Source organism: Hemicordylus capensis, chromosome 1 (assembly GCF_027244095.1).
Source record: "Hemicordylus capensis ecotype Gifberg chromosome 1, rHemCap1.1.pri, whole genome shotgun sequence".
NCBI classification, from domain to species: Eukaryota; Metazoa; Chordata; class Lepidosauria; order Squamata; family Cordylidae; genus Hemicordylus; species Hemicordylus capensis.
This window is the reverse complement of record NC_069657.1, coordinates 339689506-339833684: the sequence shown is the minus strand read 5'-3', so window position 1 is coordinate 339833684 and position 144179 is coordinate 339689506. Positions and strand designations below refer to the sequence as shown.

Genomic DNA, 144179 nt, shown 5'->3' with positions numbered 1-144179 from the left:
CTTCTGCAAGCAAAGCAGAGGCTCACCACTGAGTTATGGCCTCTCCCTGAAAAGAGGACAGAATGGACTTTCCTTAGTCCATATTGCCCAACCTATTACAGTCCATCTCAGTCTTTCTTAGAGAATGATGGAAAATAGCACGGAAGAAGCTGTCTTTGGCCCCAGCCATTAATTACATGCATTTGTGCATGGACTTGAATTAGTGTCTAGTGGTTATTCCGTTACCTTGCTCCCACTGAATAGCAGGGGGAGACATTTAGATTGGACCCCTCTCCAACCTTACTGCAACTGAATGAACAGAGTGCCAGTATAAGAGAAGACTACGAGTCTGTGTCCTAGCTACCAGCTCCACTCATTCCCTGTGCTGCTTAGAATTACTCTCACTGGCACGATTCCCAAGCATATGAGAAGCAAATGATTTTGCACTCATCTTGACATGAGACTCCGATAGGGAGGTGGTGCCTGCCTGTGCATACACATGTGCCCCCTGCGAGTGACAAGGGCGGTTGCAGACTCCATTAGCTAAAACAGCTGGGTCTGCAGGATCTATTTGCATTCAGCAGCACAGGCTGGTGCATCGCTGCGACTGTGCTGTCCGCCAAACAACCCCATTTCAGATATGTGCTGGACGGAGCTGGTTGCATTACCACTGAGGCATAGATTTGCAATAAAAGCCGAAATTACAGCCTGCGTGCTACAAACATCTGGTCACAACCCAGGAGGGATGTATCCCTGCTAACCGTGAACAACTAAATCTTAAATAAAGTGCATGTTAATTGCCTGCAGTATTATGGCATTATTGTAATCATTTGTGCTCAAGCATATGAACCAATATTCATTATGTTTCCTTTCTCAAGCACTTGGGAAGCTTATTAAACACAGACATTACGAGGCGGATTCTGTGATAGGGTCCACAGCAATGGGATCAGTTGTTCTGGGGTCTTGTATTTAAATATGATGGCAGACACAGTGGAGATGACAGGACTAACAGGAAGGCTCATTCTGGTGTGCCTTGTATATGTCCACTTTGGCATAAAAGAAAGGCCCCATTTCACACAGGGCAACCTTCCACAGTGTGCGATCTCTAAAGGTAAGCCTGGCATTGTTCTGTGTCAGGTGTGACTGGCGCATTCACTTCATTACTGAAGGAGACGCAGCAGAATGACCCATCCTCAGAGCAACCTGCCTTTTGCACTTCTACATAAGTTACAGCTGTGGATTTCCCTCCTCCCAGTCAGGATACACATTCAGGGTGTTTTGTTATGTGCATAGTTTGCCCCTTCATGCTTGCTTTTTCAAAGCAAGTGGGGCTAGCAAGTACACAGTGGGGAATCATTTGTAATGGGGAGGAATTAGGACCATGGCATGAGTGAGAGAGAGAGAGGGAAGGAGTCTTTAACCCTTAAAGAGAAAGGGTCTCTAACCCTTTCATGTCACCAATCCAGATCAGGACCCCCACAGCTGCTATTTCTTCCATCTTCAGAGAAATGATGAGAAGAGCCTGGAGAGGGTTTTCAGGGAGAGCTGACTTAGCTCGCTCTCCCTGCACATGAGCAGCAGTCTGCTCCACGTGGGCTAGCCGATTGTAAGCCACCAGGCTCACCTGTGAGCCCAGTGGTTTACACGAGCAGCAAAAATCGGGCTAGGCTCTCCTAGCCTGATTTTTTGCTGCTCGTGGGAATAGCCTCAGTTTTTGATTGTGTGTATGACCTCTAAGGGTGTCCTCTTTGCAGCTGTTATTTAAGTTTGGAAAAGCAAGCTCACTGGGCCAAACAATGCATATAACATAATAAGGTCATTAACACAAACATACTGGGATTGGCTGGAGGAGGGGCAGGCTCCTACCTGTCCCCTCCCAGATGACCAGAGGCTCTTCTTTGCTCTGCTGATCATGTGCCCAGATGACCAGCGTGGCAGTGATTTGCAGAGCTGGGATCTGGAGGAGGATGTCCCCTGGTATCCCACAATACACCATGCAAGGAGCATGGTGCTTGCGGGTGGAGGAGTTCAGCACTGCTGGGCACTCCATCTGCCCAGCTCTATGGAAGCTTGGGCTGCCAGCAGGTTAGATGTTTTAGATATCTTGGTTTACTGTTTCACCACTCTTTGTCCTGGTTAATGCATCATCGCTCTGCTGTACAGAAATCAGATGCTTTCTCTGTGTGTGTGTGTGCTTCTGTGGGTTTTTGTTGTTGTTGTTGTTGTTCTAACAGCAGATGCTACATTCCAGCTGCAATTAAAACATTTGATGCAAAGTTTTCCTCACAATTTTTATATGGAGTCTCTGTATGGATAAAAGCAGCATCTTACAGGCTTTGTAATATTCAGGACCGTTTCTTACAGTAACTGGGCCCATTAACATTGCCCAGTTGTGTATCAAATGATGTGAACCTTTGGGGCAATGTTCATTGGAAACCCAAACATGGTTAGCAGCGATTAAACTCTGGTTTAGCATTTATATGTTTCAAAACACCTCGGGGTTACTTTGCTACTTTTTTGAGGATTATTTTTATTAGCTCTTGGTTTAAAGCTATATCCTGAAAAATAAGCCAGATTGGTCTGTCTCCTGACCATTTGTTTTTGGTGGGACGCACTTCAGCCTTCTCTTTAATTAAACAAGTACTTTGGGATATAACCTCTCAAGAGTTGGTTGGTAAACTTAGTCCATCCTGCTCCTTAGTCTATTTGGATATCAACTACCAGAATAATTGGTGTATGGCTTCATACTTAAATAATCTTACTAACAGTTTCCATCAGGTTGCTTTTGCAAAGGCCTGTTTAAATGCTTTCCCCTCACAGGTGTTGTTAGGGAGATTCCAGGATATACCACTCACGCAAAGATTCTGTCCATGCAATAATTTAGAAATAGAGACTGTGGAGCATGTACTTTTGGTCTGTGGATTTTATGTTGATTTGAGACAAAACCTTATTTGTCCATTATTAATATCACAACCTGGTCGATCAGTTCAGGTATACACGAAATTCCACTTATCTGACTCCAGGTCTGAGGTAACTCTTGCTGTAGCTAAATTCTTAGCAGCTGTGATCAAATGTAGGAGGAAATTAATATCTTTAAAATGGCTGTTTTGTATTTAATGGTTGTCAGGATGCCATGTTACCAGGTCGCTTGGGTGACCCTGTGGAGGCTGGAGAAGGGCGTGGCATCCCTCCTCTGAGGCTTTCATTCCCTTTAGGGGACAGTAGGGATGAGAAGGGCCCAGGCTGGTCAGATCCCAGCAGGGCTGAGAGGGCAAGGCAGGGACATCTGCAGGAAACAGCTCTAGGGAGACAGCTAGCTTGGGTGTGGCAGGAAACAGGAAGCAAGGTCAGGAAGGGGGCAGGGCTGGAAGTAGGCTTCAGCCCTGTCAGCTCTGCACTGGGGTATTTAAAGACTAGGCAGCTGATGAGGAGGGACTGCTTCTGAGTTTGGGGGCTAGGAGTTTTCCAGGAGAGGGAACTGGCTGAATGTAGCAAGCCAGGAGGAGGACTCAGGTGACAAGCTCACCTCCTCCCCTGGCTGTTCCTGAGGCTGACCTTTTTGGGGTTGCTCCAGTCATTCTGGAGTTGAAGAAGGGCTAGGAGCCCACTTTGTCCCCTGGGAGTCTGACAATGGCATATCAAACTGCTGTTACTCTTTTGTCGTTTCTTGTTCTCTTGTATTTTGGGTCTTTTGGCTGTAATAAATACTAATACTCCTCCACATTTCCAGTGTCTTCTTTTGGATTTTATCCTTTCGTTTCAGTCCTACAACATAGCATGTGTGTCAGAAATAAAAAGCTGCATTTTCCTGGTATAGGAGAGTTGCACACGCTATTGAGGTTTTCAAAACGATCCTGCCAAGCTGAAGCATTTTACTGCTGAACAGAGTGTAATCTGGAAAGCGTCCAGGTGGCAGACTCCTCTGAGGGCAGATCATTTTTACCCTTTCACACATAAAATAAAACCAAATGTCAAAGCAAGACTGCCTCCTCCAGTCTGAATGCCAAAAACAAACACATCTCAGTTATCAGATGTAGAACTCCATGGAAGAGCATCTGCCATTGAGGTCCCAGGCTCAGTCCCTGACATCTCGAGGTAGGGCTGGGAAAGACTCCTGCCAGCGCCTGAAACCTTGGAAATCCACTGCCAGTCAGTGTAGATAACACTGAACTAGATGGGCCAATGGTCTGCCTTCATGTAATGCAGCTCCCTATATTCCTATTGTATGTTTGGGAAGCCCTGCCCCTAACATTGCATACCTTCAATCTATGCACCTAACTGTGGAGTTAAGTGCCAGATGTGAAGTACCAAACTTTCATCACTTTGCTCAAGCAAGCACAGCTGAGCTTGGACCTGCAAGTGTCTCTTCAACTCCAGTAGCTCATAAAGCTGTACTAAGATTGTGTGTGCCTGAGGCCAGCTACCCAAGTGGAGCATTATCAGCTTGCAAGATGGGCACTGCAAGTAGACAGAGCTTTTACTGAGCACAGCCCAAATGACTTTTTCATCGACAGCCTGTGAAAGTTGTTAGCAGCACTGCACAAAGCAGCAAAAAGTCCTGTAGCTCCCCCCCCCTCCCCCTGGAGATCGATATAGAATATTTTAAAGCTTTTTAGATCTTTTAGAGGATCACAGCTGAAATCTTGGAAAGCTGCTCTCTGCACTGCTTTGTGAAGCAACTCCTTCTAGGCTGTTGCTGAAAAATCCAAAAATGCTCTCCCCCAAATCAATGGCATGGTTATCTGTGTGATTGAAAGGTAACACGCTGGGAGGATGTGGAACATCAAAAGCAAGCTTAATTATAGCATTTAGGTGAAGCACAGGGAAAGGCAAGTATTTAGAGCAAAGTTAGAGATTTTTCACTTCTTGTGCTGCAAGAACCAACATGCCTGCAGTTGTATGGAGAACTGCAGAAAATTCTGCCAAACTGATAACAAAGTAAAACACAGACCATGCCAACTCACAAAAAGCACCTGGTGTGAGGGGGTTGTGTTAACCGCTAGCAATGCTCATTATATGGCTACGCTGTGTTCCAGAATGATAACAACATTGTTAGATGCTATGCTTCGGGTGGTGTAAAATAAAGTGTGTCTAAGGAGGCTGGTCATTTGCTAATGAAAGCAAGTTTTCCCCTGTGATGCCATTTATAATAAACCTTTCCCACTGCAAGAAATGAACATGAGATTTAAAAACAACAAAAAGGACTCCTTTCTCAGTGCTCTTAATATAGACACTCTGGAATGCACAAACCTAATATTGATTTTCATTATCGACATCAGCCAGAATATTGAGTGGATGAGGTTTTCTCTAAAACCACAGAGTGAATTGTTTCACCTATGACATTCACAGAAGTCAGTCTGGGGTCCTTGTGAATCATCATTAGCTGCATTCATTGTAACTGGGGATGCTTCTGTAATTCTTCACAGCCACATATCTTCCTGGATTTTGGAGTTCTGGTTTATTTGCTTCTTGTTTCTGAAATTAATATAGTTTCCTCCATTGTTTCATTTTTTTTTTAAATTTCTGAATGTTATTCAAAGTGGTGCACATCCACAATTTGCTGCAGCTGTCAGATCATCCCTGTCCTACTTCCTCTAGTGAGCATGTGCATATTGATGAATACTGCAAATGATGAGCCTTGATGCAATCACATACATACAATTGCATCCAGATTCTTGTGCAATATTTGACCAATGCAAATGTGTAAGCTACATGTATGTATTGACAAAATATTGGAGGGGAGAAAAGGCAGTATTGCTATGCCAAATGTAGTCCTGCATACTTTGGTTCCAAAAGATACGGGGAAGGTTTGGCAAAGGCTTTCATACTAATTTTTAATCCCTTTTTCTAGAACTTCCCAGTCTCTTAAAAGCAGCAGTCCTGGTAAAGTATGAAATATAACCACTCTGTCTCACTATATGTTTTTTTTTAACTGAGCCTAAAACAGATCCTTTTCATTTGCTCAATTCAAAGCAGTCAGAGGCCTCATTTGCACAAACAGCTGATGAGCACATAAAGCTTTTTTTCCAGCTATACCACTTCACACTGCAGAGGGGGGCTCACATGACTGCATGCTGTGGTGAGGTTTTTGTACAAAGGCTTTCCTGATTTTAGGTACTACATTAGCCTAAGCTAGTAATTGTGAAGGGGAGCAGAAAGGGGGCATGAGGGATGCTATTGTGTCAAAAACACAAAAATGTTATTTGTGTTCAAACGGATGCAGAAGAGGATGCAGAAGAGGGCAACCAAGATGATCGGGAGCCTGGAGCACCTTCCTTATTAGGGGTGTGCAATTTGGGAATTCGGTGATTCGGTTCGGGACCCGAACCGAATCACCCCTGTTCTGTTTTGTGCCCGAATGTGGGCCACCCGAATCACCCTTGATTCGGTTCGGATTCATATTTAATCTGAATCTGAATCGATTCGGGGGGTAAAAAGGGGCCCAGGGGCAAAATTTTGGGGTGGGGTGGTAGTGCCCAATGGGTGGAGTCTACCACCCCAATTTCAGGGGAATTGGGCAAAGGGCTGATTTTGGGGGAATTTTTGAAATTTTAGTGACTTTGGGGCAGTTCGGGGGCATAGCATGGGATCTGGGCAAAAGGAGTGGGGTGGGGTGGTAGTGCCTAATGGGTGCAGGCTACCACCCCAATTTCAGGGGGATTGGGCAAAGGGCTGATTTTTGGTGAATTTCTGAAGTTTTCATGTCTTTGGGGCAGATTGGGGCAGAAAGTGGGGACTGGGGCAGAATAGTGAGGTGGAGTGGTAGTGCCTAATGGGTGGAGGCTACCACACCAATTTCAGGGGGATTGGACAAAGGGCTGATTTTTTGAGAATTTTTGAAGTTTTAGTGACTTTGGGGCAGTTTGGGGGCAGAAAGTGGATCTGCCCCCAAAGAGTGTGGTGGGATGGTAGTGCCTAATGGGTGGAGGCTACCACCCCAATTTCAGGGGGATTGGGCAGAGGGGTGAATTTTGGTGAATTCTGAGGTTTGTCTTCATAAGGTGAAGTGTGCTAAATTGATTACTTCCTCATATTCATAGTAACTGAGAGTGTGAAAAAATGAAAGTGGGGTCATGAGAGTTGTCTAATTGAGAAAAATCTCATTTGCTATGATAGAATGAGAATTCACACCTCAGAAGCTTTTTCAATTAGACAACTCTCATGACCCACTTTCTGCCCCCAATCTGCCCCAAAGACACCAAAACTTCAAATATTCCCCAAATATTAGGCCTCTGCCCAATCCCCCTGAAATTGGGGTGGTAGCCTCCACCCATTAGGCACTACCACCCCATCCCACTCTTTGGGGGCAGATCCACTTTCTGCCCCCAAACTGCCCCAAAGTCACTAAAACTTCAAAAATTCTAAAAAAAATCAGCCCTTTGCCCAATCCCCCTGAAATTGGGGTGGTAGCCTGAACCCATTAGGCACTACCACCCCACCCCACTCTTTTTGCCCAGATCCCATGCTATGCCCCCGAACTGCCCCAAAGTCACTAAAACTTCAAAAAATCCCCCCAAATCAGCCATGAACCGAATCACCAAATTTTTCGTGCCCAAAATTCGGGTGATTCGGCTCGGGCCCGAAAAATATCGGGGGACATCGGGGGTCATTCGGTTCGGCCCCGAATCACCCAAAATTGCTCATTTCGGGCACAGATCGTTCTGTGCCTGAAATTTTTTGCACATCCCTATTCCTTATGCGGCAAGACTACAACATCTGGGGCTTTTTAGTTTGGAAGAGAGGCTACAATGGGGAAATATGATAGAGATGTAAAAAATTATGCATGGAGTAGAGAGAGTGGCCAGAGAGAAATTTTTCTCCCTCTCTCACAATACTAGAGCCAGGGATCATCCCATGAAATGGAAGATTGGGAAATTTAGGACCTATGGCATAATTAATCTATGGAATTTTCTGCCATGGAATGTGGTGATGGCCACTAGCTTGGATGGCTTTAAAAGGGGCTTGGACAAATTTGTGGAAGACAGGTCTAGTAATGGCTACTAGTCTGGTGGTTATAGGCCACCTCCAGCCTCATAGGCAAGATGCCTCTAAATAACAGTTGCAGGGGAACAACAGCAAGAGAGAGGGCATACCCTTACTTCTTGCCTGTAGGCTTCTCTGAGGCATCTGGTGGGCTACTGTGTGAAACAGTCTGCTGGAACTAGGTAGGCCTTGGGCCTGATCCAGCAGGGCCTTTCTTATGTTCCTATATACTTATGTTCTTATTAGAGATAGGTGAGCTCTTTCAAACTCACCTCGGATTTATCTGTCAGTGATCCCAGATCTTCTAAAACATGTTGGAAAATCTCAAATCATTTTCCCAAGCCAATCCAAGGCCCAGAAAAATGGCCCACCTTTTTAGCTTCCCCTGTTCAAAATGGAGCCTGGCCTCACTCAAATACATTAAACATGAGGAAATTATGTTGTTGCAGGTTACTGATTGACTTTACAAGCCCCCACAAAAAACTGATACTTTTGGTAATTAACAAAAGCTTGTAATTAACTTTACAAGCCCCCCCCCCACTCACCCAATCTTCTATGGTTCAGATTAAAATGCTGACTTCTCTTGCCTCCTACTTAAAGCAACAGAACCAGAAATCTACGTAACATTACCTTGGGGCCCAATGTAGATGCTATGGGGCTACAACTGAGAGGGGCCCTCCACGAGTGGTTGGCTCCCTCTCCCATCCTCTTGGTTTTTGCCCCTCATGCACTGAATTCATTCCCAACTTAATAGTTAGTTTAGTTAGTTGCTGTCGATCCCAACTTAATATAACAGAGCCACAGAGCACCATTACACTAAAAAAAAAGTCAGGAAATCTTGAAGTTCTTCTTTGGCTTAGATTTTCCTCTTCCTCTCCATAATGAAGAGCCACATCTTTACAGTCACAAAAGCTTCCCGTGTTTCAATCTACTTTTCTCTGTAAAAGCAAGGATCAAAATGCAAAGATTTCAGTTTTATGCTGCACATTATTACAAAGGATCAATACTATCTCATTTCATGTCACTATGCTGGGGGCACGCCTGATTTGCAAGAAATATACCTGAAGTAACCTGCGATTGAACTGCTGCTGAAACATCACTCTTTCATTGCTACATTTTTATTGTATTCTTGCTGTATAATTAATAGTGTATTATAGTTGACACTGTAGGAATTACATCACTTTCTGTGTTTTAAAACAAATGCTAATGTTTGCTGAAACTCCTTACACTGAGTCTCGGCAGGAGGGAAGGGGGATTTTTGAACATCTTGATGTGAGCTGCACTTTATGATAATGCCTTCCTTCTGTGGAAATCTCTGAAACTCACTGGAAGTCATAACAGCCAAGACTCACATGCTATTTTATTACAGATTTGTGGAAGCGAAGCAGTACCATCAGGTGTATTAACTGTTATGTTTAGTCAACAAAACCATTAGAAACTGACAGTGATATCTGTTACAAGCCCCTTCAATGTACATAAAGCTTTGTCAGATTAGCCAGAGAAATTGAGAGCAAAGTATGCCACAGCACTTTTTCATTTGAAATAGGTTAGCAGGGAAACTAAATGTCAGCAGAAACTGGATCAGGGAAGGAGAAAAAGCAGAAATGGGTTAAGTATTAGGGAGGTACAGAAAGACTCACACAGCAAGGGGCATCTCAAAGCAACACCTAGCCTCTGAAATCACAAAAGCTGCCCCTACTACCCAGAAACACCTTAGCATTTTCTAGGCAGCTCCAAAACTCCAGTTGTTTCTCTCTTTTTGGCCTTTTACCCCAATTCAGACATTGAAGCAATCCTCACAATCTCTGCAGGAGGCTACCCCCTTCTGTGGGGAGGAAGCCCAAAAGCACTTACCTCCCTGCAGACAATCACTGCCTCCTCTCTGGGTGGCTGGATTGGCTGCCCACATGACTACCAGCTGCGTCATGGAGCTGGTAGGGGCAGCAGGGATGAGAGCCGCTCAGCCCCCAGAAATCCCAGGAAGCCCTGTGCGAGTGCATGGGGCCTTCTGGACAGACCCCCAAAGCCAGGAGGCTGGTTGTAGCCTCCTGGTCTGGGGTCTACTTGCGTGGTGCTGTGGCGTGGAGGCACACCACAGTGGCACATGATCAGCAAAACAAGGTTAACAAATCCATTAACCTTGTTTAAGGTTAACAGCTCCATTAACCTTGTTTAAGGGGAGGGGTTGGTAAGTGGGCTAGCTGTCAGGGAACCATCAGGCTTGCCTGCGAGCCTGGTGGTTCTCACAATGGGTGGAAACTGGGCTGCGCTCCCTTAGCCCGGTTTCCCCCCATTGTGAGAATAGCCTCATTATGTTGTCCCCGCATTCATATGTCTATACACACACAAACAGGTTTTTTTGTGTGAATGACTATACTTGCATTCATTTTTAAATTGAACCTGGATACAGGCCTTTCAAACGCCTGGTACAGATAGGAAGTATAGTGCTGTACTCGCATTCAACAACATAACATGTGAATAATTGAACCTATGTAAACATCTGTACCTGTATAAACTGCACATTGTACAAGTGTTGAACATAACATGTAAATAGGAATTTTATGTCTGCACCTTGAATTCAGGGAGGGGACATGATCAGCCCACAGAAGGTCTCAGCGTCAATCCCTAGCATCTTTAGTTAAAGGTAGATCTGAGCTGAAATGTCTCAACTGAGAAATTTTTGCTAGAGTTGGTGTTAGGGATAAAATGGGGTCTCCTTTTAACTGCCCCTGCCTGTTTTGAAGTCCTAGGCTTTTCCAAGCAGTCATAGGACCGGGTCTCACGATCAGTGAGACCCGGTTTCTTACTGCGGGCAGGGACGATTGCCGGCTCCGTGACAGAGTTGGTGGGGGCTGGGGAGCTCGGGGGCCGCACGGCCCTGGGAAACCCCAGTATGCCCTGTGCAAGCACGCAGGGCATACTGGGGAGACCCCCAGAGCCGGGTGGCGGCTTTTCGCCTCCCCTTCGGGGATCTATTCGCAAGTAGCCATGGCGCTGAGCCACACCGTGGCTACTCATGATCCAATAGCCCAGGTTTGCAGAGCACTCACATGATTTTCAGAGGTTTCTGAGGGGTAGGAATTATGACCAACAGCTTGCAGCTGTCAGGAGTTGCTCAGCTGCTGTCAGCAGTGAGTTTTGTCCCCACCCTTGCCCAATCTACCAGTTGTTGGTTGGCTAACTCTACATGCCACTGGGTGAAATCACATGGTCAATCAGTAAGACTGAAACTATCATTTTTGATTTCACTAAGGATATACAATGCATACAATATCACAAGACAACCAATTTCTGTAATAAGGTGCCAGAAGGCATTGCATTGGGGCTTTCTTTTTCAGATATGTGCAAAGCAGTGTTGTCTTACAGAGAGGGGATTCTCATGATCGCCAAAAAGTGGGCTAAGGGAGCCTAGCCCACTTTCTGGCTACCATGACAACCACCAGGCTCACAGGCAAGCCCAGTTGCTCTCAAGCGGGTCACCCACTTAAGTATCCCTCCCCTAAGCCCAGGTTAGCGGAGCGAGTGCTCCACTAACCCAGGCTTTACGCTCATGTGTTGCCGCGGTGCAGTTTTGCGTCATGGCAACTCACGAGTAGACCCCCAACCGGGAGGCTTGAAAGCAGCCTCCCAGCTCAGGGGTCTCTCCAGCATGCCCTGTGCACTGGAGCTTCTGGGGGCCACATGGCCCCCAATCCCCCCCAACCCCCACCAGCTCCATAATGGAGCCGGCAGTTGTGTGGATGGCCAGTTCGGCCGCCCGGAGCAGACTGGCTGGTCATCTGCGGGGAGATTGCCCGCTAACCCTCTGGATGTGGGTCTCATTGATCGTGAGACCCTCCTCTGTATGTATTTGTATACTGGTACCAGTAAAAGGTCTTGCCGTTTGCAGGCATTCCTCCTGTATCCCAAAATGCCCATGCACTTTCCCTTCACTCTTTGCTAGTAGATTCTCAGAAGAGCTGCTTTATGTTGAGCATGTAATAAGGCTGCTGCCAAGAACCCTCAAAAAGCAAATTCTAGGAGGTTGAATAAGGTAACAACATACAATTAAAAACACATAAACATTACAATACAAAATAGAAAATACAATACAATGAAGTCATTAACACAATCAAAAACTGTGTTCTATCCGGGTTTAAGAGCTCTGTGTGCTCCCAGTTTTTGGTTGTGTGAAAGCAAGATTAGAAGAAAACCGGGGTAGAAGTGATTGTGTGAAGACAAGGTAGGAGGAAAAGCTACCCAGTTTTTTCTTCTACCTTGCTTCCACACAACTGAAAATTGGGAGCACACACAGCTCTCAAACCTGGGTAGAACACAGTTTTTGATTATGTGAATGACCTCCACATGTTTTTAAAACTTTTTTTAAAAAAACAATTTTAAAAAGCCTGAGGGAACAGAAAGGTCTTCATCTGGCTTCCAAAAGAGGAAAGTGATAATGCCAGGCAAGCCTCATGGGAGGCTATTCCATAAATGGAGTACCACTACCAAGAATGCCCCCTCCTGAGTAGCCACGCTCCTCACCTCATTTGGCAGGGCACTCACAGCAAATGAATGAAGCACTCTGATAGACATACTTGGGCACTCGGATAGCAATAGCAATAGTACTTACATTTCTATTCCGCTCTATAGCCGGAGCTCTCTAAGCGGTTTACAATGATTTAGCATATTGCCCCCAACATTCTGGGTACTCATTTTACTGACCTCGGAAGGATGGAAGGCTGAGTCAACCTTGAGCCCCTGGTCAGGATCGAACTTGTAACCTTCTGGTTACAGGGCAGCAGTTTTACCACTGCGCCACCAGGGGCTCAAGGTTGACAAATGAAGATCTCTAGTGCAAAAATTTTCAGGGTTTTTTATTTGTTACACGAGTTTCGTGGAAATCTGACATGGATAGAAATCCAGTTAACTGAAACAATAAGAAGTCCACAAACCAGCTATATTGTTTCAGTTAACTGGATTTCTATCCATGTCAGATTTCCATGAAACTCGTGTAACAAATAAAAAACCCTGAAAATTATCTGAGAATACTGCCAAACTTTGTCAGAAGGCATCACTTCCTTTCCTTTCCCTCCAACAAAAATTTCCAAAAATGTGGGGAGGAGGGGTTTCTGGTGGGGTTTGTTTTTTCTGGTAGTGTGGGTGAGGCCTGGAACCCACCTGTAAAATGACATGTTTCTGTATTTTGTAGTTTGGTCTGGGAATTTCGTATCTGTCTGTCTATCTATCTATCATGTAAAATTTAAAAAATTACTTTAAAAAGAAATCATGCAGTCAATGTGTTTATGTATGATGGGGCATGCATGAAAGATTTATATGAGCAAGCGCATCTGTTTTGGCCCCCAAACTGGAGATGGTGGTTCACAGCAATCTTCCCCTCTGCAGATGGCTATAGCAATTCATTGCATTGATTACTCATTAATTAGCATCTACTGTTAGTGGCAAACCCAAAAGGAGGCTTAAATAAGATGCCAGCATGGCTAATAATAGCAATAATGATTTCCCCCTTAAATTGGTATAACAAAAAATAAATTCTTTAAAAGTGTTTATGCTGGGGAAGGGTGGGGGGAAGCTGTTCATATATTTATAGGTATTAATAGTCTTGATTAATAGCCTTAACTTCTGAGAGCCTTGCAGCCAACTCAGAAATTAGCCTCAATATTCACATGGAGGATTTCAGGTGCAATTGGATGCACCTCTGTGTCATAATCTATCTGAGCCAGGTGCTCAGGATAGTAAGTAAGGAAATATCAGGATATCAGGAAGTAAATTAAGCTAGAAATGTCTTCTCCTGCTTGCTGGCCTTGCTGTATGGAAATTGTGATTTGGGGATGCTCCCTATGTGCATACTTAAGTGGATTGGTCCCATGAGGACTAAACATGTCACATGAGGAGTAAACATTCTATGAATGAAAGGGCTCTTATTTGTACACTTTATGGGGCAACACTTATATACCTGTGGTGTGACCCACTTTAGGGGCTCCTGTGTACATAGAGCTCCACATGAGTTGGGAAAGCCCCCTTCTCTTTAATGGTGAGCAGTACTCACAGAGAGTGAACCTATCCTCATGAGCTTCCAGGCAGCTTGTGTCTTCTGGAGTGCCAGGATCCCAGTGGCCCCAACTGCTCCCATCCTGGGTAGCCCAGCTCTTCTACCCAGGGCTTTAACAAGGTAAGATGAACCTATGGTTCATCTTACCTTGGTAGGCAATCATGTGCACAATTGTCTCCGGTGTAGCTGGGCTCCCTACCAGCCGACCACTATTTTCAGCAGTGATCGGGGGGGGGGGAGGAGCAGCCATGCAGAGTGGAGCAGCTGTAATACTAAGAGCAGCCACTCCGCTGCTCATGCACTGCATTCTGGGTTCATAGAGATCCAAGCATGAGCTTTTCCCCTCCCACCAATGTAACTCTCCCACACTCAGCCAATCGCCGCCTAGGCGTACGTGTGAGTGTGCCATCGGTGAAGTTTGGGGCATTGGTTGATCATCTGCAGGGAGGCAGCTAGGAGCCTGCCTCCTTGTTCTCCCTCCCCACTGCCTGGGTAAGTGGCTGTGAGAATAACCTCAGTCCCAACACTGAAGAAAGCCTCTGAATGAATGGAACTTCTTGTGTGCATCATCAGATCCCTATTTTAGATGTTCACTGACCCAGCAAGGCTGCTGCTGCTTCTACAGTTTCTCTGAACTGGTAAGGAGTGTCTAAATTTTTCCATCTATATTGTTTCATTAGCATGGTTAAAAACCACAGAAAACATATCTGGGGACATATGTTGCCTGTGTTGTGACTGACTATTGCAGAACAGCAGCATACATGAGTGGAAGACTTTATGCATTTCCTTATCAGCTTGCAATCCAACACAAATAAAGCAGTGACAACCCTGAGAAGCTCATGTCAGAACGAACATCTTGGACTACACCTGTCTATCCAGATCATGGAGGGATGTGGAAACATCTGGGAAAAATTTTCCAAAATGTCTCTCAGGTGGATTTTTCTCCATATCCCTCTCTATATACTTCCATATTCACATTTCCATCATGTTTCTTGAGTTAGTCATGGCTTCAGGCATAGTTCATTTTCCCTTCTTGGTCTGCTTTAGTAGTCTCTCACCATCGTTGACGTCTTTAACAGATTACTTGCAGATGAGGTTGTAAAAATCATTAGCTGTGGTTGGCAGATGCTAGGTCCTGGTAGGATGCAGTTCCAACAACTTCTTTTCTTTAATTAAAATTCTAAATAAATCACGAGCCTTTGCAAACACAAGCCTCCGGTCCTTGAGGAAGATGAAAAAGAGATTTTTCTGACTGCTGGCAGTCTTGATGGAACTCTGTAGCCTCCCATTTCCCCCATTTGTTTCTGGCCTGCACACAATATCAAATATCCCATATGCAACTTTTCAGTGTCTAAATATCATTATTGCTGAAGATCAATACTAAAAAACATCTGTGACTCTTGCTGGTGCAAAAACTCATTTACTCTTTTAGACAACAAATGTGACAAAAAGAATAAAGGAAGTATCCTATATTTACTTGCGTATTGATTTTTTCCACTGACATGTGAAATGGAGACATAGGAATATATTAAACACGTGCCGTGCTCCGAATATTTGTGTGCCACAAAAGCTTAAACAAATGGAGCCCTTTTCCCTCCCAGTTTCTATGGAAACAGATTTCATTGAATAAACAAATTTTAAATAATATTTTATAATTTCTAATTATATTAATTATAATTCAATATAGCATATTAGAACTCATTTCGATTGTAATGAAAAACTTCCATTTTTGTGCAAGTATGAGAAAAGGAGATTTGCATAAAAAAGCAATTTGTGTTGCCTATAATTCTCAGTTTCCATTGCCATTGGAACTAATTATTGAAGAGGTTTGCCTTTGAAATTTTAATGGGATAATGTGTTAACCTGGCACTTTAGAGGGCAGCATTGACAGAAAGAGCAAAATAAAAATCTTACAAACTGAAGTTACCCAAGCAGAAAATATAATTGTGTTCAACCAGAAAAGTCTCTTCTTATGTTATAATATGAAAGAAGCTTCTGAACTTACATGGGGCCTTGGTACATCTAGTACAGAAGAACCGCAGAGTTACCACTGCATCAGGAATGCATGCTGCTATAACTCTAAAATAATCCAAGCGATTCACCTAATTCTTCCACTCTTCCTTCTATATATCCATCAGATGGTTGACTTTTCATCATTTGCCTTGAGTGGCTCCATTTTGAAATGGAAAAGCAGGGTAGAGTTCCCTATAAACCAATAAATGAATGCTCGTACTCCCATAGAACTATCTTTCACCATGATCAGATATAGCCCCATCTACTCAAGATGCAGGATGAGTAAAATGCCTCTTCATTGACCAGTCTGAAGACTCCTTGAAGCTCTTCTCACAATCAGTGAGAAGAGCTTTGGGGCTAACTGAAGGGAAGGAGAGTTAACCTTACCTTCCCCGCAGACGATTCTCCGTTGGTCTCTGGGCAGGCGGATCACCCACCCAGAGAGCAACAACTTCCCTGTGGTGCTCCTATGCCTCACTTTGGCACTCCGGGGGTCTGGCGCAGGGAAGCACCCCCCCGGAGCTCCAATAATGCACTCCACAAGTGCACATTGCGTTACTGGGAGCCCTCTCCCCCAGGTATGACAGCCGTGGCTGCAAGCAGCCAGGGCAGACACACGAACACTTAGCCCGGGTTTGGGGCATGCTCGCCCCCAAAGCAGGGCAATTCTATGTGCACTTATTTGTAAGTAAGCCCCATTGATCACAGTAGGATTTAGTTCTGAGCAAATATGAATAGAATTGAAGTACAAAATGCATTATTATTTTTACATTATTAACCCAGGTTTTGGGCTTGCACCCCAAACCCATTTTAAGTAGTGGGCTACCTAAGAGGGCTTGCTACCACGCCACTGACGGGAGCCTGAGAAAAGCTTCCTTGTCTCATTACCATGGTGGTGTGACAGCAGTGGTGGAACTAGAAAAAACCTGAGGGGATGCACAGAAGGGGCAAAGTACAATTCTGGGTGGGTAAGCTAAGTACCACATGTTAGAGTCTTTAACAGGAATATGGTGCAGGTGGAAGGACAAACTACTTGTCTGAAGGGGCACTTTCCCTGGAGCCACCTGGAGCAGCTCTTCCATGTCTTCTTCCCATGTTGCTAACCCCAAAGGTCCTGTGTGAGGAAGCCATGCAATGAAGAAGCAACTTTCCCAGAGGTCTGAAGAGTAGTCACAGATCAGCTTTTCCTACATGGCGCAGGAGTTATGAACTTGTGGTACCCATGCTGAAAAATTAACATGAAAAAGACCCTCATTTGGCAGCTGCAGCAACACTATCTACTGTTTTGCTATGATCAATTATGTAATCTTCTGCTCATGAGGTTTCATGTCAAGGTACCTTTGATAAAATGTAATGGTTGAACAAATTTTTTGATGAGACTTAAGATGCTGTAAAAGCTGTGTGACAATGAAAATAATGGAAATATATGGAAGAGTCAATATTAGCAATTTATTTTTGTTTAACTTGTATGATAAGGGAGAATACAAACCTTATTATCCATGGAGGAATTAAAGCTGACACAGAGTTCACCAGTCTGGTCTTACATAACCTCAACATTATTGCTAAGCCTTGGCTTTTAATGTGTTGCCAGTGCATCCCAGAATTTAACACGACAGCAATGTGCAAGTCAAGAGAAAATCGGTTTAGCTATTTATCGTTACACACCCAGTTTATATACAATGTCAAAGGTTAGGCAGAACTTGTATTATTTTTCTGATCTTCTCCTTCTCTTTTCTAGTTAAGTGCAGTAAAAGGAAGGAAATTTTGCCAGATGAATAAGATCACACTGAATAGTCAACACTGAATATCACACTGAATAGTCAATAGTTGAAGCTCACTGTGGCTTTGCTATGTGGTCCAGATATCTTCTTGAGAATGTAGCAATTGGTTATCAGCTGTTTTTCTTACTTAAAATTTGCTAGATGGGGGCAAATGGATCCCAGGTACTGGCTTGGTTTCCCTGTTTCTTCTTTCTTATGAGTCTGGCCATGAGGACCAGAATAGATTTTCAGCGCAGAATGTGCTTTACAATATGCTGCAGCAAATATCTATTTTTTTCATTGTGGGTTGTATTGGTCTGATTTCTCTCACAGAAGGCATATATCAGTGTCAAGTTGGCATTTGACCATAATTAGTGGTTGACTTCTAAAATCTCCATTTGTCCACTTGATACATTTTTGCATTTGACCAAGGATTTTAAGCCTCACAACTGCAGAAGCATCCTCAGCAATTGTGATGCTGTCTGTACAATGAACCATAGACCAGGAAGGTGCTTGTTCTGACAGGATTCTCTAGACTGAAAAAATTCTGAATGGATTCCACAACTTTGTTGTGAAACTTGTGCCAATGTCCAACCATTGTTATATTTAGGAAGCAATTCTTGCTATTCATCCTAAATCAGTTTATGTCAAAAGTTCAACACTTTTCTTCACTCCCCCCGCCAACATATCTTAAATGTGTGTTCCCTTTTCAAGAGACTATTCTCCTGTACACATTTCATACTAAGTGTGCATATAAAATCATTAAATTTTCAGTCCGTTTAGGTGAAGACAATCCTGTCTTCACCTTTAAAAAGGAAAAAAAAATAGAAAGGGATGAACTTTAGCAAGGTGTTCTAGGAAGGGGATTTCACAGTTATGGTGCAACCGCTGAAAATGACTTACATTGAACCTTTGCCGATTTACTCTCTCAGGCTGATGGAACTTTGAGCAGAGCATCATGATCTTTAAAAACAGACTGGATTGCACCCACTTGCAGCTGCTGGCTATTCCCCATCTGTATATTCGTTCAGCTGATGGTATAAAAGAGCCTATGTATGTACCAGACATGTGCATAGGCTGTGCCCTCATAATTATGGACTCTTGAATAGGCAGGATCTGCAATCACATGGATAAACCTATGTATGTACAATCTGCATGCCCATAGACATTCCAGAATTTCATCTGGCCATGCCTATGGGACAAGATGGGACCAGTGGATGCCATGGACACAATCCCTTCCCCGCTATATTTACATTCAGACAAACATGAACAGAACAGTCAAGTGGAGGTTCCATATGGGTGAAGGCATTCCATAATGCAGTGGTCTTCACTATTTTCCCAAGCAGGGGCCACTTTGGCCCCCCCCAAAAAACAAAAACCCCACCCAAAAACCAAACCAACACCCTTCAATATAAGAGCCATTTCCCATTGTGCTGCACAGTACTTCAGTAGTTCCTGCAGAGTACTGCACTTTCCTGAATGCTGGGAAAACCCTTTAAGAGTGACTGAGCTCTCTCTTAAGAGCTCTAGGAGGAAAACACTGGGAAGGCTTCCTAGCTCTCTGTGCACACCTTCCAAGTTGGTGCAGGGGCTCAACAGGGCTCTGTTTCCCTTAAAGGACTTCCCAGTGCTGGGCAAACTACAGCACTGCACAGTGAGAATGTTCACTTCTGCATGGTGCCGGAGGACTATGCAAAGTATTCAGCTTTGGCTGAAGCTGCACAGAGGCTCAATAAACAATTAGGCAGGGAGCCACACATAGGCCACCATCCCCCGAAACAGAAACAGAGGCAGGACTCGCGGCGCAGGCTTCCTCCAACCCTAGAAGGACAGCCCATACCAGCCAATAGCATTACAGCCCACGGGAGTTAGCTTCCTCCCTTAACTCTAGTTGGGAGTTAATTCTCAGTCTCTGGACAGCAATCATAGACAATGTAAGTCTTATCTTCTGCAGAATGAATACAGTAAGCACATCCCACAGTCTTATTGTATATCCGTGCTTGCTTTACCACTTAGCCTGAAAGCCACACTTTCCCTTGCTCTTTCCGCCCTAATTGTCATCTTCTGCAGGTTGGGAAGATACGGTAGCTGGGGTCAATGATGTGTCAAACTTTAGTAAGATGTATACTTTTAAAATCGAAATTCCTGACAACCAACCTCTTGCACAGCTTAACTGAAGCTGCAGAGCTCACTCTTCTCATTGTTGCGCCAAAAGGAAATGTTAACCACCCAGAGATGAAAGTTTGGGGCGGCGCACAGATTGGATAGAGAAATAAATAAATAAAATAGTAAACCAGTAAACTAATGATTAAAACTTATCAGAGCATTGGAATTCCTGACTTGCTTTGCTTATAAATTCAAATAATTTAATTTTCATATTAAACAAAGCCAACCTGTTCAAAAGCCTCTCCGTGCTTAATCATAAATGCTTTCTGCAGATTTTAATTGCTGTGTTTTGTTGCATTTGTTGCTTTGTTTTAATTGAGTGACCCTAAGAGCCTTTAACATGAAGGATGGGAACACGTATTATAAATAACATAAAATAAATGAATACAGGACTGACTTCCTCTTCTCTCTTGTTAAGGGTCAAACCCGACATGACTCTAAAAGTCTAAGTGCATCACGGCTGCATCCATTTATAACATACTTTCTGAAGGGAAGAAGGCTTATGAAATCACCATGTCTCTGTGTGTTTCTGTGTCTCCCCATTACAACTTTTGTATTTAGGTTCCTTGTGGATTTGCAAGATGGCAGGCACTCGGTATAAGCAACACCCCTTTGGAACCCATGTTCTGACAGTCAGATACAAACCAAATTCACAGGAGGGGGTTCTAGGTAAAAGTCGTAGTGCTAAAATAAGCATTACTGCTTCATTAGTAGTTCTACTTAAAACTGTACCTGTGTACAGATCTTTACCTGTGTACACTGTACACTTATGTCAAACATAATGTGTGAATGGGCCTTTGTACGAATGCACAGTGTACACAGCTACAGATCTGTACACAGGTGCAGTCATTCAGGTGTGATTTTGGATGCAGATACAGAAGAATACTTCTTATCCGTACCATGCCTTCCAAGGGCCTGTATCCAGGTTCATTTTTAAAAGTCATTCATACAAATACATCATTCATACAAAGTCATTCAAACAAATACATGTACAGTCATTCATACAAATACATCTACGGGTGCACAGACGTCTGTACACACGTACAGCATAATGTCTGAATCAGGCTTAATTCCATGAATTCGGCCTGTAGGGCTAGAGGCTAATTTGCAAGGGTTTTTTTTTCTTTTCTACTTTTTATATTCCTGTTCTTTCCATCTTCACCTGGTCCTTGTTCCTAAACTTGTAATAAAACCTTCCTCTGTATTTTGACTGTGTAGGGTTTGTAGTGTGTCTGCCAACAGTCTGAAGGGAGTTTAGCCTCCCACATGTCAGTTTAGCCTGTGCCAACCCTGAAATACAGTACAAAGGAATGTTGGCTGTGTCTTCCCATCTGTGTAGATGGGAGGGCTGGAGGTCATTGATATCTAGTGAACCGAGAGGCCTAGGTCCTCCTTGCATTTGTTATCATCACCAAAGTGCTCAAAGCTGAAGACAGAAGCAAGGAAATGTATTTTCCTCAAGACATCTAACTTTTAATAGTTGCTAGCACTTCATTAAACCCAGTACTGCAATAAAACAGGAAATTCAAAAAGGAGAAAAGCCACTCAAAACATTCATTTAAAAAGCTGTTTAATAAGGCACTTGTCACCACAGCAGGAAAGAGAGAGGAAAACACTCAAAGCAACTGCTTTAAAAAAATAATTTATTTAAGCAATCACTGCCACGGAATACAAGAAACAAAGTGCCAACAAAATAACTAAAAATAGTTTATTAATCTGCACCCCAGCAGTCAGTAGGCACTATAAAGGGAGAAAATATTAAAGCTGCTACCACCAAAACGTTATGAAGGAAATTGCTGCAAAGATATACAAGCTGTCACTTTAAAAAGTAACCCAGCTGAACTCACCATAACAATGATAAAAAACAAATTAGTATAAACACCAAAAAGTTAAAATTAGCATATCTCAGTTACTAGAGACTAAACAAATTAGGTTTTGCTGGGCTGGAAGAATGTTTATTGACTTAATGACACATCGGATCAATCTACTTATGAGCATGTAGGCATTTTAAAAAATATTGATAGGGCCTTACAAAAGATTTGAAATGGTGTTGCATGTTCCAATATTGAAAACCTTTTAAAATAACATTGATGTAATTTAGGAAAATATCCCATTGCCTTAGTTCATAGCCACACCTGTTTAAACAAAAGCAGAGTTACTAGTCCACACGTTATGGTGCACTTATTATTTTTGTTGATTTTTTAAAAATATCATACTAAAGGCACTGCGTACAAGACAGGTCTCTCTCCCAAGAGGCTTACGATCTGTAATTCAATATAGGAGAGGCAACAGGGTACGGCAGAAACATGCAAGCAGTGGTAAACAGGAAGAACATGTGATTATTTCAGTTACACACACTTAGGTTCCATAACAGTGAACTATCACAAAATATTCTGCACAAACATTGTGATATACTAGCAAGCAAGCTGGAGTTGTAATGTAAGGTCCAACAAGGTCTCTTTCTCCTATTGAAGCAAATACTATGTTTGTATGATGGTGATCTCTTGCAAACTACACGCTTGCCCTGAGTTGTGTAAGCTCAGCCAAGAGGAGAACTTGGGCCCATATTAAGGAAGGATAGCAAGCCCTTCAGTATCTGAATGCTCAGATCCTGGAAAATAAATATAAAAGCTCAAACCTTGATAAATAAATATAAATGCCCAGACCCCGGAAAATAAATATATAAATGCCCAGACCCTGGTAAATAAATATAAATGCTCAGACTCTGGTAAATAAATATAAATGTCCAGACCCTGATAAATACAAATAAATCAATAACCTGTATAGAGATTCCCCAATTTCCTATTGGCCTGTTTCTTGCTTTTCATTTGAGGTTGCTGAAGAGTGGATCTTAGATGAAGAATATGGAGAAGTTCATGGCTACTTATGAAGCCCATCAACATGTCATACATGACAAAGACAAGAAACAGCAACATTCAATAGCAATACCAATAGCAATAGCAATAGCAATAGCACTTACATTTATATACCGCTCTATAGCCGAAGCTCTCTAAGCGGTTTTACAATGATTTAGCATATTGCCCCCCAACATTCTGGGTACTCATTTTACCGACCTCGGAAGGATGGAAGGCTGAGTCAACCTTGAGCCCCTGGTCAGGATCGAACTTGTAACCTTCTGGTTACAGGGCAGCAGTTTTACCACTGCGCCACCAGGGGCTCCAAGGCCATGATGATCCATCCCTTATCCCTTTGCCCAGCTAGGGTAGTAGGGCCCTTCACCTCCCTCTTTCCTGCTCTGCAACACATCCAACCCTGACATGTAATAGGAAGACAGAAGCCTGAGTAGCCTATACATTAAGCCCATGGGAGGCGGAGCCAGATAGTGAGATTGCTGTATGGCAAATGACTACAGTCCTCCCATTCCAGGATATGGTTGATCATAGGCAGAGTTGGAGAGATGCTGCAAAACTATGGATGCCTTCCATAGAGCAATGCAGCCATCCTGCTCCTTCCAAGGGGAGTTAAAAGGCTCCAAATACAGGTGTGGGGGGGGGTATGAAGCATGCCCCAAATATCGGAATGCCATCAAAGTGATTAAAGGTGATACAACACAATGCAGTCATTCAGAACATGAAAGCACTTTTCCAGATTGCTTGAAGGAGACTGCTGCACTAGAGACAAACCTCAAAACCACCAATCCATAACAGCAACCTCAGCATTAATGGGCAAAAGAAATAGTTTCTTCAATATCACAGCCATGTTTCAAATTAAGCCTGACTTGAAAGTCACGGTGCATAAGCATCTTGGTTATGCCTCACAAGATGCACAGATTGAAAGGGCTGCAGGAAACAGAAAGTGAAGTAGCCTCTGAAAGGTAATTATTATTTCTGAAGTGACTATCATTGTTTCATTTTACATATAAAGAGGTTTATATATGAGGAGTCTTCCTTCAGTACTAGCATCTCCAGGACAGGAGACTGTTGAGTTGATCATGAGAGCAGTTGAGTTGATCATGAAAGGAGCTATGACATCAGATATGGGGGCAATTCTCACGACCAACAAAAATCAGGCTAGGAGAGCCTAGCCCGATTTTTGTTGGTCGTAAGAACCACTGGGCTCGCAGCCCATTTTTAACATATTTTCTACAAGATAAGGCATTCTTCTTAAGTCATAGAAATGGTGATAAGATTATGATAAAGTCTCACTGTGCCTGAGGCAGGACATGAAATGCTGCCCCTTCTTTATGTGCACCTCCTTTATTTCTTTGCAGCAGTGGTGATAGCTGACACCATTGCCTCACTCAGCATGTGCACACGCACACACATGTGCACATCCACCATCATTTATTTTGCCTATTCCCCCTCCTTCTTTAGGGAGGGGGCACCCTCTGTTGCCACCCAATTCACCATAAGCCCTCCTACCTCCCTTGCATGCAGCTAAGCTAGTTATGAAAAGGGGAAAGAAACAGAAGGGGAAAAATATGGAAAGGGGAATAAAGTACTGGAGCAGTTCTACAGAACATCTTCAGTGCTGTACCCCTGTTTTGTCTTCCGCTTCCCTCCCCTGTTTTAATGGCAGAGCTGCTCTAGTGGTGGTGGTGGTGGGTGGCAGGCAGCAGCAAGAGGCAGGTGAGGCAGTGGGGAGCATCTTTACTCCCTGCTGGCACCCCATAATCTTCAACTTGAGACAATCACTTCATCTCACCTTATGAAAGGACTGTCGATGGGTTCTAGCTGCCTTCAGACTGCACTCAGGAGCCCTTCACGACCCCCCGCCCCATGCAGTCAAGAGGGAGCTGCCTAGCCTCCTGCAAACATTTAGCAGCAAGTCATCGAGTCTCACCAACCTCCAGATAATCATGCATGATTATCTGCCCTAATGATTTTTAGGACATACACACTGCATTTGATACACACAACTTGAGGCACGCACAGCTTCTAGAAAATTCAAAGGCTCGATTTGGATATGTAGCAGCTCTGCGGAGAATTCCAGAGCTGGACTAAAGCAGCTATTGTGAATGTCTATGCCACCTCCCCATTCAGATTTGAGGAAGCTGGTTTCAGCGGAGACTGCTATGGTCCAGGGAAGGAGGTGGGTTTGTGAGTGTGTGGAGCACAATCCATTTAGAACAGTCAGGATTTCTACAAAATGTAAGGCACATAAGCTCATTGATATGCATATGATGCTAGCCTATTTTCTTACATATGAATTCATAGTGATGAGTTATAATTAGGAGGGTGAGTTACCCTTAACTCTCCCTCAGTCAGGACTGGTGATATTCATTGCCAAAATTGGTAGCCCATGAGCTTTTTAACTGCAGGGTAATTAAATTCAAGCCCCAAAGTCCCTGATACGTATATTATGGAAACATCAAGGTGTATATGAGAACCTGACGCCTGCAGCACATAACTCAACAAATGCAATGTCATGGGAAAAGCACTGCTAGAGCAGCCAGCCTCTGAGAAACCTCAGGCTACAATTCATAGGGTAATAGAGTTGGAAGGGGCCCTGGAGGTCTTCTAGACCAACCCCCTGGTCAGTGTAGGAAACTGCTATAGCAGCCCTGACAGATGGTTGCCCAGCCTTTGTTTGGAAATCTCCAGCAAAGGAGAGCTGACCATTCTACAAGGCAGACTGTTGGCAGAAATGCCTGTGAAACCAAAATCTGCTTCCTTGTCATTTCAACCTTGCAATTTTTTCCCCAGCACTTGCACAAATACAATTCCTTCATTTGTTAGTCTTGTATTTATGAAATTTGTCTTCTTTTTAAATTCTAAGTACTACACTGCTACTTCTTCTCAGCCACCTAACATCTCAAGTCCAATTTTTAAACATAAGACAAAGGCTGCTCTGCATGCATTGCTTACACATTTTAATGCAGTAATTATGGTTGGAACAAGGTATACTGAAGAGTGCATTCACGTTACAAAAAACAGTGTCACCGAAAGCCGCAAAGATTAATTATCTTCTGCATTTGAATCAGACCTGCTTTATAGATGGAATCAAAGTGTGCCTCTAAGGACTAAAAGCAGTAATATGTCATTAAATCAGTACCTGTCTCAGTTTTGGAATCTTGGACCTGTGCCCCCATTTGATTCCTCAAGTTTGGAAAAACAATTAATAACTTTCTTATGGGTAGCATATAGCTCGGCTGAATTCTCACAGCGTGCACAAAAATATGACTTTGTCCGTCCTCTGCCATCCTCCCTGGCGTCTGTTCTGGAAGAGAAAGTAGCAGAAAGCCCTGTGGCAAGAGCAGCACAAAGAATTCTCCTCCACACATTTCAATAGAACAGAGAAATTAATAGTTAGACGAAGTTTGATAAACGTTGGTTGGGGGAGGAGAACTTCCTCCACTTCATAAGCTGTTCTTTCATTTTCTGGAATTAAAGAGGAAGCAGTTGTGTGCGTGTTTACACACACAGGCACACACAATTTGATATAATGGAACAGGGAGAACTGTTTTCTTTTCCTCTTGTTTCTTTTCAGGAAAAATGACCTGATGTAGGAACTCATCAAAGAAATAACTGGAACTTTTATTGCAGCCTTCTCGTGTCTATTTGTGCTATAATGCTGGTGCATATCTGTACTTGATTTAAATGGACTATGGACCGGGATGTCCATATCTGACAATATATGGATATCTCAGTCCATAGTCCATTTACATCAAGGTATATGGATTTTAAAACATTGTTTTAAAGCAATGACTGAATAATCAGAAATAAATCCCACAATGTAACTTAATCGCAAGAGCATTGTAGCTGGGGAGGCTGATCCTATGGCCCCACTGTAGTTACCCTGCTACACCAAGTCTAATGCCTATGTGATCTTGCCACACTTCAGTGTACCCCAACAGCAATATCAAAAGCACTGTAGAAACACATACCAACATATCAGCACTGGTGGTCAGTCTCACAATGCCAATGGCAATTCTAATGCCACTCACCAATTATAATCATGATGTCTCTATATTAAGCATGCATGGAAAGCCCCAGTCACCACATGCCCGGCTGATGTCATAGAATTTATTCCCTACACTCAGCATCTTCCCCAAACAGGCCTCTCTAGTCTAGTAGTTAAGGGGCTCAAATATAGAATCCATAAGACAAAGGGTTTGAGTTCCAGTGGGGTACCAATGTACCCGCACAGGCAATATTAATAAGACTGCACACAACAGATCTGTGTAATGGGAACAAGAATATTACAATTAGGAGGATGAGGGGCATATGGACAAGAAAGACTAGAAACTACAAGAGCAAGGTCATGGTAAGGAGCGATATGGATGTGACCCCTTCTGGCTGGGCAAAGAGGCACTGTTTAAAGTGATGGCTACATTTAGTCGTGGGAGAGCAACTATCTCTGCTCCATCCATCCAGTGGTGGTGCTGTTGTCTCCCTGGTGTTTCTTTTAAGACTGTGACCCCCTTTGGACAGGGAACCATCTTCTTGTTCCTTTTGAAATCCATACTGTTTTTTAAGAAATGTGTTGGTTGAAAAATTGAAATTAATCAAGTAATTAACATTACAATGGGAATCCTGTGAGTTTCCCAAAAGCTAAATGGGAAAGAGGACTGCAGTGAAAATAGGAGAGGTGGGTTCTGCTCCAGAAAGATGCTGAGGTACAGCCTGGCAGTCCAGCCTGGGCCCCTTGTAGTCTTCCAGGGACTTAAGACATGACACAACCTCTCCTCCACCCTGAATAGGACTCCCAGCCATAAACATCTGTACTGAATAGACGATATACAAATTAATAGGAGCTCTTCTCACAGTCATGGAGAAGAGTTCCTCGGTGGTCTGTGGGGAGAGCGTGTTTGCCTGACCTTCCCTCCAGATGCTCACTTAACCTTCACCTGTGGCTCTCCCGTACCTCACCTGGCCGCTCCATGGTTTGGGTGCAGAGAAGCGATTTTGTGCAGTGCCCCATCCCCCAAAGCCCCAATAATGCCCCCCCAGTGTGCCCGCCGCAGCTGCAAGCAGCCACAGCAGACACATGATCAGGGAAATGAGGTCAAGGAGTGCTTGCTCCCTTAACCTCTTTTAAACAGGAGACTGCTTAGGTGGGTTTGCCACCGTGTAGCCACCAGGATCGGCCATGATCCCGGTGGTTCACACCATCGAGCAAAACCAGGCTGGGCTCCCTTTGCCCAGTTTTGCACACTCATATGATTAGCCTCATAGTTTAGTGGACGAGCGCAAGCTTAGTGGACAATGTGTTTGCACCTTGCAAAGTTGATTTCTTGCTACACCCTCCTAGGAACAAGGGTTAAGAAGCTCTATCCAGAGACCTGAGAAAGTGTAGTGCATAACCAGTCAGAGTGACTGGTTCATGGACCAGTGATCTAATTCAGGTAACTGTCTCACTCTGTCATGCCCAAAGATGACTTCAATTTTGCCCAGTCCCCTTCATCCCAGCCAGCCATACTTCCCTCATGTTCAGAAGGTTGCTTGCCAGTGCCTGCTAGATATTTTTCCAGCAGACTTGAGTATTGACTCACCCTTCCACTTCATATAGCTCCATTGCATTTGGATTTACCAATGAAATATGGTTAGTTCGACTGCCTATGTCTTTAGAATCATATTATTCCAACAGGGGATGGAAAAAACCTCTGAGCACACACAGGAATCCAAATAAGCTCTGTTTCTTCCTGGCATATCCATTTTTGCCCTTTGCACCAAGCATACTTCATTGCCATAATGCTCTCACAATGCCAGAATAACATCTCTACCCAGAATTTGCATGTTATGTAGTTACAAGGGGATTTATGTAGGTACAAGGGGATAAGTCTTGAGGGGATAAGCATGACTCAGGGATGGGATCTCTCCATAATGCCTATGTACATCAGCTGGCTTGGGTGGATATGAGCTAACAAAAATGGTAAAATTGGCTGGGAAAGCATCGTTTTCCAAACTAGAAATGCCTATTACAGGTGCTATCTCAGGCTTCCAGCTAGGGTCACTTCCTTTTGCTAACTCCCACTGATGAAAAACAATGAGGCAAATCTCACAATCAGTGAGACCCACCTTAAGACGGTTTGACGATCACAATTGCAGCCCTGGGCGGCCAGATCCGCTGCCCACACGACTGCTGGCTCCGTCATGGAGCTGGTGGGGGCTGCGGGGATTGGGGGCCGTGTGGCCCCCAGAAGCTCCAGGATGCTCTGCGTGATTGTGCGGGGCATGCTGGAGAGACCCCTGAGCCCAGGAGTCTCCTCATGTGTTGCCGTGGCACGGAGCCACGCTGAGGCAATACATGATCAAAAAGATGAGGTTAGCAGAGCGCTCGCTCCATTAACCTCGGCTAAGGGGAGGGGTACTTTGGGAAGTTTGCTGCTGGGAGCCGCATGGCTCCCGTTGCAGCACACGATCGGCAAAAAGTGGACTAGGCTTCCTTAGCCCGCGTTTTGCCTATCATGAGAATTGCCTCACTGAATAAACTATGGACTTCAGAAGTGCGAGGGAACCAAGTCACAGTGTTGTAGAATGGTGCCACTATGCGAGGATAGATCACTAACATGACCAGGAGACTCAGTTTTTAAAAAAAGAAGCTCTGAAGTGATCTATTCTGTTTGGTTCATTCCTAAACAGAAAATACAATAGGCCTGAATCTGATTCTGAGAAGGAAAAGATGAAGTGAGAGGTATTGCTGAGGTCAGGCCAAGAATGGCACAGCAGTAGCTATGCTATTCTCTTGTCACCAATCTTTGTCTCTGTATGTTAGCACTGCATTAGGGTCAAAACTAAGTACATTACTAGCTCAGAACTAAATCAAGTAAGATTTTGGCTCCCAAGATAGTGTTTGTTCCTTTAAGCTTATGCTAGTCTTACATCAATTTATCTGTCTGATAATCTCACATAAATAATATGGCACTGTTTTCTGCTAGCATTCACAAATCTGTGCCCCCAGGCAGTAAACCGCATTGTTTTGTTATGCAGTGTTAGATATAAGAACTCTGATCTTTGGACTGGAAAATCATTACATAGCATATATAGAAACTAAACTATGTGAAATCTGTTGACAGTTTTGTAGTTGCAAAAGTAAGGGCAAATAACAGGACCTTGTATATTAGAAAAATGACTCTCAGCAGACTCCGTCATGCATATACTCAAAAACACACGCAAGGATAGAAAATGCAACTATGTCACGGGGGGAAATGGATCTAAAGGGAAAAATTTGAAACAGGATATATAGCTCCTTTAGTGATGATTGAATATATGTGTAGACACAAGGGTCATAGTTAATGAAGTGTGAAGAGCCTCATCCTTGGCATTTTCTTGTTTACCAGCTTAACCTTGGTACCATGTGTGCAATAGATTTTCTCACAGTGAAATCTCTGTTGCAACCATACTAAGCACTATTTAAAACCATCTGTTTGCCAACTTTTTAAATAATGCATTCCATGTGGATGCCCCCCTCGACATTCCATGACAGGGAGCGGGCAACCCAGCTTTGCCAGAGTGGGACCACTGAGCCCTTTGTGAGTGGTTCAGCTCTTGGATCCCTTTGAAGGCCAAAATGAAGAAAATCTCAGATCTACTTTGCCTAAGTTTTCTAAGCTCCATTAGAGATCTTTCTTCAAGACTCTATAATAAGCTTCTTCTAGATGCAAGATGGAAGCCACCTAATGGTGCAGTGGGGAAGTAACTTGCCTAGGGAACAAGAAGTTGCTGTTTCGAATCCCCGCTGGTATGTTTCCCAGGCTATGGGAAACACCTATATTGGGCAGCAGCGATACAGAAATATGCTGAAAGGCATCATCTCATACTGCATGGGAGATGGCGATGGTAAACCCCTCCTGTATTCTACTAAAAGAAAACCACATGGCTCTGTGGTCACCAGGAGTCGATACCAACTCAATGACACAACTTTACCTTTAGATGCAGGATCCTCTTTTGACCTCCCTCAACCCTGAGCCCACCATGGTTGTTCAAATGCAGACCATCTTCTAGCTCCAAGATACAATTGCATGTTTATGTGATAGCTGTTGAAGTTCATCTTCTTGGCTGGCTTACGTTTCTTTTCAATAAGCTAAAAAAACAGTGACATCTGCCAGGGACTTTGTTTGTTCTTTTTTATGTTTGTATTAAATTGAAGGTGGCATATCCATGTAAGAGCATGGTTTGGTTTTCAGACATCAAGCTACTTTTGACAGGTGGCAAGCCTGGAAAGCAAGGGACAGATTTTGAAACCACTAATGTCTATATGAAATGCAGAACGGTCAGTTGATTAAAGGGTTTCTTTGTAATCAATTAACATCTGGCTTTGAAGCAATTAATTAAATTCAACAATGATTTAGTTGTTTAGAATACATTTACATTTTGCCTTGTCAAACCTCGAAGCAAGTACCCCTTTGCGGCTCAAGAGGAAAACGGCTTCTCCGAAACATGAAGTAACTTGCCATTTCAAACTGTCTTCTAGCTTCAAACTATCTTCCAGCTTCCAGGGTATAAACCCCAAAGAACCAAATTCATGATTCTTTTTCTCATCATTTGAAGAATATTTGAAACTGCAGGTGGAGTGGGGAAATGTACCTCATACAACTGCATGATCTGCACCATGATGGGAATGTGAAGAGACTTGTTTCTCAACATTTTTGCTTGTGGTTGGCAAGCAAATGAGTGGTACATTTTAATACATTTATTTGGGGGCTTTGTTCTCACCTTTCCACCCAGAAAATGTCCAAGGCAGTTAGGATGCATGCCTGATTTATTACACTGATTAATCAAGTCAAACATGCATCTCAGGATATGACCAAAAGTTGTCCCAAGAATCCCAAATGAGTTTCCTGATGTGTGATCAGGTTGTCCCATAGATTTCAATAGGACCATTTTAACTGTTCCTAGATTGTGCTTATTTTTGGCTCTTGGGTAAAGTCAATTTAGCCCTGACTTTATCCAAGAGCTGACCTTTGGACCTGAGTAAATCTCTCTGCTCAGCACTGACATCTGAAATAGTGCCTCTGCTGGAAAGCAGCCTGGACTTATAATGTGAGGACATCGAGGATACCAAATCAAGAGCAAACAAACTAAATATTTGCATAATACTAAGTGCTCAAGAGTTGCACTCTGCTATAATGATTTGCATAGTTCATCACATTTCTATCAAATAATTAGAACATAAAGCTTCCATTTAATGTATTGTATCAGTGCCTTATAGTGTGGTACAAATATGACATTGCTAATGGAATGTGTTAGAAACAATGAAAATGTAATCAAATATTAATAAGATTTTTATACAGCAGCATTACACATTGGCATTTCTGTTCAATGAGATTTTGATAAGATTTGCTTTTATCAACATGCCTTTCTGGGACATGTATAATAACTTATTTTCACCTTTCCTCTCCCTGGGGGGAAAAATAGATTATTTTTACCTTAATGCAAATATTTTTGTCTTGCCCACAGATACAAAAAAGTATATATCCACTCTTAGCTCTATCACAAAAGACTCTGATTAATTCAGACCACATTTTTTAAAAAAAATTAGTCACCCTTCCCATTTTCAGTGTGGGTCCCCCTTGCTTTCCCCATGGGTGGGGAAATGGAGCAAAGGTGTGTGTTGTGGGGGTAGGGTGCTTCCATCACCTGGTGGTATGCAGAAAAATCATGAGGGCTTTAAAAAAACTCTTCTCTGATAGATTTGCATATGCAAATGCAATACCCTTATCCTGCCAGTGAATATCAGTGACAAGATGCACAGGCCTGAAGCCAGCTTAGCACAGCTCACTTAACCTTAGAGTTGGAACCAAAATTCCTCCAAAGTGAAATGTGGAGAGAATTTCATCGTTCCTCCCAATGAGAAATTTGGAGAGTTTTCAGAGAGGGTTTCTCCACATCCCTCAGCTAACATGGCCCCACTTGATCCTCTTGCCGACTGGCTCCATAGAGTCTCCATCAGGTATCATCTGCATTCCAGGCTCCTGAGGTGTGGCTTCCACCAAAGTACTTTTGATTGCCAGTTCTACAGAGATGCTGAGCAAGAGGAGTCTTTGCCAGGCAACACATCCTGAGCTCTCAGGGCAGCTCCAGGAAACTCTGCCAAGCAACAGCTCCATCCCAATTTCCTGGGGCACACTTAAACAACTGTGTCCCCTTGCTTTTCATTTTCACATAGCCATGGACAAGAGGGAGCTTGAGAGGCAGCAACCACATCCCAGACACTCAAGGCACAGCTGCTGATTGGGCCCTCTTGCCTCTTGGCTTCACACTGACAAGTCTGGGAAGTTCTGTCACAGCTCCACTGCCTGAGCTGGGCACTTCTTGATTCCAACAGAGAGACTTCAGGGGTTGTCCAGAGAGCAAACACCATGGGGCCTGGAGGGTGGAGAAGAGAGCCTAAGGAAGGGAAACATTTCCTCTTTTTGTCCTGCTCCTTTCTTCCCTGTCCCCTGCCACCACTGAAAACATTTTTCACATGTCTGCACATTCTCATTTGATCCATCATCTTCATTTATATTCCACTGGACTACAGTAATAACCAGAGAGTATTTGTGCTACTGCCAATATAACAGTATATCAGATGCTGGAAGTTTTACACTTCGGGCAAAGTTCAAGGCTTTTAGACCATAAATAAACCTATGTGTCATAGAGGTGAGCCTACAGATAGTAATTAGCTTCTGAAGCAGACTATTAACTTTACAATGAATGCACATGAGTTTGGAGAAATTTAAAAAAAAATCCATAGGAACTTGAGGAAAGTGAGTTTGGCAAGAAATCAGGCTTTTGTAAGCTGCAGAACAGATTAATTAAGGCTTCCAAAGAAGCAAAAAGTGAGGGGAAATGGGCCAACATAGAGGAAGTTAAAACCAAGACTCATTTAAAAAAAAAATCTGCTCCTCACCCACCTGCACCACCCCCACAAAAGAATGATCTTTATAGGATTGAGATGAAAGTCAAAACAAATTAGCTCAGGCTGTCAACAAGTGGTTTGGTCCCCCCACCCCTTTCCCTCCTTTGCATTATGTAGGGGGTTCTTTTGGAAGCCTGTCAGGCAATAATGTAATTGAAGACCTGTCTGGCCTTTCTGTCAGTCAGCACTTGTCAAAAAAAAGTCCGAGCTGAAATGTGCTGTGTAGAATACCATGGGATCTATGTTCGAAGCTTTCGTTTTCACTGAGCTGTGGCCTGTCATCTTGAGATGACATTGCACATCACTCAGAGCAGTGATGACAAAGCAGCTACTGTATAATGTCAGCATGTGTTACAGCTTCTCTCTAGACTTGATTGAACCCTGTATTAGATCTGTGTCTTTTAGCATAGTCAGCATAATGTCTCTGTCTCTCTCTCTCTCTCTCTCTCTCACACACACACACACACACTCTCTCTCTCTCTCTCTCTCTCTCTCTCACACACACACACACACACACACACACACACCACGACCAGTGATGGAAGTTTTCACTGGAAGAAAATGAACCAGGTATTATGAGCTGTATAAGAAGGAAAGAAGGAAAGGTGTGATTAACATTCTGTTCATATGGGCAAGCCTTTTGCATTTTAATCATATGGGCAACAGAGTGGAGATCAATGATGCAAGATTATACAGCGGCATAGAACACTGTGCATTAAACATATTTATTGCGCTCTCTTTATGAAAACTTGTGCCACAATAAAATTGTTAGGCCTGGAAAAACCAAAAAATTCATCATAGTTTCTTTATATATGGTTCAGGGCTGGCCCATCTAGGAGGTGAGTTGAAACAGTTGCCTCAGGTGGTAGATAACCAAGGACCCAGGCAGGGGCAGTGGACCAGTGGACAGGGTCATTCCAGGCTCTCTGCTGGGCAGTGCTACTGCTGTTGCTGCTGCTGCTATGGAAGAGAAGAGAAGAGAAGAGAAGAGAAGATGCAATCTAGCCCAACACACTCTTCTCCTCTCCTTCACTTTTTCTTCTGCCCCATCCTCCTTTTCAAATTCAGCATGGGAGGAGGAGGAGGAAGAGGAAGAGTAGCAGCTATATGCCTGCCTGCTGGCCAAGCAAGCAGAATGAAATTGTCCATGCACCAAGTAAGGGGGCAGTGAGGGATTGGAAATGAGAGGGAGGCAGCATTTGGCTTCAGGCACCCAAAAGTCTTGGGCTGCTTCTGGTACGATTATTTTCTTATCATCCAAGAACAGATTCACACATGCATGCTCATCATCTGCTGACTTCACATCAAGCAAACACTTGCCTGTGTAACTTGTACATCTTCCCAAACAATGCTTTTCAATGAGGTGGGCTCATACACTCAGTTGTCAATCATATATAAAGGAATCAAGTGCAGATAAGTGCAGATGGCTCTACATGCCTGCGTGAACCAGTATTAACAGAGTTGGACTGTATATTCATTAGTTCTTAGAACAAAAAGGGCCAAACTAAGCATGATGTTAAACACACCATCATCTAGCAACCACACAGGAGTTTCAGTCAAGATTAGGATCATGATGTGGAGGTGCCTCCGCACTAATTTCCTGCCAAATTTCCTGTCTCCACCCCAAGGTTCTCTGGATCCCTGAGCAAATGGCATCAGAGGCTCAAAGAGACTATGGTGGAATCTGGAGGGAGATGGGATAATTTTCAGCAGGAAAATGGCACAGAATTAAATGATGAAGCACTTCCTACCTCTGTGCTATGGTTCCAATCTTGGTAGAACCCTTTGCAACATGCTACTTTAGAGTTTTTAAAAAGCCCCAAACTAGACAATGAGGAGATTCTCATGATCAGCAAAAAGCGGGCTAAGGGAGCCTAGCCCGCTTTTTGCTGATCGTCTGCTGCCAATGGAGCTGCACAGCTCCCAGCAGCAAACTCTCCTAATTCCCCCTCCCCTTAGCCGAGGTTAGTGGAATGAGCATTCAGCTAACCCTGGCTTTTTGATTGTGTATTGCCACAGTGCGGCGCAGCTCCACGCCATGGCAACACATAAGGAGACCCCCAGCGGGAGGCTGAAACAAGCCTCCTGACCCTCGGGGTCTCTCCAGGATGCCCCACGCACTTTCGCGGGGCATCCAAGAACTTCCAGGGGCCACGCAGCCCCCAATCCCCACACCCCCTGCCAGCTCCATGATGGAGCCAGCATTTATGTGGGCAGCCGATTTGGCAGCCCTGGGGATCATCAGCTAAGCCCGCTCTCCCCACAAACCCTCTGAAGGTGGGTCTCACCGATCGTGAGACTCGCCTCATAGATGTGTAACATCATATCTAGTTTGGCCCAAACTACATATTGTAAATATGTGAAAAATGAGTCATAAGGGGAAATTAGCTCCCAGAGTCACTTTTCAGGGACTTGATAAAATCAAGCTAATAAGGCCCAACCAAAAAGCTTCCAATTCTGATTCTACACATGCATTTAATTATTTAGATATTTTTACCCTGCTTTTCTCAACACTGCTCAAAGTGGCTTTGAGTTCATTACAGGCCTATATAAATTTAAAAAATGAGAGACCAAATAAATATAATAATGCATTTGTATTACACGTAAGTATATGATTTATTTCCCCTGGCGAAAGCAGCTACATACTAACTAAAAATGGGGCAAAGGTTTTTAGACCATTATGCCATCTTGAATTGTGTTCTCAGACATTTTTACTCCGAGGTTTATTCTAAGCCTTCCCCCCGCCCACTCCTACCAGACAAGCAGCCACCAGCCCATTCTACCTTTTGTATATGAAAGAAAGAAAACCGGAGAGAGGGAAGGGGAAATGAATTCTCTCCCTGCCCCCCTTGTTTTGTACTGCTTTGTAACTATTGCATACCTGCATATGTTGACTGTCTTCAGATGTTACAAGAAACCCAAGGCAAACCCACCTCAGGCTGGCCCTCTGTGGCATCCGAATAATTGGAACCGCACTTCCTGGACCAAACCACGGTTCCAATTCCTCCCCCAAACCTCAGAATGAACCTTTGGTTTGTAGTGAGTTATACATACCAAACTGAGGGTCAGGAGCCTCCACTGTGTCACCAAGTTTGGACATCTTGCCCAAACTGGAGTTAAGGAAGGAAACTACCCCCTCCCCTTAAAACCCACTGGCAGACACAGCTTTCCTTCAAGGGCCGGAGGAAGACCGTGCAGCCAGTTGTGCCCCTTTGTGTTCTCCCAGACTTCAGTTCCTGATCATCTGGGAGACCGCTGGGGGACTGGGAGGCAAACTCCAGGTCCGCTGGACCCACAATTATATGTATGTCTGAAGGTGGCCAGAGTTTAAGCAGATGTCAGTACAAGTAAATGCCTTTGATCTGTCAAATAACTAGTCCCGTAATATCCTCTCTAATAAAACGCTTGGTGTCCGTCCGTGGACGGACACCAAGCGTGCATTCGTGCCTCACCTGTTCTGGGCATGCACAGAGCGCATGCCCAGAACAGAGCTGAGAGACACGACCGCCAGCACCCAGCGGCCATCTTGGGCGGCCAGAAGCGGCCGCCCCGAAGAAGCCGGGTAAGCGCCAGCGGGGGACACTGGCAGAGGCGGCGGCAGAGCCGCCGCCTCGCCCAGAGGACGCGGCGCGGCCCAGGCCTGGCCGCGCCGCCGAAGCCGGGCAGGGGGAAGAGGCGGCGGGGGGAGCCGGCCGAGGTGGCGGCAGAGCTGCCGCCGAGGCCTGGCGCCGCCGTCGGAGCCAGGCTGGAGGGAGGAAAAAATGCTGCTGCAGCCGACGCCGCCGACCTACCACCCTCCCTCCCAACTGCCGAGCCCACCTTACCCCGGCCCGTGTCAGTCGGGCGCAGCTAGACCTTAAATTCAGAGGCATAGAGGAGCTCGCAAGCAGAGCTCCTCTATGTGCAAAGCCTCTTCCCCAAATGGCGTTTTGGGCGCAAAGGACACCAACTGTGTCCTTTACGTCCATGCTGCCAGTTCCGGCACAGCCTTTGCACAGAGAGGAGCTCTATTTGCAAGCTCCTCTCTGCCTCTGAAATTAAGGATTATCTTTGCCCGACTGACACAGGCCGGGGTAAGGTGGGCTTGGCAGTTGGGAGGGAGGGTGGTAGGTCGTCGTCGTCGTCTGCATTTTTAAAAAGGATTTCTAGGGCCACCGCTTCACCCCCAGTCCCGGCCTCAGAATTTTTTTTTTTTTAAAAAAACATTTTAAAAAAAACCCTAAAAGGCGTGAGAGAAAGCTAGCGCCCGTTATCATAACGGGCTTAAAAATACTAGTAAGGTTATAAAGACTGAAAGGAAACAGTATTCATTTTCATTTGCGTTTACATTTTATTTATTTATTTATTTATTTATTTATTTATCAATCAATCAATCAAATGTGTACACCACCCCAAACTTTCATCTCTGGGTGGTTAACAATAGCATAAAACAAGTTAAAAACATACACAAAAACTTAAAAATAAATTAAAAATTTAAAAATAAACCAGAGATTAAAACCTTTTTTTAAAAAAAAAAAAAGCTGAGAAAGCTTGGGTGAAGAGGTGGGTTTTCAAGTGCTTTTTAACGATGGTCAGAGATGGGGAGGCTCGTATCTCAGTAGGGAGCGCATTCCACAGTCTCGGGGCAGCAACCAAGAAGGCCCATTCCCACGTGGCCACCAGCCGAGCTGGTGGCAACCGGAGATGGACCTCTCCAGATGACCTCAATGGGTGGAGGGGCTCGTAATGAAGAAGACGTTCTCTTAAATACCCAGGGCCTAAGCCGTTTAGGGCTTTATAAGTTATAACTAGCACTTTGTATTTTGCCTGGAAACCTATTTTAGTCTTTTTTCTTTTCCTCATCTATATTTTTAAGGGAAAACTGCTGCTATTAAGCCTCATATACTCAACTGCACAAAACCTATTTCACACCACACAGTTGGTTTTGTTTTGTTTTGTTTCTTGGAACACTGCACAAAATGTGCCTAGCTGAGTATTAGAATAAACCATGATTTACCCCCTGCTCCTAAAGCTATCTAGTTAGGTACTGGCAAGATCAGGATAAAATATCCCTAAATGGCTGGTGTAAAAGTGTGGTTTGTTATGCTATACACATCATTTTAAGCATCTATTTCTTGATGCAGAGACTTTAAGGTCCAGGCTGCTGCTTGGTAATACATTAGGACAAGATGAGGAAACTGTTATGTTTGCCGTTTTGGGATTATGTGTTTTGTTTATTATGGCTTTTAAAAAATAAACTTCATCTTGCATTCAGAAACATCAACTGGTTCAGATTGTTAACTGTTAACCGATTGTTAACTGGCACAGTTAACATGATGTACATATTACTTCAGATGTACATGATGTACATATTACTTCAATATTAAAGGATCTCCCCGGCTCCTGGTGTGTTTCTGGGATCCATACAAAACAGAGGTTTTGACTTGTAAAGCCTTAAGGACTAAAGGACTGCAGTTTCTGAAGAACCAGCTTCTCCCACATGAACAGTGGGAGAATTTAGAGCAGTGCATTGATTTTGATTACTATTCAGTACAGAATAAAGAGAGTTTGGCCAGGGTAAGCCCTGAAATAACCCAAAATAAGCCACTGGTTGATTTGGGTCAAATTGTTCTGAAGTCAGCCTGCTGCAATTCAGATCCAAATAGGGAGATCATGCACACGACCAATTGAGGTGAGTGGGGAGGGTGAGGGGAGAAGGCAAGACCAAGCTTACCTTCCCCTCAAACAATCTGTCATCTTCCATGTGGTATGTGGCTCACGCGCCCCCACATGATCCATGCTGCTCCATGCAGCGCTGATCTCTGGAGGCCCGGACTAGATGTCCCAGCCTCCAGAAATCACACAATGTACCATGCGATGAGTGTGGTGCATTGGGGGATTTCCCTGGGACTTGGACACTCTAGGCACCTGACTCTTTGTATGCCCCAGGCTGCATGCCACCCGAGCACACACACAACACCAGCGCCAGGGTTATGGGTGCGCTTGCGCCCTTGACCCTAGCTAAAAGCCAGGGTTAAAAGTACGGTTAGGTGAGGCGACAGTGCCGCGATCAGCCTCATCCCCAGTGTTGCACACAGGCAGCTTAGCCAGGGCTGCCCTAGCCTGGGTTAGACTGCTCATGAGGACAGCCTTAGCGATTTGCCGCAGACGCGCAGTCCTCTGGTCCCTGTACTTACCTGGCAGGAGAAATGCAAACTGATCTATTTTTAACTTGACTTTGCTCCTAGAAGTAAGGGAATAATGGCTGTTGCTTCTTCACTTTCAAGAAGATGTCCAGATGAAGCATTGGAAAGTTCTTCTGCAAATTTGAGGAAAGCATGGGTGCTCCTGGAAATGGTCTTTTCAAGGTTTGAGCCATTGCAGCAGCCTCTGAAAAGATTACAGTTCCCAGGAGCACCCATGTCTTTCCCAGGACATGTAGATGCAAATGTGGGGGGAGCTCTTTTTGTAAGTCAAGTCATGGCAACTGCACCTCCCTCAGCAACAGGAGCACAGTAAAGTTAAAAACAGATTAATTCTTGCCTCTTCTGTTCAACATTCCTGTGGGCAATGGGCCCAATTCAGAGTTCTCATTTCAGAGGTGCCTAATCAAGGTGCAACACTTTGGCAAAATGCTGGATTGATTTTGAGATGAGTGGGCTTTGAAGCACCAAGGCAGCCTCTGAGCCCAGGTCCGCTGACCTATGGCCCATTACCTAAGATAATCTTTGAGGCCCTTGTCCAGTTGCTCCTATCAGTGAGAGGACCATTTCTGTCATAGCACCCAACGCTCACAGAACTCGCTCCTTAAATATGTTTGCATCTTCATTGTTCATCCTCTAGGTATCACCAAAAGTGTATCATGTTCACTCAAGCTTTTAATGGTATCTAGGATTCCTTTTTATTTAACTTTTAGCTGCTGTTATTAATCTTCTCTTTAATACTTTTTTTTTTACTGCTCTGCTGTTTTTGTTTCTATTGATGTTTGTTTTAATTGAATCGGTTTTTATGCCACCTTGAGGGCTTTCTAAGATGAAAGGCAGGATAATTAATATAAATTTATTATATAAATATAAAATTGGTGATGAACAACCTTGTGATTTTCCTATGTCTCAGTTGAGGCCATTGGGTCCCACTCCTTGGGAGACTTCGTCATTATTAGAGTCAGGATGCTGGGTAGTGTGAATTTGCCCTCAATACTTGAGATGACCCATTTGATAAGTTTGCACATCCTTAAGGCCACCTTATGTGGTGCAGTGGGAAAATGCTTGACTAAACAAGCAGAAGGTTGCTGGTTCGAAACCCCAGTGGTACTATATCGGGCAGCAGCAAAATAGGAAGATGCTGAAAGGCATCATCTCATACTGCGTGGGAGGAGGCAATGGTAAACGCCTCCTGTATTCCACCAAAGACAACCACAGGGTGCCAGGAGTTGAAATTGACTTGACGGTACACTTTACCTTTATCTAAGGTGCAATTAATCCCTGTTAATGGCCCACTAGATGCTTTTTTTTTTTTTTTTTTTTTGGCTGTACCCTTCAGCATGTAGCTCACTGTATGAGAATCTGCAGGTGCTTTGCAACCAGCTTTCTGTACGGTCCTGCAGAAAAGTTGCCATACAATTGCTTATAATGACTGACATAGTGCACAATGGTATGGAGCTCTTGCAGACTGCATCGGAATGATGCAGACATGTAAGACAGCCCTGGTGCCTGCTGCAGTTTCTTCCATTGTTGTGAATGGGAGCAACTACAGAAGGGCTGCTTGCACAACCATCCCTTCTCTACAGTGCTGAGACTACCTTATGAGTCTACAGCAGCCCTGACGAGTGCTCAATGGCTCCATGCCACTGCACATCCTGTCACCCACCGTTAAACAAATGGTCTAAACTGGTATGAACATTTCTGTTTTGAAAAGTGAGAACACTGGGATGTTTAAGAACCAAAGTGGCCAAATGTGCCTTTTAAATTCTATTATTCTATCTAGAAAAGGGGGGAGGGGATGAATCTGCTAATTTGTGCTACTGAAAAGTGAAGAAAAGCTTCGGCTCAAAAAGTCCACTCAGGAAAGGAAAACTGAGACTAAAATCAGTAAAATAACCTATAACATATTGGCTCTGTTCTGTCGTAACTCAGAGCCACAGAGCCAATGGACCCGCAGTTTTGCACCCCCTCCTCTCCTGCTTTCCTGTCTGCGTTTGGACGTTGGGGAGAACTGCCTCTCTGCAGTCAGCGAGACTGCAGAGAAGTGGGAGAGCTGGCTGTGCTGGCTTCCTTCTTGATAGAAGTACAGCCCACACAGCCAATCGGGTTGGAGTGAGGGAGGAACTTCTTCCCTCAACTCTGGCTCTGTGGGGCTGAAACTGCAGTGCCAGCATTCAGATGTGGCGCCACCGAAATGGAATTTGCAATGCCCAAACTCCACTCTGAACCAAAGGCTCAGAGTGGAGTTTGGGGAGGGAAACTGTGGGTTGTTTCCCCCCACAAACTCCATTTCCCCAAATTTGGACACTCGGGTTAGGAAACCAGAGGTGAAAGGACCTCCAGTTTCCTGCTATTTGGGGACCTCCAAATTCTTGTCTGAATTCAGCGATTGTTTTATAGCTGCTTCCCTCACACAGGGTAATCTTATATAGATTTAATGAAGAGTTTATTCAGAAACAACTCCATTTTCTTCTTCTCCTTTCTCTCCCTTTCCTTTCTGATTCCACTGCACACACGCTACAGGATCCCCAGCTGGACAAATTTCTAAACAACAAAACATACTGGATAGAGGTGAAGTAAAGTGTGCTGTCAAGTCGGTGTCAACTCCTGATGACTACAGAGCCCTGTGGTTGTCTTTGGTAGAATACAGGAGGGGTTTACCATTGCCATCTCCTGCATAGTATGAGACGATGTCTTTCAGCATCTTCCTATATCACTGCTGCCCAATAGAGGTGTTTCCCATAGTCTGGGAAACATACCAGCAGGGATTCGAACCAGTAACCTCTGGCTTGCTAATCAAGTCATTTCCCCTCTGCACCATTAGGTGGCTACACTGCATAGAATACAACCTATATTTTACTTGAAAGATGAGAGTGACTTGCCTTACCTAATGTTCTCTTGAGCAATAGGCAAAAGGACCTGACAAACATGCAGCTCTATAATCACTCATCATTGCACACTACTAATGTAGATTTCTAAAGCAAGCCTTTCATCTACAATGAACAAAGTCACACAGATGCCAGCCAGAGGTCATTTTCAAGTTCATTTAGCCAAATCCAGTTCATAAGCTCCAGTTTCAGGCCAGTGAATTGATAATAGTATTAGCAGTTCTGATAAATGATTTCTTGATGGATTGAGGGCAGACATCCATTTTTATTTTCGTGGACCTTTCTGGATCAGTTCACATAGTTCATGATGTGAGCTATGTTGTCCTGCCTGAGGGAAATGGCTGGGGGCCAAAAGAAAATGTTTTCTTCCTTATTCTTTACAGTTTGTAGGACACCAGGCTTGGATAAATGTTGCAGGAAAAATGCTTTGTATTGCTGTAATAAAAGAGGATTCAACACATTCACATTCCTTCTTTTTTCCTGTCACTAGTGACCAGCCGCTGGAGATGTGGCTAGTAAGATCAAATCCATAGGTAAAATTCAGCTCCCCATTTGCCTTGACACCTTTGTTATCTGCCAATACCCCCAAACTAACTTTTTAGTATGCTCCTTCCTTTTGAGCAAAGCCCCCTCCTTTTCTTAAGCTATTTGAGACGTTTCCTCTCTGAGCCATTCCAAGACTAGCCTGCATTTCAGGCAGGACATCAAATGATGTCACTACTCCCTTGCTCAGCAGAATGAGGCACCTTGCCTGCCCACCACCAGCATGCAGCCCTTACCTTCTAGTCCATTGGTGGTGCGTGGTGCCTTGCTGCCACCCCTCCAAGCACAGGTCAATGCACAAGGAGCCTCCACTTCTTTTCCTTGTCTGTTCCCTATATTTAAACAGAAGGGGAAACAGAGTGGAGGAGGAAGTTTGGTGAAGAGGAGGAAGTAGAGATCTAGGGTGTTTTCCGCGACTCTTTTTCCTCTCCCCACTTTTCCTCTCCTGCCTATTCCATATTTATTATATACAGGGAATGAAGAAGAGGAGTGGCTCGCAATGGCAATGGCAACAGTGGTGGCCCCAATGACCGCTGCTCTCTCTCCACCAATTTACTGCCTAAGACAAGGCCATAGAGAGTCCAGCCCATCAGTTCCTCAGATCTTAGCCCCTTCTGTCTCCTTTCTCTCAGGCCTCCTGCAGTTCCTCCTATCCTCCCATTAGGTCCTGGATTCTTAGTTTGCCACCAGTTCTTCCACTCTTCCTTCAGCTATCCTTTTGGTGCCTCCATCCCACTTACCTCTGCCAGCATTTCCCCTTCTTTCCTTACTGTCCTGTCCAAAGCATACAGCCCACTGTAATCCCTCCTCTGACAGATCAACCCCCAGAAGAGATACAGAAAGTGTTCCAAGTCTTTGGACTGTGTTTTATATTTTGTGAAAGTTTATTTCAGCCACCTCTGAGCCAATGGCACTGCTCCTTCTGTCCATCCCACTATACTGTACAATAATCACTGCCTTTCACTAGAAAAAGGGAAGTGATTATTACTCAGCTATTATTCACCCCAGAATGCCACTATGGGCCTGTTTGGTCAATACTTTGCCCAACTGGCCCACCACATGAGATAAAGATGAGTGCACAGAGAGTGTAACCATCTCTAATGTGTCATTCTTAATCCCATGGGGGATGCACTTTATCTAAATTTCCCCACTACAGGCAGTCCAAATAGTAAATGGACCACATGTAGAGGAGCAATTTGAACAAACTACCCCTCACATGATTAAAGAACAGCGCATTAGAGAGGGGAGATGTGTGCAGTCATTATGTACTTACATCTTTATCGAATGGGGTGAACCAGTCAGACAAGAATATTATCTGAACTGGCTCAAAGTTTCCCCATTTTCCTCTCTTCATCATTAAAAAACATGATATAAGTAGAACCCTTTAGAAGTCATTTTGTTTACAAGCCCTGGAGTTTCCTGTTCTCTTAGATACAGGCTGGTTTGCCTAAGTCTGTACACATAAGAACATGTGTTATCGAGTGAAGTCACAGAATACAAATTTGGCTTGTAATGCTTGGCATGTATATAAATCAAACTTAATTTCTTTAAAACTATTCTGCAGCTCAGAATGTAAATCAGATTATTCACATATTGACCAGGCTGTTTTGTAGGCACACATACAGAATGTATAAATGTTAGCCCCTTTATGTCATGAAAAAGAGATATACATCTCTGGGCCATTTCACACAACTGCCAGCAAGCCAGGAGCAGGGAACATTTAGGTAAAATTTGGGTAACCATGAGAACAAACTCCCAACAGGAGTGATGTTGGAACTTGCCCAAGTCTGGTTCCCACACTGGCTTGCCAAGTTCTGCCCAATTTTTGCTGGCAATCTTCTACTCGCTTGTCACCGAGAGTTGAAGTAGAGCCGAAAACCTTGCATTAAAGTCAGGTGGAACTTGCTTACCAGTGTAGAAACCAGACATGGGCAGGTTCAGATGTCATGATCATTGGAAGCACGTACGCTCCTAGTTCTCAAAATTTCATCTAAATGTTCCCTACTTACTGGCTTGCAAGCAATGTGTGAAGCTGCCCTCTATAAAAGATTATTTAAATTATCAGTGTCCTCAGAAACAAATCTTGGACCCAGCCAAAGAATGAACATCACAGCAAGGCAATTCTCATGCTTGGCAAAAAGCTAAGGGAGCCTAGCCCGCTTTTTGCCAATCATGTGCTGCAACGGGAGCTGTGCGGCTCCGGGCAGCAACCCTCCCAAATTACTCCTCCTCTTAGCTGAGGTGAACAGAGCGAACGTTCCGTTAACCTCATCTTTTTGATCATGTGTTGCCACAGAGCGGCTCCGAGCTGTGGCGACACATGAGGAGACCCTCGGCCAGGAGGCTGCAAGCAGCCTCCCGGGCTTGACGGTCTCTCCAGGATGTCCCACGCGCTCATGCGGGGCATCCTGGAACTTCTGGGGGCCACGCAGCCCCTGATCCCTGCAGTCCCTGCTGGCTCCATGACGGAGCTGGCAGTCGTGTGGGTGGCCACCAGGGCTGCAATTGTGATCGTCTGTGGGGAGAGCAGGCTCCCCGTAAACCCTCTTAAGGCGAGTCTCACTGATCATGAGACTTTGTAGGCACACATACAGAATGTATAAACTATTCATTTTTGAATAGTATAATATATGTATAAACTATTCATTTTTGAATAGTATAAACCTATTCCTTTTTGCACTAATCTGGTTTCCATCCTCTTTTTCATCTTCCCCATCCCAGTTTCATCTTTTTCATACTGTTTTCCCATCCTCATTTCTATCCTCTGGTTTCCATTCCCAACCAGCTCTCTAACCTTGAATCTCAGCTGGCTTACATTTCCCTGCTGTAGCCTGAGAAAGGGGTGTATTTTAGATTGCAAGCTCCTTGGGAGCAGGGACCTGCCTATGCTGTTTTATGTTACTCTGTAAGGTGACATGTTCACTGATGGATATATGTATAAATTGAAACATAACAACAACCATAATCATCAGTGGAAAGGGAGGAACTAATACTGGTTCTCACTGTCGATGCCATAGCTCCCCTTTCCCCTGAAAGAAAGACTGCAAAAGGAAGAGAAAATGTTCCGACCTGCGTACCAAATTAGTTCCCAAGGTTTCAGCCAGAGAGCAATAAGCACTCACTTTAATATGCCATTTCTGCCAGTCAGCTTTGGGAAGGTAAGTGGAATTTTGCTTTAGATGTCTAGGCCCATTGGAGAGCTAATGTAGCAGAATGGCTAAAATACTAGCAGTCCCCAGTTCAGATCACAGTTCTGGCATATGGTGGCCTTATGCAAGCAACTCTCAGTCCCGCCCTCCATATTTAATAATTATGCTAATCTACCTTAAAGGATGACTGAGATAATGTACATTCACTCTTTGGACACTAGAGTGCTATAAAAATGCTAAGCATTATTATCCATATAGTGGAAACCAGGAAACTTCCCCACTTCCTCTGTTTTGATGGCAATGCAGCCTCCTTGAGAGAATGACAGATCTTGAAAAACTACAGCAGTGACCTCTCCTGATAACATAACCAAGTGCTATTAAAGAAAAACCTGCTGGCTGGTAGTCTTGGTGCCTTCATACGCAAGGTTAAATGTGCCCAAGAATACAGGGAACAAATGTGTGCCCGAGAGTCCTTAAGAAGCTCCTGATTCAAGAGCATCTATTAGTAAGTGCCAGGAAAGAGATTCCCACTCACATGGTTCCCATCTGTTTTCTTCAGATCTATGGCTGGCTGCAATTGTTCTTACCCACTGTCATCCTGAAGATTCAGATGTATTTTGCAGCGATAGTGAGTCACTGATAATGAAATTGAAAGCAAAGCAAATTAAATGTGCACATTGTAAAGTAGTTTTGCATCTTTGCAACAAAACAATGGATTAATTGAAGTAGTAATAATGAATCTGAATTTCAAAAGAATAAAATGCTACAGCTTTGTGCATTAGTTGTTCTTAACTATCACTCAGATTATGGAACAAATGTTGAACACACACACACACACCCTCCTTGACACAATATGGTTTCATTAAGGTTTTAAAACAATGGGGCCATTCACACGACCGGGTGGGCAGAATCTTACCTTCACCCCGGACAATCTATGGAGCATTTCTGGGAGCGTTAACCATGCTCCCAGATGATCTGCTGCTGCACCAGGCAGCATGGAGCTTCAGAGGCAGGAACGATGCATTCCAGCCTCCAGGTATCCCACAATGCACCGAGTGCTGAGACCAGTGCATTGGGGGATTTCAACAGGAGGCAGGCACTATAGGCACCCATCTCTGTGTCTCCTCAAGCTGAATGCAGCCTGAGGAGACACACAATCCCGGATGCTGTTAACTAGGCTGAAAGCCAGACCAAAAAGCCAGGCTAGGCAGTGCTGCCAAGCCATGATCGGGCCCATTCCCAGCAGTTCTTGTACGCAGCCTAACCCAGGCTGAGCTTCCCTAGCCTGAGTTACAATGCACAAGAGAACAGCCTCAATGAGTATTATTATTTGCTTTTGACAGTGGCTAAGATATGCAGGGATGTTTGTGCTAGAACTCCTTGTATTGTAATACTACATTTACATGCTTGGAATGCATGCCCTGATTCTGTGTCACCAGCAGACCCTGAAAGTTACCATACATACCATTACGTAACATTATCTGAATGATGGATGGAACACAGGCACATAGGAAGCTGCCACATCCTGAGTCAGAACATAGGTCCATCTAGCTCAGTATTGTCTTCACAGACTGGCAGTGGCTTCTCCAAGATTACAGGCAGGAGTCTCTCTCAGCCCTATCTTGAAGATTGTTGTTGCTTGTATAGGTGTGAGGACTAGATCACAATCTCTCTTGAATGATATGAGTAATTTCTGACTTGTTCCTGAACAGCTGAGGTGACATCTCTGCCTATGAAGTAATGAGGCTATTCTCACGACCAGCGGAAACCAGCCAAGGGAGCCGAGACCGGTTTTGGCTGGTCATGTGCTGCAATGGGAGCTGCACAGCTCCTGGCAGCAAGCCCACTTAAATGGGCTACAACAAGCCTCCTGGCATCATGGGGCTCCCCAGAATGCCCCATGCACTCACACGGGTCATTTTGGGACTTCTGGGGACCAGGAGGCCACCAAACCCCACCACCCCGACTGGCTCTGTGATGGATCCGGTAATCATCTGGGCGGCCAATCTGGCTGCCTAGGGAAGGCTTCCTGCTCATGTGTAAGGAGAGAGGGTCAAGCCTGCTCTCCCCGCAAACCCCATTAAGGCTCTCCACACTGCTCATGTGGAGGGCCTTACAATTTCTCCACAACCAGCCTTCTTTTTTTAACATGATGAAATGGGTTTGGATGATCCTTCATCTGCCTGACCCACTGCATGCGATAAGGATGCACGCAACTCATGAGCACACATATCCTTCCCTCCTCCATAGTCCACATGGGTACCTCTTCCTAATCTCATGGTGAGTGGTCATGCAAACTGTCCTTCTGCATCTGCTAGAAATATTAGTTTAAACTAGAGATGTGCAATTCAGTTCGTGCCCAAATTGATTTGCGTCAAATTGGGTTGATTTGAGTTATTCAACCTCAAATCAAATCACCCCTAAAATGAACAGCCTGATTCAAGATTGAATCAAATCACCCTCAATTTGATACTAATCGATTTGAGTGATTTGAGTTGAGGGCACCATTTTGTCTCAGTGTTTTTCCCTTGCTGCTTGATTTTCTGGTTTGAGATCTCCATGCTTCTTGGTAGGCTTGTTGTCATTCAAATAAAGTGTTGGCATGGGCAACTGTGCCCCGATTGGTGTGAGGAAGGGAGCAGGGAGGGGGAGGCCAAACAAGGGAGTTTCAAAATGTATTTGAGGGCTTGCTTGGAGGCAGAGAGACAGAGAGCCATTTGTGCCTCAGGAGAGACAGAAAGATCAGAGAGAGCCTACAGCAGCACTGAGAAGAGAGCAGAAACTTGTGGTTGTGGTGGTCTGGGCTTGCCTGCTTGCCTGTCCCAGAGAAGAGAGAGAGAGAAAGAAGCTTATCTGACTTTCTCTACTTTTTAAAAAAATCCATTTAATATGCAGTGCTGCCAGCAACTGCTTTTATTTTCTTCTATTTAAAAAAAAAACAACACCACAGAGCACCAGTAGCTTGAACTGGGTGCTGCTTGGAATTTATTTCCTTGTGTGTTTTTCCCCTCATTGCTTGTTGCCAGTTGCCTTTAATAACTGGGGTGCTGAGATTTTATTTTATTTTAATGTACCAGCAACCACCAGGCTTTAACTGGGTGCTGCTTGGAATTTTATTTTATTTGGATTTCTTCTTTTTCTTGCTTGTAACCAGCCCCCAGTGGCTCTAATAACTGGGGTTCTATGCTGCTTTTTTTCCAATTAAAAAAATGTACCAGCAGCTCCTAGTGGAGAGGCAGATGCCCCTTACCGGATTCTTTTTACAGGTATAGCTGCTTGAACTGCCGAACCAGTTCAGTCAAACAGACCAGACCAGCTGGTTGGTTCAACCAAACCAGTTTGGTGACAGGCAGTTCAGTTCAAATTTGATCCAAATTTGAACTGAACCATGATTTTTGGTTCGTGCACACCCCTACAGCGGGAGCAAGAAACAGCCATCCATGCCCTGGCAAAGAGCTATGGCTTGGAAGTGTGTGATCTGTCCAACCAGGATTGGGCACTCCTTTCCGAGGTTGTCTTGGTTGTCTTGGCATTTGAGCAATTTTTTGTTGCCATGAACAGTTTGTGTGCTGAGACAGCAATGCTGAGCCAGGCTTTGCCCGCCTCTCTTCTCCATGAGAGGATGCAGGGGCGTAACTATAATAGGGCAAGGGGAGATAGTTGTCTGGGAGGCCACTGCCTTGGGGGCCCCCCAGAAGCAAGTCACATGACTGACTCCCACAACTGCGCACCCGCCCAGGCTTCCTTCAGTTGGATTCATCCTCCAAAATTGATGGGAATGTTAAGACCTGGAGAGACCAGAACAACATGTCTTTCTCTAGTACCATTTAATGACTTGCATCATCCACATACTATGCTTTTTGTTACCACTATTCAGCCTCATTTAAGATTTCTTTACTTCATGAGCTGAGCTGAGCTTCAGTAAGGAGAGCCCATTTTAAAATCTTGTCTCTGGGCCCACTCCAACCTTGCTACTCCCTTGAGAGGATGATGGGTGAGCTCAGACCTAGCTGACCTCTGGGGAAGCAGTTACCTTGGCAGGTCAGCTGAAGACTGGAGTGGTGGATCAGCTCAGCACACCCTTGGGTGTATTGGCAGTGCATGTTTTGTCCTGCCTAAGTGACCCAAGGATGACAGACAAAGCGGTCACCCCTTACCAGCTGTCTAGTGATGTGCGGTTCGGTCCGGATCCGGACCGGTTCGTCCCGAACCGGTCCGGATCCGGCGGTTCGATCCCGGACCGAATCGGGCCCTTCTGGCACCGATCCGGACCGAATCCGAGTCGGTTCGGCTCCGAACCGGCTCGGGTTTCCCGAACTGGTTCGGGAGTTCAATTGAGTCTCTGGAGTCAGTGTGGAGTGTCCCTTTAAAGTTTGAAGTGTGTCCTCCATTTTGTGGCTCATTCCTGAAACTTTTGCTCCTAGCATCCATTTTGTGATGCTATTTTCAGGCATTGTATTGGCTGCGCTATTGATCCTTTGATTGGCCAGAATGAGTCCTTTGGTCTGGTAGGCTGCTTGGCTGTTGCACTGTTGAGAGCTGGCACCCTGTTGGCCGTGGGGGGAGTGCAAAGGTGGGGGCTCCCAAAGGAGGGAATTTCAAACCTATATAAACCCAAGCCTCTTCTCTGGAAACTTCTCTTGGCTGCAGTTGTGGGATCATCTCTGAGACCTTGCTTGCTCTTTTGCTGCTGGTGTCTGCTGTGAGTCCCTGCTGACTGTGTGTCACATTAGTGTGTGTCTGTCTCTCTGCTCTCTCTGTGTGTTGTTGTGTGCCACCTTGTCCATCTGCCCTCTGTCTGTCTCTGTCCAAACCTCTTTAATACTTTCCCCTCAACTTTTTCCAACTTTTCCTGTTGTGTTTTCTGTTCTCTTCACCCTTTCTCTCTCAACCCTTCTCCCAAAGTTTTGGCTTTCCCTCCTCCCCCCCCCCCCATCTTCTGCATTGCTTTCCTGTTTTTGTGCCTTGCCTGCCTTTTGTTCCACTTTTTGAGTTTCATTCAATTATTGCTTCTGTGTAAATTTATATATTTGCTGATTTTGGTTTTTAATTAATAACTTCTGCTATTGTTATTGCTGGCTGCCTGTCTGAGTTGTGTTTCTGAGGATTTAGTTTATATTATTGCTGCAATTTGATTCCTTGTGTTCTGATTTTGATTGTTAATTTGTTCCCCTCTGGCCCTGCTCCTAGCTTCCCCCCTCCCTCCCTCCCTCCCACCCAGATAAGATTGTTTCCCTCCTGTGCTGCTGCCTGTTGAGCCTTGCATTCTTTGGATTTCTTTGTGGAATTAGGTTCTGGTTTTGGTTTTGCTCCCTGTGTGTGTCCCACCCACTCCCCCAGTCCCTCCCCCTGGTAGTTGTTACCCCCCCCCCCCCGCCCTGAGACTTTCTGGCTGCCCTTTGGTTTCCTTTTTTTTACTTTGTGTATAGATTGTTTGGATTCAAATTTGATTGTTCCCCTGTGTGGTCCTGCTCCTAGCTTACCCCCTCCCTCCCCTCCAGAAACCCACTCCCCCCACTGCCACCTCCTCCTCCACTCCTGCCCTGCCTGCCCCCTCCCACCCAGACTGAGTGTTGTTCCCCATCCTCCCTGGTGCTGCTGCTGCTGCCTGTTGAGTCCTGTCTTAGTTACTTTGGTTTTTTGTGTGAAATCAATTAGCTTCTTTTGGTTCTGGTTTTGCTGTGTGTGTGTCCCATTCCTCCCTGCTGGTTGTTGTTGGTTCCTCTCCCCCCCCCCCTCCCAGACTTTCTGCCCATTGTTCCCAGGTGTTTGTTTTTTTTTTGGACTTTTTTTCATATTGTTTGGTTTGCTTTGATTGATTCATTGATTGTTCCCCTCTCTGTGTGGCCCTCTGCTCCCAGCTTCCCCCCTCCCTCCCCTCCAGAAACCCACTCCCCCCACTGCCACCACCTCCTCCTCCACTCCTGCCCTGCCTGCCCCCTCCCACCCAGATTCATCCCCCTTGACGCATACTAATCCCCCCAAAACACACCCTGCCCTCTGGTCTCTCCCCCTCTTGCCCCCCGACTCCCTGCTACATACCCCAGACCCCCTGAAACACACTCCACCCCCCAAACACCCTCTGTTGGTCTCTCCCCCTCTTGCCCCCCGACTCCCTGCTACATACCCCAGACCCCCTGAAACACACTCCACCCCCCAAACACCCTCTGTTGGTCTCTCCCCCTCTTGCCCCCCTGACTCCCCGCTACATACCCCAGACCCCCTGAAACACACTCCACCCCCCAAACACCCTCTGTTGGTCTCTCCCCCTCTTGCCCCCCTGACTCCCCGCTACATACCCCAGACCCCCTGAAACACACTCCACCTCCCAAACACCCTCTGGTCTCTCCCCCTCTTGCCCCCCGACTCCCCGCTACATACCCCAGACCCCCTGAAACACACTCCACCCCCCAAACACCCTCTGTTGGTCTCTCCCCCTCTTGCCCCCCCTGACTCCCCGCTACATACCCCAGACCCCCTGAAACACACTCCACCTCTCAAACACCCTCTGGTCTCTCCCCCTCTTGCCCCCCGACTCCCCGCTACATACCCCAGACCCCCTGAAACACACTCCACCTCCCAAACACCCTCTGGTCTCTCCCCCTCTTGCCCCCCGACTCCCCGCTACATACCCCAGACCCCCTGAAACACACTCCACCCCCCAAACACCCTCTGTTGGTCTCTCCCCCTCTTGCCCCCCTGACTCCCCGCTACATACCCCAGACCCCCTGAAACACACTCCACCTCTCAAACACCCTCTGGTCTCTCCCCCTCTTGCCCCCCGACTCCCCGCTACATACCCCAGACCCCCTGAAACACACTCCACCCCCCAAACACCCTCTGTTGGTCTCTCCCCCTCTTGGGACCGTCACCGCTGCTGCTGCTGTCCTCCTCCCACACCCGAATCCCCCTCCCTGCTGCTACATTACAGCTCCTCCTCTCTTCTTCCTCTCTCTCTCTCTTTCTCTCTCCTCATCCCTTCACTTCTTCTTCCTCCCACAGCTGCAGCCACACAGTATCCTACCTCCGACCTCACCTGGAGGTCCCCGCCATCGGTTATTTTTCTTTTGAAAGTTGTTTTATTTCATTTGTCTCTGCTTGGGGGTGAGTTGAGCAACAACACATAAATAGTGTGGTCTCCTCACTTCTGCCCCTCCATCGTTGAACTACCCCGGTTGCCTGTGCCTCGTGCGGCCGCCCTGTTGTGTCCCAGCCCAGGGGGTTGGCTGTTGGCGGCGCATCCATGACCAGCAGTGAGCGGCAGGAGAAGGACCGGAAGAAGAGGGGTTAGTGCGTGTGCAATTGTGCACCTTTTGTTGCCCCCTTTCTTTCCCTAGCTGGCGGTTTTAAATAGGGACACCCCTATCTTGAAATGCATTTGGGTGTGGGGAGGAGGGAGAGGAGATGTACCGTTGTAACTTGTGTCTTCATGCCCAATAAAGAAATTGCTGCTGCTGTGTGTTGCGTTGCATTGCATGCGTCTTGCAGGTGGTTTTTGAACAGGTGCCTTCTTCCAGAGTGTTTCCTTGCCTCTGGGGCAGTCTGAGTGGGGTCAGGGGATCGGATGCTGCCACTACATGCTGGGCCAATGCCATGCCAGAGTGCTTCCTTGCCTCTGGGGCAGTCTGAGTGGGGTCAGGGGATCGGATGCTGCCACTACATGCTGGGCCAATGCCATGCCAGAGTGCTTCCTTGCCTCTGGGGCAGTCTGAGTGGGGTCAGGGGATCGGATGCTGCCACTACATGCTGGGCCAATGCCATGCCAGAGTGCTTCCTTGCCTCTGGGGCAGTCTGAGTGGGGTCAGGGGATCGGATGCTGCCACTACATGCTGGGCCAATGCCATGCCAGAGTGCTTCCTTGCCTCTGGGGCAGTCTGAGTGGGGTCAGGGGATCGGATGCTGCCACTACATGCTGGGCCAATACACACATATGATGATGATGTTCAATCCATGATGCTGCCATCAAGTGTTTGCTGCTGCTTGCTTGCCATGGCATTGGGCGGGCAGAGTCACAGAGTGGGTGGGTTCAACCTCTGTTTAGGTGTGACTGGGTTCTGGTTTTGGTTGTGTGCAATTTAGAGTCACTAAATAGGCTGCATTGAGTTTGATGCTCCCCCCACAGGAGCATTACTTGAGAACCACCCCCCAGAACCCACACTTTGTGTTCCAGTTCACTAAATAAGGCTTTCCTCCTTTGATCTGCAGGTTCCCAAGCGTTGACTGCGTCCCTCCCCCACCCCCGGTAGGTGCTGTGCCCTCCCCCCATCCACTCTCCCCCCCAAAAAAGTTAAAAACTTGCCACCCACACCACAACTACTCCACCCAACTGCCCGTGCCACCCACACCAGGGGTCCACCCTTTAACCCCCTATTTTTTTAAAAAACCCTCCCAGCACCATCTCCCCAATTGGCTTGGTTGACTCCCGAGTCCCAAATTCTAAAAGGACACCCTCCCCCTCACTTCAATTGGCTTCCCCCCCCCCATCAAAAAGTCTTCCTTTCCCCCCAATTGGCTTCCTTTTTAAAAAACAAACTCCCCCCCCCCCGCCGTCTCCAAATCAGCTGCCTTTTTTTTGGCCCCTAAGCCCCTCCAAATTATTTTTTTGACCCTGTCTCTGGCCTTCCTCCTAAAGTCTCCCTCCTTCTGACCTAGCAGCATGTCTGAGCGCCGTGTGGCGGGCAGGGCTCGCTCAAGGCTGGCAGGCAGAGGTGGGAGAGGCCAGGTGCGGGGTGCGCCTGCGGCACGGGGAGGGAGAGGACACGGGGAGCCTGAGGACACCCCAGTTCTCCCCATTGGAGAATTCTTTGCTCCGGCCCCATCTTTGGTGCGCAGGATTCAGTTCCCCACGCCTGCTGCCGCCAATCGCGGCAGAGGCAGAGGCACCGTTAGGGCTGTGGCGGGTCCCTCCTCGCCGGCGGCACCAGGTGCTGCTGAGCTACCGCCAGTTGTTGAGGTGGAGGAGACTGTGGAGTTGGAAGAGCAGGTAGAGGGCGGTGAGGACCGTGCGGCTGGCAGCGATGCAGCCAGGTTCTCCCTCCCTCTGGGGCCCCTTCCCCCTATCCTTTCGCCGCTCAGTGGGCCCCCCCCCCCTCGTGAAGCCCGACACTCTGGTGGGGAGCGGTCTGGCGAGGTGGTGGAGGAGAGGCCTGCCTCTCCGATGCCAGTTCAGCCGGGCCCTTCCTCCGCTGTGGAGGGCGGAAGGGGCGGGTTGGGTGGCAGCAGTGGGCAGGCAGCGGCGGCCACCCCCCCCCTAGGACTGCAGCCACCCTGCGAGAAATGGCCTAGGACGGCGCCCAGGGCGCAGGAGGCCAAGGGCAGTGGTGCATGGGTGCATTTTGAGGTCCCTCAAGATGCCCCATTCCACGCCCGCTGTGTCCACTGCAGGATGCTTGTCAGCCGTGGAAGGGACCCTGCGCACCTGGGTACGACGCCTATGTGGAGACACCTAGAGCGTCACCACCCAGGTCTCAGGGGACAGGCTGGCAGCGCTAGTGCGCCTTGTGCATCTGCCACTAGGGCGGGCAGCGGCAGTGTGCCAGCCAGCAGGCAGGCTACACTGCCCGTCCAGCGGTGGACGCAGTCCTCAGGCAGCCAGCGTATTGTTCGCGTGGACCATCATCACCTCACCCGCCTCATAGGGGAGATGATTTCCACCGATGACCAGCCGTTTCAGGTGGTCGAGAACAACGGCTTCCGCCGGATTCTCCAATACCTGGCTCCCGAATACGTCATCCCCTCAAGGACGACGTTCAGCCGGAACGTGGTCCCCTCCCTGTACCGCCGGTGCAGGGAGCTCGTGTCGGCCGAGCTGCGTGCAGCTCCGGCCGGGACAAGCGTGCATTTCACGACTGACCTCTGGACCAGTGTCAGTGGGATGCACGCTTCTTTCCTGGCCCTCACTGCCCACTGGTGGGGACCGGAGAGTGAGGGGACCTCCGCGGGCGATGCTTCCGGGTCCGGCGCGGCTCCCGCTGCACTACGGCACAGGTGGGCCGTCCTACACGTGGAGACGATGGACACGAGGCACACCGCGGAGGAGGTGGCGGCCGTACTCGACCGCCAGATAGAGGAGTGGATTGGCGGGTGTCCACACCTCTCCCGCGGCTTCATTGTCACCGACAATGGAGCCAACGTTACCGCCGCTGTCGAGACAGTCATGGACTGTGTGAACATACGGTGTATGGCACACACGCTCCATCTGACCGTCAGGGACGCCCTTGGCCTTAAGGAGCTGAAGGCGTCCCAGGAGAAGGGGGCCCGCCCCATCCCAGCTGCTGTTGCTGCCACGGCCACGCTTGTGGATAAGTCCCGCAAGCTGGCCGCCCACTTCCACCGCAGCGAGAAGTCCAGGAGACTGCTTCGCCAGAAGCAGGATGACCTTGGCCTTCCTCGCCATCTCATCCCTACGGATGTGGAGACGCGGTGGAACTCCACCTTCCTCCTGTTCCAGCGCCTGTTGGAGCAGGAGAGAGCCCTTGTCGCCCTGGCGAGGGACGAGTCCTTGGATGTCTGCGACTTCTCGAACGCAGAGTGGAAGCAGATGTCCGAGGTGGTGTCGGCACTCGAGCCCTTCCAGCTTGCCACGAAGGGCTTGTGTGGCGACACCACTCCCTTGAGCCAGGCGCTGCCCACAGCTGTTGTCTCGAGAAGCTGATGGGTGGACTCCATATCTCTCTGACCACGCCAGAGGGTCGTGCTCTGGCTGGGAGGCTGAGGTCTGGGGTTGACAAGCGGCTCGTTGATGTGCTGGGAGACAGGGAGGAGTATGTCCTCGTTCTGAGTGAGTGTGGATTCTGTGATAGCAAATGAGAGTGGATTCATGGTGTCTCATTGGAAATCTCATAAGCTATCATAGAATCTACACTCAGAATACCTCAGAAAAACAACAGAACCATCACTCCTATCTCTACGGGGATTGCTGGGAGGGACTGAGGGCATTTTTGCCATGGCCCCGGACCCACTTTGGGGGTGCTGCCACCCCATAGAGGTGGGTCTGGGGCAGCCCCAAACCCCCATTCTAGCCAATGGAAAAAAAAAATTTCTTCAGAAATTCACCAATAATACTAGGAGCCACCAATTGCCTTGGGATTTTTGGGGTGGAGGACACCCATGGGTGGCTACCACCCACCCCAGCTTTTTTGCCCCTAAGGGCTCCACATTGTGAGTTATGGGCAAAAATTTATTTTTTGGAAAAAATTTGTAAAAAATCAGAGGAAGGTCCAATCGACTTGAAATTTGGGTGGCAGGTAGAACACAATGTCCCCTTCAAAACCAGCCACTTTTTGTGATCCGAACCGGTTCGGTTCAGATCCGAACCGGTTCGAAACCGAACCGGACCGGGGGGGTGGTCTGGCAAAACCAAAACCGAACCACCCCGGTCCGGTCCGGACCCGGTTCGGACCCGAACCGAACCGGGAGAACCGGTTTTATGCACATCCCTACAGCTGTCTCTGCATTCTACCTTGTGGTTCATAGAAGGGTTGCTTGACACCTTGCCTGGGATATGGGAGGAGCCCATTGAGCCCTGCAGCAGTGCTGAGCAGTGTATGCTGCTGTACCTGCAGGAGCCGATGGCTGGCCAGGTATTTCCCCACTGCTGGGACTTCTTGTAGCCCCAGTTTAATTCCAGAAGGAATAGAGGCACCTGTTGCCACCACTGATTTCTCCCCTGGCCATAAGATAAGTTTCTGGATGGCTTAGGGCAGGGTGAAGGTGAGGAAATTGAGGTAGTTCTGAGGATCAGAGCAAACACAGTTTTGCTCACCTGTGTTTGTCTCTTAACAGCAGGGCTGTGTCACCTTGATCCTGTGTGCAAGCGTTCAAGGAGAGGTGTTTGCTTGCTCAGGTGCCCCTAGTTGAATGCATACGATGCTACTTGCATTGTCCAGACACATTTTATCACCTCAACAAAAAGAATGAGGCACTCCATTGTATACTTGGGCCAGGATCCAAGGTGTTCCATGAATCCAAGAGGGATTTGGATGTGTTTTTCCTTCCCTGGCTCATGGCAAACTGCTTTTGAAATTCCCCTCCATTTCAAAAGTAAGCCATGGTATGGCATGGTGGGAGTCAGTTGTTCAAAGGAAAAACATTATATTTGGCCAGCAAGCACCCCTTAAGTGAGTCCAAACAGCTCTTTGATTCCAAGCTATGGCATGTGCACATTTTGCCTTGCAGCTTCTAGTTTTATAAGAAAACATGAGATCAGCCAGCTGGTTTATACATCTACAGATATAATGGTGTTTAAATGTTGTTGTTGTTTGGGGGGCACACAATTCCTCCATAATTATATTATTTCATAGAAATGTAACATTTCACCAAATGTTATTGGCATATATTCAGATTCAGAAACAGTTTTAATGGTGTACTGATATTTAAATCTGCTTGCTTAGCACTGTGCATTCTCAGTAAAACCCTTTGCTTACCATTAAACAGCTGTTTACTTGGTATCTCAGAACTAAAAAATCACAGTACCTCCAGAGTTGGAAAGCATGGTGCTATTCCACTGTATAATGTACAAAATTGAGTTACTCATCAGAAAATTTAATACACTGTCTGACAGTTTAATTCTGCATAAATTTTAGCTTGTGCTGTTAGTACTATGCCAAAACCCACGCACCCACCCCCACACACAAAACACCTGCTCAGCACAACAATCATTCCTATTTTAGTACTGATCAGAAACTTGCAAAATATGCCCATGTGACAATTCTTGGTGTGCTGGAAGTGAGTAAAAGAGCAGGATGGACCTCGTTAAAACTCAGGGAGCCCTGAAATGTTTGGAAATTTTTGGGATTGGGGGGCTTTCTCCTGATGACAGGGAGGATGTTTATCCTTCTGTTTTAACAGAAAATGTTACACTTCTCTGGTTGGTTGTTCTTGGTGGTGGTGGGTGGTGGTAGTGGTGGTAGCAGCACTCCCCATGGGCTGGCTACTGCCAATCATCATCTGCCAGTCATCATCTGGCCTCAGGAAATGATGGAACGTCATGATGTTGCAGCATCATTCCTTGATGCATTCTAGGAAAGAATGGTGGTGGGGTGGGGGGAAGTCTCCAAAAAGAGGAGCGGCACTTACAGTGCTGCTGCCACTGCTTCCATCACCACCAGAGGGGTGGCATTTTCTTGTTTTAAAAAAGGACAAATGCCACTTCTGCCATCATTGATATAGCCATCCCCAACATTAACATTTAAAAAAATGATATGCCCTCTGAAAGCGACAAAAATCTACCAGTTTTCAACACCTACAAAATGGGTGGCAAAAATAGGGGGAGGAATCAGCATTAGCTCATTCTGCTCTCCTCTTATTTTGAGGGTTCGGGGTTTTTTTGGGGGGGGATATCATAGGAGTAGGAGTAGAAGGGATTTAATGGCTTGACTCATCCAATCCATTACCTCAACCCCATAATATTCTGTTCCTGATAGGTATATTCTCCTAAACTTTTTTTTTTAAAAAATGTCTTCAAATCATAGCCCCCACAGACCTCTCAAATACTTTGCATATCCTCCTATGGCTACACTTAACGGCTCTCCCCACACACTGCTCCTTTGCTCCAGGAATCTTTGTTTCACCACTACATTCAACATTGAGTCAAAATGGGTGATCAGCAACCAAGAACATACAGTAGATTTTGCCATGTTTGCCATAACTTTCCAATATATAGAAGCAATGCTTCTTTTGTATGTGGAAACTTACTTAACCTGACTGCCAGCTGAGCTGAGCTAATGAGGATGTTATTCTGTATTTTGTGGTGTTTTTTACCTCCCCACAGATGATCTTCAGAAACACCCAGACAGCTGCCATCTTCTGCTGGCAGCAGGGAGGTTGGGGAGGTGGTTTGTCCCCTCCTGGGACTCTCATTATGCACTGAGTGAGTATATGGCTGCATTATGGTGACTCCCGAAGTTGACCAGGAGCACCGCAGCTGCGGCTGGCAGATGATCAGAAAAATGAGGTCAAGGGAGAGCTTGCTCCCTTAACCTTGTTTTGAAGGCAGGCTCCCGAGGCAGGTTTGCCACCATGCTGCTGCCGGGAGCCAAGCGGCTCCCGGGGTCGGGGGGGGGCTTCTCATGTTCAGGCAAAACCAGGCTAGGCTTCCTTAGCCAGATTTTGCCTGCATGTGAGCATAGCCTCAATGTCAGGGTATTCCTAATCCTAATCCTAAAAGGGGGCGTGTGAGATGTCACCTTACTCGCAGCATGGCAGAGGCAGCTCCCTGGGGGCAGCAGCACCTCTAGGCCCCACTACCACTGCTGTTCCACCTCGAATAAGGTGCCCTCTCACCCACACACCCTTTCAACCCCCTTTTAGAGTTAGGATTAGGAATCCCCTTTGCTTGCTTGTAAAGGGGAATCCTTACTAGATTCCCTTTTACTAGCCTCCTGAATTGGGCTGAGCCAGGCCAAATTGAACCGGGCCCCTTTGGGGCTTCAATTTGAACCTGTTCTGCACACCCTTACATGCAACTTGGGGTGTTCCCAGGGGACCTGAGTAAAAGGGCACACTTGCACCCTTTATCTCAGGCAAAAGCCCAGGCTAAATTTCTGGGCTACCCAGCAGGGCAGCGCCAGGACTGGCCCTGATCCTGGAGCTTCACACAAGCAGCCCTACCCAGGATAGGATAGGGCTGCTCGGGTGAACATCCTCTCTGAATTTTAAAAGCTTCCATGGGAGCAACCATGGAGAAAAGTTGTATCTGAACAGCTCCTGGTAATTTACAAAATATCTTATTCCTCCAACAAGAAGTGACCCCAGAAGTGAACTGCTCCATTCCATAAACCTATTTTCTTCACATTAGATTTCATAAAATGGCAGGGTATTTTTTTTTCTATGTGCCTATTAAATGAATAGACCTATTGAAATGAGGCCATGTTGATGTAGCACATCATTCTCTGCAGAAGTTTCTCCTATAGACTGATCTTTAAAGATCAAAAAGGAAGCAAAGAATGGAAATGGATACAGAATGGCCTGAAAGAAAATACTGGCAATTACACTGATTTCATTCAGATTGACAGCTCTTATATCATGCAGAACATTAGAGTACAGAGCTAGTTAAGTCCTGGAAGTAACTACTGACTTCTGAGATATATCGTTTAACAAATCATTAAGCGGGAAAGAACAAAATTGTTCAGCATGAAAAAGCTCCAAAATTAACTAATGCAACTTGAAGATAGATGTTAGTCATGAACTGAAAGTGGGGAGACATTAAATGTATTTGCTAATTGTAATTTGCTAAATGAAAAGGAATGGGACCATTGATTCGTGTTGTAAATGTAGCCTCAAAAGCTGAAAACCAAAGATGTTATTTCCATGATTGCAGATAAGTTGTCTAGTATCTGTTATGTTGAAGGGCTGCCCATTATCCCTATCTGCTTTAAACACAAATTGGTAGGGATTTTTGCAGACACTATACCTACATGGCAGTCTGAGTGAAGGACAACCTATTCCGTTTAGGGTCTGCACCAGTGCTTTAAAAGGGTCCTTAAGTAGATATTGTGCTTTGTGGGGGGTCTGATTTGTTTTGCCTGATTCAAAGAGGTTGCTTACAAGTGGACAAAATCTCTGACTGACACCCACCCCCACTCCCAGTTTTCCTACTTGGCATGAGGCCTAGTCAGTGCAGGCTGTACTCTGCAAAGGAGCTGCTGGTTCCATGGCTTCATTTTTAAAATAACCCCACCTGTGTTTTTTACGCTCCTTCCCCTGAAGTCCAAGGAAAGGCCAGAGTATTTTGAGAACCGTTGTATTTCCTGGGGGTATAGTCATTGCTGTAGCCCCAGAAAAGAAAGAGTTCCCAAGATACCCTCCACCTTTTTCAGGACTGCAGGGGGAAAAAGTTTTTTAAATTATTTTTTAAACCTTCTGCCATAAGTCATTTTTTAAATGAAACTGCAGAAGCAGCTGCTAGACATGTGCACAAATTGGATTTTGCAATCCAATCGCAAAATCCTTGAACAGATTTGTTGAAACAGCCGTCTTGGTCGTCTGTTTCGTGAATCAACCTCGAATCACTCAAATCCAGTAGACCAGTACTCCAAAGTGGGCCAACACGCTAAGTCTGGGGTGGATGGCTGTTCTACCCATGGACCCCAACTGGTAAGCCAGCTCTCCTCAGAAAAAATTGCCTCAAAATGGGGCTGGAATCACTAGAATCAATTTGAGCCAAATTCTATTTGAACTCAAATCAGGCCCTCCATTTTAGGGGCGATTCGATTCAAGTTTAAATCATTCAAATCACCCCGATTTGAGCTTGAATAAATTCAACTTGAATTGATTTGCTCATCTCTAGCAGCAGCTGCCATGATATCAAGAACACAGCTTGTACTTTCTCTGTCCAGAAAGTATATTAAAAGTCAAGAGAGTGACCACAGTATGTCTGCTTTGATTTGATTTGCTCCAAACGGGCCAACACTTTGATTCAAATAGAATCAGGCCAAAGCAATCAATTTAGCCACTGAAGTTTTGCACAACCCTACTACAAATATTATTTTGGACCACCAAATAATTATAAATTTCATTAGTGCAAAGGGGAATTTTTGCTAAATTCCCCTTCCTGCTACAGACCCCAGTGCCGCATATCATATTGCTCCAAAGGGTTTCCTTACCCTTTGGAGCAGATTTGGGGGGTGGCACAGGGAGTTGCATAGAGATGGAAGGATCAGCAAACATCACCCTTCCCACTTTGCATGAACAGAACAGAATTACTGGTAGTGATACAACAACTTAGGTTGCAACCCCTTATCGAAACTTCAGTCTGGATTCCCTAACTGCAACAACGGCTACAGACTACGCATGGAAAGCTAAGACAGCACAGAAATCATGAACAGATGGTTCCTTTTACATAGGAACATAGGAAGCTGCCATATACTGAGTCAGACCATTGGTCCATCTAGCTCAGTATTCACAGACTGGCAGCGGCTTTTCCAAGGTTGCAGGCAGGAATCTCTCTCAGACCTACCTAGGAGAAGCCAGGGAGGGAACTTGAAACCTTCTGCTCTCCCCAGAGTGGCTCCATCCCCTGAGGGGAATATCTTACAGTGCTCACACTTCGTCTCCCATTCATATGCAACCAGGGCGGACCCTCATAGTTATCAATTATAAGAACTGTAAGAATTGTAATAATTACACAAACCAATCATATCATTCCATCAATGAAGCTGAAAATACAGAATTTCAGGGTTCTTCCCAAGAGAGAAACACTGGTGAATTTTCTCAGATACTTTCCCCACATTTCTACCCTAGTCAGCAGCCCCACATCTCCCCCTCCTCTCTTCCATGCAATGTCTACTAGGAAAACAAACTGAAAGCAGAACATCATCTCACTTTGAGATTCCTCACTTGTCCCAGTTCATTGGCTGCTCTTGTGGAGGACGAGGAACTCACAGTATATGATGATGCCATTTTATTTGACTGCTTACGAGAGAGAGGGAAATGAGAAAATGTGGGGTTGCTGTTTTGAGTGGCCACCTGGTGTCTGCCACAACATCTAGTTCTGGCACCATTTCACTCTTTGTCCTAGGTAAGGAGGTGGCAGCTTGCTGGAGCCTTTGATAAAACCCATAAAGAGTGGGAGAGAGGAAGCCAGTGTCACCTTTCTTTTGCCATGGGCCCAGTTGAAAGGAATAATCAGCCCAGTTCTTATTTCCTCTCAGTTCTTGTTTCCTTTCACTTATTGCCAACTGCAATCTGACCATAAACCAAGTCTAGTTTTTGAGCCACAAACCTATTTTCTTTTCTACCTCCCGCAAATCATCTGTGGAATGTTTAAACCAGCCATTTATAGCTCATTAAGAAAGAAAGCTCTCTGTATTCTTTAAATAGGAGCACTCCAAGATGAAGCACAAGGCTAAAGTGAGCTCTCATTTTTGTTGCTAAGTAGTTTTCATGCATAGGCAAGAGCTGCTGTTGGGGAAATTATATAGCCCAGCAATTCAAGGCTAACTGAGTGCACTTCATCCTCTGTGAGCGAGTGCTGCATTCTGCAGAACTTCAGCACAAGGATAATCCCCCATCACATGATATCTCTATTTTGAGCTATGATGGGGATTAAGTGATAAATAGGCACTTGTCATTTATTATTGTCCCTCCTTAAAAGGGTTGAATGGAGCACAGCATACTGTTAATGACCAAGTTTGCAATGACATCAAGTGCTCCAGGAGATATATTTACAATCCAACATCAAATGCATTCACTCCATATAAAGTATGGTCATAGGGTGCTACAGAAATCTGTATTAGGGATGTGCACAAAACCGGAAAACCCAGTTCGGTTTGAGTCAAACTAGATTCAAGATGAACCTGGTCCAGTCCAGTTTTTGCACTCACCCAAACTGAGCCCGGTTCAGCTTGAATTTGAGCCCGATTTGGGGTGGGGGTTGAGGCTGTACTGCTAAAGGGGATTCTGGTAAGGATTTCCCTCTAACAGTATATCAGAAGTGGGGGACAAGGGGACAAATAAAAAGGGTTGGGCTGGAAGGAAAGTAAAGTTTTACCTCAAATTTGCTGTGGCTGCCAGTGGCAGCCACAGGGGTGGTTGGGGGGGTGGCGGGGCTCCCCTCCCCCCACTCCCACTGAAGTGGGAAGGCCCTGTTCAAGCCCAGTTTGGGCCTCTGCATGTTCATGGAAGTTTTTTTTAAAAGGCCTCTGCTTATTTTTGTGGGCCCAGTTTGGCTCGAATTTGGGCCAAACAGAGCTGGTTTGGCTCAACCTGAATCCCATCAAGCCAGTTGGTTTGATGTCGAGCTGGCTCAACATCAGACTGGTTGGCATGTCCCTAATATGTATTCCTTTACTATATTACCAACTAAAGTGAGCTGTGTTCTGATCCATGCTTTTCCACCCGATCCCATGACACCTTTACAAGCCTAAGAAGCCCCTTTCCTTTGTCACAACATGCATTTTGGCACCAGCAAGAAGTCTATGGAGTCTTGACAGAAAAAGAATGAAGGAGGAGCTGTATTTGTGCTGGATCTTCTTGGCATTTTACTGGCAAAGAGCTGGGGTGGGGTGGGACTTTTACAACTAATGGATCTCCTAAGTGCTTGTCTTCCTTTGACACTCATGGGCCTTCCTGTTTTCCTTGTGATGACTTGCATGTCAGACTTAAGCTTACACAATCAATACTTTTTTGTGCCCTAAAGGCAAAAGGAGTATGGTAATGCTATGACTGCATGCACTTCATTGTTCTCAGTCTTATGAAGTTCAAAAATACTGCACTAAATTGCTAATGATTAAAGGGCAACTATAAACTGACCTGTTCTCCCATGCATGTTTGGCATCCACTCATCTCAAAATATATCTGGATTTTAGATAGTGATGCTGACCTGGCTTTCATGAAGCATCATGGGTGTCCACAAGATTTTTTTTGGTGGGGGGCAAAATATACACTAAATATAACTAAATAGAAATCAAAAGACATTGTATCCAATGCTAATATTAGCTCAATCCTTATCAGCCCACAGATGCTGATCCTAAGTGCTGAGATCTGGTGGACAAGCTAGGAGAGGTTGATCTCTCATAGCTCTGTCCTCCTGGGTGTTCAGTGCAGCATCAATATAGGCTGGAGGGCCAAGGAAGTGCACTTGCTGTGGTCTATATGGGTACCATCCCTCCTTCCCCAGACTCCTGTCTAGCCAGAAGCCAAGGTTCTAATCTTTGTACCTGATTTAGGGCAATAAGGATGGGTTGGGGTTCTTGATAATGTACCAACTGCCCCGCTTCCAATCAATCTCCCTACTTGAGCTGGCAGAAGCAGTCTTTGATGTGGTGTTAAGAACCCCTAGGGTGGTGATTCTGGGGTTTCAGCCATGCAATGGCCACCCTATCAGAACCAGCACAGAACTTCATGGCTGCCATGACTGGGGATGTGCAAACTGCTATCATGACCCAGGACATGCAGAGGCCCTTGTGCATGTGCAGCAGCCTCCAAACCGGCTGCTACTAGGGGGAAAGGCCCAGAAAGGGCTGGAGAATGCCCCAACCGGGTGATTTTTGCCACGAGGAAGGCCGGCGGGGAAGAGGGAACCTCTATGGACCCCCCATGGCCTCAGAGAAGCCCCCCAGGAGGGGGTGAGTACTAAAAGTAATTAATATTGACTCATGAACCTCCCCCCAAACCGAACCAGGGAGTTTGATGGCGGGGGGCAAAACCAAACTGGCCTGGTCCTGTTTGGATCTGGTTCAAACCAAACCAGGCCAGCCGGTTTTGTGCACACCCGTAGCCATGATAACCATGGGACTATTCCAGCTTGCCATAACTCCACCACAGGGACCTAGTATTCTTGAGTGGATGGGCTGATGACCTGGATTTGACAGATATTTTTTCCCCCAATGGTTTGCTTGCCATGGTCAGATCATTTATGGTTAAGTTGTGACTGTAAGTGACTATTCCCCTCTGCAGGGCCAGTACACCTATTAGAATGGTACACTCCCAGGGATCCAGAGAGATTCCTGAAGACCCTCACAGAATTCCCAGTCAACATGTATGGTGCTCCTGTCAAAACCCTAGTAAGTCTGTAAGATATGAAAGTGATATTGGTGATTGAGCCTAAATGTCATCTCTCACTGACTAAAGTCCATTTAGCTCTTTTGTGTAGCTAAGGACAATGAAGCAATTTGGGAGATGATTAGAGTGCAGGTGGAGGAAAACTTGTAAAGAATCTGTGTGAACACAAATGAGAGCTCACAATGAGAAACTGTGGAGCTTTCTATATCAGGCTGTATAGAAATACAACTAAATATGATATATAATGAGTTGAAGAAAATCTTTAAAGAGATATTTCCTAAGAGGACAGAATCCTTCCTGCTGGGAATAACTCAAGGAGAGTTCTCCAGAAGAAATTTAACATTTTTCATGTATGCAACCACGGTGGCCAGGATAGTATATCGCGGAAATAGAAAGACACTAAAATGCCCTCAAAAGAAGACTGGTTGATAAAAATTTTGGAATATGCCAAGATTGCAAAGCTTACAGCACTTATAAGAGATGAAAGTTTTGAATGTTTTAAAGAAGATTGGGAACTATTTTTGCGTTACTTAAAGAATTATTTTTCCAATATGGACTTTTCAGTAGGGTTTGAAATATAGTAATAACAGCACGTTGGGCTGGGTAAAATTGAGTAGCATTGTGAGTATGTACATTTTGAATTATTATAGCAATGGTTTATATGTATACTTATTGTGAACTGCGCAGTTAGGCAAGCAGTAAGTCAATGTAGAATTAGATAAATGAATGTAATTTGAAATGTAAAAGTTATTGTAAAAACCAATAAAAATTTAAAATGGCAAAAAAAGAAAAGAAATACAAATAAATAAATAACTAAAATTATTGGGTTTATATTGTGGCAGCGATGGTGGTAAAGAAACTTTAAGTCTTTGCTGGCATTGCACTTGCACATTGTCATACAGATGCTTTTCCAAGTGGTCTGCAAACTATCAGAATAATCCCATTTACAGGCAAGGTGCTCAAGCAAGTGGTAGCCTTACAATTCCAGGCTGTTGGAGAAAACTGATTATTCATATCCATTTCAATCTGATTTCAGGTCTGGTTTTGGAAAGGAAACAGCTTTGATTGCCCTAATGATGGCCTAAGCTGGGAGAAGGACAGGAGCATGGCTCTGCTTATCCTCCTTGGCTTCTCAGCAGCCTTCAGTACCATTGACCATGGTATTCTTCTGGACAGACTAGCTGGGTCAGGAGAACTCATTTTCAGTGCTTCCACTCCAACATGGATGGCCAAATCCTGAAGGTGCTGTAGGGGAACTAGTGTTCAATCCCATGTCTTCTGCATGACGGAGTCCTGCAGAGTTTTATTCTGTCTCCCAGAATAAGGTCTCTCAGAATACTGGAGTAAGGTATTCTAGGGATTGGATACCATTAGTAGAGTGATGACACCGAGATGTATTTCTGTTTGTCATCAGCTTCAGGTGAAGTGGTACAAGTACTAAACTGGTGCCTGGATCAGCAGTGGACTGGATGAGGGCCAATAAACTCAAGCTCAATCCAGAGAAAGTGAAAGTGCTCTGGATAGCTAATCCTGCTGATCAGGGAAGTGGTGTTCAACCAGTTCTTTGAGTCCCACTTCCCCTGAAGGATCATGTTCATAGCATGGGAGTTCTACTAGGTCCAGTTTTGTCACTAGAGGCCCACATGGCTTCTTTGACCTGTAATATCTATTACAAGGTACAGCTAGTGTGCCAGCTTCAACACGTCTCCTGGACAGGACAACCTATTTCTGTAATCCATGTGCAGAATTCTGCATTATGAATATCTGAGCTTTAAAAAAAGCTTTCTAGTATCTTATGCCAAAGGGAAGCTTAAATAGATATGTGCATTGTCTGGTGAAATCTCCAAAGCAGGAGAGGAGAATCTAAACTCCAGTGATCATGGGGCGGGACTTCATTGTCCTGTCTAGATCCTTGCCTCTCATTTTGACTGACCAAAGCAGAGGGAAATATGAAACAGAAGTTAATATGTGCAAATTTGCATAATTCATACAGTTCACTGGACTCAGAGTGGCTTTGAGTGTCTGGTGCAGCCTTTCCCTTTCCCTTTTGAAAGCCTTATTGATAGCCGAGCATTCTGTCATCTCCTTGTAGCAATCAGCTCTTAACTGACTGCTGTTTCCTCCGGCAGTCGCACCTGACATCTTTCCTCCGCCTTTACCCTCCATGTGAAGTGCAAGCGCATGAGCACCCAGTGCAACCTCAGGCAACCCAGGTTTATAGAAAATGTCTCTCTCTTATGCACTAGGTCACACAAATGCTATGGAAAAAGACTCCTTAATATACCCTTGTCAAAAGCTGACAAAATTTGCCATGTGGAAACGTGTGTCCTATAGTCCTGAGAGACAGAATGCCTCAGCTTTTAATAAACCACAGAGAACAAAATAAGAAAGGGTAATGGAAGGTTGCTAGCTAACAATTAGAACTGAAAGGTTTTCAATCCACAGAACAAGGAAACTGCCTTCCTTCTTCAGTGATCTTTTCAACTAGGCTATTGGCACTTGGGCAAGGATAATTTAGAAAACCTCTCTATTCTTCCAATTTCAGGAGCTCCACTCTCAAGGCATCTTATACACCAAAATAGCTCTTAATCTACACAGTAATGAGTGTTTACAACAGCATTGAAAAATCACCTTGGAGATGTTGTGAGCACAGGTACACAATCTTCCCATCTGCACTTCCCATAATTGATAATAATGACACACTTAATAATGTATTACTTATCCCCCACTCCTAAAGAATAAGTATATCAAATTGGTCTAATACGAACATTAACCAGATTTCATTAGAACCATAATGGGACCATAAGATATCTGTCTTTTGCCTGCTGCAGCAGTCTAATGGCCATTTAAGTCTTTTGCCTCAATTCTCATCTGATAAGAATTATCCCATTGATAATACCTCCTACACAGACATTTTGTATGTCTGCCTTCAAGAACATCCTCTTCCATACCACAAATAAAAATTATCTGATTTGCAACTGCCAAATAATTATTTACACATTTATTGTAACACACTAAGAGATTCTGAAGTGGTGGTGAGGAAGCCTCTTGTAATGATTAGCTGAGCTGTGATGTCAGCTACTACCATTATAGCCTTTGTGGCATCACAAAGGGATAGGGATCGTAAAAGGACTGCTATTGGTTGATCTGCTCTGAATCCACAGAAGTGTCTACAGAAGGAAGGAAAGAAGGAACAGGGATCTAAGCAAGAAAAGGTTAGGGGCCTGAGCAAGGCTGAAGGGTCAGGATTGGAACAATAGCTTTGTCCAGTGATTCTCTCATACAACCAAAGGCTCCTTAATCCCCTTACAACAAAGGAGGCTTTGAGAGCACTTCATTCCTTTAGAAGGCAGGCACCTCAACTGCTTGTTCTCACTTCCCTGTATCTTGGCTTGTAGTGGAAATTCACACTTAAGTGGGGAGGCCTGCCAAAACCTTGGCTCCAAGCAGGGGAGTGGGGGGTGCAGAGTCCTTTGCTTGTGTCCCAGGTTGGAAGAAAGTGGATAAAATGCATCACAGTAAGGAGTGGTCCTTAGGATCAGGGACCTGCATGATACCAATTGAAAGCTTGTATTGCTATCATTATAGCCAACACATTGAATAGAATCCCCAAATATACTGACAGTTGATGTAAATGGGCAAAGGCCCAGTTTGGACGATAATGCCCCTAGCACAGGAAGGGGATGTGCCAAGAGCACATCTATCAGAATCCCCCCTGTGGATATCCCAATGCCCTCCCTGCACATTCCTTTATCACATGGGAGGGACCTATTCTGAATGGCCCCTATACACATGTTCCAAGTACTTGTATACCCAAGTACTTGTAAACCACTGCTAACTGGGCAAAGAGGCACCTTTTACCGTGGTGATTCTCTTTATTTAGCAGGGGGAGAGTAACTGGCCTATCCACCCCCAGCACAGTACTTCCAGTGACTGTGGCTGGTGTGTGTCTTATGTGTTTTTTTTAGAATGTGAGCCCTTTGGGGACAGGGAGCCATCTTATTTGTTATTTCTCTTTGTAAACTGCCCTGAGCCATTTTTGGAAGGGCGGTATAGAAATTGAATTATTATTATTATTATTATTATTATTATTATTATTATTATTATTATTATATAAACATGTATCTGGAACATACATGCTATACGGGCTATTTAGATGAACAGCCAGCCCCCCACAACATAAACAAACATGATTAAGGGACAGGCCAGGAGGGTGTCAAAGTGTCCATGAAGGTCATCCCAATGGGTGTGCTCTTGGAGTGACCCCTTTCTGTTACATGTACCAGGGTGGTATTGTCCAAACTGACCTAGAAACAGCTGTAACACGGGCTATCCAGTCAGCGCTGCCCCATCAGGTGGGGAGCACAACTTGTTCTTCAAGTGGAATTCCACATAGAACACTTCAGAGCTCAAGGTGAGAAGAAACTAGAGATGAGCAAGCTGCTTCAGGATTACCTCAGATAGGGTGTTTTTGTTTTTTTAAAAATCAAACTTGGTTCCTCAACTGAGCCCATCTGAGGTTCAAAAAAACAGCTCCTGCCAAAGCAAAAGATAAACATCTCCTTTTCTGAACTAAGAGGCTTTTTTAAAAAGGAGTGCACCCTGGAAACCTGGAGGAGGGGAGACAACCCCTACAGGGGACCATCTGGTCCTTAGGGACCTCTATTGCCTTACAGGCTGCATCTTTTCAAAGAAACCCTGTTAAGAAGCAGGATACGTTCAATTGAGTATGTTCCCCATCACTCCATTCTTGATGCACATGGGCTTATTCATAAAACACGGCATAAAATATGCCATAGTTAGGATTCTAAGCACCCCCAGCACTGAAATGAAAAGAAAATGACAGCACTGCAAACATATTATCGTAGCTCTGACAGGCACAGCTGCACAATCCATGGGAGTACCACTATTGCCAACCCTCAACAATCATGGGGCAGCAAGCTAATAATGCTCCCTCCATAGCCATGCATAAAAGGAGCCAATCCATATACAGCAATAGGAAAATGCCACCATCATGTCAACCTATCTCACCACACACACACCAGCCCTGCAGACACAAGAATACCACAGCACCCTCAGCTATGACCTTGGTAACTGATGGTCCCCAGGAATCCCTGCAGATGGAGGTTTAAATCCACTTATAACACAGGCAGTGTTCCCTCTAACAGGGATTCTCAGATGTTGTTGACAACTCCCATAATACCCAAGCAAAAGCCATTGTAGCTGGGGATTCTGGGAGTTGTAGTCAACAACATCTGGGAATCCCTGTTAGAGGGGACGCTGAATACACACTGCAGATAACACCCTTTTGACAGGGAAATATACAGGGTGGAAAGGCACAGAACAACAGCCAGCCAACTCCTTTGCTCACTTGGAGGATGTCAGATATGGATATTTCACATTTCCTAATGGCAGGAAACTGGATCATCAGATTCTGCTCTTAACTTGGTTTAACTGAAACAACAGGCTGCAATTTAAATTTCCCCTCTTTTAAATTTTATTAAGAAATATTGTTACTGCAGCATGGAGTGACATAACAGTCAACATAACCATTCAGCTATGTATTATTTATTTAGATTTTTTATTGTATCTCTGATCTGAATAGAAAAGTATCAGGCCAAGGTCATAAAACAATAATTACTGGCAAAAGCTAACAAATCAGACATGGTCATTTCAAAGTAAAAATAGTGAATGAAATGCCAAATGATTACCGTTCATTAGACAATCACACCCAGAGGGTTGCACAAAACAATTTTCTGCAAAATCCATATGCCCAATGAAATATTTAGTGCATTTTCACAGAATGGTTAATGGAGTGAAAAATGAGGGATTTTCCAGTAAAAAATAACAGGTGGAGCTTTAGAAATTGGAACGTATGCATCTCCATGACAACCCACTCCCAAGACCTGGCACATGGCCTCAGCCAAAACCCTCTAAGGCAGGGATTCTCAGTGTTGGGTCCCCAGATGTTACTGGACTTCAACTCCCAAAATCCCCAGCCTCAGTGGCCTTTGGTTGGGGATTATGGGAGTTTAGGGTTTAATTCAAAGAGTTTATTTATTGTTGTTTGTTGTTGTTGTTGTTTACACAGTCAGACAGGTGTTATAGACTGGTTTGTTTTATCCAGAGAGCGAGTCCTTCCCAAGGACCTGGGATGGCTGAATTTTATTATCAATGTTGTTGCTGTTATTATAGATATCGTCGCAGAATATAGGCTGTTCCCAGTAAAGCTGCTTTTTGTAATTGGCTGATGGTGATTTCTGTGGCCCCTATGGTGTTGAGGTGCTCTTCAAGATCTTTTGGAATTGCACCTATGGCGCCAATTACTACTGGGATTATTTTGGTTTTCTTCTGCCACAGCCTTTCAATTTCAATTTGTAGATCTTTGTATTTGGTGATTTTTTCTATTTCCTTTTCTCCTATTCTGCTATCCCCTGGTATTGCTATGTCGATTATTTTCACTTGTTTTTCTTTCTTCTCTACTACAGTTATATCTGGTGTATTGTGTGGCAGACGTTTGTCTGTTTGTAGTCGAAAGTCCCATAATATTTTTGCATCTTAATTTTTACAACTTTTTCAATTTTATGGTCCCACCCATTTTTGGCTACAGGAAGCTTGGTTTTTTTGCAGATGTTCCAGTGTATCATCCCTGCTACCTTGTCATGCCTTTGTTTGTAGTCAGTCTGTGTGATCTTTTTACAACAGCTGATTAGGTGGTCCCCGGTTCCATCTGCTTCTTTACAAAGGCGGCACTTGCTGTTTGTTGTGGATTTTTCACTTTTGCTCTTATTGCATTTGTTCTTAGTGCCTGTTCTTGTGCAGCCGGTATTAAACTCTCTGTTCCTTTCTTCAAGTTGCCATTCTTAAGCCATTGCCAGGTCTTGGTGATGTCTGATTTTCCACTTATATTGTGCTAATGGCTTATTTTGACCATGCAATGGCTTATTTTTTCCATTTTTCTGCTCAGTTCTTGACTTGTTCTTTCTTGTAGGCCTGCTTTGTTTCATTGGTGTTGAATAGTTTCTCATTGTTGACCATTTGAAGTGCATCTTCTTCACTGTCCCTGATATATTCTTCAAGGCCTCTTTTCTCCTCCTCTACTGTTTGATGGACTTGCAGCATTCCTCTTCCACCTGAGCTGCGAGGGAGGTATAGCCCATATACATCACTGCGGGGGTGCAGAGCATGATCGATGGTCATGATTTTCCTGGTCTTACGATCTAGTGTCTCTAGCTCTGCCTGGGTCCAGTCTATTATTCCTGCAGTGTATCTGATAACAGGTATAGCCCAGGTGTTTATGGCTTGTATGGTGTTCCCGCCATTGAGTTTGGACTTTGGGTTTTTCTAACTCTCCTGATGTATTCACTTCCAATTTTTCTTTTAACTTCAGTGTGTGCAATGTTATCAGCCTGGAGAATGCCCAAGTATTTGTAAGGTTCTTTCTCTTCCAGGTTCTTGATCTTGCTTCCATTGGGCAGTTCTATTCCTTCTGTTTTTCTTATTTTTCCTCTGTTCATTATTAATGTAGCACACTTGTCTAGTCCAAACTCCATTGCTATATCGCTACTGAATATACGGACAGTGCTTAGCAGTGATCCGATTTCTGACTGGGACTTTCCATACAACTTCAGATCGTCCATGTACAGCAGATAGTTTATTTTACTTGATGTTTTAGATGTTTGGTATCCGAGGCCTGTTTTGTTTAGTATTTGTGAAAGTGGGTCATGGCGATTACAAACAACAGAGGGGATAGTGAGTCCCTTTGGGAAATGCCTCTTCTAATGCTAACCTGTCCAAGTGCCTCGCCATTGATTGTTAACTGTGTACTCCACATGCTCATTGCTTTTTAAATAAATATCTGAATGTTTTTGCTGACACCAGTTGTTTCTAAACAGTTTAGTATCCATGTGTGAGGCAATGAGTCGAAGGCTTTCTTGTAGTCAATCCATGCAACACTTAGATTTGTTTTTCTTCTCCTGCAATTTTCTAAAATCATTTTGTCAATCAGCAACTGGTCTTTTGTGCCTCTGGTGTTCGGGCAATTTCCTTTCTGTTCAACTGGAAGCTGTTTGTTAGTTAATAAGTGGTGCATCACTTCATCTGCTATTATTCCAGTCAATAATTTGAACATGGTTGGCAGGCAGTTTATCGGTCTATAATTATTTGGAACTGTACCTTTTGCTGGGTCTTTCATGATGAGATGAGTTTTCCCAGTTGTTAGCCATTGTTCTATATATCACCTCCTTGCAAAATGTGATTGAACTGTTTTGATAGTTGTTTATGGAGGCTTGTTAGGTGTTTAAGCCAAAAGCCATGCAGTTCATCGTCACCTGGGGCAGTCCAATTTTTAATTTTCTTTGCTCTTTCACTTATTAATTCTGGTGTTATTATTAGATCTTGTATTTGTTGGCTACATTTTCCAACCTCTTTCATCCAGCCTGCTTTATAATAATAATAATAATAATAATTTGATTTCTATACCGCCCTTCCAAAAATGGCTCAGGGCTTTTTACAAGAGAAACAACAAACAAATTAAATGGTACCCTGTCCCCAAAGGGCTCACATTCTAAAAAGAAACATAAAATAGACACCAGCAACTGTCACTGGAAGTACTGTGCTGGGGGTGGATAGGGCCAGTTACTCTCCCCCTGCTAAATAAAGGGAATTTCTACGGTAAAAGGTGCCTCTTTGCCCAGTTAGCAGTCTATTGGATTTATTGGATTGTCCCATAAATTTCCCCCAGAATTGCACTGTTTCTTCTTTATTTGGTGTTTCTAGGTTTCTTGCAGTTTCTCCTTCTATGCTTTGGTAGAAACCTCTCTGATTCGACTGGAATTGGCGATTCTGCCTGTGTTGTATAATTCTGGCTTCGTATCTGCTAATCTTCTTTGACACTGCTGTTATTTGCTGCTTTATTATTTCCAGGACTTCTCTAATTTTCCTTGAATCTAGGTGGTATTTTTGGATCAGATACTGTTGGGTGTTTTCATTCTTCAGCTTCTTGTCTTTCATATCTTTCAATTTACTTTATGTGATCTAAGCCTGGAGATCTTATTTTCTAATCTAATCTTCCATTTAGGTGATGTTCTACTTTCTTTTTTTACACGTCCACTGATCTTATATCTGAGCTCTTCTGTTGTTATTGTTGCTGCACTGTACATTAGTTGGTTTGTTTCTTGCAAATTCTTGGTTCTTATTTCTGCAAGTGTAGCATTGACATCTTTTAATGCCTGAGCAAGTTTTTTTTTTCGGCAACTGTCTTTAGAGCTGGAAGTTGAACCCTGGTGGTTGTTTGGTTCATGTGCTCAGTTATTTTATGCTTTAGTTCTTGTTGCTTTTCTGTTAAACGGCATTTGGGATTTTGAGGTGAAGGCAAAGGGGAGGTTGCCTGGTTTTGATTTTGGAACAGTTGGGCAACAGTGGCATCCTCTATTTCCAACACCTCCTCCACCTGTGCCTGAGCAACTGCTTCAGTTGGTGGCAATTCTTCTTCCATATCTTGATCCTGTGTTGCTCTTTGCAGTTCTTCCAGCTCAACTTCTGTGAATACTTTATTTCTTATTATGATCTTCTCTGGTCTGCTAGCCTTTGTTCTGTTATTTCTGGATGCTTTTCTTTCCAAATCTGATACATTATTTCTAAATAACCTCTTCTAGTTGGACTAGACTTGTAATAGCAGATCATTATTTCCTTGTTGGCATTTTTTGTATATTTTTTCTCGTTAAGCCACGTTTCTTCCAGTAACCTTGCAGTCTCCAGCCCTGGTTGCTCAACTAAAGATCCTGAATCCTGTAGCCTACTTGCCACCAGATGTCCAGGGACTCCAGCACCTGGTGTGGTCCTTGTTGACCCGGACAATGACTGATCCAGTATAGATTTATTAAAGTTACGTCTCACCATATTGGTGATGGGAGAGGCACTCTTTGGCTCCTCTGGTGAGACCTGTCCAGTATGGTTGGACCTCTGGCATAGCTCTCACCTTCCTCAGAGCACGCAGGCCCCACAACCATGCCAAGGTAGTGCCTCACTGGGGAGTTGTTGTTATTGTTGTTAAAAAAATCATACCACCCTTCCAAAAGGCTCAGGTCGGTTTACATTAAGACACCATTAAAATCAATTAACAATTAAAACAAAAATTATAAAACTGCATAAAATAATAAACAATTAAAACATCATAAAACACCAATTAAATAGCCAAAACAATTTAAAAACAAATTTTAAAAAGCTGAGAAAGCTTGGTTGAAGAGATGTGTTTTCAGAAGTTTCTTAAAAATTGCTAGAGATGGGAAGGCTCATATCTTAGTAGGGAGCGCATTCCACAATCTTGGGGCAGCAGCTGAGAAGGCTTGTCTCTGTGTAGCCACCAAACAAGTTGGCAGCAGCTGGAGACAGACCTCCTCAAGTTACCTCAATGGGCAGTGGGGCATATAGCGAAGAAGACGTTCTCTTAAATACCCAGTTGAAGTCCAACATCTTGGGACCCAAAGTTGAGAATCCCTGCTCTAAGCAACTCACCAGGCAGCTATTTGTCAAGAGATGTCAGGAATGGGACTAACAAGTCCACAGTCTCACAGGATCTGGTTGCCCTACATGGTCAGAAGAATCTTGACAGGTTTGAGTCTGGGACAGAATCTAGGCAGGAGGCAAAGTGAATTTAATTCCAGAGTGATCATGGCAGAAAAGCCAGGAATTGGAGTGTGCACGAAACCATTCTGGGCAGTTTGGATCAAATTCAAACCAAATTCAAACAGAACCACCAGTCTCCAAACTGGTTGATTAGAATCGGCATGCTCATGCTGCTGGGCAGGGGAGCATTAGCAGGGCCTAGAGAAGCCTCAGCTGCCGATAAGGTGTCCTCTTGCCCACCCCTCACCCCTTTTGAGTGAGGAATCCCCTTTGCTTGTAAAGGGGAATCCTCACTGGATTCCTTTACAAGCATAGCCACCCAAACCAGTTTGATCCGAATTGAGTCTAGTTTGGTTTGAATTCAGACCACCGCCCTTTTGGGTGGGCTGGTCCATTTTGAGCTCAAACCAGTCAAACTGGGCTGGTTTGAATCAAACCAGGTCCGATACAAACTGGTTCTGCACACCTCTAGCCAGGAAACAGGCATACTGTTATCTTTGTCCAGAGACTTCATAGATGGGAGGACATGTTATCTCCACCTGCAATCTGAAATGATACCAAACAGTGATACATTACATAGGGAGTGATTAAAGGGCTGCTTTCAAAGTATGCTCTCCCCTACCATTGACATTGTTACATATGCATGCTACATCCTGCTATACGTACAAGCACAAATAACGCAATGCAACTGAAAATCAGACAATGAATTGCTTCCAACATATGAAACAGTTTGTGGTAAGCACTTCTTTGCCATTCAGTTCACAAATGCTACGAGCTACAAATTATACAAAAGGGAGACCGGTCACATTTACTTTGTGTAACATCCCTGAAATGTTTACCCATGGAATAGCTAAAAGCTCAGTCAAACCTAGACCCCTTAACTAAAAGTCAAGGTTGTACCAGACACCTTTGGGACAAGCACATGGGAATGTCTGTGTTCAATCAAGCCTAGCATATTACTTCTGCAGATGTTCCAATAGTGTCATTGTGCGCTTGCAAGTTTGTAAAACAAAAGCAGCGATCTCACAGGCATTGTCTGTCTCCATAGATCTTTATGTGATACCTTCAGTCTAATAGAACCTTAGGCTAGTATATATCCCCATCACTTCTCAGTTGGTCTGCTCATATCAGTCTACCAACCCTAGACAAGACAATACTAATAAATGCTTAATGCTGGTACACTCACCAATAGAGCACAGAGGTTAATAACAGCAGCAACGTCATTCCATTAGTGCACTTCAGGTCCAGATTATTTTGGATGGGTCACAGCAGATAATAGCTGCAATCACATGAAATGAAAGATTATTGGTGGTCATTAACAGAACGAAGAAATGCTGTGTTCCTTTCAATAACTACCAGTGTAGCCTGGGTAGGAAGCTGCAAAGGCAGACCCAGAACCAAAAGACAGCTATAGCTAAATGCATGATCTATATTTTCATGCAACCTAGAAATGAGGAGAATACGTTTTCATTGGTGGAGCCTTCGGAGAAAAAAACACCCAACTGGCTCTGCAAGGAAATACATCCATGGGGGCGGGGGACCACACGTTTTAACCAATCTTTTAATGAGGTATTCACACATGCCTGAGAAACTGAACTAAAGGATCCCAGCCTGGTTTTGCACATGTGTGTGTGAACCACCAGGATTGGGCCCAATCCCGATGATATCATGGCAGCAAACCCACCTATGTAGCCCCCCTTCTAAATTAGGTTAAGGGAGCAAGCGCTCCATACACCCCATTTTTGTGCTCATTTGCCAGCCTCGGCTGCTTGCATCTGTGGCTGGCACACTCATGGGAGGAGAGGGGTCCTAATAATGCATCATTGGAGCTCCAGAGGGCAGGGTGATGCATGACTGTGCTTCCCTGCATCCTGACCCCCGGAGCTACCGGCAGGAGCCCAAGGAGGGACAGCTGCTCATCTGTGGGGAGGGAGAGTGTAACCCACTCTCCCCACAGACTGCCCTGGAGCTCTTCTCACTGATCATGAGAATAGCTCCTCTGTACGGTCAAAGAAAAGTTTAAAGCAGTTTGTTGTTCCTCAAGTTCTCATTTTCCTCAGTTAATTTCAAAAGTGAATATTCTCTGGATGAGTGTGATTTGCCATCCAATGATTTTTCAGTAGGCCAGTGTTTATTTATATCCCACTTTTCTTCCAAGGAGCCCAGAGCAGTATATATGGTTATTTTTATCCTCACAGCAACTCAATGAAATAGGTTAGGCTGAGAGATAAGCGGCTGGCCTAGAGTCACCAGCGGATTTCATGGCTGAACGAGGATTTGTACTAGAGTCTCCCTGGTTCTAGTCCAACCTTCTAACCACATGTGGCAATTTAAATGGGGTGGTATCTGCATGCAACAACATTATCAGACATGCAGGCAGCAGCATGCAGTATTTCTCAAGCACCCAAGTAACCGATACCTGAAATATAGTAGAAATCAGTAATTTATAATAAGAAAGTGTTCATGCAGTAGCATTGCCAATATCTGGGAGCTGACTTCCCACAATGTTTAGTAATTTTGCACAAACCTCATCCATCAGTCCAATCAGAACACATCCTCATGAAACTGAAAACCCCAAACTGTTCAGTTTTAAATTTCAACTTCAATTTCCTTTTTTAAAAATGTAGGATTTGGGAGTAAAAACTCACTATAAAAAATCAAATTGCATTTCTTTCTTTTTAAAATCAAAATTTGAATTTTATTTCATCTGTATGCCAGAGAAAGGTTCGTGGGGAAAGACTGATTATGGGGTCAACCAATCAACTGTCGTCCTTCTATTGTCAGCTTCTAATTAACAAGAAGTTCATGAAAGAGCCTGCATGCCATTGTGTGATTCACTAATACATATAATAAATAGGATGCTATGTGACCTTGATGGATACATCTGTGATGGATGTATTTATTTACAATTATTTTGCAGGGAAGCAGTGGCAGCTGATCCCCCACCCTGGAGCTGGTGGGGTGAAGGGCAGGGCAGCTAACAGTAGGTAGAGCCAAGGGTAACAGCAGATGGATCCATGGCTGAGAACTCAGAAAGAAGCACAGCTCCACGCCCCCGCTTTATCATGAGACGTCTATGCATGTTTTCTCAGGAATATTCCACTGAGTTCAATGAAACTTTCTCTCAAACAAGCATGCATGCATATGAAGCCTTAGTCCTCTTTCACAGAAACAGCATAGAGACACAGAAAGTGTACAAATTCACATAGAGGCCCTTCACAAATACACGTAGAGGCCCTTCACAAACATATTCACTGCCTCATCTACACACAGAGACAGGGCATAGCAATCATCACCTCCAAAAGGAGAGCTGGTCTTGTGGTAGCAAGTATGAATTGTACCTTTTGCTAAGCAGGGTCCACTCTGGTTTGCATTTGAATAGGAAACTATATGTTTGAGCACTGTAAAATATTCCCCTTAAAGGATGGGGCCAATCTGGGAAGAGATAGGGCTGAGAGAGACTCCTGCCTGTAACCTTAGAAAACAACAAAAAAACAACAACACCCAGCCCTGCTGGATCCAACCCAAGACCTATCTAGTCCAGCATTCTGTAAAATTCCCACAGTGGCCCACCAGATGTCCCTGAGAAGCCCACAGGCAGGAGTTGAGGGCATAGCCTCTCTCTTACTGTTGCTTCCCTGCAACTGGTATTTAGAGGCATCTTGCCTCTAAGGCTGGAGGTGGCCTATAGCCACTAACTAGTAGCCACTGATAGACCTGTCCTCCATGACTTTGTCTAAGCCCCTTTTAAAGCCATCCAAGCTAGTGGCCACCACCACATCCTGTAGCAGAGAATTCCATAGATTAATTATGCACTGTGTGGAAAAGTACTTCCTTTTGTCAGTCCTAAATTTCCTGGCCTTCAGTTTCATGGGATGACCCCTGGTTCTAGTGTTGTGAGAGAGGGATAAAGATTTCTCTCTGCCCACTCTCTCTACTCCACACATAATTTTATAGACCTCTATCATGTCTCCCCATAGTCACCTCTTTTTCAAATGAAAAAAAGCCCTGGATGTTGTAGTCTTGCCTCATAAGGAAGTTGCTCGAGGCCCCTGGTCATCTTGGTTATCCTCTTCTGTACCTTTTCCAGTTCTGCAATGTGCTTCTTAAGATACTGTGACCAGAACTGTTTGCAATAATCCAAATGTGGTCATACCATGTGGTCTCACCAGTCAGCCTCTGCCAGTCTGTGTAAACAATACTGAGCTAGATGAACCAATGACTTCGTATAAGGCAGTTTCTTATCTTCTTACATTCCTATGAAAGGAAGGGACTCATAAGGGTATGATTGCAATGCATCCCACCTCACCTCCCTTAGGAAGAGTAAAAAAAAACTAATCAGGGAAAGAAATAGAAAAAAAAAATAGAGACAGCCCCATGCGCAGTCTCTGCTGGTTGCTCCTCCCCACATTGCTCAACATCTCCAGTTCAATTACTGACAAAGTAGATGCACACTTTGAACACAAAATTTTAAGGAGCCTAAAATGTACCAAATGTACCTGTTGTCTATAGGCTACCTCTAGCCTCAGAGGCACAATGCCTCTAAATAACAGTTGCAGGGGAGCAACAGCAAGAGAGAGAGCCTGCATTCCAGCAACCTCCATGGCACTTGTGTCACCAGAACGTTTGCAGGGCAGTAGCCATTCGCCACAGTCTTCTAGAGGGTGGCACACAATTGTGCCTTTTCAGAATGAACTGCCTGCCATCAGCAGGGACCCTTTAAATGCCATGCAAGCCCTTCAGCTGACAGAGCTTGCACCACCACTCTTGTAAGAGCCCCTCAACAAAGCAGTCTCACACAAGCACAATTTCTGGCAGCGTGGGGATGCTGAGGGGCACTAATTTTCTGTTACTCAGGAAAGGGAAGGGAACATGGTGACTTCTTAGGAGGGGATATGTATATGAGAGAGGGCAAAGAGTCCTGGGGTCTGGCCCACTGTGATCAAAGATGCTCCTGCAGTGGCTCACCCTGGCAAAGCAGTCCATGAAGACCCACACTCCCACTCCTGTGTTGGCTTCCACCAGGAGATCATGAGAGGGCTAGTCTAGTGGAGAGGACCTTAGGTTAATAAACTTTTTGTCTTCTATAAGACTACATGCTCATGAGTTGAGCCATTCAAAAAAAAAAAAAAAGAGGACCCTGCTTGTGTGGGGCCCCATTCTCTCTGGTTAATGATATAACTTTTGCACAGCAATCCCCTCCTCTCCAGGGAAGCCTTTGATGCACCCAAAAAAGAATTTGACACTCCATATGTCTAGGCATTGCCGGGTGGGTAGACTGGGGAAACACCAGGAGGGGGGTAGATCTTTACTCTCATTCAAATTTCCCAGATTTTGACTGGCATTGCAGCATATGCAGATCTGCAACCTTAGGGAATCACAGGAGTGGGGACCCAGTTATCTGTGACCCCAAGAGAGTGGGATCACCATTCCGGGCAAAAATAAAGATGGATATGTTTAAATGGGTGGACAGGCTGGCAGAGGGCCTGCTTTGACTGCTTCTTTGCGGCAGTCACCAAGATAGGGAGAGGGGTACCCATTGCTGGTGTTGCTGGGGTACCCATCCTGGTGGCTTGCTTGTGTGGAGCAGCCAGGCCGGGCAGCATCTGCCATTTGGCCCAGTACGTGTCTCCATGGCCTAACACTCTTATGAGAGAGTGGTCCATGGGAGAAGGGATTTCATAACATATTATTAGAGATTCTGTCCAATCCCCCTGTTCCCCAGGGATGGTTCTTCTCATGAGTTTTGAAGGAGTATCCCCATGTCCTTCCACTTCCATGAGAGAGCAGTCCTCTCAGGTGCAGCATCCATCTTCATAACATATGCGGAATCTCTCCTTTCACTGGAGGCAATGCTGCTCCTATTACATGGCTCTTCTCATGAGTAAGCCTAGGGACCATACATGTGAACCCAAGGGGAAAGGGTTGGGGCCCCCTCACCCAACTTCATTGTACAGAAAATAGACCTGAGCCATTCAAGAATTCCCAGGTAGGGCTCCCTTTAAAATCTGACCCCAGGTATCGCCGCCCTGCCACATGATACCATTCCAGTGATCTAATGGAGTTGCCCTGTTTATGTTGCTACTGCAGCTGCATGTGCTTGTGAACATAGATCTTTATCGCTTCATTTTTGTAAAGCAAAGCACATAGTGCCCATTGAGCAATCCTGTCCTCTTTATCTCCTGATTGCCAGGAGGGGGGAACAAGGGGCAGAGTGGGAAGAGGGCATGCCCCCATGTGGTTTCCATGTTTGACAGGCTGACATGCTTGGGATAGGACATAGTGTCATCCTTGTTGCCAGGCAACTGCTGTATTAGATTAGAGATGTTTTCTGTTTTTTAATCTTTAACTGGAGAGGTGCTAAGCTCAGGGGGAAGGGGTCAGACGAAACAGTTTCCTGCTGCCTGACAGAAAGCATTGCAGATGTCCACTGCTTCTGCAAAGCAAGGCTATGAGGTGGGAGAGTGGTGGAACTTGGATGATGGAAGGACAATATCCTATCTACCCTTAATGAGTAGCCTCCCCAAACTGCACCAAAACCCGAAACTAAAAAATGTCCTGGAATTAAATGTTCAACCAGCACATTTTCAAAATTGGAAATGACCAAGCAATTTGATGACATCAGAAACGGAGGAAAGGTCCCTGCTGAAGTCAGTCATTTCTGTGGTCACTTGGAGGTGTAACAGCAGTGTAAAAGTAATTGTTTGGCCTCATATGCTTTGTCTGGTTTGGTGCTGTGATTTATTAGAGGTCCACAATGTGAGAGGACTAAAATGCTGTTACCAAGAAACTGTAAATCCTTCTGACCTGCTTAGTTTTATGTGTGTCTGGCGCCCTCCCCCATTTTTTCCTGATGGCAGTATTGAAGAATGGGGACAGGTTGCCTCTTTAATAAGGAAAGATAACTGCTGAGATGCCACTTAAGTACAGGACAGAGTAGCACTGGGGAGTGTTAGCAGCACCTGTGCTCTATTTCAATGCTTGCTCAAATGTGCTGTTTAAAAATAACTATGTTTACCTTTTATGGCCAAGCTAATTTATTTGCGGTGAGGATTCTATAATGTGCTGAGCAAACAAGAAAACAAACTGTGTAGAAGTTGATGGTTTCTACTGCAGTGAATCCCAAGTGCCACATTGCGACTTTGCAAGTACCAGTGGAAGTCATTGTACTACCAGAAAGATGTGTAGGAAACAATGCAGCAAAAAGGCCAAGAGGAAGGGACTTCTAGGTCCATGGCATTAGAACTTTCTGGTAAGTACTTTAAAATATACTAGCCATGATCAAGCAACAGGTGGGAGCTTCATTGCAAAATAGAGTTGCCAGTTCACAACCAAAGATGGAGAGCCCTCAAAGTGCTTGGTGTTAGTTAAATGTATACTCTAAAACATGCCTTAGAATCTTCTGCAATGTGTGTGACAAGTGTTGGCAGATGGTTTAACAGACAAGTCCAAGTGGAAAATGTGGCCTGAAGCCGGAACATTAGAAAACCACTGTGATGTTCTGTTGTTTATCAGCTAATATGATTTGTCAAAAACTAATTACAATTGCCTGTCAATGATCAAATTTTGCAATATAGCAACTGAAAGTTATTTAAGATCATTAATCATGTATGCATTTACTTTTATTGTGTTTCTGCTGTTTTATGATAATCTTTTATGTGATAGTGCAATCCCATGCATATTTACTGGGTAGTAAGTCTCAATGCATTCATTAAAGCTTACTCCTAATTGTTCAGTAAACTCTTGTAGCTTGGGTTTTTAAAAAAATTAATAAGGAGGATAGAAATAATCTAAATAAATAAATAAATAAATATTGACAATGAATATTATTGGATAAAAGATATATATATAGCCAAGATTCAGAAAATACTAATTGGTAAACATTTGAGCAACTAGGGAATTTCTGAAGAATATTCAGCATCAAATAACTTGTCATGAAGTATTTCAAAGCAAAATTTTCACAGGAACTTTTTGAAGAGAATTTTTGAGAACATATTCATTTGCATGATTAAGAAGAGGGGTGCACCAAGAGTGTGCCCATCCTGATATCTGCTCTGATATTCTCCCAGCATGTTCCTTTATCACATGAGCCACATGATAGGTTTTTAGTTCATTTGTACTGCCATTCTACCCATAGGAACAGAGGAAGTTGCCTTATACCAAGCCAGACCTGTAGGGAAGAATGGCAGTCCAATGAGTCCCCAAATAGCAAAGCAAAGCAAAACAAATAGCAAAGCAAAACCAGTTTGGTGGGAAAGCAGCAGAACAAGAGGTCTTGAGACAGTTCTTTAGCACTGAAGAACTATAAGGATTAATTAAAGAAAAGGATACAAACAAATGTAAAAAAGCCTGCAGCTTATTTCAGCTGTAGCTCATGGCTGAAGAGAGAGACCAAAACAAACAGCCATCTCTGAAGAGACAAAATGGAGACTAACACTGGAAGAAGAAAGAGGGGAGGAGTCCAGCACTTTTATCCATGACCCTAAAATGCCCCCAATGGTCACTATGAGACATTGCAGCTGAGAGCTGAAGTTGCCAGGGTTCTAGCTCCAAGAAGACAATCAGTCCATCTAACTCAGTATTGTCTACTCTCTCTCCAAAGTTTCAGGCAGGATCCTCTCCCAGTCCCACCTGGAGATGCCAGGGAGTGAGCCTGGGACCTTCTGCATGTAAAAACATGAAGATGCGTTTCCATGGAGCTATAGCCCCACATGCTGTCACCCATCCAAATGCAAACCAAGGCAGACTCTGCTTAGCAATTGGGGCAATTCATGCTCACTACCACAAGAACAGCTCTACTCCCTAAGGTCACATGTAGAGTGGGAGTTAGAATGAACCTCTCCAAATGATAAAGAAGCATGCTCGTTCAAAATGTCTAAGATCTCAAGATGGGCATGCCTTGCCTTCATTGTACCCACCTTCTTAATTGTGTGGGCTGCTATGGGGAGGGGAAATATTGTCCCACATTCTGAACTGGTGATCATATACAATGTGATCCTATTTGACTAGGAGTAGGATGCACTAAATGGCATATGGCAGTGCTAAGCTCCCAGTTGTGCACAATAATATCAGTATTGCAATACCCATTTTCAAAACTGATGCCTCCCTCCCCCATAGTTTCCTTAAACAACAAACTGATGAGGGGAATTGCATGTGCTACTGAGTATAGGACCTGCAGCATCTTTTTCCCGTGCTGAAATGCTGAGTCCATGGCAGTTTTTAGCAGAACGATTTGATGTTATACATGGGTGCCGTATTGTCTTTTCTGCCTGTGACAGCAGAGCAATATATATATATATATATATATATATATATATATATATATATATATATGAATGAAGTGTGTGTGTGTGTGTGTGTGTGTGTGTGTGTGATTCCACAACTCCAAAGAGTCAATCACAGAAAACTAATCACAATAATAATAAACTACCTCATTTGAAACAAGGAATGCCAATACCCCTGAGGTGCTGGAACAGCAAAACCCATGCATGAGTAAATAGGCAACCATGCCACAGGGAGAAGCAGAAGGTTCTTTCTATCCTTAGGCCAATGGAATCTAATCAAGGCCCTACATGGCTGCTTTTCATGGGAGATAAAAGAAACATCACCAGGGAACCCAGGAGGTCTGTGCAGCACAGGAAAGAAATGCAAGCAAAAGTTGCTCTCTCACTACTTTACATTTACTAAGTGGATTCCTCCGACAGTCTAGCAGGATTATAATAAACACTCCCCATTAAGAATAAAGGTTTATATTAGGTATGCTCACTGCTTCCACAGACTCTACACCTGCCCGTGGCACTTCTGAAGGCATGGAGGCTCAATGCCTACTAAGGAGTGTAATGATTTATTTATTTATTTATTAAAACATTTTTATACTGCCCAAAACTTACGTCTCTGGGTGGTTTACAACAGAAGGTATACAATGATGTGTTTGCGATGATGCATATACCCCCATGATGGTATCCCTCCCCCCGTGCAGTGGAAAACATTTTTCCACCAGTGCAATGCTAGTCTGGACATTGGCCACTATTGGTTCACATCTGGTTCAAAATTGGTTAAGCGGTTCACAAGTTAACCCACTTGTGCCTCAAAGGTTTAGGCATCCACCATCTTGAATCAGGGTGGATGACATCATCACAAACCATGCCATTGAGTTATCCCTGTGTTTCACTCACTACAACTGTACCGCATTTGGTCCAAATCAGTTAGACAGTCCTCAGGTTAGTGCATTTGCACCTCAAATATTCACACATCTGCCAACTTGGATCGGGGTGGATGACATCGGGGTGGATGACAATTGCAGTGAGTGACTCAATGCCATAGTTTGTGATAGAGTCACTCACTGCAACTGTACCTAATTTGGTTTAAATCAGTTAGACAATCCATGAATTAGCCCGCTTACACCTCAGATGTTCACATGGCTGCCATCTTGAACTGGAGTGGATGACATCATCACAAACTATGCCATTTGGGCATCCCTATGTGCCCCTACAGCTGTTGCAGATTTTGTTCAAATCAGTTAGGCAGTTCACAAGTTAGCCCGATTGCACCTCAAAAGTTCCCGTGTCCACATTCATGAAATGGGTGGGTGACATCACCACAAACTACACCATTGAGGTCTTCCTGGGTGTCACTCACTACAACTGTACCTCATTTGGTTCAAATCAGTTAGAAAAACCACAAGTTAGCCCACGTGTCTCAAACATCCATGTGTCCGCCACCTTGAATCGGAATGAATGACATAATCACAAACTACGCCATTGGGGCATCCTTATGTGTTCCTACAGCTGTACCAAATTTGGTTCAAATCGGTCAGGCAGTTCACAAGTTAGCCCATTTGTGCCTCAAAAGTGTTAGTGTCTGCCTTCTTGAATCATGATGCATCATCACAATCTACACCATTGAGGTGTCCCTATGTGTCCCTACAGCTGTAGTAAATTTGGCTCAAATCAGTTAAGCGGTTCACAAGTTAGCCCACCTGTGCCTCAAAGGTTTACATGTCCTCCATCTTGAATCAGGGTGAATGACATCATCACAAACTATGCCATTGAGGTGTCCCTGTGTTCCACTCACTACAACTGTACCAAATTTGGTTCAAATCGGTTAGCTAGTCCTCAAATTAGTGCACTTGCCCCTCAAAAGTTTACATGTCTGCCATCTTGGATCAGGGTGGATTACATCATCACAAACTATGGCACTGAGGTTTCCTCATGTGCCCCTACAGCTGTAGCAAATTTGGTTCAAATCAATTAGGAAATTCACAAGTTAGCCCAATTGCACCTCAAACGTGTATGCAGCCACCATTTTGAATTGGGGTGGATGACCTCATCACAAACTATGCCATTGAGGTGTCCCTGTGTGTCACTCACTACAATTGTATCTAATTTGGTTCAAATCGGTTATACAGTCCACCAGTTAGCCTACTTGCACCTCAAACATTCAGATGTCCACCATCTTGGATTGGGGTAAATAATCACAAACTGTGCCATTGAGGTTTCCCCAGTGTGCCCCTACAGCTGTGGCAAATTTGGTTCAAATCTGTTAGGCCGTTCACAAGTTAGCCTCCTTGCGCCTCAAAATTTACGCATCCACCATCTTGCATTGGGGTGGATGACATCATCACAAATTACACCACTGAGGTGTCCCTACAACTGTACCCAATTTGGTTCATATTGGTCCAGGCATTGTGAAATTGATAGGGGGGCATACACACAGACACACGGGCACAGGGAATTGCCGGGTGATCTTATAGGCCTACTGGAAAACAGGCTAGGGGGAAAAAAGGCTACATATAAAAGCCCACTTTGTAATAGAGCCTTTAAAAAAGGGTTCCCAGTGAACATCTGAGGCTAGTTACCAACAGCTTATGACTGAAACTCCTCCTAACTGAAAAAAGAGAAGCATTTTAAACAGGTGATTCTCTTATACATAGCAGGGGGGGAGGAACTGCCCTTAACTACCCCCAGCACAGCATCCCTCTCATGGTCATTGGTCGTCTCTGCTTTGTATTTCTTTTTAGATTGTGAGCCCTTTGGGGACAGGGAACCATCTTATATATTTTTTCTATGTAAACTGCTGTGAGAACTGTTGAAAAGCAGTTTTTAAATATTTGTGGTAGCAGTATGACAGTTCCCAGTGAAGTATGGAGGGAAATTCCCATGTTACATTTGTTTGCTGGGAGTGAGAAGGGGGTAGTAGAGACAGAGGTGTTGCAACCAGAACTGCTGACCCTTCGATCATCAACCAGTCATTCTCCACTGTCACCACCTGGTGCCTGAAGGTAAGGCAGGGCTGCACAACCTGAGCCCTCCTGCAGATGTTAGACAACAACTCCCATAATCCCTGACTATTGGCCACTGTGGTTAGGAATTATGGGAACTGTAGCCCCGAAACAGCTGGCGGACCCTGAGGTAAGGGCAGGAATTTCCTGCCCCCTCAGTCTCCACACAGCAGCTGCTAGTAATTTCACTCAGCAAACTGCTCCACTAGCTACTACTGAGTGAGAACTTACTAGTCCCAATACCTTGACAGACTGCGAATCAATGACTAATGGCCGTTACAGTTTTCCATACTGCGATTGCTATTTTATTTTTATTTTTTAATAAATATAAAGGCTGGAAGGGAATACAAATCCCATCCAGTGCAGAGTCTTTGCCTTTCTCTCCTCTTCTTTTATAGTGTGCCCTGTTCCCCATTTTGAAAGCCGACTCTTCCTCACAGTGCTGCGGCTGCCATAGCAGCTGCTGCTTCATCTAACATGTCTGACATCAGTAACTGTGATGAATGGTGTGTTGACAGTCCAGCATGCTTCACTGAGAAGCAAAGGCCTGAACAAAGTGAATCAAACTTGTCGGGTGCTGGTCTTGTCAATACCTATCTGCCTGTACGAAGGCCCAGGCCAATGTCTGGCTTTAACAAAGCCGTTACTGCTTTCTTTGCAGGAATCAGAATGAATCACAACTCTCAAATAAATTCAACAGCAACTGCAATAAATACAGCTATCAATAATGTTGTTCCTTTTCAAGGAGTGTACGTGAAAGTGTAATGACAACAGAAGTCTGCTTTTGAAGATGCTGTGTCTAAAAGGAGGTTAGCTTTCCCTTCCCAAGACAAATAAAAAGATTGCCTCACCATTTAAATATATGGTATCCATATCATTATGCAGCCATCTATACATCTTATGGTAAAATTCTCCCAACTGTATCAATCAAACTGCAGAAATGGAAGAACTGCACACATTTGACAGGCTTCTGTAATTTGAAACTGTCAGATTCAAGTGTAGACAGAGAATTTCAAACTCCACAAAAGTCAGGTGTTTTAACGGTGGAATTCAACCTCCATGCCAAAATCTGAGGGTTTGAAAAAGTGAAACAAAGAAAGTGAAATAAGTTCCATCCCCTAGAAAAGTTATTTGTATGCATCAGAGTATACACGGCCCTTTTACACCTCATTTACTGGAAATACCACAATTATGGTTGTGATGAATATCCTTCTGGTTCAACTTTCAGGCTTAAAATAGTGATTGGGCAAAGTGGAACTCGAACCTTGGTTGTTAGTTTGTTTATTTTCTTCAAACCTTTCGGTTATAGAAAGATTTGCCTCTTTTTCAGTCCCATTCATGCCATTTATCTGCTGCTGCTTCCGTGCTATTTTCCTTTGACTTCTTTTTGTTACTGAATTAGTCAGTTAGGTGATGCCAGCCAGTAAGAGATCATGTAGTGAAATGGTTGATATCCCTACACAATGTAGCCAGTTGGGCTATGTGATGATGTCACAAAGGGCAAACAAAGCAATCTGAGAAAGAACACAAGAGGAAGCCACATAAACAAACAGTTGATCTGTTTCATTAGGCATTGCTAAGGAGCTCTTGAAGTAGGGGCATGCTAATTAAAGGAGTCATTTTTGTTCATCCCTAAGTATAATGCTTATGAGGAAACACTAAGACTGTTCACACAAGCAGCCTAACCCTGCCTAGAGCAGCCCAGTCTGGGTTAGGCTGCTGGTGTGCAGCACCAAGAGCCCATCCCAGTGCAGCTCACCCACCTGAGTTAGCCCTTAACCCCGGCATTGGGGTCATGGGGGTGCTTGGGTGGCATGTTGCCTGAGCGCATACAGAGTTGAGTGCCTATTGTGTCTGACTCCTGGGGGATTCCCCCAATGCACTGCACTCATTGTAGGATCTCCGGAGTAATTGTCCCAGCCTCCAAGCAGCATGGATTGTGTGAGAGTGCAGCCTGGTCACCCCACCAGCAACTAGGGATGTGCAGATTGATTTGGGTACAAATCGATTTGTATCTGAATCTAGCTGATTTGGGTGATTTGGAGACAAAACAAATCACCCCTGTGTCCATTGGCTAGTTTGGGTAAAAATCGAATTGCACCTGATTCGATTCGAATCGATTCAAGATTTGGGTCCCTCCTATCAATTCGCCCAGATTCCCAGCTTTTCATTTTAAAAAAAAGAGCTAAGCTCTAGCTCTTTAGAAGTTGAGTTATGGAGCAAAATGTGTGGTCACTATTTTTCTAGTGTTTGGATTCTTTGGTATGTAATAACTTTCCCTCAATGAATCCCTATGAGGATTCATTACACACCTTCATTTCTTCTGTTCATTTTGACTGTCTTTTAGACAGTGCCAACTGTCAACTGCCATGTGCCAACTACACCCCACTCCCACCCACAAAGCAGTGGGCACTACTCAGTTTATGTTCTAGGATTTTTTTCAAGTGTTTAATCTCCTTGGTGTCTAATAACCCCTGCTAACTTGGCAAGAGGCACCTTTTAACATGGTGATACTCTTTATTTAGCAGGGGGAAAGTAACTGGCCCTATCCACCCCCAGCACAGAACCTCCTGTCAGGGCCGGACTGGGGGCACTGAGAGGGTGGTGGAATGTATGTGAGGAGGGCGCCAAGTTTTGAGCAGAATAGGAAATTAATGGTGGGAGTTGGGGTGCAGGGGCGCCGCGCGGGTAGGACATAACGGGCATATGCCCTGTTGCCCTGTGGGCCAGTCCGAGCCTGCCTCCTGTTACTGTTGCTGGTGTCTATCTTATGTTTCTTTAAATTGTGAGGCCTTTGGGGACAGGGAGCCATCTTATTTATTTATAATTCCTCTGTGTAAACAGCCCTGAGCCATTTTTGCAAGGGCGGTATAGAAATCAAAATAATAATAATAATTATTGTTGTTGTTGTTGTTGTTGTGTAATTATTATTGTAAGGTAGTGAGGCACGACCTTGGCGTGGTTGTGGGGCTTGTGTGCTCTGAGGAAGGTGAGAGCTATGCCAGAGGTCCAACCATACTGGACAGGTCTCACCAGAGGAGCCAGACAAAGAGTGCCTCTCCCATCAACAATATGGTGAGACGTAACTTTAATAAATCTATACCGGATAGGTCGTCGCCCAGGTCAACAAGGACCGCGCCAGGTGCTGGCGTCCCTGGACATCTGGTGGCAAGTGGGCAACAGGACTCAGGATCTTCAGTTGAGCAACCAGGGCTGGAGACAGCAAAGTTACTGGAAGAAACGTCGCTTAACCGAAAAAAAATATGAAAAATGCCAACAAGGAAATAATGATCTGCTATTACAAGTCAAATCCAACTAGAAGAGGTTATTTTAAAAGAATGTACCAAATTTGGAAAGAGAAGCATCCAGATACAGAAATAACGGAACAAAGGCTAGCAGACCAGAGAAGATACATAATAAGAAATAAAGTATTCACATGAGTTGAGCTGGAAGAACTGCAAAGAGCAACACAGGATCAAGATATGGAAGAAGAATTACCACCAATTGAAGAAGTTGCTCAGGCGCAGGTGGAGGAGGTGTTGGAAATCGAGGATGCCACTGTTACTGAATTGTTTCAAAATCAAAACCAGGCAACCACCCCTTTGCCTTCATCTCAAAAACCCAAATGCCGTTTAACAGAAAAGCAACAAGAACTAAAGCAAAAAATAACTGAGCACATGAACCAAACAACCACCAGGGTTCGACTTCCGCCTCTAAAAACAGTTGCCAAAAAAAACTCGCTCAGGCATTAAAAGATGTCAATGCTGCACTTGCAGAGATAACAACCAATAATTTGCAAGAAACAAACCAACTTATGTACAATGCAGCAACAATAACAACACAAGAGCTCGGATATAAGATCAGTGTTGCATGGATTGACTACAAGAAAGCCTTTGATTCATTGCCTCACACATGGATACTAAACTGTTTAGAAACAAATGGTGTCAGCAAAAACATTCAGATATTTATTTTAAAAAAGCAATGAGCATGTGGAGTACACAGTTAAGAATCAATGGCAAGACACATGGACAGGTTAGCATTAGAAGAGGCATTTTCCAAGGGGACTCACTATCCCCTCTGTTTTTTGTAATCGCCATGACCCCACTTTCACAAATACTCAACAAAACAGGCCTCGGATACCAAACATCTAAAACATCAAGCAAAATCAACAATCTGCTGTACATGGATGATCTGAAATTGTATGGAAAGTCCCAGTCAGAAATTGAATCACTGCTAAGCACTGTCCGTATATTCAGTAGCGATATAGCAGTGGAGTTTGGACTAGACAAGTGTGCTGCATTAATAACAAACAGAGGAAAAATAAGAAAAACAGAAGGAAAAGAACTGCCCAATGGAAGCAAGATCAAGAACCTGGAAGAGAAAGAACATTACAAATATTTGGGCATTCTCCAGGCTGATAACATTGCACACACTGAAGTTAAAAGAAAAATGGGAAGTGAATACATCAGGAGAGTTAGAAAAATCCTCAAGTCCAAACTCAATGGTGGGAACACCATACAAGCCATAAACACCTGGGCTATACCTGTTATCAGATACACTGCAGGAATAATAGACTGGACCCAGGCAGAGCTAGAGACACTAGATCGTAAGACCAGGAAAATCATGACCATCAATCATGCTCTGCACCCCCGCAGTGATGTCAATAGGCTATACCTCCCTTGCAGCTCAGGTGGAAGAGGAATGCTGCAAGTCCATCAAACAGTAGAGGAGGAGAAAAGAGGCCTTGAAGAATATATAAAGGACAGTTAAGAAGATGCACTTAAAATGGTCAATAACGTGAAACTATTCAACACCAATGAAAGAAAGCAGGCCTACAAGAAAGAACAAGTCAAGAACCGAGCAGGAAAATGGAGAAATAAGCCACTGCATGGTCAATATTTGCACAATATAAGTGGAAAATCAGACATCACCAAGACCTGGCAATGGCTTAAGAATGGCAACTTGAAGAAAGAAACAGAGGGTTTAATACTGGCTGCACAAGAACAGGCACTAAGAACAAATGCAATAAGAGCAAAAGTAGAAAAGTCAACAACCAACAGCAAGTGCCGCCTTTGTAAAGAAGCAGATGAAACAGTGGACCACCTAATCAGCTGTTGTAAAAAGATCGCACAGACTGACTACAAACAAAGGCATGACACGATAGCAGGGATGATACACTGGAACATCTGCAAAAAATACAAGCTACCTGTAGCCAAAAATTGGTGGGACCATCAAATTGAAAAAGTGGTAGAAAATGAAGATGTAAAAATATTATGGGACTTCCGACTGCAAACAGACAAACATCTGCCACACAATACACCAGATATAACTGTAATCGAGAAGAAAGAAAAACAAGTGAAAATAATCGACATAACAATACCAGGGGATAGCAGAATAGTAGAAAAAGAAATAGAAAAAATCACCAAATACAAAGATCTACAAATTGAAATTGAAAGGCTGTGGCAGAAAAAGACCCAAATAATCCCAGTGGTAATTGGCACCCTGGGTGCAGTTCCAAAAGACCTTGAAGAGCACCTCAACACCATAGGGGCCACAGAAATCACCATCAGCCAATTACAAAAAGCAGCTTTACTGGGAACAGCCTTTATTCTGCGACGATATCTACAACAACGGACAATAAAATTCTGGCATCCCAGGTCCTTGGGAAGGACTCGATGTCTGGATAAAAGAACCCAGTCAATAACACCTGTCTGACTGTGTAAACAAGAAATAATAAAACAAACCAGTCAATAACACCTGTCTGACTGTGTAAACAAGAAATAATAAGAAATAATATTAAAGGAACTAGGAAAGCCTATTATTATTATTTATTATTATTTTACACAGTCAGACCAGTCAATAACACCTGTCTGACTGTGTAAAATAATAATAAATAATAATAATAATAATAGGCTTTCTTCATAATGAATCCCTATTTGGAGTCATTATACACCAACGAGTCTAAACACCTCAAACATTCCTAAAATATAAACTGAGTACCAAGTGGCTTATGGGTTGCAGGGTAGTTGGAACATAGGATGCCACTAATTCTCCAACACCACCTGCAAAGCAGTGAGGTCAAAATGAACAGAAGAAATGAAAGTGTGTAATGAAGATGCCTAAGAATCTAAACACTTCAAAAATACCTAAAAAATAAACTAAGTACCCCAGTGTGTGGGGGTGTGGGGAGAGAGAGTGTAGTTGACACATGGCAGTTGACAGTTGGCACTGTCCAATGATAGTCAAAATGAACAATAGGAACAAAGGTGTATAATGAATCTTCATTATGAGGAAGAGTTATTAGACACCAAAGAATCTAAACATTTCAATATTCCTAAAAGTTAAAATGAGTACCCCACTGCCATGCAGTGGGGAGGGGTAGGTGGCACATGGCAGTTGACAGCCAAAATGAACAGAAGAAATGAAGGTGTGCAATGAATCCTCATAGGGATTCACTATGAGGAAAAGTTATTATACAAAGAATCCAAACACTTGAAAAATAATGAAGGCACATTTTCCTCCATTACTCCACTTCTACAAGGGCTAGAGCTTAGATTTTTTTAAAAATGAAAGCTGGGGATCCCTGTTAGGGTTAGGATATGGCAACTTCGAATCCTCATTGTTTCCTATGGCATAAATGTTCAAAATCAGTAATGAAAAATCATTAGAAATCAACCAAGTGTCCCACTGCCTTGAAATTTGGGTGGTAGGTGGCGCCTATGGGGACCTACCCACCCACCCCAATCTGGTGCCTCTAGGACCTTGTTAAGTGATCCAAATCAGTCTGAATCCAAATCAAAGCAAAGCAAATACAAATCAAATCTGGGGTGATTTGGAGGGGGTAGATTTGGATACAAACCAAATCAGGGGTGATTTGTTTTGGGCACAAATCAAATAAAAAAATTGATTTGTGCACATCCCTACCAGCAACAAAGGTTCATCTGGGAGGAAGGTAAGTTTGGCACAGCCTGCAACCCCCACTCATAGCTTACACTTACTTTCTAATTCATAAAATTAGACCCTAGCTACAAAGTACCAAAGACAACCATAGGGCTCTGTGGTCACTAGGAGTCAAAATTTACTCAACGGCACTTTATTTTACAAAATTTACAGCACTTGAAGCAGCAACTACACACTTGATACAACATCTCATGGTAATAGCAATCCATCCAGCACAAAATTATTCCAGCAGTTAGTATTATTTCAATTATTCCAACAGTTAGTATTATTTCAATAACCCAGTACAGCTAGAACAGCAGTCAAAGCCACACAGCCCAATAACTATTGCCTTTTAAACATGGTTATTCTCTTTATTTAGCAGGGGGAGAGCAACTGGCCTTATCCAACTCCAGCACAGCATCCCTTCAGTGGCTGGTGCCTTTCTTATGTTTCTTTTTGAGACTGTGAGCCCTTTGGGGACAGGCAGCCATTTAATTAATTAATTAATTTCTGTATGTAAACCGCTTTGGGAACTTTGGTTGAAAAGCAGTATATAAATATTTGTTGTATTCATATTCAAAGGCAGTCTGCTGTTAGTAACAGGCAAACTCTCCATTTGACTCAATTCAGAATTGGGTGAATAATTAGAAGTATCATCAGATAACACTAGAAAAATACTTTGAGTTCTGAATTGGTTCAGCTTGTTAGCGTGCTTCGTTTCCTGGATGCATACACACTCCCACAATGGGAGCTGTGGAATCAGGTACAGTGGAAAGTAGCATCAGAGTAGTGATGGCAATGTCACCCATCAGATGGGGAATACTCAAAGCTGGCACCCAAGAGAAGGTTTCTTCTGTGCTACAACTTAGCTCCTTTGATTCCTCATGTCCCCCTTGAGTGCAAGCAGAGGCAGATATTGACCAGTGGGCACTGCATTCTTTGTTGTGGGCAAAAATACTCAATGTATTCCCCTCATGTGTGACATGTACATCCAGCACTGAGCAAACTCTATCATACAAGTGATACAAGTAAACATGATGTTGGATTTCTAGGGATGTTCGAATCAATTCTGGTACAAAATTATTTTGTTTTGGACAAAACAAATCACCTCTGTGCTAGCTGGCCAGATCCAGGTACAAAACAAATCGCCCAGATTTCAGACCTGAAAAATTTGTTGATTCAGACCTCCATTTTGTGGTAATCTCTCTTGCTGTCTCCATTTTGTGTCAGGAAATATTTTTGAAAATCCCACCCTCCCAAGCTTCAGATTGTTGACTTACAGTGTGCAACAATTGGCTGCCGATTCCCCACGGTTTGAGATTGGCTCATTTTCATTTAAATCTTGTGTTGCCAGGGGTGACTGACCCCCACATTGGCTAGAGGAAGAATCAAAGAAGGGACAAGGGTGGGGGAATTTGAAGGAGGATTTTCAAATGTACTTAAGGAGGCAGCCAGCCACCATTCTGCCTGTTTGCCTTGTTGGGGGGGGGGAGAGAGAGAGAGAGAGAGCGCCAGAGGAGCTTTGCTTTGCCTGCCACTTGGAGTGGATTCTCTGCTTTTCTTCCTGCTTTCCTGACTGAGGAAAAGAAAAGATATTTTTTTTTCACCCCTTTCCTGCTGCCGAGATAATCACTTCCTGCACCTGCTGTCTATGCGAATCGATTTGGGTACAAAACAATTTGTATCCAAAACCTGAATCTACCTGTTTCGGGAGATTTGTGGACAAAATAAATCACCTCTGTGCTAACTGGCCAGATTTGGACTCAAAAAAATTGAGGGTGATTCGATTTGGGTACAAATCGAATCAAAAAAATCAATTCATGCACTTCCCTATGGATTTCATCCTAATAATGGGCCAGTTCAAACAGCATGGCTGGCAGGAAACATGAACAGGAAGCAGGCATGCCGAGAGTACCCAGCAGGATTTCATTTCATTTCATTTATTTCATTTCATTTATTTCATTTCTATACCGCCCTTCCAAATATGGCTCAGGGCAGTTTACACAGAGAAATAACAAATAAATAAATAAGATGGATCCTTGTTGCCAAAGTGTTCACAATCTAAAAAGAAACATCCAAATTAAAGATAGGCACCAGCAACAGTCACTGGAGTCACTGTGCTGGGGGTGGATAGGGCCAGTTACTCTCGCCCTGCTAAATAAAGAGAATCACCACATTAAAAGGTGCCTCTTTGCCAAGTTAGCAGGATTTCGCCCATAGCTGACCCAACACCTTCTCTACACATCCTCTGATCACATGTGGAGGCTCTTTATCAAAATGACCCCTAAATATGTGCTCCAAGTACTTGTGAAATCAATTGGATGAACATCCTCCACAGGCAATCAAGGGACACACCAGGAGAGCATTGAGACATCCACGGAGGACAACCTGACAGTTGTGGCAAACACACTTCTTCTTCATGTGTGCTGCCATATCGTATCATAACCAGCCCAGAGTCCTTCACAAATGGAAGAACTTCTGTTTTCCCCCACACCAATAGACACAAGACAACATAATGGAAAGAAAAGTTTACAATCTTATTAAACAAAAGAGCCAAATGAAGAAACATAGCAACAGAATTGGGCTTTCCACCTTACTCCACGGTACAGGAACTAGCAGTGACTCTGAGCCAAGATGGAAATTTTATTCTCTTAAATCCTTTGGGTGATTACACTTCTGCTCAGAGCAGCATCACAAGCAGAAGGCTCATCCCTGCCTATCCTAGCTAACCCCAAATGAAGTCAAGGTAGCATAACACCCACACACCCACAAGCTGTTAAGCCTTCAGGATTGGCAATGCTCTCACATCAAAGAGGATTCCAAATTGCAACTCCCTGAGCTGCAAAGCCTGTAGGGAATTCTACAATAATTTATTTATTATTTATTCAAAATATACCCCGCCCCTCCAGTGCACTACTGCTCGGAGCAACTCACAACAATAAAATAGATACAAGATACAATAAAAATAATAAAATTAACTAAATTAAACAAAAAAGTTGTCAGGTTAAAAACCACAATCATTATTAGGTTCAAATTAAAGGTTATTTTAAAAGCTAAGCACTAAACATTATAAAAAGCTAAAGAACCTACCAGATATAACAAAAAAAATGGAGCATTAAAAAGCCCCCTTAAAACAGTGTGTTTTAAGATGTTTTTGAAAAACACTGAGGGAGGGAGCATGGCAAAGCTCTTCAGGAAGGGCGTTCCAAAGCCAAGGGGCCACAACTGAAAAGGCCCTGTCTCTAGTCCCCGCCAACCGGATCTCTGTTAGTGGCAGGGCCATGAGCAGGGCCTGAGATGATGAGCGGAGGGCCCTGGCAGATTCATATGGGCAAATGCGGTCTGACAGGTACTATGGCCCCAAGCCGTAGTGCTTTAAAGGTCAATACCAGCACCTTGAATATAGCCTGGAAGTAGACAGACTAGATTCTAGCCAATGAAGCTGATGCAGGATGGGTGTAATACTCATGAAGTGACTTGCACCCATTAGCATCCTTGCGGCAGCATTCTGAACCAGCTGAAGCTTCTGAACAGTCTTCAAGGGCAGCCCCACATAGAGCGCATTGCAGTAGTCCAAGCTGGATGTTACCAATGCATGAGTGACTGAAGTCAGGTCTGACTTCTCCAAGTAGGGTTGCAGCTGGTGTACCAGCTGTAGTTGGTAAAAGGCACTTCTGCACACCTGCGCCTCCAAGGACAGCATTGGGTCCAGAAGCACCCCCAAGCTGCGGATTTCTTCTTTCAGAGGGAGTGTGACCCCGTCCAAGATCAGATTTACCACATTACTTGGATAGTCAGTTCTACGAACCCAGAGCACTTCCGTCTTATCTGGATTGAGTTTCAGCTTCTTTGCCCCCATCCAGTCCAGAACACCCTCCAAGCCCTGGTTCAGAGCCTCCACTGCTTCCTTGGTGTCTGCTGATTTAAAAGATAGGTAGAGTTGGGTGTCATCAGAATATTGAGGGCACCACAGCCCACGCCTACGGATGACCTCTCCCAGGGGCTTTATGTAAATGTTAAACAGCATGGGGGACAGAATAGATCTTTGTGATACCCCATAGGCCAAAGGCCAAGGGGTGGAGCAGACATCCTCTAGCACCACCTTCTGAGTATGACCCTCTAGGTAGGAGCAGAGCCACCGTATAACCATGCCCCCAAGTCCCAACCCAGAGAGATGTCCTAGAAGGATACCATGATCAATGGTATCGTAAGCAGGTGAGAGGTCCAGGAGGATCAACAGAGTCATACTCCCTCTATCTTATCTCCAAGGCAGTTTCAGTTCCATATCCAGGTCGGAAGCCAGACTGGAAAGGATCTAAGTAATCAGATTCATCTAGGGCTGCCTGGAGCTCAATGCCTCATTAGCTTGACATGTGCCTTAGGGTGCTCACTGTTAAAGCTATCCATGATTGCTCAGACCCACACTGTACCTGCCATGGTGACCAAGGTGAAGCAAACTAACTAGAAAGAGCAGGGTGAGGTAAGCACACAGACAGGCAAATCAGACAGGCAAAAATTCTTACTTGGCCCCCAAAAGGATGACCAGCCAAAATCTATTCTGTTCCTGGGGTGGGAAGGAGGAATTCCTCACAATGCCATGTGAGGAGCATAGCAGATGGGAATCTCCAATGGATTTGTCACCTGGAGGGGTGTCAAATCCATTGGAACTTCCCATCTGCTATGCTCCTCACTTGGCATTGTGAGGAATTCCTCCTTCCCACCCCGGGAACAGAATAGGTTCTGGCCGGTCATTAAACCTGTGAAGGGCAAAAGTGCAGCACCCATGATTAGGCTCAGGTGAGCAGTGACATTGCACTAGGGGCACAAATGTTGACAATCTCCTCTTCCACATATAGCACGAAACTCCAAGCCTCTGCTTCTGAGGGTTCCCCAGTTCAAAGGGGTAGACTGGGGGAGGGAGGCTGCAGTTGGAAAGGAAAGTGGGTGAAAATTATCCTCCAACCCTTGTGCAAATAGTCATTTTTCTTAGGATCTCACCCACCACATGTACACATTTTCCCCACACAGATCAACTAATGATATTTGAGCATTTTAAATGTCACTTTCATAGCATTTTGCTGTTGTGGGAGAAAAACGATAGGGGAGCATATGTGGACAATGTCACAATGGCATTCAAACTTTACAAGGATTTTCCCAAAAAGATCTGTGAGAAGGCAAGAATATAGTAATCTCCTGCTCCATAAATTCTTCCTGTAATATCTCTATGTAGTCCTCCATGGGTGTTCCTTTGTGGAAGAAAAAATTTACATTGGAATTGGCCCCAAGAAAGGCAAACATTACATTCTCACCAGGTATTAAAGGCAAGGAAACTCATAGAAACCTACTAAATTACCAGTACTAAAAATAATTCTATTTTGTAAAAGCCTTGGGTTAGGTAAAACCTTGTCATGGAAAGTGGGAGTGTGCAAAGAAGTGGAGAATGAAGGCTTAATGGAAAATAAAGCTAGACTGAATCTCCACAGTTAGTAGTAATAGGTAGATTCATGTAATGTATGGTACGGCTGGTTTGCAATTTGAACAATGTATATAATCTCTATACAATATATGTTGCATGCTGCCAATGACACATTTTCCCAAAGAGAATGCTCATTCACACCCCGTAAGAAACTACCGATGCTCAGTCAACCACCACTGTTGGCATCCTTGCGTACAGTTATCAAGCTCGCTCTCTTCCAAGTACTACCTTTGTGATTGCAATGTGCAATGCTCCATGGATTATATAGTGATGTAAATGGTAATTGGGAGTAATTGCTCATGTTACCAACTCCCCCCCCCACCCGGCCTGCGATCCCTTGGCTCCACAGTGTTAGACAGTGTCCTGTACTTCAGGGCAAATCACTCAGACAACCACCTCACTATGGCACAATAACTTGATTCCAAATTGACTCTAAAAGGCTCTTAAATAAGTTAGAAGAAACCAAGCGCAAATCAGTCCTAAGATAATGATTTCTTTAAAACAAGCACATCAATGATTAATTTGAGTCTTTTGCTTTCTTAGCCTTAAGGTTTTTCCTATACTCAGGCTTTTTTCTGCACCCATAAGCGCTAGCAATAGTTTAAAAGAAATCAAGCAGTTTCATGATTTTACAAGCCTTGGCTTTAAGGGTCAACTAGACCTTTTGCACAAATGGTGTGATTGGGATCTTATTTTTGTTCTTTTTAAAAAGGTGCTGAGGCGGTGGAGTCCTGAATCATATCATGACCACAGGACAGGTTTAAAATTGTCCTCGTGAAGTTACTATTTGTCCTATAGAGGAAAACTTACAGCTACTAAAGATAGAGGCCCTTCTTCTCATGACCAAATATTCCTGAGTAGGAGGAAGTTAACCCAGAATTCTGTGGTCGTCTGGGGCACTGGGAGCCCTCCTGACCCAGCAGTTTTGGACCTAGGTAACGCAGATCTGCTACCCAGGTAAAAAGTGAGGTAGGACACAAAAAGAGCTGTCCTACTTTTTTCTCTGGGTCATCTGCAGAACTGGTGTGTTTTGAACTCTTTGTATTTAACAAAGTGTTATTATGTGGAAAGTCTCTACGCCATCTAATGGCACAGCAGGGAAGCAACCTGCCTAGAGAGCAGGAGGCTGTTGGTTCAAATCCCCGCTGGTATGTTTCCCAGAATATGGGACACTCCTATATTGGGCAGCAGTTATATAGGAAGATGCTGAAAGGTATCATCTCACACTGCCCAGGAGGAGGCAGTGGTAAATCCCTCCTGTATTCTACCAAGGCAACCACAGGACTCTATGGTTGTCAGGAGTCGACACTGACTCGACGGCACAACTTTGCCTTTTCCTTTATGTGGAAGGTGGGGCCAGGGAGAGGAGAGCTGCTGCCTCTCCACTGCTCATGTGATGCATTGTGGCATACTGGAGGACCTAGCTTGGCTTTTTCTTTCCTCCTGGAGTATGCGGCAGGCCAATTTTGGGGGGGGGGGGGTCGGGTAAGTAAGTAAATGCAACTGGGGGCTTAAATCATCTGGAATGCATAGGATGTGAGCTTGCCTCTTCTCCATATGGTCATAAGAACAAGCTCATCGGCAAGCTTCCATCCTCATATCAATTGGATTGGAAACAATATACCCCCCCCAAAAAAAATTGGGAATATCTTGGATTATTTTCTTGGATTAATTTAGCATGTGGAAGTTTCCCACACACCCATTCTCCCCAAAGCCCTCCCACTCATTCAGCCATATAGATTCCTCCCCACCACCTTCCCTTTCCACAAAACTTGCCAGTCCAGGACAGTGGCAGCAGCAATTTTTCATATGCAGTTTGATCTGTCTTTCCCTTCCCTCATCACACCATTGTGCCCATTACAAACCCCAGAGGAAAAGAACCCTGCTGGTCCTTAGGACATTTCCCCCCCAAGGGCTACTACAATGACTACAAGGAAAGGAGGGGTTTGGTGGCTGGGAGGGGGGAGGGGGGATAAGCGAGGAATTCTACATCTTAAACTTTAATCTGAGCCAGAGAAGACTTTGAGTACTTGCAGTTCATCTTGTTATGAGCCACTTCTTGGCCCAAGACTGGTAAACCTCAAAGGCTTCACTAATTGGTACCTGTACATTTTCCACTGAGGAGAAAATGCATAAAATATTCTGAGTAAAATAGATAATATCTGAGGTTTTATAAGACTCATAGATCAATTTTTGCAGTATCCCTAAGGCCTTGATTTCTTCATTCATGAAACATTTAAGGATAGCATTATGCATTCAAAGTAGTAGCAATAAGTGCACAAACTGGTTTGGGTGAAGTGCTATCCATATCTGCAGTGCTTCTTATCCAATAGGACAATTATCTGCTGCTGTAAATAAAAAAAGGAGTGTAAAGAAGATAGTCATAAGTATAATTATGGTACATCATCTGAATCTTGGGCACAATGTGTACCCAGATATTTCTCTCTGTATGTTCCATGGGTACTACTTTTACATATCTGGACCTTCTGGCCATCTGCATGTTAATCCTCTTGAAAAATATGACAGTTAAGCTGTCATAATGCATCTCATTTTAAAGAGATACTCCACATATATTTTTTAATTTTAAAACCAACTTGCAATAGCCATCTAATTCTTTTTGCTATGTAAAATCACTTTGAGAACTTTGTTGATAAGTGAGGAAGCAGCAGCAATATGTAGCTTAGCTCAGGTTTAATTATCCTGAGGAATTTGCATTGTAAACCCTTTGCACCTACTATATACCTCCAGGACACTGTGATCTGTCTGGATTGCATAAACCGATCTGTGGGAAAGGAGGGAGTAAGCTCTTGGTGAAATATCATGTCTTGAGAAAAGGGACACATCCAGTGGTCTAGTGGCATTTTGATGGCTTCAACCCTATGATTCCTCCTTAGCTTTGCAAACATTCAGCTTGTCATATTTCATAACTTCCTGAAGGCACAAGTGGGATTTCCCCCCAAATCAAGGATGCTGACGCTCCACTCAGCGAGGAATGTTTGAGTGGCATACATAAACACTGGATAAAGAAATCTAAGGGACACTTGCCCTGATGTAAATACCCACATGGACAGTGGTAGACTGGGTATGAGATTTGGTGAGCATAGATCTACATATGTCTAATGAATGCTTGGATCCATCACCTTAGCCATACTGATTAGCTCTTTGATGGGAATAGGAAGGTTTGAACCAGTTTTCTCTATGACGGTGAAGGGAGCTGGAAAGGAAGCCTGGATTCTGTTTCCTCTCTTGCAAAAGAGATGACTGATCCTCTTAAAGATAACTGCACTAACCATCAGTTCAACAATGCACATTTAATTTCTGTGCAGCAAATTGCAACAATGCTTGCACCTCAGTTCTTAGTTGCAGGCATCCAACAACGGTGTATGTGTGTGTGGCGCCTGTTCTGCAAATAATTCTTAATCCTGCAAGGGGATCTATTTACTGAAGACAAGTGCTTCTGGGCACAGAACTCCCATTTTGGATTGGGATAATTTTCTCTAGGAATACTGCTATTCTGTCGTGTTAAACATTTCATTCTTCATTTTCCTTGACTGCTCAGGAATTGAAACTTGTGAAAAACGCTTGCCAGAGAAGTCATAATGAACATTTACTGCTTTTAAAAAATGATACTGAGCCAACATAATTGGCCGTCAAACTGTTGTGCAAAGATGTTGATCATTTAGTAGTATGAATAAGTATTTCATCCTTTCTTGTACAACAGATATTATGGAGCACCACCAGTGATTGCTAAAGGGAAAAAGAATTGTAGACAAGGGAGTTAAGGATAGCAAATTAGAGAGAGAGAAAGTATTGTAATCATTCTTTGATTCCTTATAATTATGGTGTTAAGGCGTCATTGTTTCAAGGTGATTACTGGACTAGCCCTTTAACTGAAAGGCCAGTAGATTAGCATCTCAGCCCGTTATTTCTAGTATTGTGCATAAAAGAGATGATGAAGCATAATAAGATGTTTTATACAATCACTTTGTTTTTCAGCAGAATACAATGTAAATTTCCATATAAAAGGAGAAATTAGAGAACATGAAAAGTTTTTTTAAGCATGACAGTCACGAGATAAAACAAGACTTACAACACTCTTTATCAGTAATTTCATTGTTTTTTAAATCATGTAACAAATGTAACAGTCACCATGCAAATGAATGAAAGAAAATATTTTAGTTTTCTTTAAGAAAGGAAAAATGAAAGAAGAAATGCATATTGATCCAAAGGTTCAGGGGATAGGCATGGTTGTTCATAAAAGTTTTTAGTATGTTCTTTTGTTGTTATGACCTATTGGCAATATTCTTGAAACAGCACTATTATAATCACTACTTTCTAAAAGTCAATTCTATGTGTAATTAAATGAAATTAGCCATATACATGTCACTCATTCATTAGATGCTAATTCTAGAATTTTGTTACACTGACTTCAGGATTCGAAAGGGTGAAAGGCTTCCAAATGGATTTGATCAGCTACGAAGGTTGTCCTTTTATTCCAGATTCTGTTTGTGTAAGACTCACATTACAGGTATTAACCCAGCTATTCAATAAATGAAGTTTAAAAACTATTTGCGAGTTGAGGTAAGGTTGTTTTCTCTGTTTCCCTTGTTAATTATGTACTTGTTAGGGATGTGCAAAATGGGCCATTCTGAGTGTTTCAAGCTCAAAACAGAACACCTTTAAATATAGAGAGGCTATTCCCACAATCAGCCGAAATTGAGCTAGAGGAGCCTATCCCGATTTCGGCTGATCATGGGAGCCACCAGGCTCGCAGGCAAGCCCGGTTGCCTCCCGGCGGTTAACTTGCCAAACAACCCCTCCCCTTAAACCAGGTTTGCGGAGTGAGTGCTCCGCAAACCTGGTTTTTTTATCATGAGTAGCCATGGCATGGCTCTGTGTCACGGCTACTCATGAGTAGACCCCCAGAGGGGAGGCAAAAAGCCACCTCCCAGCTCCGGGGGTCTCTCCAGTATGCGTGCTCGCGCAGGGCATACTGGAGCTTCCGGGTGCCGCGTGGCCCCCAATCCTCCCAGCCCCTGCTGGCTCCATCACAGAGCCAACAGTCATGTGGGCGGCCGATCTAGCCGCCCAGGGCTCCTGCCCTGCTTGTCTGTGGGGAGAGTGGGCTTAGCCCGCTCTCCCTATCTACCTTCCCAAACCGGGTCTCACTGATCATGAGACCCAGCTCAGAGCCTGTTTTGAGCTTGGTTCAAACCCCCCCCCCCTTTTTTTCTGGCACTCTATTCTGATTGGATTGTGATCTCCTTGCTTCTTGGTTGGCTTGTTATCTTACAAATCAAGTGTTGCTATGGGCAACTGTTTCCTCATTGGCTGGGGGGAGGGAGGAGGGAGGGAGAACACAAAAATAGGCAATTTCAAATTAAAAATGTATTCAAAAGGACTGTGAGGCAGAGAGAGAGAGAGAGAGAGAGAACCCTTATACTGTGCCTCTCTTGAAGAAGATGATACATCAGGAGAGGAGGAAGGAAGGTTTGATTTTGTGGTTTCCTTTTCTCAGCACTGAGTGTAATATATATGCTGTGCTATTGCTGCTATAGCTCTCTGGTTTTGCTGGATCTCAAAGGCAGAACTTGGGTGCATGCCTTGAGTTGTGGTTTGTTTTGTTTGTGAAATAGTGTTGTGGTGAGAAATGGACAGTGGCAGCTATGGGTGTGTGTGAGTAATATTTTTTTATGATTGTTGTGATGAGCTCCTTGTCTGGCCTTGAGCCTAACTTGTGCTTCACTCACTGCTCTGGTCTGCTCTGCAGTCTGCACTGCAAGATGTACTCAGTCAAAATATGATTGAAGTCACTCTAGTTGAGCTTGCTGCTAGGTAAAGGTGCTGCTCTGACAGTTGCTGCAATGCTAGAAAGTAATGTAAGGAATCATGAGAGAAAGAGCAACCTGTGTCAAAGAGGTTACTGCAGCACAGGCACTTTGACTGGCAGTGGATTCTGGGTCAATGATTCTTCTTTAACCATTTTTGGACAGTTTGAAATGTATGCTCTGTATTGGGAAGGATAGATTCCCTTTTACTGCCTGCTTCTGCAGTGTTTTTCAAGACAGGGTTGAAAGATGCATTGCAAATTGCAATACAAAAGTTGTGGGCAGTGCACTCTGTGAGTGAAGCTTGTTCCGGCCATAGAAAACAATGGGGAAACTCAAAACACCCACTGATCCCCGTGGGTGGCTCCTAGGGATGCCAAAGTGGATGGCCTTCCATAGGTTTGGGGGGTGGGGGAGGGTAAAAATTGTTTAAAAATCACCTGCTTGACAATTTCTTTTGTGGATTGGGTGGTTGGTAGCACCCATCATGCCCTATCACACAACATACATTAGTATCCCTAGAAGCTGCCCATGGGGAACAATGGGGTGTTTTGAATTCCTCATTGTTCCTTAGGGCCAAAGCAATCAAAATACTTCAAGTTTGTACCACCAAAACAGCTGGCTAAATCACTGTTTGAACAAAATGTTTCAGCCGTGGTTTTTTGTCCCCCCCCCCCAACTCAAAACAGGACACAAAATCCATGTCATTCACATCCCTAGTACTTGTGCTATCTTCTCAAATGGGTACCATAAATTCTGGTTTGGAAAGTCTAAATTAACAGAACAGAGATAAAAACTAAGTTAAAATTGCCACCTGGGATGGGATGGCCAGGCAGGTTCTGAAGTTTGCATCAGAAGCACAGCAGCTGATGCAATATCCTTTATTTGGATAAGTGTGGCAAAGATGTCACTCCTAACACGCACACATACATTTAGATACAGATACAGACACAAACTCACACATACTATGTTGCTCAAACTGATTGATTGCTTAAGTGCTGTCAAGTCGGTGTCGACTCTTAGCAACCACATCGATAGATTCTCTCCAGGATGATCTGCCTTCAACTTGGTCTTCACGGTCTCTCAGTGGTGCATTCATTGTTGTCATAATCGAGTCCATCCACCTTGCTGCTGGTCGCCCTCTTCTTCTCTTTCCTTCAACTTTTCCCAGCATTATGGACTTCTCAAGGAAGCTTGGTCTTCGCATAATGTGTCCGAAGTTTGATAGTATGAGCCTGGTCATTTGTGCCTCGAGTGGAAATTCTGGATTGATTTGTTCTATGATTCATTTGCTTGTTTTCCTGGCTGTCCTCAAAAGTCTTCTCCATCACCAAATTACAATACATGATTACTAAGTGTGGCGCTTCTCCTCAGTGGGCCACTCACACCAGAGGGCGCACAGGACTGAGAAGGGTGGGGAGGATGTTTAAAACACCGTGGTCCTTCTCCACTTGCCAGGGAGTGGGAATGCTCTGCTCCTCACCAGAAGCCCATACAGTTTGCCACACTCCATCTCCACTGGCCCTCTCATCACTGGCCCAAAGCCCATTATATAGCTCCTCTCAACTCACACAGCCACCCTTCCTGGCCCCTCCCCAGCCCTCCATTGTAGCCTTCCATCATTCCCCCTTACAGCCTCTGAACAGGCTGATCTCCAGGGAAAGCTCACCAGGCTGATCTCACCTGCCTCCTCTCCCCACATCACCACACAGAGCCTGTGCAAAGGGGTGGAGCCTGCCATTTCCCAGCTGTAGTTAGGTGATGGTCTGTCGGGCCAGCCCAGCTCAGCCATGTGTGGCTGGCCTCCTGGTTTCTTTGCCCTCCATGGCCTCCACAAACAAGTGCCACCAGCTCCACATGGCTGGGTTGTTTCCTCCGCCACTTGGCCAGGTAAGTGCCTCACCCTGATAGGGGGGCGGGGGAGCCCAACAGCAAGAAAATGTGGCCGGCCTTATTTTTAATGCTTTATGGAATGTGCTTGCACATATAGCAGGATACCTACTGGATAGTTCCCATTACATCACAGATAATAAGCAATTCAACTCACTCCCCCCCCCCACACACACACATACCTTGCTTTACCCATGTTACTTTGCCACCTTTAAAATAAAGTTTTATAATATTTTGCTATTTGTTTAACTTCTTTCAAGGTCAAGCACTCCCCCCTCTCTACCACTTAGGCACTGGAATAGTTAAAAGGCCCATTAAAAAGAATGTAAGAGGCTTCTCCTTTTCTTGAAATAATGTCCATAAACTTTTTCCCCCCTTAAAGAGTATTATCTCCCTCTCACCATGCTGATGGCAGCAGTACTGGTGGCTGATCTGCCCTGATGTCACAGGTTGGGCCAGTACACAAGTTTACATTGACTTGGATGCTCATGTTACAGAAGATAGTCTAGATTCAGTCAGCTGAGTCCTAAAAGGGTGTGTAGGTGTAAACAAACATGCTATCCTCTTCCCCTTTTGCCCCAGCAGCAAGGATATTTCTCCACCCATTACATATTGAAAGGAAACATCAATGCTTTCACTGGATCTGGACTAGGACATATAGACACGAGATAGGTTATTAATTAACATGGCTTGTAAAAAATCATCGCCAACATATGGAAAATCAACAAAATTTGGATTTGGGCACTGCATATGGCAAAGCATCTTTACCAGCCTTTAAAAGAGTTCCCTCCCTGGCTTCTCCAAGATAGGGCTGAGAGATTCCTGCCTGCAACCTTGGCAAAGCCGCTGCCAGTCTGTGAAGACAATACTGAGCTAGATGGACCAGTGGTCTGACTCAGTATATGGCAGCTTCCCATGCTCCTATGAGCCCTTAAGATGCATTATTTTAGCCTGGCTTTTAGTAATTGATTGATGTTTTAAATTGTTTTACATGGCTATTTTGTTGTGTTTTTATTGTATTTATTTGTGTGAACTGCCTAGAGCCTTTGGAGTCAGGCAGTATATAAATCAAATAAATAAACAAATAAGTGTAGTACACATTCCATTATCTGTTCAAGAGCCTTCAAGCAGAAACTAGATTAACACAAATAACTTATTAATCTACAGGTGCAGGGAGAATGCTGTGTAGCTTAACCGACGTCTTGGAATTTTAGTGGTAATTATTCCCTGCTACCGTCTTGAATTTGTTCTTCTCTACTGAATCAGCATCTGAAGCACAAATGTCAAGTTAAAACCCTATAAGGAGGAGAAATAAACATGTCTATTGTTTACCCAGCAATACATTCAGCAGCATATTGTGAGGCATTATGACTTAAAGCAACGTGATGGCATGCAAGCAAACAACAAAGAACCCTGAGCAGACTCCAGGGGAACTCATAATCATAAAGTCATCTTGGACAAGGATAATAAAAACAGTGCGAGAGTAAACAAACTTAGCCTGCAGTAGCCTAGCATATATTGCAACGGAGGGATGTAAGTCTTGCTTGCAAGGCACAATGCATTTCTCATTTGTACCGAGACTGAAAAGTAGTTAGCAGGTAATTAGGAAGCACAAATGTTACAATAACAGAATTAGAGGTCGTTATCAGTCAATACCACCAAACACTCTGAAAAAGGTTAAAAACACACAAGCCACAAGAGTGCTGAATGAAGAAAACACAGGGGCTATTCCCATGACCTTGCGCGGCCAGGCGGGCAGGGATGAAGGCAGGTTTCAACCTCCCTTCCCCCAGACAACTGCTCTGAGTCCCTGTGGCATGCAAGCCTCAAGCCCAAATGACCAGCACTGCCAGGAGCAGCACGGATGTCTCTCTGCACTGCTCCCAACAACGAGGGTAAAAAGAGGCCGGAACCCGATGTCCTGGCCTCTGAGAATCTCACTGGGGGATTCCCCCCAGGGGATGGGTACTCTAGGTGCCCATCTCTGTGTCAGTGTGAGCTGCAAGCAGCTCAGGCTAACATGCAATCCTGACATGGAGCTGTGTTTTGGCACTGGGTTTAGCACTGCGGTACTGCCAGGATCTGCACGGATCTTGGCAGTTCTCATAGGCAGGCTTGGCTGCTCGTGAGAACAGCCTCACAGAGTTGATTCATAGTCTTACAGGGGAAACAGTTGCCTCATCAGTTACCCTGGAACTTTGCATCCATGCTGCAAATGACCACTCACCAGTTACTCCAGGGCAAAAGTAGAGAAAAGTTGTTTGGGGAAAACTATGGACCAGACATTAGGCTCATTCACATGGTCCGAAAAAGGGTCAGAGAAATGTCCAGCTAGGGTAGAAGAACCAGGTACGCTCCTAATCAGCGGTCATTTACAAGGTGCAAACAACAAAGTTGGAGAGTGATTGTGTGAGTGGCAGGAGCTGGGTAGGACAACTTTTTGTCCACTCTCTGGAAAATGATGGAGAGGTAATTAGGGTAGGGTAATCTGTCCTACCCAATTCCTGCCTCCCAAACAATCACACTCCCCTCCTCCTAACTTCTTGTTTGGGTTTACACACTACCACCAATCAGAAGCTCTCCTACCCTGACTGGACAATCTCCTACCCTTATTAGGATTGTGTGAATGAGCCTTCTGTTTCCTCTCATCCAATCATAGCTACTTTTATATTTCTATCAACTGGCCAAACATACATTGAGGTAATTTAGACCAAGGGAATCCTGTCAATACAAGGATTTGATTTGAACTGAACTGACCTGTAACATCCTTTCCAACTCTATAAGCCCTGGGAGTCCAAACATCAGTTCAGCTGTTCTGTGGCTTAAGTCAAAATTAAGAGCTAGTTTAGATGACCCCAACAAGCCATGACTCCTTGGCTTATGATTGCAACCTGAACATGTGGCAAACCCATGCTCTCCTTCCTACCCCCTCCCTGTTCCTCACCTTGCACACTTGGAAATCTTTATTTTTCAAATGATTGTCACATGTCATCTGAACCTGGGAATCATGGTTTCCCTAGGACTTAGAAAGCAAGATATAACCGCAACGCTCAAGCTGTGACAATACAAACAGCTGTGGTTTAACATACAAGAGTAGTTGGATCATAGTTCTGCACCAGAGGTGAAGAGGAAAGGGGGGATGAGGAAGAGGAGGAGAGCGGGAGGATGGTTGTACTTGCTTGGAAATCCTTGCAAGCACAACCTCCGGCCCGTGGTCTCTAGCCGTGTCCCTGCATCTGAGATCAGATGCGCAGGGTGAGTGTCTGCATTGCAAACAGGGACACGCGCCCCATTTGCAAGTAAAGTACAGCCAATGCCATGTCTGCAGTGCCGTGGGATCACCTTTCCCTGCTTGTAAAGGCAGGGAGATATGTGCTCGGCCAGGCTGGGAACCCAGCACTGGCTGAAGCTGCTGAAAAATGAAGCTGCGCAGACTCAGTGCTGACCATACTTTCGTTGCAAACAGGGCATGCAGCCCCGTTTGCTACACGGACACACACACCCCTGTGTGTCTGATGTCAGGCCCCTGGAGCATGGCGGCCTGGATAATTTGAACTCATTCCACAATGGACACTATGCCCCTGGATGAACTGGAAACCACCTAGAGATCCAAGAGGACCAACAGGGTCACACTCCCCCTGTCAATTCCTAATTGGAGATCATCCATCAGGCCAGTCAAGGCAATCCGAGAGATTATATCCACACACAAAAACTCATTAAAAGTGTCACAGCAAATCACCAATGGCTCTAAATAACCAATGGCTCTCCTTTAGAGGTCCCCCCTCTAAAGGAGGGGAACATACTAGACCCCTTACAACCCTGAACAATTGTGCTGGATGTGAGCTTTTGGATGCAACGAGAGCAGAAAAGAACTGCTTCTTTGCTGCATATATTGCAATGATCTTCCACTACGTTGGAAAGGACATTCTGTTCTATGAACAGAAGAGGTTTTTCACTAGTGGGAGAGCACCTTTGGATCCAAGTCTATGTCATGCTATAATAATAATCTTTTCAAAAGCTAGATCTTGCAACAGGTCCCTCAATACTCCCATGAAGTACGGTTTCATAGAAAGGAGAAGCACATTCTCCTTAACTCTACAAACCTCATTCAAAGAAAAAAGGCTTCTGCATCTCTGGAGCTGACCCAGAAAAAAGCATCATTGGTTATCCAGCATAATCACTTGAAGTCAGAAGTGAGATGGAGGTCAGCTATCTTCAGCTGCTGCTTAAGGAATTATATCACATGACATAACATGAGCTAAACAGAGGAAGACATGAAAAATTGAAGAAGAAAAAAGCGGAGGGGGGGGTGCCTATTGCTTAGGTTGCTTTGAGGAAGGCTTAATTTAAAAAGCCCTCTCATGAAAAACAAACTTGCAGCCCACTCTCATGACTGTTTACTCAGAAATTGCCTGCTCCCAAGTAAGTGTGCAGCCTTAGGAGCAAAAACATGGAAATATTTCAAAGTATATTGAGACTGCAGGGAGCAACAATGACTGCCAAGATTTGTTGGGCTTTAGATTTGAGATTGGTCTGGCAGATCACCAACAAAAAGGGTGCCGCAGGGAGATATTGCCATCACAGGGTCAGGAGTCCTCCAAAACAAGGAACATAGACTCTGGCATTTAGATAAATGCCTTATATAAAAGATAGTTTGCAGCACCCTTTGATATTATGAACTTTTTTTTAGTCTGAGAAAAGTGACATTTCTAACAAAATTAATGCCTGTGTGGATGCTTGAACTGGTTTTTTTGTTAGCCAGTATTATAAATGAGGAAACATGCTATCACTTCATTAGGGATGTGCTCGAACTATGGTCCGAGCAGCGGTTCGAGCTGTGGTTGGGAACAGGGAGTGGGAACATTAAGAAAGAGGAGAGCAGCTCCTTACCTGTTCTCCACCACCCCATGCAGCCAGGGGCGTAACGATAGGGGGGGCAGGCAGGGCACGTGCCCTGGGCGCCACTCTGGTGGGCCGTGGGGGGGCGCCAAAAGTGGCATGCCCCCCGCCCCCCGGATTGCACGGCGGTGGCAGGAGTGAGCGCGGTGGTGGCGGGTGGCGGTGGATCGCCCAGTGCGGCGGTGGCGGGTGGTGGTGGATCGTCCAGGGCGGCGGTGGCGGGTGGCGGCGGATCGCCCAGTGCGACGGTGGTGGGTGGCGGGCGGCAGCAGCAGATCGAGTGCAGCAGAGCAACGCCGAGGCCTGCAGTCTGGCTCGGCGTCACTTCCCAACTGCACAGGCGCGCCTGCGCAGTTCATAGAATGAACTGCGCAGGCGCGCTTCGCAGTTGGGAAGCGATGCCGGGCCAGAAGGCAGGCCTTGGCGTCGCTCTGCTGCACTCGATCCGCTGCCGCCACCCGCCACCGCCGCACTGGGCGATCCGCCGCCACCCGCCACCGCCGCACTGGGCGACGATCCGCTGCCGCCCGCCACCGCCGCGCTCACTCCCGCCCCCGCCACCGCGCTCACTCCCGCCACCGCCACGCTCACTCGGGGCAGGGGGCGCACTCAGGTATGTGGGGGGGGCGGGGGCGGGGGCGGCGCAATTTCAGGGGCAGAGCTTGCCCTGGGCACCGTTTCCCCCCGGTACGCCACTGCATGCAGCGTCCTGCTGAGTGACTCAGCCCAAATACCCCCGTGTGGCACCATGTGCAGGCACCATTTAGTGGTGAGCATGGTGTTGCTGCCCATGCAAATGGCACCTGTGCATGCATGGATGCCAGGTGCATGCTGGCACCATGTGGGGGTTTGGGGGCTGAGCACTGCCCCAGCAGGAAGCTGCATGGGGAAGCAGCGAGCAAGTAAGGATATGTTCTCTTCTTTCTTTAAACTTCCGTTCCTTGTTCCCAACCAGCACTCGGACCGCTGCTCAAACTGTGGTTCAGTACATCCCTACACTTCAACAAGCACTATAAATTAGGGATGTGCACAAATTGATTTTTTAATTCGATTTGTGCCCCAAACAAATCACCCTGATTTGTTTTGTATCCAAATCTACACCCTTCAAATCACCCCAGATTCAATTTGTATTTGATTTGATTTGATTTGAATTCAGACCCATTCAGACCACTTAACAAGGTCCTAGGGCCAGCAAATTTGGATGGTGGGTAGGTCCCCATGGGTGCCACCACCCTCATTTCTTTTGTTCATTTTGTCCCCACTGCTTTGCAGTTGGAGGTGGGGAATTAGTGGCATCCCATGTTCCAACTGCCCTGCAACCCACAAGCCCCTGGGTACTCAGTTTATATTTTAGGAATTTTTGAGGTGTTTAGACTCTTTGGTGTGTAATGAATCTTCATAGGGATTCATGATGTGGACAGGTTATTAGATAACAAAGAGCCTAAATACTTGAAAAAAATCCAAGAACATAAACTGATTAGTATCCCACTGCATTGCAGGTGGGAGTGGGTGTAGTTGGCACATGGTAGTTGACAGTTGGCACTGTTGAAAAGACAGTCAAAATGAATAGAAGAAATGAAGGTGTGTAATGAATCCTCATAGGGATTCATTGAGGGAAAGTTATTATACACCATAGAATCCAAACACTTGAAAAATAGAGACCACACATTTTGCTCCATAACTCCACTTCTACAAGGACTAGAGCTTAAGCTTTTTCTTTTTCTTTTTTTAAATGAAAGCTGGGGATCCGGGGGAATTAATAGCAGGGATTCTAATCTCAAATCAATTCAAACTGAATCAGGCGTGGTTCGATTTTTACCCAATTCTAGCCAATGGACCACAGGGGTGATTTGTTTTGTCTCCAAATCACCTGAATCAGCTAGATTTGGGTACAAATCGATTTGTACCCAAATCAATTTCCACATCCCTACTATAAATTCTAAACAGATTATATTATCATTGTGTAACTACAGCACTGATCTGATTCTCATATTACCTTTTTGGCATGTTATGTGTGCTACAAGTTGACTTTATCACACCAATTTAATAGGATGGATATTTCATGTGTATATACTTAGGATTTTCATCCGTACATATTTGGTAAAAAATGGCAGTCACCTCATGAAGGGGAGCCATTGAAAACTGGGAATTTATTTTATTTATTCATTTAAAATATTTCTATACCACCCAAAACTAGCATCTCTGGGCAGTTTACAATAAAAATCATTTAAAACATCAAATCAAATAACAATTAAAATCATTTAAAACATTAAAAACATTTCAAAATTTAAAACCCAGCATTAAAATTTTAAAACTATACATCTAATTAAAAGCCTGGGTGAATAAATGTGTCTTCAGTGCAGTACTTATTACCAGTGGTAAATATCAGTACCCATCATAGGACATTTCCTTCAACTGAAATATTTACCACAAGAAACTGACACAGTAATTTCACCTCATAGTGGCTCTACCACATCGCAACTCAATTTGAGAATCAGGCCATAAAGACGGAGATCTCCTCTTCTTCAGGCTTTAGGGAAATAGTAGTACCTCACTAAAAACGGGAAAGAAAGGTGAATCTGTCTCCTTTAGACTGTGCATTTAGCAAGTGAGAGACTCACAAGCTATAACCATCATACTCTGCTCTTTCTCCTGTTATGAGTCAATGAGCTGAGATGAAAAGAAAAAGTAAAATAAATTGACTGATGGCTCTGCAGGAGGAGAAAATTAGCCAGCGTTCAAGCAAATTCTGATCCCACCCTACTTATTCTCTCCTGAGCCATGGACTCCCACCTCTTTCCTGTCATTGCCACTGAAATACTGTGCTCACATATGCAGTTTTCATCCAAGTGTCAGTCAGAGAGCATTGTAGCTGAGTGGAGACATGCTGCTAGTCAGAAATAATCCAGGAGAGGCTTCCTATTCTTTAGTTCGTTATTGATACAAAACCAGGAATACTGAGTACCTGCACACATTACTTATATGTGAGAGCAGAGTTAGCAACACATTTTCCCCAAAGCTGGCTCATGAACAAGTATTAGCCAATCGCTGAGATTGTGCAGATGACTTCTGGCCATGGCTCCCAAGGGCTGCTGGGAAGGCAGCAGCTTGTCTGCCTTCCCTGGCAGACAAGTGGCAACTGCCTGTGCTTTTGCCATGCTGTGCACAAGAAAGTGGCACAGTGAAGGCTGAAGCTGGGAGTGGAAGGACTTCCCCCCTCCTGCATGCCATGGTGTGCTGTGCCACAAGTGTGGTGGCTACTCACATTAGAGCCGCTGCCATGCTTGTCATGGCCATTCCTTCTCTGCGGCTCACTGCCAGAAATGGCGGTGGGATGGGGAGAAGCCTTTTAATGGCAATGGTTCTTACAATCTCCTGCTGAGGTTAAATGAACCTCAGCTTCATTTAACCTTGGCTAAAGGCTGGGGTTAAAAGTCGAGTTGGGCAGGAGCTCAATGCCGGGATCGGGCTCAGTTTTGGCGCTGCACATGAGCACACGAGCAGCCCGACCCAGGCTGGGCTGCCCTAGTCTGGGTTAGGCTGCCCGTGTGAATAGGCTTATTTTGTAGGAAACTACAACTAAGAAGACCTCACACTTTAAACTTCTTACATTTCTACCCCACTAATAAGTATATAAACCAGAGGGTAAATATTAAGAAGAAAGGTAGTAGTTTTCTTATATCTCTTTCTACTATCAAAGTTAATTCACACAACCAAGTGGTATGTCACTTGTTTCAACCCAGATTTTAGTTTGCTACGGCAAATAAGTGAGGGCTTCAACTTACGACTGAATGTGCCATTGCTCAATCCATGTCCAACTGCAGTCTGGGCCTAGAGTTTGTGGTGTCACATAAACTGTTTATTTGCTATGAGCAAACTGTAACCTGGGCCAGGGCGGGGGGGGCGGAAGGTCAACTGTAGAAATTGAGCTCTGATTGCCCAAAACTCTTGGTAGAAATAGGGATACCAGATACAACCACTCTTCTAAAACAGGAATATTTTCCTGTCTTCTCAGAGATAAGTCATGTAAAACGGGAAAATGATTATCAGTTTTCCCCATTCTGTTCTTATTTTCATTAATTTTCATTTTCCCATTCCTTTTTGCTATTCTTTTTCAAAATAAAAAAGAAGTGCTTCTTGACTCTTAACAAGCTCTCCCAAGCTCACCTTGGATTAACTCAAAACCATTCCAAGGTTTCCCTCATACATACATACATACACACACACACACACAAGTTGAAAACCTTGGATCATTTTTCTGAGGCAATACAAGACTGGGGAATGGGAGCAGAAATCTAATTCCCCCCATTCAAAGTAATTGAGTTGCTACATTACATTGAATGGGGAATATTGTTGGAATTATTGGTGAAAACGAGGGTAGAAAAGAAGCTAATACTCCATGGAGGAACTGTAGAGGTTGGCTTTTGCCACAGTGACCCAGCACCATCCAAATTTCCCCTAACCAATGTAATGGAGCTCTGTAGCTCCATCACATTGGACACAATCAGATGCTGCTGGGACCAAATGTAGGGTGAGGCAAGAAAGCAAACTCACTTTGTAGCACTTAAAGAGGGCTTGTTTTCTTCCCACCCCCCTCAATTGCTTCTGGTGCAGCATCTGGTTTCATGCCTACACAATACAATGGAGCCAAAGAGGCTGGGGGAAAGCAGTGATGTGGGGAACCAACTCTCTTGTGGGCAGCTGATTTTCTCACTCCAACTCAGTTTTTGCCCCTGCAGCATCGCAGTTCACCTCCTATACAATGTACTGAAACACCACAGCTTCATTACATTAAACCGGGGAAAACAGAAGCTGCCATTCTATTCCAGCTCAGATTCAAATTTGAGCCAGATAAGATTTTGGAGGCTTGTGAAGTTCACCTTTCTTTTAGGCAGACTTAACAAATCTCCAAACTTGGTTCAGAAGATCTTTGCTGGCACCCCTAGTTACAGGGATTATGAGTAGTTAAAATGGCTATTGTATGGAAGGAGCTGTGAGTTGGAGCTCCGATTTATTTTAATAAAAAATAAATAAGTGGAAATGAATAGAGGTTCTGAAAATAGAGCCAGCACCCACCTTTGTCATCATTAGCTCCATTCATCCTGTGTCACATTTGTTTCAAAATACATGTAAGTGGATACAAACCCATTCAGATGCATTTCCATTCATCCTGAAAACAAATGCATGTGGCTACACAGGGCTTCTTTCCACTGTATGTTTTTTACTTGGGTACAAAATATGCGCAGTTCACATCCACTGAGGATGTCGTATATGCATTTAAAGCTCTACTTTTCTTAAAATATATATATATACACACACACGGTAACTTGTAAAGATTGGGTCCACACTCCCATGTATTTAACCTAATGCAATGATTTAAACTTCTGTGTATGTTTCTTTATTGATTGACATTTTGTGCAATTTTCCACTCAGGCACAACATTTGAATGGCATCCCTAAGTTTCTTCTAAGGATTCGTGTGTGTGTGTGTGTGTCTGTCTGTCTGTTTGTCACCAAAGCAACTTCACAGTCCTTTTAATGCATTCACTCTTAATATTATATTCACCTAGGCTGTGTCCAGGTATCTAACTGGAATGCCTGCTGCTTTTCCTCTTGATATAGTTAACTACCGGCACATTTGACAATCCTTCTTTAAGGCTCTATTACAGTTTCTAGTAATTAAGCTGCTGCTTAGAATATCAGCCAGTATTACTTCTTGCCTGAGCAGTTCCTTCTGATTATCTCTCCTGTAATGGAAATAGTATCTATTGCAGTCTTCTCATAGAACATTCCAGAAGGTTTTTCATGACACTCTTTACTGGTTCATAGCCCAACTTGCTAGAATTATGCTGTGTCCATAAGTAAGTGAAATGTCTTTAGAAATAGCACTGCTGCTAGCAGAACCTTTAGCAACACAACCCTGTTTTCAGTTAATCAACTGGTCTGACCAGCAACTTAGTGATTAAAAAGTACCTGAGGGAACATCTGTGCTGAGTGTTGTCTCATAGCTCTTCAATTATTCATAGCACTTTGGCCTTTTATTCATTCAGTCAATCAGTCACTCATTCATTTTAAGTATTTTAGCCAAACAACAAGGCTCCCAGGGCAGTTTACATAACATCAGTAAAAATAACAAATAATTAAAACCATAAACACGGGAGGGTTTTGTCTTGATGGTTCCTCCTTCTCCTCCTCCTCATCTCCTCCTCCTCTACTCACAAGGCAGTTTTTGTTGTCTCTGTGAGAGCAAGAGGCACTTAGTCCCAGCTAGAGAAACAGTAGCAGGTGGAGATAGCGATGGCCATATTATACAGCAGATACAAGAGGAGAGTCATGACAAAATTATAAAGGGGAGGGCTTTGCACCCATCCTACTGTAACAGAGTGACAGCTAAACACTTCATTCTGTTCCTCACTCTACTTTGTGCACCACCAAGATCAACAGAGCACGGGAAGGTAGGAACTAGCGATTAGGACATCAAGAAAGGGCAAGTTATGCTTGACTGACAAAATGAAAGCCAAAGGCGTTCTAACACAAAGTGGCAGCCAGGTTGCTTCCAGAATGTCCAGTCCTGGAGGTACACCTGACAAATGAGATTTATACAGAACTGACAGGGCAGCTGAAGAATTGATTTGAAGGTGAGGAAGATTATCTTCCTCATGCTAACTTGAGAAAAATAAATGAGAAGGCTCTCTTGTTGTTTTCTTTTTTCTATTTTTCAAATGTTAAGCTCATTCAAACAACCTTCTGCTGGGCAGGGAAGGGTGGGTAGGAGGAAGGCAGGAGAGCACCTACCTTCCACCCAGACAATCTAGCAGCGATTGTAGGAACGTGGATTGCAAGCCCACACAACCTGCACTGCCAGGAGCTGTGTGGCATTCTGGAGGCCAGGAAAATGCATCCTTGCCTCCAGATATCCCACAATGCACTGTGTAATTAGGGCAGTACATTCAGGATTCCCCCATGAGTTAGGTGCTCTAGATACCTATCTCTGTGTATGTTCAGGCTGCATGCAGCCCAAGCTTTCACGTGACCAGGCACCTGGGTAAAAGGGGGTACTTGTGCCTTTTAACTCAGGTAAAAGCCCAGGGTAAATTCCTGGGCTACCTGGCAGGGCAGCGCCAGAATCAGCCCCAATCCCATCACTTCACATGAGAAGTCCTAGCCAGATAGGGCTGCCCAATCCTGGGTAGGGCTGCTCATGTGAACAGCCTCGTTACCTATTATATATTTTGAAGGATTTGGTTGGTTGGTGTGAAATAGTCAAGCTTCCTGATTACCTACAAATTTTGCATACACAATCCTACCACTGAAATTAGCTGACTGCACTACTTTTTAAACTGGAATATGCTCTGTTAACAAATTGTTCTTGTATTTTTTAGACTATATTCTGAATACCTGCTGTGAAATAAAGTCATACTTCCTAAGTACCTACAGATACCAAATTTTGCATGAACAATCCTGACACTTAAATTAGCTGAATGCTCTACTTTTTATACCCGAATATGCTGGGGGAAAGGTTTAAATTTTTTTTTGAAGAAATTTTGAAGATGAACATCATATTTGAACTGTTATGTTCTCCACAGATTTCAACAGTCAATAATGAGATCATGATTCCAAAAACACATCATGCTTAAGAGAAACAAAAGATCTTTCTCAGATTTAAATTGACCATATTTGGTAATTATTCAATAAAATGAATAATTTGTGAAGTCGAAATCCTACAAATTTCAAACTGTTCTTTTACTTCCCATTTGCAAACACATTACTAAAAAAATTGATGACATATATAGGTGGCCCTTGAATATCCAGATTCATTTCCCATGGTTTCACCCATTCATGGACCAACTCCCTGTATACCAATTTAGTTACCAGGTGGGGGGTAGTTTCAGTTATTTGTAGTTTTCTATCCCCCCTAACTAAATTGGTATACTGTACAGGGAGAACTCTCCTTGGTTCTCACCTGCGCATGGAGAGATTTTAAAAAGCAGTGTGAGAGGTGCAGGCTTTTCCATCCACTCTTGCCTCTTGTGCTGCTTCTTTAAACCTCCTCATGTGTGAGCTGAGAAGCAGGAAAAATGGCTTTTGAAACATTAAACCTCCCCATGCTTCCCAGCTGAAGTGCAGGGAGTTTTAAAATTTAAATAAGCACTCTCCCTGCTTTTCAGCTGACACACAGGGCTGTTTAAATTTTACTTAGCCACTTTCCCCATGCTCCGTCCACTCTCACTGCAAAAGTAGATTGTGAAGCTAAGGAACCTAATCCCATTTTGTTGGGTTAGGTCAAGCACTCCAATGTTGCAGTTTCCAAAAACATTATCCCCATGGTATAAGAAGGTGTCCTGGATTTCATTTCTTGAATGTTCCTACCAGTGTAATCAATGCAAAAAGGCCAGGCAATGATGGGTCTCACCTACTAGTATCTCATACTGGGGGAAATAAACCCTCAAGGCAGATCACAATTTAAAAACACATATAAAACAAAATCATTATAAAAATGTACCCACTAAACAATAAACTTCAAAGGGCATAATACACAGAGTAAAACAATAGGTAGAAGAAGCAGATAAGTCTATTGCCCTGCAAACCCTCCGAAAGGGGGGGGGTTCCCCCCTTTGCTAAAAGCCTTGAGACAACAGGTCTGATTGATATGACTAGATTATACATCCCGCAGAGCGGGTGCCACAGCCAAGGTCCTGTTGCTTATGCTCACCAGTCTTGTCTCTGAATGCTAGGGTGCTGAAAGCAGAACTCCCCCAGAAGTTCTGGGCTTGTTCCAAAGTCCCCATACTGGAGGAAGCAATCTCTAAACTATGGTTATTTTATTTTATTTTATTTTATTTTATTTTATTTTATTTTATTTTAAATATTTCTATACCGCCCAAAACTTGAGTCTCTGGGTGGTTTACAATTAAAATCATTTAAAACATTAAATCAATTAACAATTAAAATCATTTAAAAGATTAAAAACATGTAAAACCCAGTATTAAAATTATTTAAAACTATAAATCTAATTAAAAGCCTGGGTGAATCAATGTGTCTTCAGTGCCTTTTAAAAAGTTGCCAGAGATGGGGAGGCTCTTATTTCAACAGGGAGCGCATTCCAAAGTTCAGGGGCTGCAATGGAGAAGGCCCGTTCCTGAGTAGACACCAGATGAGTTGAGGATATGAGGTAGATACTTCATTCTGCAGCTCTAAGGGACATGGATACTAATCCCGCAGATGCCATTACAGTACAAATCCTGCCATGTTCTGCACTGTTAGTTCTCCTTATTTGTTTTCTATTCCACCTAATCAGAGAGAGAAAATTCCAAGCAGTTTACCATACTTCAGAAATGAATCAACAATAAAGGCCTTCAGGAGAGAGAGACATCTTTTTAGCCTGGCTTTTAATAATATCTAGAGGTGAGTCTCATGATCAGTGAGACTCGCTGGAAGGGGGTTTGCAGTCTCCACAGAGGATCCGCTCTCCTCACAGATGATCGGCAGGCAGCCCTGGGCAGCTAGATCAGCTGTTCACACAACTGCTGGCTCCGTCATGGTGCCAGTGGGGGCTGCAGGGAGTGGGGGCCACGTGGCCCCCGGAAGTTCCAGGATGCCCCACACCAGCGTGTGAGGCATCCTGAAGAGACCCCTGAGTTGGGGGTCTACTACTGAGTCGGGGGTCTACTCATGTGTCTCTGCACACCGCGGCGACACACAAGCAAAAAGACACTGCTAATAAAGTTCTCGCTCCATTAACTTCATCTTAGGGGAGGGGTATTTTTGAGGGCTAGCTGCCAGGAGCCGCATGGTCCCCGTTGCAGCACGCAACCACTCAAAAGTGGGCTAGGCTCCCTTAGGCCACGTTTGGGCGAGCGTGAGAATCACCTCCTAGTTTAAATGTTATCTAGTTTTAATTGTAATTTTAATCTGCTTTTAGTTGGTTTTTGATTTTAATTGTTGTGTATTTTTTTATTTTAGTGTAAATCGCCCAGAGCCACTTTAAGATGGGTGGTAAATCAATCAAATCAATCAATCAATCAATAATAAATAAAATAATTAAAACGAATTGTCAACACTGATAAAAGACAACATATAAAATATTACAACTTTAAAATATGATATACACGTAGCTATCAGGCCAGGAATAAGGGTTGTTAAAACCAGGAGTCCTTTCTTAAACCATAATTCCACAGGAGAAGGCAGGCCCAGCTGAGATTCCTAATCTGCACCCCTGTATCCAGCTGCATGAATCAAAGAGAGTCTTAGCTGCTATATTAAGTACTGTATGTTCCTTAGCATTTTTTCTTCTTCCTGTGCCTTACCTTTAAAAAGGCCAAAGGGATTTCAGAAAATGGAGGGAGCAACAATTGGGATGCATTATCATTCATGACAACAATCTTCCTCCTACTGAGCCTTTAATTCCCTAGTGTGGTAATATGGTAACCTGATAAACCCCACATGAGGAAGGTAGCAAGAGGCCTCAGGCAACCTTCCAGAAAGAAACCAAATGCTGTCTACTGGCTTGTGGAAAAGCTCACCACAACGCTTGCTTCCTTTTCTTCCACATACTTTCATGAAGTGCTCTTCAAAGATATCAAAAGAATGTTTCCACACCTGGTCCCCAGGACCTAATCCTCAGGATGCAAGAAATGACCTTCGCTCTAAAGTGTAGCTTTCCAGAGCAAAAACCATTAAAAAGTCATTGAGGAGATTCTCACGATCGGGCAAAAGTGGGCTAAGGAAGCCTAGCCCGCTTTTGCTCGATCATCTGCTGCCACGGGAGCCACGTGGCTCCCGGCAGCAAACCCTCCTAATTCCCACTCCCTGTAAATGAGGTTAATGGAGTGAATGCTCTGCTAACCCCGTCTATTTGGTCGTGTATTGCTGTGGCACAGCTCTGTTGCTGTGGCAACATATGAAGAGACCCCCACCGGGAGGCTGAAACAAGGCTCTTGTCCCTGGGGGTCTCTCCAGGATGCTCTGCGCACGCACGCGGGGCATCCTGGAACTTCCAGGGGCCACACAGCCCCTGATCCCCACAGCCCCCACTGGTTCCGTGACGGAGCTGACAGTCGTGTGGGCGGCAAAGTGAGCCCTCACTCCCTGCAAATCCTTTAAAGGTGGGTCTCACTGATCGTGAGACTCGCCTCACTGTTTGTTAATAATTACTGCTTCATGGAACCATACAGATTCACATGATTGTGTGCCAACACTGTTTTTAAAGTAGTCCAGGGAAAGGAACATTTGGAACAAAGAAGGAATTGAGAGTAGGGATGTGCTGAAATGTGATTCGGCTGTCCAAATTGTTGGTACCTCCCTTTAAAATTGAGGGCTCACACAGCCCCTCTAAGGCAGAGGAGAACAGGTCCGTACCAGTTCTTCCTCTGCTTGCCACAATTACTGCCATCCCGGCATTCCCCCAGCTATGCCCATGCAGCAGCAGGGCATCTCCCAGCTGCCCCAGTGCAACACTGGCATGCACATGGCTGCTGCACATGCACAGGGGCCATGTGTGTGTCAGCGCCATGCAGGGGCAGCTGGGAGGCATCCTGCCAGTGGCGTAGGATCACCAGGATGGCAGCAGTGGTGGCAAGCAAAGGAGGAGCAGGTACAGGCCTGCTCTCCTCTGCTTTAAAAGGCTGTATAAGCCCTCAGTTTTAAAGGGAGGTCTGTGATTCGGACAGCCGAATCGCATTTTGGCACATCCTTAGATTTGAAAATTCATAAGCATTACCATTTTCCCCACAGCCTTTCCACTTAAAACAGTTCTTCAATCTGCATTTCTTTCCCATATGGTTCAAAATGTAGAGAAAGCAGCTTCAGAGTGATTTTGAGTGAGGAAGACGGTACAGGGATGAGTCAAGTGTATTGCTTGTTGGTTCCAAATTTCTCCTCCAAAGGTACTTTAAAAGAAACCTTGATGTTGAGATTGCAATATGTGTTGTTGCACGAAACATAAAGTTAGCCCCGGAAATGTTAGATTTGTGATATTATTCCCTGTCCTTAAAACCCTAACTTGCAATTTGGTTTGTACTGACAAATACTGTACTGACAAATATTGTCAGTACAATATGAATTCCTGAAACTATATTAAAAATGGCTGAAAGGGCAAATAGGGACCTCTAACAATAAAAACTTAACACCAGTTCAGAATTGGCTGGCTAATTACTAATCTTGTTCCATATTTCTGGGGGGAAATTCTGTCACTGCGTATTAACAGAACTGTAAATGAGAAAATTGGCTATAAGAAGTTAGATTCATGACAATAATCATACTGTTGTAAAAGAAAATGGTGTACTCAAACCATAATAAGGAAGACTATATATGGAAAGTGGCTCTCATGAACTTATTCCACTTTTTATAGGAAGATTTCTTCCCACATTTCTTCCCTTGTGAGACTAGGCAAGCACCTCTGCTGTTCTCATGAGCAGCTCTATCTAGGTCATCTACCTATTGCAGAGATCAGAGATCTACCTGCCTCTGGGTGCCTCTGGGTACCAGTTGCGGGGGAGTAACAGCAGGAGAGAGGGCATGCCCTCCTGCCTGTGGCTTCCAGCGGCATCTGGTGGGCCACTGTGCGAAATGGGATGCTGGACTAGATGGGCCTTGGGCCTGATCCAGCAGGGCTGTTCTTATATTCTTATGTACCTCTACCGATTGCAGAGGTCATCCAATGAAGCTGATTGGCAGGAGATTTAGGATGGAGAAAAGGAAAGACTTCTTCACACGGTCGATCATTAATCTAAGGAATTCAGTGTGTAGAACATACACTTTGCATTCAGAAGGTCTTAGGTTCAATATCTAGCTGCAAGGTTCTCAGATAGCAGAGGTGGGGAGGAGCTTCGAGAGCTGCTGCCAGTCAGAGTAGACAATATTGGGCTAGGTTGACCAAAGTCCTGACTCAGTACAAGGCAGCTTCCTATGTCCAGGGAAAACATAAGGGATAGCCAGTGCCAGGTCCTTCAGCTCTCCATGGCTGGTGTCATCCCCAGCTGCCTCATGGGGCTCCTCTCAATATCAGCAGAGGGCCAGCCTGTTTGAAACCCCATCTCACAAGACTAAGGCTTTCACACACACACACACACAAACATCCCTTTTCCCCTCCTGTTGCTGTTCTTCTGCACAGACCCCAGCCCAGCATCCCCCCTCCAATGCTATGGCCCCCTGCAGTGGCAGTAGTTGTAGTATGCTTAAAGTGGCCCTGAGCCAGAGTGAAACTTGGTTAACCTACTCAGCTGTGTAAGGATCAAGCTACACGTTACAGGCAGTGTGTGCTTAGCACTTTGGCACAGCTTTTAAAAAAATTTTTTGCAGTAGTCCCTCCACACACATCCCCCAGAAGCATGGCTTCAGTGGGCATGTAGGACCCACACTGGGAACAACTGGTCTGGATGATTGGATGGGTTGTGTGTAAAGTTAAAGCTCACCTATAGCCACATCTCCAGAGGTCCATGGGGATGCTGATCTAGCTGCTATTTATTTAAGCAAATTTTTATTTTTATTTTTATTTTAAGCAAATGCAGAAGCATGAAGCATACATTTCCTGGAATGTGTCGTTTGACCCTAAAAAGCCATTTTTGGACTGCTTTTGAGTATTAGAGATCTTTTGGTCAACTGGTCTGCCCCGATCCCGATCCATGACTAGAGAGCTCTTCTCATGATCAGTGAGAAGAGCTCATGGGTGGGCCGTGGGGAAGGTGGGTCCAACCTACCTTCCCCGCAGATGATTTCCTTCAAATCCCTGGGTGGGCGGATCACCTGCCCAGACAAGCAGTGACTCCCATTACAGATCCTGGGGTCGGGGTGCCCGGACGTGCTGCTGCATGCCGCCCTGTCCCCTGAAGCCCCAATAATGCATTGCACAAGTGTGCGGTGCATTACTGGGACTCCCCTCTGACCCAAGTGTTCCAGCTGTAGCTGCAAGCAGCCACGGCTGTCACACCATCAATTAAATAAGGTCAAGGGAGTGCTCGCTCCCTTAGCCTCATTTAAGAGGGAGGCTTCACAGGCAGGTTTGCTGCCATGTAGCCACTGGGACTGGGCCTGATTCCGGCAGTTCACATGAGCATGCAAAACTGGGCTGGGGTCCCTTAGCCTGGTTTTGCATGCTCGTGTGAATAGCCTCTAGGTCTGTCTCTATATATTGTTTTATCTCTATAAAATTCAGTTTTATAATTCATAATCTTGAGAAGGACAGGGTTTTTTGAAGCTATATTGTGATTTATCCTTAGAGGTCATGGCTAAATTCCTCAGATAAATGACAAATGAACCTTGTCTGCATTCTATCATGCAAGATTAATGGGCAGTTGGTCAATAATCCATTCTGGCATTTATATCAAACATTTACTTTTAAACTGAAGCAGTTCTGTTAGGGTCATTTGAAATGCCTCCCAGCCTCAGTATATCATTGAAAATCTTTTCAAAACCAGGGCCAAACTATTAATATATCCAATTAGAAATTCAGTCTGAACTAAGTCCCTTTAGAGAGAACATGGGTTTTGAAAACAGCAAGCTACAGTCCTAACCTTGGTGTCTAAAGTGAATAGGAAATAAGAGGGAAATTAATCAAATAGATCATGTTGAATGCAATGATTGCAGAGAATTGTACATGCACAAAGTGAAACCACAAAATTCAACACAAACTGAAGAGCACTTCTTTTGCTGATGTTCTGAAAACTCTCTTTGTAAATCTCATGGCTATGGTAAGCTGTATTATGTATTAACAGCATTTGAGGGTTCAGATCATGAAAAGTAATAGTTCCACTGGTCAGACCTCACTTAGAATACTGTGTCCTGTTCTGGTCACCACATTTAAAGCAAGGCATGACACTAGAAGGGCTTCAGAAGATGTCAGCAAAGATGAGGAAGGATCTGAAAACCAAGTCCTATGAGGAATGGTTACAAGCTGAATGAGGTTAGCCCAGAGAAGAGAAGACAAAGAGGAAATGGGGTCGCCGTCTTCAAATATCAGAAGGGCTTTCACACAAAAGGAGGAGCAGACTCGCTCTCTGATGCTCTTGGGAGCAGGACTAGAACCAGGGGCATAGCTATCAATGTTCAAAGGTGTCCTGTGATCAAGGGCTCAGCCCCCAAGAGTTGCCTCCTCCTCCTTCCTCTGCCCACCATCACTGCCTCTGGTCTCCTCATTCCACTGCTGCCACCACTTGCCATCATGTTGCACTCAGTTCCTGTGGGGAGCAGGTAGATGGGCTGTTTCCTCTCTCATATGAGGAGGAACAGTGCATGTACCCACTTGCCTGTTGGAAGTGAAGGACTCTGCACTGGCTCATGCCTCAGTGACAGAGGGGGACAGATTAGTGAGTCAGAGGGCTAGAGGGGTCAAGACATTGGTCATCCCTTCTCTACTGCTCTGATACTATCCCTTTGATATGTAAATTGCTACTCTCAGGGACTTCCTGCCTGCCTGCCTTGTCTATTCCTTTTCCCTTTCTTCTCCCTTGCAACACACACGGTCCTCTCTCCCTGCACCATGTATGCAGAGATGCAGAAACCATCCCTCTGCATCTAGCTAGCTACCTAGATTAGAGATCCTATCTCTCCACTTTCCTATCTAGAATGGAGTTCTCCAATATAAAGACCCCTTATATTGATTTGAAACTATGAACTGGCTCCAAGTTTCTTTTGCTCTCAGCATACACACATGCCTAGGCAGACTCCACTGTGTTTTGCCTCTGTGCATTCTGCTGTAATAGAAGGGTATCTCTTACCAGAGAGAATTCCCAACATTGCCCATAAGAGCTAGCTGGGAAGATGCACACAGGGCGCATGCATGCCCTCCATTTCCCAGCCGGTGACAAGGCCAGCTGGGAAGAAGCTGGATGGCCCCTCTTTCTCTCTCCTTCACTGGGAAGGGAAAGGGCCATCCAGCCCCTTTTCACTGTGTGAGCCAGCTCACAAATGGCAGTGAGATGGCGGATGGGAGGAGTGGCAGCAATGGCAGCAAGGAGCCCAAATCAGCAGCATGGCAGCAGGCGGGAGAAGCAGTGCCAATGGTGCCAAGGTTCCACAAGCAGTGGCCGCAGCAACTGCAATGGCAGCAAGGCTCTGCAAGCAGTGGTGGGGCAGCAGCTGGGGAGAAGCAGTAGCAAGAGGTCACATGTGAGTGAGGACTTGGAGGGGTGGGATTTTGTGTTGGCAGCCTCCGTGGCTGCTGCCAAAGAATACAGTGCATAAAAAATTAGGTACCACATCATTTACTGAACATGGGTCCCCTCTGAGATTTGAGCTCTGGGTTCATTTGGAGTGGGGTGGGGTAGGTAAATTTAGTGCAGCCTTACCCGGCCCCCACCCTGCCTCCGGTCGTGTGCCTCAATATGTTTTCCATAAACATATGGCATTGGGTTTAATTGTCAAGCCCACCTATTAAACAATTCAACAAACAAATTCAATTCCTTTAGTTCTGTCTGGTATATATATGTTATGGTGCTTCTTCTCAAAAAGAAAGAAGGAAAGAAAGGGAAATTCATTCCCATTCTTCCTAATGTGTGAATCAGAAAGGAAGGAGGCTGAATGACAAGTTTGGACTTTCTTAGACAAAAAATCCCATCCATCTCTAACTAATATTTTGACCTGCTAGCTTGTTATGTAAGTATACATAATGACCAATTCAAAGGGGAAACATTCAAAAGGGAAAATTCTTGTGAACTAGAATATGACTCAAGAATGTTCACAGGATTTTCTTGACCAGTGCTGTAACATAGCAAACTATGTGGACTGTGACTAATCAGACCAGTCCAGAGATGTTGCAAAAGTTTGAAAAACAAATTCAAAAAAGTGAAGCCATGTTCAAGGGAACATGTTGATTTCCTAGGAGGAGATATGTATATGAGGGAAGGCAAAGGATCCAGGGGGAGGGGGGGCTGTCCCACCATAGGCTAGGAAGCTCTTGCAAGGGCTGACCCCAGCAAAGCAATCCATGCAGACCAAATCACACTCCTGCTCCCCTGGCAGCTTGCTTCCGGTGGACTAGTACTCTTATAAGAGGACCACTAAGTTGAACACCCTCCCTAGGTCTTCCATCGGACTGTGCACTCATGAGTTGAGCTAACCCATCAAAAGGGTCTCTGCTTGTGTGGGGGCCCCCACCTTCTGTGGTTAAAGATAGAACTTTTGTGCTGCAACACCCTCCTCCCTTGGGAAGCCCTGCATGGACCCAATGGAGATTGTGATGTTCCATGTGTCAGAACCTTGTTACCAGAGATCTCCAAAGAACCCTGCAGGCATGGTGAACACCAGGTGTGGGGATGGATATTTACTCCCATTCAAAATTCCTGGGATCAGGTCAGCATTGCACCATATACAGATCTGTTGCCATGGGGATTTGCAGGAGAGGGGAGGCCAAATTTCCAGCGACCCAAGGAAAGCAGGGTCACCATTTGGGGGCACAAGCATGGGTGCAAATGTCCACATGAGCAGACAGGCTAGCAGCTACTTGGCAGCAGTCGCCAAGACAGGGAGAGCGGTAGACAGGGTACCTGTCCCTGCAACTTTCCTGCATAGAGCAACCTGGCTTAATATAGAGCCCACATGGCCTGATACTCTCATGAGACAGCTGTATGTGGGAGAAGGGGTTGTTTTGTTATCACACATTATTAGCAATTCTACCCGACATCCCAGCCCTCACAGACAGTTCTTCTCATTGAAACACTCATTGAGTTATGAGTGGGTGCCCCCATGGCCTTACACTCTCATGAGTGAGCGGTATGCTCGGGATCAGCATCCATTGCCACCACATACTGTATGAAGAATTTCCCTTCTCAGTCTTGGCAATGCTGTTCCTGATGCCTGGCTTACTTCTCATGAGTAAGCTTAGGGACCACTCAGATAACCCCAAGGGGGGCCTGGTCCCTCTTCCCCAACTTTCTGTGTAGAAAATAGAAATCGGCTGTTCAGGAATCCCTGGTTGGGACTGCATTTTAAACCTGACCCTGGGTACCCTACCACCATATGTTCCATTCTCAGTGTTGTCATGGGGTGGCCTACTTATTTTGCCACCTAGAGTATTTGTGCTTGTGAACATACATTTTTGTTGCTTTATTCTCAGGAAACAAACCACTTACTGCCTGTCCTGTCATCCTGTCCCCTTTCCCTCCTGCTTGCTGGCCCTGGGTGGAGAGGGACAGAGTAGGAAGAGGGAATGCCCCTGTGTGACTTTGCCACTTGACAGGCTGACAAGCTTGGAATGGGATGAGGTAGCATCCCTGTTGCCAGGCAACCACATTGCTCCATTGGAGACAGGTGGGGCGGGGCTGGTGTTCAGAGAGGCAGCCTGTGAGAAGTGCATAGGAATAGAGCTGGTGCAATCCTGGGTGGGTCTGTCCCACCGTCTCTATGATTGTGGTTCCCAAACCCACACTGAACTGCAGTTATGGTGCTGTCCACATTTGGATGTAACGCTTCAGCAGCCAAACCTCAGGTCTCGGTGGTGAACCTTACTGGAAATTGAAGGTTGAAATTGGAGTCTGACAAGGCAAACTGCAAGTCACTTTTTCCACAAAACTGTAGTTGCATGCATTCTGACATAACGGAGTTCCAAGTTCTGCCCTGTTTAACTCCAGTTTCATGTCACATCCAAATCTGGCCAGTAAGTAAGTATGGGGTTGACATCCAGAAGAATGAATTGCTTCTGGAAGGAATGCTAGCAGCAGTAAGTATGAAGTGTGCATTCCAGATGAGTTTTGTGCTACTACAAGCATGCCTGTGATTGTGCAACAGTTGCAATACTGCAGCACATCTCCTTTACTTCAATGGTAACTTTTGCACAAGAGAGCTATAGTGCAAGAGAGTTTTTGTGAAATTCCTATCTTTAGCACAGCTAAGCTAACTTTTTGTGCTACCTCAGATGTACTCATTCCACAAGTCATTTGTTGTTCTGGAATACATAAATAAAATGAATGCCTATCACCTCAATCCTAAAGACGGGCATGGGTATGATGGCTATAAAACATATTGTGTGTTCCTGTCATGTTGTTGTTGCTTGTTTGTTGGTTGGTTTGGATGAAATGAAGCCACTCTAAAAATATTTGTACTGATGGACAGGGATTACATCTGTAAAACACAATAACCTCAGATACAGTGGTATCCTGTGTCAAGTCAGGTTTATTGTTTATAACCATGGCCATCATAATATATAACCATATTCAAAGGAAAATGGAAGCACTGAGTTAGAAATAGAATGCAAATGAAATGCAGAGTTCTTTGAATGTAAAAATGGAAAAAATTATCTATATGCAAGTTTAAAACAAAACAGTTATATCATATGATCATCAACACAGCAGTGGCAATTGTTTGGACAAATGTATGCAAGCCACAGCAGCAACTCGAGAAGTTCTGTAAGTGATAGGACAGATATTTATAATATCTGAAAATTCAGAAGAAAAGAAATCCAACTTAGTTCTCGAGTGGACAAATGAGTTTTATGGTTGTAAAACGGACAGTATAATAAATAATGTACAGGGTCTTCTGTCTTCCTCTGAACACACATTCAAGTGAAGTTCTTGAGAATTTGTCATTGTGAAAGGCAGCTGGCATAGTTTGAAAGTGTAGCCTTGTAAAAGCCACCCTCAGATAATGGAATGTGTGATCTCGTCAGCAGTAGTGCTGTTGGGCATGATTGAACTTAAGCTGATGATAGTACTAGCAAAACTTGAGAGCACTCATAATTTCAATGCCAGGTTGTGAGTCTTTCCCAAAACTGTCTCCTTGATCTCTTCGACCAGTCACAGCACCTGTATGGAGAGCTTTCCCAGCTACACACTACCAGGTATGTGGGGAGATATACTTAGACAATCTGGTATCAGGCATACAACACTGGCTGCATTCGCACATAACACGGAACCATGGGTCCAATGGGTTCCACTCCCACTCCTTCAGCTGCCTCCTGTCCACATTAGGATGACAGGGAGAGCATCCTCTCTGCATTTAGCAAGACTGCAGAGAGCAGAGGCAACTGGCTGTTCAGGCTTCCTTCTTGCTTGAAGAACAACCTATACAGCTAATCACAGAGGGAGGGGGAGCTCCCTCCCTCAACTCCAGTCCAGCCAAAAGCAGCATCCAGTGCTGCATTTAGATGCAACAAAAGTTCCATGGACCCTTGGTTTTGAGCAGCAGAACGCACTACAAACCAAGGGTTAAAATTGGAGTTTCCTTGGGTCATGCAACACACGAGACTGGAGTTGCACATGTTCGGATCTAACAGTAACAAAACCTCAGGTCCCTGCAAATCTGGTTCCCTGTTTCATGTGAATGTGGCCATTGTCTCAAGTGGTATGTAAGTAAAGTCTTTTGTATATGAATCTAAGGGGAGGTAGAATAGCCTGTGGTAGGCAGACTAGGAAGCTGTGAAGCCATTATTATAGGTTCCCACCATATGCAACATTTCATATTCCAGCATAAGGAGGGAGAGGCTGTTGTCTGTCTCAAGAAGCTTACTGCCTAAAGTTTGACAGTCAGGACCATGAAGGAAAGGAAGAAACAAGAGGCAAATGTAAATAAATACATGGGAACATAGGAAGCTGCCTTTTACTGAATCAGACTCTTGGTCCATCCAGCTCAGTATTGTAGGGATGTGCACAAATTTATATTTTGATTCGATTTGTACACAATTTGAATCACCCCTGATTTGTTTTGTGTTGGAATCTGTCCCCCTGAATAACCCCAGATTCGATTTGGATTCAATTCAATTCATTTCAAATTTGGATTGATTTGAACTACTTATAAAGGTCCTAGGGGCACCAAATTTGAATGGATGGTAGGTCCCCATGAGTGCCACCTACCACCCAAACCTCAAGGCAGTGAGGCACTTGGATGATGATGATGATGATGATGATCTGATTTTGACTATTTCCACCATAGGAAATAATGGGGATTTCAAATTGCTATATCCTAACCTTTACATGGATCCCCAGCTTTCATTTAAAAGAAGAGGAAGAAGCTAGCACAGTCACTATTTCTCAAGTGATAATTCTTTGGTGTCTAATAACCTTTCCTCATAATGAATCCCTATGAGGATGCAATATATACATTTATTTCTTCTGTTCATTTTGACTGTCATTGGACAGTGCCAGCTGTCAACTACCAACTGTCAACTACAATACCCCCCGTCTCACAAACACACACACACACACACTCTCTCTCTCTCTCTCTCTCTTAGGTAATCAGTTTTTTGGGGGGTAGGAATTTTTGAAGTGTTTAGATTCTTTGCTGTCTTCATTACACACCTTCATTTCTTCTATTCATTTTGACCCCACTGCTTTGTGGGTGGGGTGGGGAATTAGTACCATCCCATGTGCCAACTACCCCCCAATCCGCAAGCCACTGGGTACTCAGTTTATATTTTAGATATTTTTGAGGTATTTAGCTTCTTTGGTGTGTAATGAATCTTCATAGGGATTCATTATGAGGAAAGGTTATTAGGCACCAAAGAGTCTAAACACTTGAAAAAATTCCTAGAACATAAATTGAATAGTACCCCACTGCCTTGTGGGTGGGAGGGGGTGCAGTTGGAATGTGCCTACACATTCCTCATAGGGATTCATTGAGGAAAAGTTATTATACACCATAGAATCCAAACACTTGAAAAATAGTGATCGCACATTTTGCTCCATAAATCCACTTCTACAAGGGCTAGAGCTTAGGTTTTTTTAAAAAAAGTAAGCTGGGAATATGGAAAACATGATAGGAGGGATTAACATCTCAAAGTGATTCAAACTGAACCTGCACAATTCGATTTGGACCAAATCTAGCCAATGGACCACAGGGGTGATGTGTTTTATTTCCAAATCACCCAAATAGCTAGATTCTGGTACAAATCAATTTCTACCCAAATAGATTTGCACATCCCTACAGTACTGGCAGCAGGTTTCAGGCAGGAGCAGGGATGTAGCTGCAATCGAACTGGGGGGGGGGACAAATGTCCCTGGGCCCTGAGGTAGGACCCCTCAAAAGTCTGGGTGAGGTGGGGTGGAGGCAGGGGCCCATCTTCACTTTTTCTCCCAGGGTCCACTCCAATCTTGCTATGCCTCTGAGTAGGAGTTTTTCCGAGCCTTGCCTGGAAATACCAGGGATTGAACCTGGGATGTTCTTCATGCTAAGCAGATACTGAGCTATGGTCCTACCCATCAGTATGCAATTATACATAAGATTTTATTGCAATTGAGGATGAAGGTTGAGAGGTTCAGCAAAGGTGTCATTGAAGAGGTAGGTTTAATGAAGCAAATTGAAGGAAGAGAGAGTGATGGCACCTCATGCTAGGGGTGTTCACAAAACTGGTTCAGTTTGAATCTGGACTGGACTCGAACTGAATTAGGAATGTTTGGTTTTATCCCCCCCCAAAAAAAATACCCCAGTTCAGCTCAAATTCAAGCTGGTTCAGGTGTTCTAAGTTGGGGGAAAATTTGTTTACATTTAACACTCACTGGTGGGTCCAGGACAGAGGCAGCCATGTGGGGGGATTCCTCTGCCATCACCCCCTCCCTCCCCTGGCCTTCCCCCCTTCTAAAAAGGGCCACTTCAAGTCCAGTTTGTGTCCAATCCATGCAAGTTTTAGGAAGGAGCTCCAGGGATAAGGAGCAACAAGAAAGAATGAGCAGAGCCTTAAAATACCTTAAAAGTGTTGGTGCTAGGACCTGTCCCTGGAAGCATCAGCTCTCAGCTGCAATGTCTCATCGTGAGACATGGTCTGATCTCAGTTCTTGGTCAGATTCATTTAAGGTTTACTTGCCACATGGCAGAAGACTAAATGCAAATAGTGTTGGATCTAGGACCCTGGCAGCATCAGCTCTCAGCTGCAATGTCTCATAGTAACCACTGGGGGGGGGGAGTTAGGGTCTTGGATAAAAGTGCTGGACTCCTCCCCTCTTTGTTCTTCCAGTGTTAGTCTCCATTTTTGCCTCTCCAGAGATGGCTGCTTGTTTTGGTCTCTCTCATCAGCCATGAGCTACAGCTGAAATTAAGCTGCAGGCTTTTTCAAATTTTTTGGTAACCTTTTCTTTAAATAAATCCTTGTAGCTCTTCAATAGTACAGAACTATCTGAAAACCTCTTGCTTTGCTTCTTTCTCGCCAAACTGGTTTTGCTTTGCTGTTTGGAGACTGAACTGCCATTCTTCCCCTACAAAGGGTTATGGGCCCAGAAGACAATAAATAAAAGAGAAACACCTAGAGTGTTAAATAGAAAGCAAAGTAATGAAAAAAGTTTTGAAAATGGAGACAGTACAAGAATTCCAGACAATTGAAAATTTGCAAGGTCCCGAGTACAAGCTCTGGTCTTTCAAGATGAAGATACTCCTCAAGAGTCATGTATTTGGCAGTATTCTGTACACCCAACATCCTGCAGATGCCGGTTGTGGGCAGCCGGTTCGGCCGCCCAGAGCAGACTGCTCATTCAACCCTCCCCAGGCTCTTCTCACTAAACGTGAGAAGAGCCTCAATGTGTTGGAAGCTAAGCCTGAGAAATGCAGCAGTGGCATTTGCATTGACTCCGGTGCTACCAGCAGCCTGATTAGAAAAAGAGGAAGATTTATAAACCTAAATACAAGTTATAAAATCCCTATATATTTGGCAGATGGAAAACTGCTGTATGCAAAAGGGAAAGAATCTGCAAGTTGCTCTGCTATCTGGAGAAAGGAGAAACCATTGGATTAACAATTGATGATGCTTTGTATGTGTCTACTCTAGAAACAAGTCTGATATCTGTGAAATATGCTACAGGAAGGGGCTGCAAAGTAAAATTTAAAAGAAGGCACTAAAGGAAGGCACATAAGGAACTGCTTATGAAAGCAGTTTCACAAGAGAATGGATTGTTTGACATAGAATGTGTGACTATAAAGGCCCAAACTGTGAAGGAATGCACATACAAAGGATGTCTGAATTTGTGGCACAGACGGTTAGGCCACAGAGATGCCAAAATGAGATGTCAGGCTGAAAAGTTGGATTTGGCAAAATGTCTAAAAACAGCCACCTGCAGCACTGAATCAAAGTGTGCATGATGCATAAGAGCAAAGGGAACACAGCCTGCTTTTCTTGCAAAGAAAGAGAAACAAGCATCCTTTGGATCTGATTCATAGTAATGTTTATGGACCTATGCAACTTAATACATTGGGAGGTAATAAATATGTTCTTACTTTCATTGATGACTATTCTAGATACACATACACATATACATACTGTACTTGTTAAGTGAAAAGGGACAAGTACTAGAAAGACTAAAATAATAGGTTGCAAAGAGTGAGCAACAAGTTTTGGAGAAAGCCACAGATCCTCTAGCACTGACAATGGTGATGAGTATACTGGGAATGATGTCATAAGATTCCTAAAGGAGGAGGGCATCGAACACCAAAAGACTGTTCCTTATACTCCGGAGGGAATTGGAGTGGCAGAAAGAAAGAACCCTTCTCTTATGGAAATTACCAGATGCATGCGTGTAGATGCTGGTTTGGCTACTAAATTTTGGAGAGAGGCACTGACGACTGCTACTTACCTGCAAAACAGATTGCCAACAAAGGCTGCAGGAACAGCACTACACGAGTTATGGCCTAGCAACAAGCCCACTTTGCATCATAGGATTTTAGATCTTTCCACAGACACAATTGAAATGTGCAATGTAGCATATTCCCCATACAAAAAAAGTCTTAAAAGACCTTAAAGAGCTTCTCTCCTTGGGGTGGCAGATGCAACAGATGTTCCCACATCTGTTGGGGATCTATTGGTTCATTACAGCTTCAGCTGCATGAAAAGAACATCCATGGTCTGCAGATCTATTGTCTTCTGACATGACATGAAGTTTGCAAAGATCACTTCCATAACTGAACTTGGTATTTTAACCAGCTATCCATCTTCCAAGACTTTTTTAGGTGTTATCCAAACTGGATACAATATATGCAGGCACAGGGTGAATGGAAATATGATACAGACTCCTTCATCAGCATACTCCTTAAGCAATCCTGGGTTAAAAAAAAAATTGGACTACATCTCCCATCTACCCTGGCCACAGTGGCTGAAGTCCAGGGATCATGGAAGTTGTAGTCCATAATCAACCAGTTACCCAAGACTGCCCTCATCCACACACCTCAGCTCTCTTGGGCATGGAATTTGTCTACAGGAAACCCAGGTAGAATTTTTCCCTATGACTTGAAATACTTATTTGTCAAGAAATATCAACTTGGCTTGTAAATAGGTCTGGCCCATTCTAAGCCCTGCTGTTTCCCTTTCCCTTGTCCCAAAACTTACTTCTAATGTTTAGCATGGACCCACAAGCCCCAGCAAGCTAAAATTCCCATAGACCGTTACCCTGGGACCATAATTCTGGAAAGGCTTTATGCCTAGTGGAGACCCAAAGAGCTGTCTTTCCCACTGTTTCCTCCCTGCAGCACTGCAGTGGAAGGTAGGATTTCAGGAAAGCAAAAGCCCTCAGGTCTCCTCAGGAAAAGGGAAGAGGATTTCTCTGCATGTCATTGCTAATAGTTTGTCTCTTAATGGCTAGTATCTTTTCCATGCTTTCAGAAAACATTCAGGGAAAACCTGAACCTTTTCTGAGGATTCTCTGAAAAGGCTCAGAAAGACAAAAGTCCAATCTGAATCAAGATGTAAGAGGGTCAAATAGCAATGCTGGTGCATTGGTCTCTGAGATAACTAGAAACAGAAATATAATATTTATTTATTTTTAAGAAGTTCTGCAAAGCAGTTTCTCATTAATATGGTTGGTTACACAGGTCTGATCAGCAAATTTACACATTATGGAATCTGTATAATCCCTGGCATCATAGCTGATGAACTGAATTTCATGTCAAAGGTTTGTGATTAGCATTCCACCCGGGATGGAGAGCATAACTCCACTTGTAAGTAGGAACATGTGTATCATTTTAAAATCTGAAGCTATACTGGATGCTTCATAACAGCTATTCAAAATATTGAAATCATTTGAATTTTTGCCCTTAATTTGAAAGAGAAAGAAAGAAAGAAAGAAAGAAAGAAAGAAAGAAAGAAAGAAAGAAAGAAAGAAAGAAAGAAATTTCTTTTTTAATTCTCAGAGAGGATGGTTCACAAAAGCAAAGTTCATAGATTAGGGAAACCTTTTTATTTAAATGCACTGAAGGTTAGGGTGTTTTTTGTTTTTTTTTGTTTTGGTTTGGGGTTTTTTTAAGCATTTGTCCTTGAATACATTTGGGGACTGGAATACTTGAAGTTGAATGGATTTCTGCACAAATGCCCACATCAATTAAAAAAAAATGGTTTGTAAAATGTTAAACACAGTCCTCGGAGGTAAGCTAATTAGTAAACTAGAGAGTTTTAAAACTCTCAAGTGCCATCTTTGAACTGAAAAAGACATCTACTAATGAAGTCCCAAGTGGGTTAAAAGTCTGGATTTGGCAGCGCTTGCACTGTTATAGCTGAATTCAAACTATGATAATACAAAGACAGTGGTATGGAAGTTGCATGGAAAGGGAGGGGGAGAGGGGGGCACAGGAGTGTTTGTAAGATCTTGACATGACCAGTATTTCCTTCACACTTATTGAAGGCCATTCAAGCTGTAGATTGAAGATGAGTGTTATAAATGCTTCATTCACTGAAAGGAAGGTAAGAAAGGGAAAATGCGGATGAATGATAATAGGGCCTTGTACATGATCATATGGGGTGGTTTGAGGGAATAAAGAGCTCTTGCCATGTTTCCCATAGACAGACACTCTGTTTGAGTCTGCAAACACAACGCCCAGATGATCATGGCAGCTGCAGGCTCCATTGCTGCAAAAAAGGTCCTCTGAAGATGGGCAAAACCTGCAGTCATTACACTGGTTGCCTATTTGCTTCCAAGTTCAATTTAAGGTCCTGGTTCTGTCCTTCAAAGCCTTGCGGGGCTTGGTACCTGTCTACCTACAGACCCACCTCTCCCATCCAGTTACATCCCATCCGATTAGATCATCTCAGATGGTCCTCTTGTCAGTCCCTGATTTCCGAGAGGTTCGGGGCTCTAGGACCCGCAAAAGGGCCTTTTTGGTTGCTGCCCTACATCTTTGGAACTCTCATCCCCTCCAGATTCATTTAGCCCCTTCCTTACTGATCTTCAAATCTCTATTGAAGACTTTTCTTTTTCGCCAGGCTTTTGCCCTGTAGTTTACCTATTTGTTTTTTGTTAGTCACTTTAGTTTTTTATTTAGAAAGTAATTTTTAATGTTGCCTTGTTTGCATGTTTTTGTGCACTGCCTGGAGTCTTCAGGCGGTATATTAAATGTTTCTAATAAAATAAATAAATACATAAATACATAAATAAATATCATGCTGCCAGGAGACTGACCTTTGATTGCCAATAAGGAACAAGAGTTGGACCAAGCCCTACTGAAGGCATTGCTAGAAAAGGACCATAGAGTGTGCTATGCAGAGCAGTACATTCACAGATGGTAACCCCCGTAGCCACAGCTCTCTATTACTAACATGGCTGCTTGGTCCAGGAGATGCCTAAAAACAGCAAATGCACCCACATGATCAACACACTGAAGTAGGACTGCTTCTGTTTTTGTCCTATGTTGGTAAAGAACAGGGTACAGCGTCTGGGCTACTCACATTGAGGAAACTGAGCTGCGAATACGAATATGACAAATATTGGAAAAGTTGGAGGGATTTGCATGGATTCTCATGAGCCTACAAACCTGGGCTGCATGCTTCTTACCTTTATTTTTATTATTGTGTGAATAGTCCTATTATCTAGTTCTTGAGAAAGTGCCTTGACTCTAAGAAACCCAAGTTTCAAATTTCTCTAAAACATATTCCAGTTGTAATATTGGAATACAATCAAACCCCAAATCCTAAGAAGGAATCATCTCTGCATTCAGCACTGCCGTCTGCAGTGAAACACTGAATCTACAGATGTCCCCAGAAGGGGCAATAAAGGAGCATGTGGTCAATAAATGAAGGAAGGCTAACTTCTCAAGAGAGATGCTTGTTTGTTTGTTAGATTTGTATACCGCCCCATTCAAAAGGCTCTGGTGGTGCACAGCAACAACAAAACCTGTGAATCGACATTTAAAAAAAATCAATACAAAAATAAATTTTAAAACATTTTTTAACCATTAAACAATTAAAATCATTTTAAAACAGTTTAAAAACTGTGGAAGGCCAGATCAAACAAATAGGTTGTAAGGGTGCTCTTGAAGGCCAACAAGGAACCCAAGCTACAGATTTCTGCCAGGAGTGCATTCTACAGCCCAGGAGCAGCTACAGAGAAGGCCCGGTTCTGAGTCGCCACCAAGCATACCGGTGGTAACTGGAGTCGGGCCTTCTCAGATGACCTTAACATATGATGGGCATCAAACAGAAGAAGGTACTTTCTAAGGTAACCCAAATTACCTAAGCGCTTCAGGGCTTTAAAGGTAATAACCAGCACTTTGTATCTTGCCCAGAAACATATCGGCAGGCAGCCAGTGCAACTGTTTTAGTACGGGCATAATACAGTCTCTCTGGGATACCCCAGAGACCAGTCTGGCTGCTGCTCTTTGAACTAACTGAAGTTTCTGAACTACATACAAAGGCAACCCCATGTAGAGTGCATTGTAATAGACAAGCCTGGCGGTTACCAGCTGATGCACCACTGTTTTGAAATTGTTCTCTTCAAGGAATGGATGCAGCTGTCAAATCAGCCAAAGTTGGTGGAAAGCACTCCTGGCCATAGCCTCCTGAGATAGCAAGGTGAGGCCTGGTTCCAAGAGAACTCCCAAGCGGCATACGTGTTCCTTCCGGAGGAGTATAACCCCATCCAGTATAACTCATCCCTCAAATTCTGAACCCCTACGATGAGCACCTCTGTCTTGCATGGATTCAGTTTCAATTTGTTATCTCTCATCCAGCCCATTACTGCATATAGGCAGGCATTTAGGGAATGAATGCTATTTGATGATGATGATTATGGTGATGATAATGATTGATGATGCCATGGAGAAATAGATTTGGGTGTCATCAGCATACTGATAACACCCCTTCCCCAAGTCTCCTGATGACCTCACCCAGCAATTTCATGTTAATGAGGAAGGACCAGAACCCGAGCAGGCATCAGGTGTAGGATGAGGGACCCTGTTCCTGTGTTCTAGGGTAGGGTATCTATGTGGAAGCCCACTCTTACTGAGACTGTAAACAACTTGATTCGGACATATTCAAAATGATCTGCTTTGAAGAACAAAATGGTAAAAAGGAAATAAACCATTTAAATGAGTTAACAACTAATACATTAATA

The 144179-nt window shown here is 44.4% G+C and overlaps 2 long non-coding RNA genes across 4 annotated transcripts; one reads left to right on the top strand and one right to left on the bottom strand.

Moving 5' to 3' along the window:
* Positions 1-33095: 33095 nt before the first annotated feature.
* On the bottom strand, positions 33096-91377 carry LOC128340008 (uncharacterized). Of its 3 annotated transcripts, none has more exons than XR_008313399.1 (5): positions 90778-91377; positions 78833-78925; positions 47054-47154; positions 43606-43701; positions 33096-33221 (listed from the first exon to the last, which is right to left on the bottom strand). It is a non-coding gene; the product is annotated as an uncharacterized LOC128340008 (long non-coding RNA). The 3 variants fall into 3 exon arrangements; XR_008313398.1 differs by lacking the exon at positions 33096-33221 and adding an exon at positions 34595-34716; XR_008313397.1 differs by lacking the exon at positions 33096-33221 and adding an exon at positions 43085-43261.
* On the top strand, positions 70138-84873 carry LOC128340009 (uncharacterized). Its single transcript, XR_008313400.1, has 3 exons — positions 70138-70235; positions 80567-80629; positions 84679-84873. It is a non-coding gene; the product is annotated as an uncharacterized LOC128340009 (long non-coding RNA).
* Positions 91378-144179: the final 52802 nt, after the last annotated feature.